Source organism: Mytilus edulis, chromosome 2 (assembly GCF_963676685.1).
Source record: "Mytilus edulis chromosome 2, xbMytEdul2.2, whole genome shotgun sequence".
Taxonomy (NCBI): domain Eukaryota; kingdom Metazoa; phylum Mollusca; class Bivalvia; order Mytilida; family Mytilidae; genus Mytilus; species Mytilus edulis.
Genome location: NC_092345.1, coordinates 11993608 through 12137786, shown reverse-complemented (window position 1 = coordinate 12137786; position 144179 = coordinate 11993608). Strand labels below are relative to the sequence as shown.

The window sequence follows — 144179 nt, the reverse complement described above, 5'->3', positions numbered from 1 at the left end:
AATGACAAAACACATCAAAAACGAATGGATGTGTTATTTCATATACATGTATACAAAATTCTAGTGGCAATCGGATTTTTTTGGGTGTACCCTTATTAATATCTTACCTTATCTTATACATCTCAGTTATCTTATATACAATTGTTTTCATCTTTATTTGATTTGAAATGATAAAACGGTATATGTTCAAATGTAAAATCCAAAAAATTTGAAATAACTGACCCATTGACATTTTACCTTTATAAAAAAAGTGACTTATTATAGCGGCGCAGCCAGCGGCATGTCGGCCTTTATTCATATAGGAGGATATCACGACCGCACCCCCCCCCCCCCCCCCCCGGCCGTCATTGTACAAATTTAATACGCACATTTTATATCTATTATCTATTATTTAATGCATGTATATTATATCATTGATTGTTAGTAAATATTAATTATCGGTAAGAGTTCACAATGCTAGTGATTTTTTGAAAAATTCTTGGAACCCCAAAGAATAGTTCTAAAATAATAAAAAGTAAAATAACAAACATACCTATATCCAAGGAAATTAAAATTGAAAAATTCCTTATAAAATGACAAAAAAATAAAAGCTCAAACACATCAAAAGGATTGAAGACAACAGTCATATGCTTGTGAAGGTACAGATATTTTCTTGTTTATAAAATGGTAAATTAATGAATTGGATGAAAATCTTGGACGAAAAATACTCATAAATTTGTTCTCTATACTTGTTTTGCTTTCTTTTTCTTGATAATTAATTTACCATCAGAAATCTTCAAATTTATTTTTAAAGTGAATTCGAAAGTGTAGGCTTCAGTGCATTTGAAAGTATACTATGACTGTGAAGAATTGTATTTATAAGTCTTCGTATTATCATTTAACTGTGTCATAATTAGGCACATTAGGCAAAACGTGTTTTATAAATTCACATGAAAGGAAATAAGTTAAAAATTGGAACAATATCTTTCTTAAAGTAGGACACAATAAGTAATTGCCTACTCATGTATAATCAGCCGCTTCCTTTTCTTTTGACATTATTATAGACATCATTATTAGGATAATTCGTTTATGGGTTGAACATATAACTTTTAATTAAGTTTCACAAATAATGTTCAACTGATCTATTTCCGGTTGTCGCTTTATGAAGTGTAAACTGTCAATATTTGGTTATTCTCAATGCATTATGGACAACGTATCTTACTGGTAAGTGTTTATTATAATAGTAATCACAATAGTTATGAATGGTTTTATCTTTAAAGTATCACCGTCGCCAACTTTATGCATCTGAAGCACAGCTTGATATACATCAGTAACATGTTTACTCTGCCGGGGCACCAAGTTATTTGTAGTTTGTATTGCCCTGGTACTCTGCAACCTCCCCCTTCCTCCCCCCCTTTTTTTTTTATCATAGTTACTGTAATTTGTGAATTTGTAAATTAGGTGGTGGCCATGTTGTTATGTGTTTGGAAATACCATCATTTAGGTATTGACTCTTTGTTGCCAAAAATAAATTGAAGAAATAAAAGTCATCTGAATACAAGTTAACATTATCTAGAAGCTTGTAAAAGCTTTTTTTATAATATATTATTTTAGGAATTTTATCTATCCTATTGAAAACTGACTGTGTCCGCCACTATCTCCTTGTATTGTATTCTTGGTTGTTTATTTATCTTATTCTAAAAGCTTTATCTAGGTTTTTTTTGTGAATGTTTCTGTGTTTTTGTTGGTTTGTTTCCTATGTCTCAAAATTGTTGTGTTCTTTGGTTGTTTAATTTTGACTTGAGGAAGCTTTTCACTCACAGTGCTTTAATTTTTGTTATTGTTGAATTGCTGCCTCCTTACTATTTACCCTTATATGAGTTACCTAAATTCTAAAATATGAATTGCTGACTGTATGTGCGAAAGGCTTTTAAAATTTGCATTCATTATATTTTAAGTAATTAAATCTTCAGGTTGCACTTTGTAAATACAGCTGTTTCTCAAAACACGCCTCTTTCGGGAAGTAATTGAATATTCATAGAAAATTAATTTTGTTTACATACTGGTTCCCAGTTATGCTCTCTGTGTTCCATATCGCAGAGACAGAATTTGGGAATGTTACCAGTAAATAAACACGTGCATATTGTTTACATTGAAATCTGTGGTAACCTTTCATTCGAGGTAGGGGTAGTTAAGAAAATTAGTGTAAGTTTAAACTCTGAGAAGTTCAGGGCATATAAACGTTGAAAATATGCCGCACAGCCCTATATTTTGACCTTTGAAAAAAATTGTGGTGCATATGAACTTTCAATTCTAGGATAAGATTTTTTTCAAAACTTCATAGTAAAAGTGGTACAGTTTTAGCCGTAAAAGGAGTTCCTATGGGAAATTGCATTGTCAATATTTACAGAAATGCAACCTATATAGGGTGAAAAAGGGGAACATTCAGAATTTAACCAAATTTGCTTTATTTCACAGATTTTAAAGAAATTAACTCAAATAAGAAGTTTTATAAATATTTAATGAAGATTGATAGAATCCTGGGCCTTAAATATGATGACTCAGCATAAATTAACAGTTAACAGTATGCATAGTTTACTTAAAGTCCATTTATGGGGTATTTGTGTCCTTTCGATAACCCAAAAGTAAGCCGCAACACCTAAATCTGCTTTTTTGTCACCACGGCTTAATAAATACAAGCTAGAAAAACAAAAACATCTCAAGAAAACTTACAATAGTGTGTTCTATCCTGAATATGTACTTAATATTCAAAATTGCTAAAAACAGCAGAATGATTTAGGAAATTTGAGGCCCCAGGGGCAAAAAACATAAAAGAATTGCCTACCCCATGGGTCATAAAACAAATAATTTAACTTGTAAATGCTATGATTTTATGATTTTAAAGTTCTTGATATAGAAAACAATAACTATGCTTAGAAGTTATGCAAAAATCAGATGTTAGCAGTCATCTCTACAACATTTTAAATGAATTTATATCTCAGACTGGTATCTGCATACATACAACTATTGCAAATATGGCTTTGTTTGAACACTTCTAGTATATATAGTAGCTAAATTGTGTCAGATATATGGTAACAGATGATACTGTTGTGACAAGAATTCTAAATTGACCATTTGAGGCGGAAAATGTGTTCTTTAATTGACAAATAGGCTTACAGTAAGATGTGGACTGGAGATAGAGGCTGGATTGGATACTTTATATAATCTTGAATGTTGTAATGCTTGACTGCTAAACATTACATTTATGGTATTCTGATATGCTTTCAATATGTTATCAAAACAGTTTTTAACAGGTTCTAGGCATTTTTTATCAGAAAATATGCAAATAGGGTAAGCTGGCAATAATTAAAGTCTTGTTTTCAAATTCTTTAAAAAATTGAAACAGGGGAGGGGGTATAAAATGTATAGTAAAGAAAAAATTAGAGCATACACAGTGATTTCTTTAAGACTTTAATTCTGATAAATGAGTATTAATGTGAGAAAAACTGATTTTAGAGAGTTTTCTATTTGAATAAATGTCTGTATAGGTTGCACTTTGTAAATACAGCTGTTTCTCAAAACACGCCTCTTTCGGGATGTAATTGAATATTCATAGAAAATTAATTTTGTTTACATACTGGTTCCCAGTTATGCTCTCTGTGTTCCATATCGCAGAGACAGAACTTGGGAATGTTACCAGTAAATAAACACGTGCATATTGTTTACATTGAAATCTGTGGTAACCTTTCATTCGAGGTAGGGGTAGTTAAGAACATTAGTGTAAGTTTAAACTCTGAGAAGTTCAGGGCATATAAACGTTGAAAATATGCCACACAGCCCTATATTTTGACCTTCGAAAAAAATTGTGGTGCATATGAACTTTCAATACTAGGATAAGATTTTTTTCAAAACTTCATAGTAAAAGTGGTACAGTTTTAGCCGTAAAAGGAGGTTCCTATTGGAAATTGCATTGTCAATATTTACAGAAATGCAACCTTCAAATCGATTTGTTACATATGTACTAACCAATTATGAAAGTACTTGCATTATTTTCCTTAATGAAAAAAAGGCAACAGTAGTATACCGCTGTTATTATTTTGTTGTTGCTAATTTTGCGTCCTCAATGCTTTTCAACTTCGTATTTTATCATAACTTGTTTAGTTTTTTGTTTCGATCGTCACTGATGAATATCTTGTAAATATAACTCACGTCTATTATTCAAGATTTTAATCCTGGTATCTGTAATGCGTTGTTTTACTTTACGGTGATATTTCCTACAAATAAGTTTTGTTTTGATTATAGGTTCGTCATTAAGTTGTGTGTTCTAATTACCGTAGTCCATGTAGCAGTAGGCTTCCCAAGATTTCAAGATGTGATTCCTAATGGAGATAAATTACCACATCCATGTAAACCTAATTATATATGGCATGGCGTTGGACATAGAGCAGACAGAGGTGAAGGGCCACTGAACGATTTCGGAAAAGATTTCCTTCGACTCGGAAAGGTTGGTGTAGATTTTATCAATAATTAATGAACCTTGTTTCCGGTGTTATAATTATACTGACTATTCACTGTGAACTTATTTACAATATAGGACATTTTATAAAAAAAAAAAGAAATGAAAGATATACACAAAGGGATATTCAACCTCATAAGACACTGACAATGCCATGGTTAAAAAAGAAAAACGACGAAAATACAGTACACAAAATACAACTTAGCAAACTATAAACTAAGCAACAGAACCCAGCCATAATTTGATGTATGGTGGCAGTGGAATCTCGGAATGCTTCAGAAGCTTAACTTACCTATCCTCTTCGCTTCTGGTGGAGCATAAGGTCGCCACAAGATTTTGCCAATCAGTTCTGTCTCTAGCCTTTGTTTCTCCCCAGGTCATGTCAAGGTCCTTCAGTTCGGCTTTAATCGTTTGACACCAGCTGATTGTTTGTTGTTGTTGTTGTTATATTGGATACAGGCATCCTGAGAACATGGCCCAGCCATCTGAAGCTCCTCTGTTGTATCCCGTTGACCCTTTGACCCTGTGTGGTTATAGTTCACTTGCATTCGCTTATGCCTTATATTCCTAGTTGGTACCTTTCCTTCCCATTATGACTTGCACTGTTTTTGAGACCTGGAATATAGTTTTCACATTCCACGCACCAATCGTTATGGTCTTTTTTAATCCATGAGATGTTCCTTCCAAGGCCTCCCAAGTTGGACTTTCTCCTTGCACAATCATATTTCTACCTGTGTAGCCCGTCGTCCAATGAATGACTGCTGTTTGTTTATTTCTGTGATAAGCTTTTGTTTTATAAGATGATGTTATTAGCCTAATGCTTAACCCCCAACTCAGAGAGGGCTATTTTGTTTTATTGAGGTTCCCGTCCCCATGTTGTGCTGATGAGCGGTGATATTTCCAGTTTGTTTAGAGTTCAGACTCCTATACATTTTGCCTTACTGGTCTTACAACCCCTATCCGGCTGACTAATTATCCATAGCTTTAAAGAATGGCTTTTTTTACTGAACCTACTTTAAGTGTTACCCAAGCTTTAAACACGTTTGTATGATTCGAATTAAGAAATATTTTCTTACATTTAGAAACAAGATTCCTATTCCTAAATCTTTTCTTTTGGTATACATATTTTACACACTTTCAAGCAGTTTTTTTGGTAAAACCTATATTTGGGAAATATAAGTTAGAATACACATTGATTTTCAGATAGCATATGCATGTATGTATGACAATTTAATTCGAAATGTTATTACTCACATTGATCTCAAAATCATTACAGTCAGCATAGATAAATTTGGTCAAAAAAGTGTTTTATTTTCCATACATGTATCCTTCAAAACAAGCTTTTTATTGCTTACCATACTGTGTGGGAATTTTGTTAATGCTGTATAGTGACCTTTAGTTGTTAACACCCACGCCCTTTGTTCTCTAATGGAAAGTTGTCTGATTGAAAATCATACTTCTTCTTTTTATATATGTATATATATAAATCAGATTTATAACATTTGTAGAAGTGGAATAAATCTTTATGCCAGCTTGATTCTGACAAAGATGGGATAAGTAACGGAGAAGAACTTGGTGACCCTGATTGTATTTGGACACGACAGACTATTCCGCAGAGACAAAATAAGATAACACATCCAGGTTAGTTCTCTCTGGATTATCTGTAGTATTTATAAACGTGCTTTACATACAGAATTACATGAGTTATTTGGAAAATTTGTCAATTTGATGTCTTAACCCTCCTCACACGTCTATCAAAAATTAAAATAACAAAAATACCGAACCGAAATTTCTTAACGGATAGTCCCCAAGTTTATGGCAAAATCAAAAGCTCAAATACATCAAACGAATGGATAACAACTGTCATATTCCTGATCTGGGGCAGCCATAGATTTTTGTTATATATATATATATATATATACAACTCATCTAAACATCAACCCAACAATGTTAGATCTGTAAATTTGCTTTAGCATTTTTTTTTTGTTCTTCCCTGGCCGGGATTCGAACCCATGCTACTGAGATATCGTGTCACTAAATCGCCTGCACTGTAGCCGTCCCGCTAGACCACACGACCACCTGGGCTTTACAATAATAAAGCTTTCGGTGGCCGTGTGTTACCTTTCCTCGTCAGTTTTAATCTAGCGTCGTACTACAGTACATGATATATAAGGCATGGAGATGTTATTGTTACAGATCAGCTCAATTATCTATAGTAAAGGATCTGAAAAATCTAGATCCTATATATATATATAACATTGAAAACCTTAGATTTACAACGGTGAATTCGATTTTTAAATATAAATTGATTGAAAAAAAATGTGGTATTTTACCGATAATTATATTATTTTTAATTTTATATTTTTGATTAAAGGACGAAGCGTTTTTAATAATGAAACTAAAAATATCAACAAAAGCCAAATATATTGTATTTAAAACAGGTGTTTGTGATCCTTGGGAAAGTGAGAAGTGCAAGAAACAAAATACATGGGTTGACTGTAATATAGACGAACTCAAATGTGCTGCCATTCATGATAAAAGTTAGTATTATTTTAGCATAGATGTCTTCATCCTACTAAAACCTACTCCTTACGCAGCTTTTTTTTTTTAATCCTTCGTCCATTGAATTCACTAGTCGATGGAAACAATATTTCATAAAAACAGAACTCCATTACCTTGTTATAAAAATAGAAAAAAAATCAAGGATCATACAAAACTGATAATCCGGAAAGGACAAACAGCATAAATGAAAAAAAATATATGAAACAAAACAATGAACAATAATGATAGTGCACGAAATACTTCTCAAAATACTAGAGGACAAATTACGATTGAGCAACGCAGACCAACCAAGATGCTGTGAAAGGATTGACATTTCTTGGCTTCTTTTAATACCATTTGTTTATCATGAACGAATATGTCGGGTAATTTTCCTAAATACAAAAGGCTCAATACTCTTTATATACGTGTTGAAAAAATTCCCAAGGCATCAATATTCTAAAACGGTAGCTACTAACCATTTACAATATAACAGTCGTTTGTAGCATAACAACCCAGTAAAAACCCATTCATCAAAAATATAAGTACAGAGGTTCTCTCAAGCAATATGTAAATGAATGTTGTCTTTCGGTGAAAAAGTCGAACGATAGGCTATGTAAAATGTATTTAAAACTTCTCAATACTTTAAGACACTTGTCTTTAATTGTTGTCTTACATCGTATATTGACCTTTAGCTGACTTTTATTAAGTGTAATCCTTATACATACATGTACATATATAGTCAGAACTATATAGGTTACCGAATTCATCATATATAATTTTATAAATCCTCATTTATAATACATTAAAATAAAATATCAAGCAATTGCTAAAAGCTCAAAATTGATTTGTTTTTAAATTCAATTATAGCAAGGACAGACTTTTGTGAGTCTCTATACGTATTCCTGAGTACATGTTTTTTCAACCTCTAAAGATTGAATAGTCCAATACTTTAAGCATATTTAGAATTATCATAAAAAATTATAAACAAATGAAAGGAGTTGTGGAATTTACGACTACGAGACAGCAACCCTATGGCATGATTGATTTTTTTTAAATACACAGAAAACTTTAATGCTAGTCTGACTTCTACAAAATTCTCTAGATTTAATCGTTTCATTTTTCAGGTGTAATGAATATTACAATTCGAATGCCCGAGACGAAGGTACCGAACACAGAGACAAACTACATGTGTACTATGTTTGATTTACCAAGCGATGGAGACTTCCACATGATTGCCAGTGTCCCTTACATTGTAAACAATTATGTCATGCATCATATGTTGTTGTTTGGGTGTGCAGATACAGGTAAATTAACTCGTTTGATGTTGTTTGGGTGTGTAAATACAGGTAAAATACCTCATATGGTGTTGTTTGTGTGTGAACATTCAGGTAAAATATCCCATATATTGACAAAAGGTAAAAACAACTTATCTGTTGTTGTTTTGGTGTAACAGTACAGGTGAAATACTCATATGCTGTAGAGTGAAAATACAGGTAAAACCAACCAAACTATGATGTTTTGGTGTGAACATAAAGATAAAATAACTAAAAATTTTATCATATAAAAACAAGCAGATTTGGTATGATTAAAATGGGACAATTATTCAGAAGAGTCCAAAAGACGCATGTGTTTCTCAGAACTACGATTGTTGTTGAATCATAGCAGAAAAGCGTTCTACAGTGGGATTCCAAAAATCATTCCGTGCTTCTCATTCAGCCGGAAAGGTGTTGACTATATCCCTTACAACAGAATTTTTCAATGCTTCCCAAATTATCTGCTATCATTAATATCCCCCCAAAAACGTAAAATAATTAATTTTCAATGAACATGAGTTACTTTTGCGTTTTTGTGCATCACATGGTCCTTACGGCTGACCTCTTCACACGGACCCTTCTACAGACAGATAGCGAAGATATGCTTGTTTCTATACCGCATCCTCGTTTGTGTTTTAAAAACATTTTGCGTTTTTAGCAACTTGCGTTTTCACATCTATTTCAAATTGAAGACAGTTTAAATGGATTTTTCCATGCATAAAATCAAAATAACTTTTAATCAGTTTTATGCTTACGATTTTTGTCATCTTATCATTAAGAAGACGATAATGTTTTAATTGCCAATTAAAAAGGTGCAATCAGTTACCTTTTTATATGGTTCGGCAATTCTATGCAAAAACTTTGTTTTTTATTTATATAGATTACGTCAGAAAGATTGAACCAAATAATCCTAAGTTATGCCAGATGGGAGCAAAAGGCTGCAGTGACATCATAAATACATGGACAGTGGGAAATGCTGGCCAATGTGCTCCAAAAGAGTTTGGATATAGAATTGGTATGAAGGGATATAAACGTGTGTTACTTCAGGTGAGTATATGCCTTGATGGATCTGCTGCATGGTGTGCACTTTTGAATAACATTAAAATAATTTGAAAGGATATAAACGTGTACAATCGTTGGTAAGGGGTACATATCTTGGTATACATGGAAATATTTCCATATATATATGAATGAAAGGAGGCTGTTTATTTCTTAGCCTGTTATTAGACAATTATTGTATAGATTATAGAAATACAAATATAGTTTTGCTTGATTTGTACAGTTTTTTAATATGCACACAATTATTTAGATATTTCCAAGCTCGTTTGTATTTTCATCAGATGAGTAATGTTCTTATTTCACCACCGATATTTCATACATACTTAAGTAATGACCTGTCCACTCGAAATAACATAAGTAGGTTATTCAAAAGTGTGCACCACATTTTTTATGATATTTCGAACAGAGAGAAAATTCTTAAAGTCACTCCTTATAATGAAATTCCAAATTGCATGTTTAATGAGTAAATCAAGTAAAAAAGGTTGATGGCGCCATGGCTATATGAAGAAGTAATGTCTACGAGCTGATAGACAAACAAAATTGCCAATCAGAAGATATATTACATCCAAAATTAAATTATCTAAGAATGTATGAAATTTTGAAAAGAAAATAATATCGGAGACGGTTTGTTATATCAGCACTTTGTTTTAGGCTCATTGGAATAACCCAGAGTTGAAAGAGCATTATGTCGACAGCTCCGGTCTTACTCTTTTTTATACAAGTAAACTAAGACCAAACGATGCCGGAGTTTTGATGATTGGCAGTAGCAGTTTTACATTGCCACCAGGAAGATCAGATGTTGAAGTTGTTGGAACATGCTCTAAACAATGTAGCAAAGAAAAGTTCAAAGGTCCCATTTATGTTTCTGCCGCATTAAATCATATGCATTATTTGGGTGAGTTTTGTTGTTGAAGATTATTAATCTTTTTATATATCATTTATATTTATATGTGCATTAACGATTTAGCATTGATCATGTAAATACAATGTATAATGGTTAAATCAGAAATATAATTATCATTGATATTTTTGCAAAAGTTGATTAAAAGAAAATTTTGCTCTCTTGCTTATTTAACCTATCACGATATTTTCCCATAGAGACATTTCTCTTAATTCAGAAATTCACAAGAATTGATTTAAATCAAAACTATTATTTCTTCGGAAAGTTATAGTAGATGTGTTGTTGTATACCTTTACACTGGGATATTTCGGGTTCCATTAAGGAAAAAATAGAGTTGAGGTATAAGACTTACCATGTCATAGCAAATAGTGAAAAAAAGTCTATAAAACACAACATAGATAACTAAAGAATGAACAATACGACTCCAACCGAAAACCATGGTTAATCTCAGGTGCACTGAAAGAATAAGCATGTTCCACTTTAACCATCCGCCATGTTGCTTCTGTAAGTACACATTTGGTGATAAGCATATAAACTCATCATAGATACCAGGACTGAAGTATGCGTGTGTTAGAGACGAGTATAAAAGACTATTCGGAATTTGCCTCTATATTGAAGTATGGCAACAGAATGTTATTGTATTTACAGGTAAAAAACAGAAGATAGAGTTGATACGTGATGGCAGAAAAATTCAGGATATTACAAACGAAGACAATTTTAATTATGATAAACCAATCACGCACAGGTATATATTGTCGTCTCTTATTTTTCATCGTTTTGCTCATTAGCTTTCATTTTTTTTGGGTATAGAGTGTTTGCTTCCTTGTTTTCCGGAATATCTGTAAGTACACGTATTATCCCCCTTAAAAAACGAGACAAAATGTCACATCCCACGAGGGATTTGTAAGAAAAAAAGGCAAAAGGGTCAAGCATTCTAAGCTGCAATAAACATATTCCTAAACGTTTATTATTTAATTCTAAGAAAGTCATTTGAGTGCAGGTTAAGTAATTTTAAAACCTTCAATTATCACAACACGTGTCCCTTTTAAGAAAGGTTAATGGTCGTCATTTTATTGCTAAACGAGTCAATGAACAACGAAATTAAAGGACGACAAGTAGAAAAGTTTTTTAAAAGGTTGAAATGCAACAGACCGGTTGACAATTCAAAATTTTATTTGTGAAAATAACAGTAAAATAAGTCCTTTATATTGTAGTTTCAGCAGCCCAATCGAAATACAACCTGGAGATGAAATAAAAACAACGTGTGTGTTTAAAACAACATCTAAACTAAATTATACCTACTTTGGACAAGGTACAAATGACGAAATGTGCTTTGGGTTTTTAACATTTTATCCTGCAAAGAATGTGAAACGGAAATTTTGTACATCATGGAAAAGCATTCCAGTATGTGAACTTATAGCTCCGATAGTCAGAGGTTGCGAGAAAGCAAAATTTACAAATTTATCAAATCCTGAATTTACTGAAATGAGAAAAGCTGTGAAAGATCATTGTTCTACAAACGATACCTGTTTAGAGAAATGTAAAGATCATCTAACAATCATAAACATGCATCCATGCATGGAAGGAGACGTAGGAAAATACATTAAGTACAAATTAAAAATGTATCGGGACTCCAGTGTAACATATTTCTATAATGGAATTGAATCGTGTTCACTAAAACATGCACCTCTTTTATTACAACCAAACACAGCGAAATCGATCAGTATTTTTCAATTTCACTTTGTAGTCATTTTTGGTTGCATTGTCATGTTCATCACATAAATCGATGTAAACCCTGTTATCATGATAATCACATGAATCAATGTTAACACAGGTATCATATTAATCACATAAATAAATGTAAACACAGTTATCATGTTAATCACAATAATCAATGTAAATACTGTTATCATGTTTATCAAATACGTTAATGTAAATAAAGTTATCATGTTTATCACATACATGTATATAAATGATTGTACATATACAGTTATTGGTGTTTCGCAGCGAGATCAATACAATTATTTGATAGAATTTAATTCTTGTAAATAGTATTATGAAACATTATAAATAAAGGAAATAGTAGTATACCGCTATTCAAAAGTCATAAATCGATTGAGAGAAAACAATTACAGGTTTCAAACTAAAACCAAGGGAAACACTTCAACTATAAGAGGAAAACAAAGAAACAACAGGAATACTGAACACTAAACCGGTTGCACAAAATAAATTTTATGATTATTGGACTGATATATCTTTGGTTGGTATAGAAGCTTCACAATCTCTTCACGTTCAACAACATAAACTATCACAAGATTGATTAACTTACCTGTATTTGGTAAAACCTTGGGTTTTTTTTAACTCTATAACTCTATTTTCGTAAAAAGGGTAAATATTCAAAGGAGCAATACAAACAGTTAAATAAAAACAGACAACCACAATTGACTTGTTTCACATTTTTCATGTCGGGGCCATTTAAAGCCGACTATACTGTATGGTGTATTTCTCATTGTTGGATGTCGTACGATTGCATATACTTGCTTACGTCCATTTCATTTGAAATATAGTGTATAGTTGTCTATTTGCATTCGTACCACATCTCCTTATTGTCATATAAAACAATATGGCCAAAATCAATACCTACAAAAGGCAAACAAGAATCAACAAAACTCTACCTGATCAAATAGGGAAAAGATAAGCTAAATTATTTCCATAAAAATCAGTGGGGGAGGAGACCTGGAAGTGTTAGCAGTTCTTGTTCCAGGTGAAGCGCATTTTCTAGACACAGATAAAGCAAAACGTTACAGAACTTTAAAAATAATATAAGTATATAAGCGAAACATAGTTTATTTATCTATATTTTCATGGAGATATTATAACCACGTGACTAATGAATAGGCATACTCGTGCGTTAACCCCTTCCAAATAAAACAGTAGTCCTCTTAGTTACTTTGTGAAATTTCTTTTTCTGACTGTTTTGTTTTCCTTTGATCTTCTTCTTTCATTTTATCTATCGTTCCCGAAATCGTTCCCGATTTTTCGTTAGTTCTTTCGTTGCCTTTTTCTATATATAAAGAATTAAATACACTTATATCCGTGTTAACATAAAATGAGTGCAGAATATTAAACATTGTTAAAAGGTTCAGAATAATTCCATAGCTTGAAAAGATATAATTTAAGAAATTGAAATTGTTTCAATGTTATTTACCTTGTCTAGTTTCAACGTCAAACCGCATCAGTGAATGCAATTTGCTATACGGTTTATTAACTTTATGCGACAAAAAACCTTGTTTTACTATTTTCCATCTGATTATATTAATGTGCTTGTCAAGTTTTTAACCACAACTATTTCTTTTTAATATGACTTTGAAACTGAGTGACGTGAGATTCCCAAACAGCAGGAGATGGTTTAGCATGTTGATGCACCTAGAGTTAACTCCGTTCATAGGCCATATCCGATTTTTTTATGTTAATTTAAAAAATTGTATGCAGCAGTATGGAGGAAATATGTGCAGATTTTATTTTTTATTTCAAAATTATATTTATTAGCAATACAGATACGAAATTCTCGACAAGTTTTACATTACATGCAATACAACTAGTATTTCTAGTTCTAAACAAAGACAGTTTGCTATGTTTTAGCATTTTACAAGTTCATGCTTTTGGACTATTTATGGTTTCTCTCCCTAAATCCGTTGTGTGTATACTGATTGATACTTCAGTCAGGGATAACATTGTTCATTTATTCAGTTTTATCTGTTTTGAGCTATCTTTCAGTAAACTGCTCGTGATCTGTGCTTTGGTGTTTCGAGTCAACCTGTTATTATGTTGTGCTGCTATTCTACAGTCCATGTTAGAAGCTTGGAGATTCGCTGACATTTTTACCCACAAGATTCTATAAGTGATGTTTTCAAGTCAAGAACCTGTATTTCAGTGGTTGTCCGTTGTTGTCTCTCATGTTAGGTTTTCCTTAATTGTTTAGTTTGTTTTGTTTGTTTGGATCATTTCACATTTACAGCTGACTAAACGGTATGAGTATTTATTATTATGGAAGGGTCAAATGTAGTTGTCTTGTTAGATATTTGTTCCATTATCAAGCATTACACATCTCCTTATTTTTTATACAAATATGAACAGAATAATGATTTTTTTGTTTATTAATATTAAATTGTGGTTGTATTTGCTAATCTTTACTTATATTATGCAATATTGGAACGTACCTTGATTCTTTATTATCATTTCCATTTCATGCACAAATACTGCATCTACACAGGGATAAAAAAAAAAAGACCATGAAAAAGGAGTTCCTTTACATTTTTTAATGGTTAATTTCTTAAGAGTTTGAAACTAGATATTGCTTTGCGTCATCCGTTACGGTTACAATAATTCTTTGTGTGTTTATAAAATGTATGTTATCGTGGAATATCCATTACATTGAAAATCATTTCTTTGTGTTATTTCATCTCGAAGAAACAAACGATTATTTTTCTACGGTTTAACATGTATAAAAACGATTTTACCTGTATGAAAAACGATTTTACCTGTATGAAAAACGATTAAACATGTATGAAAAACGATTAAACATGAATGAAAAACGATTTTACCTGTATGAAAAACAATTTTACCTGTATGAAAAACGATTTTACCTTTATAAAAAACAATTTTACCTGTATGAAAAGCAGTCAGGTGATCGTATGTCAAATCTTTTGGGTCATAAACATCCTCTTCTAAATTTTTATTCTATAAAAAAGCAAAATCACAAAAATACTGAACTCCAAGGAAAATTCAAAACAGAAAAATCCTCATTAAATGGCAAAATAAAAAGCTCAAACACATCGAACGAATGAATAACAACTGTCGTATTCCTGACTTGGTACAGTTGGTACAGGAAGTTGATATAGAAAGTAAACTATTTAAAATTAGTATTGAAAAACAATGTATATTAAAATACTGTATACTGTATTATTTAGTTAAATTGTTATGACATGAAGTTATGAGATTTCTTTATATATTCATATAAGGAGTTTTGATAAACCAGAAAAATTATACTCGTAATTTTTATAGTCTTGGATCCCATTCTTACATTTACCAACGCAAGACAGTTTGAACTAAGATCCAAGGTTGTACACCATTTTAACTACAATTACCTTTTTGGGGTCCCACTTCTTTGATTTCAATCCCTCTGAAAAGATAAGAGGTTTACCAATTAAATGATCTATGTACTTTTCTAATTAATTATCTGATCAAACAAAAGACATTCAGTCTCGAGACTGACATTTAACTCTATAACAAAGACCAAAATCTGACCATCTTTTGATTTCAATTTTTGTTGCGTTATGTTGTTCATAGTATCAGGGTGCAAGTTACTCAGAATTTCGTTTTCTGTGTAGTGTTTATGAACTTTTGGTCTATTCATCTTACTTTTTTTTATCATTTCGTTTTCTTTTTTAAGTACATATGGTCATTGTGGTGTCTGTCTTTTTATTTGGGAAATTCCGTTGTTTTGTATTTTTCCTTTTCGCCATAGCATGTAGTAGTCTATGAGACAAAATCCTTACACAGACTTTTGCCGTTACACCATTTGTTTTTGTTTTTCGTTTGACTTCCATAGTAATGTTCATGATCGGTTTATTTTGTAAATTTTGTTAGTTCATTTATTGGTTGTCATTGAAGGCCAAAGTGAACTATAACGTATTTAATTTTGTCACTTCCTATTTTATTGATCTCCGCTTTATTGTCATTTTTTTTAAATTCTGTCGCCATGACACCTGATTTCTAAAATTTGGAAGAGTTAAAGTATGGTCCGTACCCGTCTATTTTCTACTCTCTGGTCTCTTGTGAAGAGTTGTCTAATTATTGGCAATCATACCACATCTTTTTTATAAAATTTAAAAATAAGAAATAAGCAGAGAAACGTAGAATATCAGGACATCAAGCACTCTTAATTCTTATGTTTGATACATCCGATAATATTAAATACGCGGAAACGCTTACCTTGAAATTTAGGGAAATCTGTATGAGAATACGCAATAATTAATCCAAGAAAGGAAAATGTACACATTAAAAAATACTGAATTTTCATCATTCTGTTCAACTGGTGAAACGGTTGAATTTACAACCGCTAGATTCTACAATTAAAACTTAATAGCAAATAAGTAGCAAATCATAGCAACAGTTATAATACATTGGTTTATCTGTATTTGATAGTAACCGCAACACATGTTATTTTACTACTACAATTATTATTTCATTTAATTTCAGGTACTCTGGTAAAATGCTTTCCGATGCTACTTTTATTTCTCGATTACTGTCTGAGTGATTATATTTGGTTTTTCCTTTGGGTATAGCGATCAATATAAAATATTATAAGTTTACTCAAAATTAATTGCTATATTTAGAAATATTTTAAGGCATTACATTTGAGGTATTTTTAAATGCAGTACTAAAAGTATAACTATACAAAAGAAGACGTGGTATGATTGTAACATTGTGTAGTGACAATAAGTGTTCACATGTGAGAGGTGACAAAATAGGCATTCTTCCTTCGGAGAAAATGATTTTAAGATTTAAGACTTCATAGACCCTCATAGTTATTATATATGCTATATAGTGTATTGGGAAAAAAAAAGCGTAGAAATGTATCCAAAATAGTTGCAAACCTAGAATCACAGCCAAAATAGGTAATACAGCCAACACGGTTTAGACCAGCAAAAATACAGCATTTAAACAAACTTATTAGGTGTATTTGGTAAATGTGACTGTTGATAAATATGTTGAATAATGCTATCCAAACTAGTTGTAAAAATATTATTAACAACCTTTTTTTCGGTAAAGATCAATTATTTGTATTATTATCTTGTATAAATAGCACATATGTATTTTTCGGCGCATATGCAATGGTTTGTGAGGCAAATACATTGTTTGGCACAAAAGTATAGCACCAATTTTACAAAGAAATGTCTTCATATTAACCTGTGTTACCTTCAAATTAAACGCCCTCAAGTTTAATAAAAGCTGTGCGCAAACTTAAAAGAAAGAATCCCTAAATGCGCGAAAATGTTACGCGACCGCAGTAATAATGACATTGAAATGGAAATAGAATTAAAAGTAGATCAGAAGGCTGTCAATTTAATAATATCTGATGCAAAATCAAATCAAAAACTAAGATGGTTCTGCATGAGATAAATTTAGTAACCATTATTATAACTTTAACAAAAATTTCGTACAAAGTGTCCTAATAAGAAACCTTAGAAAAGCATAATGTTTCTTAGTTCAACGGACTTCTCCATTCATTCATATACATTTCTGTGTCAGCATCATACGATCCTTTAAATTCGATATTTTAGTAACTACAATCGATATCTACATAAGACAATGCTTGTACCAAGTCAGGAATATGACAGTTGTTATCCATTCGTTTAATGTGCTTGAGCTTTTGATTAGGGACTTTCTTTTTTTGAATTTTCCACGGAGTTCAGTATTTTAGTGATTTTACTTTTTACCATCTTCATGCCTCATATATAATGTACTTTGTTACAAGTCTAGATTCTCCTGACGAGAAAAGGTAACACTAGGCAATCGTAAAATCAATTGTAAGTACAGTCTAGGTGGCCGATCGGTCTAGAACGCTGGACACAGTTCAGGCAGTGTTGTCATGATATCCTAATAGCATGAGTTAAAAATCCCGGCGAGTGAAGAAAGAACAAAAATTGCTTCCACAAATTTGCAAAAAAATACGAATATAATCTGTTGTTACCTTTTTATCTTAACGTTCCATGAATAATTGGCCAAGCTGTTTTAATGACGGATTGATTTCGTACAAACTTGTTTGACTCCACTGCGTTCCTTGTGCTCCTAGTCCAGTGGACGAACCTGTTATCTGTGGGGTAAATGTATGATGCTGTCTTTTATGTTTGTCTTTCGTTCAATGTTACTGCAATATTCAAACCGTTGGTTTTATATTTTGAATATTTTCCTTTTTTTATATACAGATACAGTTAAGTCTGCTACACATCTTTTCTTACACATTGAAATAGACGATTATAAACAAACATACAATGGTCTGTTACTGGGACAATTTTAATGAACGTGAGACATTCGACATCTAATGATAATCAACAAGATATCACTAACTCTACATTTAAATAAGAGCGAAAATATGTTTATTATTGTTAAAACGTGATCGACAATACTTGAACTGATACGATCGAAATAAATAGATTTAAAAACCAATTTCAAACAGTTATTCAATAACGCAGTAGTCTCTTTTTATGACGCTTCTCAATTCTCAACCAGTACAGGATTTAATTGTCCGCAAAGGTCATGTTTAACAGATGGATTATGAAAATGTCGAGATGTTAAGGTTTGACTGTCTATAAATAAAAAAAACCCCATCAAATTACGTTCTTTTTCGAGTGAATTTATTTGTTTTTTAAGATGTTGATTTTCGCTCTATATATTTGTATATTAGTCGCTTTTCTAATAGGTTTGTGATTTAAATTACATCAACACGTTTCAACATATTTTTTACGCATTCAAAATGTTTCATTGAAAAACATCTAAATTAAAATAACTTATTCATAAAAATGTTGTCCTATATCTAGATTGAGTTAGTTCATTCCTGAGGTAAAGACGTTCGTAAGTATTTTTTTGTATTCCTAACATAACATTTTAAGTAATAAGAGTACAATACGAGTTATGTTTTATATGATGGGCTATGTGTATTTATTTTTTCCAACATCTTTCATGTATGTAATAAATGAATTTAATGAAGAAGAAAAAAAACGACACTTCAATTCACGTTTAATTTTTATTTTTTTATTTAGATTAGGACATGTTTTCATAAATATGAATATGTTAAACGTGCATTGGACATACAAATAAAGTGTACGTAACAATTTTACTATTATTAAAAATAATGTTTGATCAAAAACGGCGATCTCTGAGAGCGAGCTTCATTGTCTGGAGTAAGGACAGGGAAAATGCAGGATACACAATATCAATAAAAGGCAAGATCTATGCATGTGTGACAGGAGTTTCGTAATCTAACCCTAGGATAAATGTATTTGCTGATTCACTAGCATGTCAACGCTCCGGCCTCCTCCATCAATAAAAACCAAAATATCCAATAGTACTGAAATAAGCATTAAACAACAAAAAGCAATAGATCAATCAATTAACATTGTAAAGCCATGAATAGAAGTATAAGACAATGTCAGTTGAAAAAGTATTTATTTCTTGCTTTTGTCTCATCGTTAGTAAAGTAAAAAAAAAAAACGCGTTCGTTAAAGTCACAATGTGCGTTCACAGCTTCACATTTTTCATTCGGTGATAATGAATACTCTAATAATATTTCTAATTTTCACATTTTAGGACTCCATCGTGTTTTAACGACAGAGACCCAATATGTTACTGCGAATAATATTATGCCTTTTACTATGTACACTGGTCAGTGGTGCCAATTTCATTCAGAGCATAGTAAGTAGTTTAGTCTTAGTTTTAAAGTCATATAAAGTTTCAAACTAATGACAATATTTACAATTAATAGTTGGTAAAATGTATCTTATAAAAGGAAATGTCATGACGTCAACGTTTTCGGTCAAGTAGTCTAAATGTCATGATTGTGATGTAAAGCAACTTTTGATTTTTTTAAATCTCAGAAATGTGATTGACATGAATCCAATATCTTTACTTATATTTATGTATTGGTTCTGCACAACCTACACAGCACAAAAATCAAAACAATTGGAGCGGCGAAGTCAAAATCTTTGATTTTAACTCGGAGCATGTTTTATCGTGACCCAAAACATATTTCTGATTCCATTTGTATTTGTTTTTATTTTGCGTTTCTTATACTTATTATTCAAAAGTCATTCACAGTTTTTGTCTTTTTTTACATGAATATGCACTATAGACTAAATCGTCAAGGTTGTGTGTAAAACCCTTCATCTATTATGTCTATATACAATAAAGCAAAATGAGAAAATGTACTTTAATACATTCCTTTGTTGACAATTATGTCTATTTTGATTATATCATGGTTTAAAGTATACATATAAAATGTGACTTAGATAGTTGTCGTACGTCAACAAAATCTAATCAAAGTACTGCAGTACTGAACATCGGATGACCGAAAGTTCTTGTGGATGGTCAAAAGCATATGTCACAGAAAAAGATCACATCTCTTTTCCTGAAACTGAGGTTAATGTACAGAGATATATTTTTTTCTTAGACAAGTTAGTGCGTGGATGATGAATAAATGACAGGAAATTCAATCGCACCGTAATAACTATTATATTGTAGTGATACAAATCAGGATAACTGGGACTATTATACTAATATGATAATAGCCCCAGAGTATACACTGGTTTGTTGTTATATATTATATTAATATAACAGTTACATGTATATATAATTTTCATCCATTTGTATATCATTCTATTCTTCTAATAATAGTGCAGTACAAGTGCATGGTTGATACTCTTCTGTAAAAAAAACGATTTTTCTTAAAGATTAGATATGAGAAGCCGTTCATATTTTCCCGCAAAAAGAATTACAGGGTTGCCGATCCTTGCCGGGAGTGTCGCAAAACGTTCTTGAGATATTCTTCCGCAAGCTTTAACACAATTTTTCGGTACGAATGCATAGATATTATCAATGATTTTTTTTTACTTTTATATATATATCTAACGACAAATCATTTTCATATTATTAATTTGTGTTTTAAAAACAATATTTATAGGAGTATCCATTGAATTTTTTTTTTAGAACAAGCGATAAGGAATGTTATTTTGCACTAGATAATATCCGCGGATCTATAATTTTTCAAGGTCACCTCGATTTAAAAATTATATAACATAATTGTAAATGTAAAGCAAAATAGATTGAATATAATACTAATCCTTCGCGAACAAAAATCTGCCATTTTTTTATCTAACTATTTTGGCAATTCCCGTACGTGAGATGTGTTTCCATTTGAATGCTTAAGCATCATCTCATTTGAAATTTCTTCCATAAATGATATTTTTTTTTCATTTTTTTTCTTTCATATTCCTAAAATATCAATGTTTTCACTTTCATTACTAGATTGGGAAAAAAAACACATTTGATCCTGATTGTACTGTATAGAAAAATAGTACTCGTTCGTTAAATGGAACGGTTCACACAATTTATTTGATGTTGTATTGAATAAAATAAATTGTGGAATAAATATTATCATTAAAATATCACATCTGGTAGAGATCCGACATTCCATCTTTTTCCATTTTAACTTTAATTCCCAATCTATAATCGCGCTTGAACTAATTTGTCCTTTCAACTTGTTCCATGAGTTAATTAATTTGTAATTGCTCTGAACATGCTACTGAACGTAATGTAATGCAATGACGAATCAATCAATGTCTTGTATTACACATTATGAGTTATAAATTCTACACTTTTAGTTTGATAAACTTGAAGAAGCAAATGCAACTGGAGGTGTATGTAGCGTTGATATCAACCGTCAACTTATACGTTCTGAGGTTCAACCTGAAGATGGATATATTCCTTCATATACAATGGCTTCTTTCTACAATGATGATGAAAGCATTGAAAATCTATTTTGTGATTTTGGATTTTGGCAGATAGAAGAGTTAGACGATCATAGAAAAGGTGAAAAATAAGGATGTATATACATTTATCTTATAGGGTGTCATAAAAATGCATGGTTAGTTACCATATGGGGTTAGTAAGGAATCACTTCCATTTCAAAACATAAAAGATGGCCCGTCCTTTTATAAAAAAAAAAACATGGCGTTTAGGAAAAGTAAAAAAAGGGTCAATAGACGAAGAAATTGTTGATGAACGATTGAAATAAATTCATAAAACGCATTAAAAACTAACATGTTCGTGTTATTGGCATTAAGGAGTTACTTCCCTTTCAAAACAAAAAAGATATCTGAAAGCTTTAGGTTTCATGTTTTAAACAATTGAAATAAATTCATGAAACAAATTGAAAGCTACCAAGTTGTTATTGATTGCTTTTGGTTTCTGCATAGACAAATGGAAGTTGGTTTTTAATACTAAGTATTAAAGACCTAATCACTTAGGCGACCGCTAGTGTAAATACCACAATAATAAAGATAAATTAGTTACACGGTGTGCTTCGCTCTTATACCATATTGGATTTACTTACCCCATATATATCGTATTAGGTCCCTAAGACACAATGTAACTGAAAGTATCCGTATTGCTGCAAAGAATGGTTGTCATACGGTATATTTATGAATCATGCCCAATAAATAATACATTAATGCTAACTATCCACTACTTAAATATTCTGAAAGGTACAATATTCAAAAGTATCTATTATGGAAAGCAACTCACCTGCTTTATATATATATACTGCTATATATATAGTGTCTAAAAATAGCAACAATCAACATTCAATCTATCTATATATATATATAGAAGGCGGATGTATTTTCATATTCTTCTTGCAAAAACATTTTTTGAGGTAAAACAAAAATAAGGTTTTGGAAAAATAAGATAACAATTCTGAACCATCCTTCTTCTAAAAACTAGTCAATAGTTATCAAAAGTACCAGGATTATAATTTTATACGCCAGACGCGCGTTTCGTCTACATAAGACTCATCAGTGACGCTCAAATCAAAACATTTACTAAATTTTATCATCGGTATAAGGACATCATTCGTAAATATAGCTCAATATGCAGACTTCTTATACGTTCAGGTATTTCACATCCAATTTGTTATGAAAATATTCTTTATAAAGCACAAAGGTGTCAGTATTCACCTCAAAACTAACAAAACCTTTGAATAGACTTATTAAGAAGGGATATAGTGACGATACTGTTGTCAGGTCATTAAAGATTGCATATTTTGGCGTTAATATTGATTCACTTATAGGGTCTTTGCATCGGAACTAAACACATTTATTCAAAACCCAGTTGTTGGCATGACACGGGTATTTTCTTCTCATATATGTTATGATGGTATGATACTAAACCCCTAACGGGAAGGATTGTGCGTGATGTTCATATGATGTAATCATAATCTTTCAGTCAGTTTAATTGAAGTCTGGAGATGGCATGTCAGTTAACTGCTAGTAGTCTGTTGTTATTTATGTATTATTGTCATTTTTTCTTTTTTTTCTTTAGTTACATCTTCTGACATCAGACTCGGACTTCTCTTGAACTGAATTTTAATGTGCGTAGTGTTATGCGTTTACTTTTCTACATTGGCTAGAGGTATATGGGGAGGGTTGAGATTTCATAAACATGTTTAACCCCGCCGCATTTTTGCGCCTATCCCAAGTCAGGAGCCTCTGGCCTTTGTTAGTCTTGTATTATTTTGATTTTAGTTTCTTGTGTACAATTTGGAAATTAGTATGGCGTTCATTATCACTGAACTAGTATATATTTGTTTAGGGGCCAGCTGAAGGACGCCTCCGGGTGCGGGAATTTCTCGCTACAATGAAGACCTGTTGGTGACCTTCTGCTGTTGTTTTTTTCTATGGTCGGGTTGTTGTCTCCTTGGCACATTTCCCATTTCCATTCTCAATTTTATTATCATATTCGGTGCTCAAGTTATTTAATTTAACACCAATATATACGATGGATTGTACAATTGATAGATCTTTTCACTCAATATTGTGGCAGGAATTTACTGTATTTAACATACCTAACAATATGGTAATCAAACCACATCATTGGATTCTCTTCGTAAACTATACCGGCTGGCTAAAATTCAATGTAACACATGCATATCAAATCTTTAAATTTGTAATCTTAAATTAAGAAGGATTTTTTCGTCTGAAGTAGAAAAATACTTTTTGCAATATACTTTTACACTTTTCAGGAACTTCATCACTATCTCATTTGATAAAGAAGAGATTGGTCTGGGATAAGTGGTGGTTTTTTCCTTTAGCTTTTATTCTACCCTTTCCTTTTGCAATAGCTTGTATTATTAGCTGTTTTAAAAACCCAGACAATCAGCCGTCCAGTACTCCACCAGGTAAGATAACATATATCTATGGAACGTGGGAACCACATTAATACATAATCACAATTTATCTTGAAAAATGATAATTTATCGGTCGCTCATTATAGAATGTCGGCGAAAGTATTTTTTACGGTTGATCATCATAGATGATATAATTAATGTGACTTGCGCGCAGATAAAAATAGTTACTTCTGTGATAATGCATAAGGGATCGAAAGGGGATTTTTTTTTTCGAAAATTGTAGTTAACTTTGACCAAGTTAATTAAAAACGAGTCGTAAATTCGACAACGTGTACATTTATTTGAATGCTATTTTCGGTATGAGACTCAACTAGAATCATCAACCTTTACTGCCATGCATTAACATATTCCTCTATCTAGTCTATAAAGAAGATTTGGAATGCTAGAAGACGAACTATATAACAAAAAAGATTATTTATGATTATAGTTTCTAACAAAATAACGAAATACTATTAAGCTCTATTTATTTAATACATTAATATTTGTTATTTAACTCCGTGGCATATGCATATGTTTGCATTATCAGTGGCGGGTCCAGCCCACTGACCGCCTAAGAGGAGGCCAAGCTTCAGTGGTTCCCTATATAATGTACCCAATTTTCCACAGAAAAGGCCCCCTCCTAGATCCGCCTCTAATCATGAGTTCCTTTTTGATTAATAAACGGAATATTGCATTCAGACATTTCTAAAAATATGTTTTCACATTATCAAAAAGCTTGTGATTTTGGTAGTTTTCTACCAACCCCTTAAACTATTTTGTTGGATAAGACAGTTTGGCATTGACATATTACGACAGTTATTTGAAAATGGGTTGCTGTTTATCAACAGCTTTTTTCAGCTTAGGAATATTGATTAAGACACCTGTATTGTATTGGAAAAGACTGCGTTTTTCTATATATGGTGTTTTTTCCCTTCTTTTTTGCCCTTGCTTTGGTTAACATTCGGATTCCCTTTTGTTGCTGTTTCATATAAGTCTTGATCATTTGATGCTGTTCTGTTTGAGCTATTTTTATTTTTTACGCTTCATATATATATATATATATATATATGTTTACAGTATTAATTGTTAATGGCATGCTTAATCCAGAAACATTTGTTGTGCAAATTTAAATCGTAAAATACGGGTATTTAGGGTATTTTTCTATGCTGTGAGACTTTTAGTGTCAGCTAAAACTGAACAAAAGGTTTACAACACTCGAAAAAATACTAAAAAAGTATAAGCACTTCATATGAATAAGACGATGTGGTAATAGTGCCAGTGAGACTATGCCTTTTGAATTATCTATGTTAACATTTTTTTCTTTAATCTATTTTTTTTATTTTTCAGAGCCAAACAAACCACCATCAATTACTTGTCCAACCGTCTCTGACGGATTTGCTCCTATGTTAGAACATACAGCTGTTGTCCGATGGACCGATCCGTCAACGAGTGACCCAGAAGGCGGATCAGTAAGGTAAGTCTAACTAGGATAGTTAACGTTTCGAAAATAAAGACACACATATTTATTTTCTGAGGATGTAAACAAGAAATAATGAATTGAAATATAACACATTAACGTCTCATTACATTTCAAGAGTGAATTGAACATTACAACACTCCAAATTTTTGATCATAAAACTCCAATGTAGGCTGAGGATGTATATATAGCCCAGAGAACGGCATTTATTTGTTACGTGTACTTGATTATAACAGAATTACAATGCGTCGATCATCTTTGTTGCAACTGCTTAGTAATAGTTAGATAAAGTCCTATCGAATTATTTCATTTTTTCTGCATTGATATTATATTCATTTATTAAAGTCTCCGTTCTGTATGCACTCTTTAATGCGTATTTAAATTATGAAGAACTTGTAGCATGATGCCTATCATTTTAATCATTTGAGCCTAATACATCAGTTTTTTCTACTGCAACTGCTGTGTTTTTTTGTAAAAAATTGTGAAAGTATTCTTTGAATTTCTCACTTGCATATTAGCCAACTGGTTGTTTCATGTCGCCCATAAAAGTTGTTAATGGTATCTATTGCTAGCATTGTTTGATGTTTACAGATTGAACAGAGTTCATGGTAAACCACCAGGATCAGCCTTTGGACATGGAAGTCATATAATAAAGTATGAAGCAGAAGATAATGCCGGAAACAAAGCTTCCTGTTCAATAGTCTTCAAAGTTACAGGTTAAAACATTCATAAACTTTCTCGGATTTTATGCTTCCAAATGTGTTGTCATTTTGGCTTTTCAATTTTTTTTGTTTCGAGCATAACCGAAGAAGGCTAATAAACAAACAAGCTAAATATATCCCAAATAAATTTGTTAAAGGAATAATGCATATCACCGCTTTGGAGAGAGAAACAATCAATGATTTATATCAAAGACGTATTGAAAAGTTATGAAAGAGTTTTATACATTTTAAAATCCACATTTGAAACAATAAATGCTCTAATAATGTTATATTTGAAGTATGTAATTTCAGTGCGGTACTGCTTGCAAGATCTGTATGTAGAAAATGGTAGACCTGTGTGCAACACATCTGACAATATCCATGGCACAAATTGCTCACTTGAATGTAGTGTGGGTTATGAACTTCCTTTAAACAGCACCAATATTGTTTCATGTACAACACAGCGAAGCACCGACGTATACTGGTCACCAATAAGTACAGCTGTATGTAAAAGTAAGTCTTAGTAGAAAAACTTACGATAAACGATGAACTATCTATACAAACTTACCTTGGAATGTTTACCTGATATTGCTGTTATTACACCTGTTAATTACTATTCAGATGGTCAAGTAGAATTACACAGTTAAAATCTAAGTAACCATATATACTGAATATTGTTCCTACACCTGCAATTTTAAAACAACATCAATATTTTGTTTAAATTATTTCTCTACTATTTTTGTCTCCAAGTTTTAATGTTTAATACATATATGTCGTCTAATTATTCATTTACTAGTATACATGGTCATACTTTTTTTTTTATTATAATACGCTTTATTTGCTGCTTTTTGAAGAAATGAAATGCCCACCACCGACAGGACTATGTAATGGTTACCTTGTCTGTTCTAATGACAACAGTTATGAGTTTGAATCTACATGTCACCCAGTGTGTAATGATGGATATGATACAGACCAGGCTAAGTCATTGTCTTGCAATGGTACACATTGGATCGGAGTAATCCAACCTTGTGTCGGTAAGCTAAAACACGTTCTGGGAATTTTAACTTCCATGGCATATATGTCAAATAATGTCATTCAGTGCGGGAGAGGGATAAGGTTAAGTCTTTGTTTAGTTTTGTTTGCCGTTTCTTACAATTTTGTATCGATGGACTCGATAATTGTTGGTTGTGTTATTTTTTAAATTTTGTATTGATTAATACGTTTACCATGTTTACTGGCATTCCTAGGCGTCAGTTATAAAATAATCTGTATCTGTAATATTACGTTGTGAGTTTGTTAAAAATACTTCTACGCATCCCGATGCGATGCTACTAGTTTCACACGATACGCGCCAATTTGAAATTATTTCTGAACAAAAGCTCGTCATGACAACTGCATTACACACGATCCGTTTTAATTGCATCATTTTCTAGGTATGATATTTAATATCACCAGTCATTCAGAACATAATATCGGACTGACATATACATAACTCTGCTACTGACATATACATAACTCTGCTACTGACATGAATAAGTTTACCAAGTTTTGATAAATATCTATATTTTTGTTTAAGTAATTTGTTTAACTATCATATAATATAATTTGAAAAGTATGGGTCTAGAACGTGCACAAAAAATGTTTACAAAAGAACATACCAGCTGGAGCCCGCGTTCTGCTGCGGGTTTTTCAGTCTGTGTTGACGACCAATTGGTGGCCTTCAGCTGTTATCTGTCCTTTTTTGGTCGAGTTATTGTCTCTTTGGCACTTCCCCATTTCTTTTCAAAATTTTTTGTCACTTCAGCAATATATGTGTAACTCTTTAAACACAGTTTATTTAAAGCATCAATCTGTGTGTAACCATCGATGTGTACTCTGTGTGACAATGTAGTCGATGGTATCAAAGGACTTCTGACTGAATCAAGTTAGTTCATTATAGAATATATATAACAAAGGAATAGGTCCGGTAAGGGCCGATTTTGTCCTCAAATTTCAGGTTCATCTAACGAAAGTTTTTGGACACTTTTTAAACACTCAAGTGTTTATTTCAATTGATTCGATTAGTTTATGTTTAAGATTTTAACTGATTTAGTCATTAAAAACGCTCTGATTCAAGCTTAAATATGAAAAATCTATCAAATATGCCATAAAACGTCACATTTCAGATGGTTTTTGTCAAAAATGAAAGTGGCCGCATCCGTGTTCATCCTCAACCTTTATATATGTTTTGTATTATCATCAAATACAACTTACATTTCAATATTATGAATGAACACGAATGCGGCCACTTTCATTTTAGACGGACACCGTCTAAAATTTAACCAAAATGTTAACATTTTGAAGATTTCAGTAATTTAGCATGACTAAATGATGCTAGAACGCGATATTTGTGCATTGTATTGTCAAAAACAGCTCATATGTATGTAGCAGAAGCATTTTACTTTCCAAAATATAGCTTAAAGATAACATTTTCACAATTTTCTAAAACTGCTATATTTTGGGTCCAAAAAGGGGTCTTACTGAACCTACTCCTTTTCAGTATTCACATGGTTCAATCCAGTCAAGGAGATTCAAATAATGAATTTCGGTGAAATGAACACGTTTTTAGCTTTAAAAATGTATATTTTCCTTTCACAGTCTATAATTTATAATTTTCTGAACAGATGACATTCATTTATGTTTTAAGTAAAAACAAAATAAAAGTTTTTGGCTTGTATAATTTTTCTCTCTCTAAAACTTCGTATTAATTGTGCTTATGTTTATCAAATTCGTAGTATGATGAGTCTCAGATTGGTTTTATACAGGTTTGTGTGGATTCAAATAAAGCAAACAGATCGCGTATTCCCGGACATTATAAATTGTATGTTTTGCTGTTTGTCTGTTTTGCTGTAGGTATGTTTCGGGATGTTTTGTCAAATGTAGTATTCTCGGTACGAATGGTCAAACTTAAAGAAATGGGGAAAATGGCTTACATCATGATTTTACAGCATTTATTTATCCAGTAATTTTTGCAGAAAAATTCGGATTCATTTGTTCAACAAAAACATTTTTACTTGCAGATATTGAACCTCCATCATTTTTACAATGTCCGACTTCAATGACAAAGTTTGCAGACAGAGCCAAAACAACAACCCCTGTTACATGGACAGTGCCGTCTGCGACTGATAACTCTATTGCAGGCGAAGATTGCAGTGGTCCTTCGTCTGTTACTATTGCACACGTGTCCGGATCGCAACCGGGTTCACAATTAGAAATCGGAATCCATGAAATTAGTTATACTGCTAAAGATTTGTCAGATAATATCGGTTACTGTAATTTTAGTGTAGTAGTTGAAGGTAATGCCATTTTATTGAACAATTTAAAGGGAAGGTTATTAAAGAAAATTGAATTTCGACGTTCAGCCTGTTTATTGATAAATAAAGGCAACAGTAGTATACCGGTGTTCGCTGTTTATTGGTGTGTTTACTTTGTATAATTTCATCAAAACTTAAAAAAAACATTTTGAAAGTCCATCAAAGCTTGAATAACTATTTAAGAAAAAGACAGCGGTTAGGTGAAGAATTCTTTTTGAATAATTGCTTATATTCTTTTTGTCATTTGTAAGTTAATATTTTCAGAATTATCCTGCGACCCTCTAGTGTTAAATGATTCCTACGTTCTACAAAGATGTCCAAATGGATATTCCTATGGTTCTGTGTGCTCCTTTGAGTGTACACTTGGGTACCAGTTAGAAGGAGATCAAAACATAACATGTGAAAAAGTCCCATCAAATAACAAACGAGGAATCTGGCCATGGACTAATGACACACAAACATTCTGTGAGAAGTTACGTAAGTAATGTATCTATTTTGCTGTGCATGTTTATTATCTATTGTGTCAATATGGCTTTCTTATGAAAATTTACATCTCCTTTTTTATTTTTTTTTCCTTTGTGTTTTTATAAACATGTACAGTTTATATGAAATTACGTAATGAGATACAGTTTACGTTATTGAAACAAAAATATATTTAAAAAGATTTTAATAAAAATGTCTTTTATATAAAATAGATATGAAACTTTTGTGGTGTTATCAATACAATCTACAATTTTTCCGCACTAATGTTATTAGATTCAAAATTTTTTACAAATAATAGTTGCATTATTATTACTATCAGTCTATTTTATGTACCAAATGGATAATCATTGTACAAAATCAACCATTTTCAATTGAAATTTTCAGGATGTCCAGATTTGCCTGCTCCGACCGGAGGTGCTCTTACATGTTCAGAAGCTCTCGGGAATCAGATATGTGTAATGTCATGTTCAGATAGATATCAAGCGGCAAAAGGAACACCACTTCAGTATGTGTGTGGTGAAGGGCAAGAGTGGATACAAGGCATACCACCAAACTGTACAGGTAAACTACACCTGAAGTACATACGTCAATAAATGATCAATACAGTTCATATTTCTTCAAAGAGTTAGTTTGCTTACGATTATTTACTGAAGGGGTGTTGTTCCTGAAGGAAGATTCGTTTCGGGATCATAATATTTTTCAACTGGCAATGTTGATACCTCAATACAAGTATTACAAAAAGACAGCTTTTTAATTGTGAACTTTCTATTTCTATGTAGCATTCCAACAGCACCTGCATATCGAGTAATATATCTCATTTGTACGAAGTTCTAAGGCTTGAATTTTCTGTCATTATTTTCTTGAAAGAGGGTTGCTGCTTAGAATAAAGCTAATAAATGAATTAGGAGTTTCAAGTGGCTTAAATGAAATCATCAATTCGATATCTTTTTTGCACGTCATCACAAGTTGGTTGGCCCTTATGGAATATCTGTTTCGAAGATGTCGATGGGTATGTTCCAATTTTCGCAATCATAATTCCATCAAATTTTCCTCAAAAACAACCTGCCGAATATGACTTATCACAAGATTTATACTTTCATGAGATACACGAGCAGTGCTTAACATGGAGCAGGACCTGAGATCACCCCGGTTTTTGTACTGTTCGTGTTGTTCATTTTTTTTTAACATACCTTTTATATTTTAGCCTCTCATTTAGTAGTAATTCGAAGTATCATGAAAAGTTATTTGACTAGCATACCATGCTGATGTGTCTTTGATAAGTTTTAGCAAAAAGTTTATCGTGGGATCGTTTGAAAATCTTAATGCAAATTTACACATATCTTATAAAAAGGGTAATATACCTATCAAACTGACAATTAAATATCTTACATATAAAAAAAAAAGCATCACGACAAAAAAACAGAAAAACAGACAATCAAGTACATGAATAACTTTGTAGAAAACTAAACAAAGCCCAACAATTGCACTCTCTTTTTTTTCTAGATCGGGTAAACCCTAGGAATGTAATTTTACCAGGGGAACTCTTTTACTATTACTCTGGTGATTGCTCCAATACAAGCGTTCAACAGGGAATTAAAAACAACTTCGTAAATGTTATGGAGAACATGGATACAGATGGATGGGAAAATATTTGTCCATCTTACTGTACCGTTAAGGGTGTCACAGTAACATGCGGACCGCAAAATGGAAGAAGAAAAAGGAACATACAAAAACGCGACATGGCTATCGGAAATCAAATTGTTTTAAACTTCAATATATATATGGAATGGCTTCCAAATAAAACATTTAGAGAAAATGAAAATCTTGCAAATGCTGTTGGTGATACAATTGAGAGTAAGACAAACGGAGGAGCATTCGATGTTGCTGGAATTACTCCTAATTTAGCCTTTGGATGGAGTGATATTGCCTGCGATCAAGAAGGTTTGGTACCCGACTATAATGAAGGCACATGTGGTAAGATAAAAACGAAAATTGTGCTGTAATTTAAAGAAATGACAACAATACTGAACTCTTAGGTAAATTTGAAAAGGGAAAAGTCCTGACAGAAGTTAATTGTAATATTATAGCAACAAATGGAACAGATGGTAAACAGCTGTCATACTCCTGACTTATACAGGCATTGTCAGATGAAAATGATAAGTTAAACCTAGTTTTTTCTTACATTTTACATAGCATAAATCAATATTTCCTCCGTAATACACTGTAAATTATAGTATGATAACAATCATTAAATTGTTCAAACTTAGATAGCAGAAATGGGAAAGGTGTATACAATTCTAAAACAGCTATTTTAATTACGTTTTGTTAATTCCGACAACGAACATCTGAAACTGAACAATGTAAGATATTTTGAAATTTCCTTTTGGTTCGTGTAGAGACAGTGCCACGCTCTCTGCACTGTAAAATCCTTTGCAACACCTGTTTAATATACATAAGGGTTTTCCTGTTTAAATGGTTTTACACTAGTCATTTGGAGCCCTTTATAGCTTGCTGTTGGTTGTGAGTCAAGGCTGCGTGTCGCAAGCCTATGATGGTTTACTTTTAAAATTCTTCTTATATCTTTTTTTGTCGGATATAACGTTACATAGAAAAGCTATCTAACGCGTTTTAATACATGTATAATTCCCGTGGTTCTATGATTATATTCTCTTATCCTCAAAAGTATGTATAAACATCCTAATGTTAGAGCTTCAAGTAAAAACAAATTATCTTCACCTGTACAGAGAGCTTCAATCCAAATATATTCGGTGTAATTAAATGGATATATCATGTTATGGAGGGGTATTTACGAAAAATACCAGTATTGGAACCGAATTTCCCTCGCCTACTGGCTCGGGAAATTTTACAGTCTCTGACTGGTATTTTTCGCAAATACCCCTCCATAACATGATATCTGTTTTAAGTCAAGATTATTGATGAAAATGTGCAAATATTGATTGAGATTTTGGTTGAATATTTATAAGAAAATATTCCAATGAGATGGTTTTTAAAAAAAAAAAGTTAATATTAATTAAAGATAAAAGTTCATATAGTTGTTTATTGCCATTTTTATAGTCGGGTGTGCACCAGGTAAATACTTGAAAGACGATGAATGTCTGGAATGCCAGAAAGGTTATTATCAAGATGAGGAATATCAAGTTACATGTAAGATATGTCCTGTAGGTTACTCCACAGCAAACAGTGGGTCTACCAGTTCAGCGGAGTGTAAAGGTACATGTATAACAAATTCTTAAAAATCATTTCGTCTTTATGGACGATCTTTGGTATTATTATTGCAAAATTTATAAAGAGAAATAAGAAGATATCAAGATTTATCATATATTTAGTAGTAAATACAGCAGTTTTCAATATTTGATAAATAGCCTGCTGTTTAATCCGTATCGCACAACTTTGATGTGCACCCTTTATTATACCCTTTATCACACCCTTTATCGCACCCTTTATCACACTCCTACTTTTTTTTTCTTTCTTTCTTTTTACATAAACTCCATTTTAATTTATGGAAGCTTTAGATTTCCCCCCCTCAAAATGGGTCTTAAATGTACGGCCATTCGGGCGTGACGCAATTTATTGAATAACGTCATTGATTGGAATGTGACGTCACAAACGTCGAGTTTTAATATTTCTGACACACGAAATGCAACTATAAAAAAGAACTCAATGGAAATACCATACAAAACACACAAAAGAATACAATAAACAAAATATTTTTTAAAACAACAGCACGTAAATTGTAAGGTATAAACCGAGGTGCTTCGGATGAGTAATTGAGCAGTACTTTTAAATGTTTTAAAACATTAAGACAAAGTTAGAACTGAAGGTAACCCAGGTGCTAGGGATCAGAAAGCAGTTCATGTATACTCTCCTGTTGAAATATATGATAAAGCGTATAAAACATGGCAAAATCCGTATCATATGCCGTATCACCCTCGACCAATATCATCCCTCGGGCCTAAATGTCTTCTGGCTGATATTGGTATCTCGGGATGATACGGCATATGATACGGATTTTGCCATGTATTATTCCCTATTTATCATATCAAATATACATTATGTATGTAAAAATAAAAACACTTATACTCATTATTATATTTGTTATTTCATTTTGTGTTTTTATTTACATTGTGGGTTTGTTTCATTTATTTACATCTCGTTTTTCTATTCTGCAGTACTTCTATCAAATATATTTTAAATATTGAATCTCAAATTGTTTTTTTTTATTTTCATGTAGAAAAGTGTCGGCCGGGATCGTTTTCCAATACCGGAGTGCAGCCATGTTCTGTTTGCCCATTGGGTTATTACCAACCTATGCCTGGATCTACTGAGTGTATGATATGTCCATCAAACAAATACACAGAATCTACTGGATCGACAAAATGTTTTTGTATGTAGCAAAAAATCTGCACATACACTTTATATGTAAATTGCATGACAAAATGGTTATTTTCTATAATTTATTTGAGAATAAATTATTTATTAAGATTTATAATTGGTTGAAATTCAAAATTTAGACTTTACATTAATCCAATAATGATAATTGAAATTAATAATCTCCTTTCAATTGTACAAGAGAGTCTGGTATAACGCATGTCAAATACGCATTTGATGAAGAGCGAATATGCATGTGTTTATTTGAAAAATAGTGATCAGAAAACAAACACACGTGTTTCAAATTTAAATTGCCACTTTTCCATACATATATTTATGTTGTAAATGTGGAGGAAACATTTACAGCCAAAAGGCAATCAAGGACAGCGAGCTCAACTGAATTGTTTTCCTGACTCGACAACTCATTACAACGTAATATTTTTCAGATATGGATGCTGTTTTTGTTGAAAGTGGTGCCAATGTTACACTTCCTCGTCTTACATATTCCTTATCAAGTTTCACTCTTGGTTTTTTTGTTAAAATGTTTAACAATAGTAAATCCCTGGAAGTGACAATTGCACATATAACGATTATTGTCGGAAAAGAAATATACGTGAAACTCAATGGGTAAGTCTTATCTTTCTTGTAATTTACTATTCACTAATGATACTTTTGATTCAATGACAGCTTTCAAACAGCATATTGCGTATATTCTCTTTAAGAAAGTAATGAAATTAATGAGATTAGATTTCATAATAATAAAGATTTCGTCATTGCACTGAAAAGCTTCCCATCAACACTTGTATCACTGTTATGAATATTTGTCATAGATGATCATATAACTATATTTTTATCTGATTATAACACATTATGCCCAGATGAGATTATTCGACTTGGAATTGTTGTGAGTAATGTTGTTTCTTTTCACCTGAGGTAAAGTAGTTGGTGGAAACTATCAAAATATGGTATCGGTAACATTCTGTGTGGTCCATCCGGATATATGTCACATTTTTTTTCATAAAGCCTAAAAGTCAAATAATAACAACTGACATATTCCTAACTTGGTACAGATATTTGCTTATGTACAAAATGGTGGATTTAAATATCGATTTTGCTTTCATATAGTTTTTTCTAGAAGTTTATTTTATGATTCTTTTTCATTATTATTTTGTAGACACAATGTTGGGATGGTTACACAATTTGATACGCAGAAATGGACACAAATAACCATCACATGGGACAATAGTTATAGAGAAATAAAATGTTATTGTAATGGAGAGGAAATTCTATCTGGTGACTTTAGAATGACCGACCTCCCTTTCAGAAGTAACCTTATGATTGTCTCCGGGGACCCAGGTAATGTTTTGAAGTACAATTTTAATGGTTTAGAATATTCATCCGAGTAAAGAAGGGTCGAGGGTACAAACAATTTAGTAAAAATTGAAACATTTTTTTTTCATTACAAATTTTATTTATTATACTATTAGTTGTTACTTTATGATCTGGTACAAAAATCAACCAAAAAATCAATTCGTGTTTGCCCTAGTTAATTTTTTAAATGTTTATATCATTGAAAAAGCTCAAATTATCCCGCTTTGGTGAAAAAATGCCATTTTTATGCATTAAAATTGAAATTAAAATACCGTTTTAAACTCATTGATGACCTATGTTTTTTACCCTTTTTTCAAATAAACTGAATAACTAAACTATTGTAGAATTTTAGCGATTTCTGTAATTTAGTACTTTTTTTATTTCGATATTACCTTTTTTCTCTTATTAGTTCAACAGAAAAAAAGTACCTGAACAAAAATGCATGCTTCTTTCAAAGGAAGATTGTGAGCTTAACACAACGGTGACCCAACATTTTTATTTTATTTATTTCTATTAAGTATAGGATAAAGTTTATTTATAGAAAAAAATAGCGAAATCCTATATTTAAAAAAAAATGATTTATACCCGTGAGCCCCCTTAATATCTTTGTTTTCTTTTATGATTAAAAAAAAAGAATTACAAAAATAACAAGCTTCCAGGCAAAAAAAAACAGTTCTTAAAACAACGATTTCAATCAACGTAACAAGTGAAAACAACTACCATATTCCTGACTTGGCACATGCATTTTCCTAGAGAAAACAGTGGGTTGAGCTATACTTTAAAGCTAATATAACTTTCCATTTATATGACAGTTGTTTGTAGTTTGGTAATATTGAAAAAATTGGGTAAGCAATTCGCACAGACATAATAGGTAAATATGACATCAATTGGGATCTAGCAGCCATAAATAAAGGCAAACATTTTAACCAGAACTGTTTGAACATACATCGGAGACATCTATCGCAACTAACTAATAAATTGAAAGTAACATCAAAATATATCTGACCAAGACGCAAAAAAAAAGGTATTGCAGATAAAATGACGCGAACAAAAAAGATATTGAAGATAAAATGACACCAACAAAAAAGATATTGAAGATAAAATGACGCCAACAAAAAAGATATTACAGATAAAATGACACAATCATTTTTTTGTTGATAATAGTATAAAATTGGCAAGGACGTCGATAAATTAAGTTTTTTTTCTTTGATAGTACAAACCGATTAAGTTATCAATATCCCGATGGCGGGATGCATAAAAACCGAGCCACATTAAAAGTCATACGACTAACAAAAACATAATTGCACAAAGATAAATAACGATGAAACAAAAGTAAAAGTTAAAAAAAAATACTTATCTTCAGGACCTAGTAATAAAATTGACGGTACTAATTTTCTTGCACCAGATGCGCATTTCGACAATACATGTCTCTTCAGTGATGCTCATGGCCAAAATATTTGAAATCCAAAGCTTATATAAAAGATGAAGAGCTATAATCCAAAAGGTCCAAAAAGTATAGCCAAATCCGTGAAAGGAATCAGAGCTTTGCATGAGGGAGATTCATTCCTTAATTTATAATAATTTCTAATATTTTGTAACAGGAAATTTTAATAACACAAAAAATCCGTATTTTCATAATGTCATTTTACATTCTAGTAAAGTAGACGTCCAGTGTTATTGTCATTTTAGGAGAGTGCTGGTGACGATAAAGGTTTTTTTCTATAAAAGGAGAAAAAAATAACATTTTAACCATTTATAAAACAGTAAAGCAAATATACACTAAAAAAGAAGTATTTCGGTGGAGAGTTTTTGTCTCATTGGCACTCCTACCACATCTTATTATATATATTTTTTAAAGGGACACTAACTACTAGATATACAAAAAAAATAAAAATTGATTTGTTTTTTCAATCATTTATAACAGAAAAATAGTGAAAAAAATAATCAGCTTTTAGCAGCCAGTTTGGTTCAAATTTTTTAAAATAAGCTAAAATAAGGTAATAAAGTGAATAATTCGAACTCATTCATGTATTATGTAATAAATAAATTTTGTGTATTTACTGTCTTCTGATTGGTTAAAAGAATTAGCTTTATTATCAATGTTATCAATTTTTATGGCGACACGCCCACTCTAACGTTGTGTATTCATACGCCAACATCTATGTACGTTGTTATAAGTTTAATATACATCTTTGAGCCTTATTTTTGATAGAAATTTATTTATAATGAATGGCAATAATTTATTTTGAATTTATTGAACCATAAAATTAATTTTTGACTCTTCACATTTAACATAATCCGCTTCGCGGATTATTGAATGTGAAGAGTCAAAAATTAATTTTATGGTTCAATAAATTCAAAATAAATAACAGCCATTCATTAAATAAATCAAATACAAGAACTTGAGTCAAATCGATGAACATGAATTTGTCAGCTAATGTACCTTTGTTTTATGTACATCTGGTTTCCAAAATTATTAGATTTGTATATTTGACGGGCTTTTATCACAAAGAATTTTTTATTATTTTTGTAGGAAGTAAATTATCGTCACTTTTCCTAACGTCAGTACATTTGCCAGAAAATAATATTACAAAGATCGCCATAGCCTGTCATTCGCCGCCAGAGAACACTCAAAATTACGCTGTGATATACAATATGAGTGTATTGTTTTCATCAGAAGGTAGTGGAATTCAATTGTCCAAATCAACATGTGATGGTTCGTAAATACAGAATATAAAAAAATGAGAAATGAAACGCTCCCCAAAATCCTCTTATCAAAATCAATTTATACAATTTGGTATGCCGCTTTAGTTTAGGCTACTACAGGTACAGAAACTAAGATTGCAAATGTTTTAGGAGCATTCAAACTTGATAGATTATTCGATATCAAGTAAAATTGAGAATGGAAATGGGGAATGTGTCAAAGAGACAACAACCCGACCATAGAAAAAAAACAACAGCAGAAGGTCACCAACAGGTCTTCAATGTAGCGAGAAATTCCCGAACCCGGAGGCGTCCTTCAGCTGGCCCCTAAACAAATATATACTAGTTCAGTGACAATGAACGCCATACTAATTGCCAAATTGTACACAAGAAACTAAAATTAAAATAATACAAGACTAACAAAGGCCAGAGGCTCCTGACTTGGGACAGGCGCAAAAATGCGGCGGGGTTAAACATGTTTGTGAGATCTAAAGTGTTCATAATTCGTAAAAAAAAAAGCAAAAATATTGGATACAGATACCAAATTTTTCAAGAATAAAAACCAGTTGTTAACTCATATTCAATCGCGTCATCTCTCAATGCATGCTTACAGAAATTGTAAAAAAAATAATTACTAAGGCATACAAATATTACTGTATGTAGAAAAATAAAAGTCCGAATTATTATTGAAAGCCGTATACACAATTTCCTCAACTGCATGGATTTTTTTTTATCACATTGTAGTATGGTGTTGTTATTTTTATCAACAGGTTTAAATCTCTGTTTTTATCCAAAAGGTATATCTATTTTTAGCCGTCGATGATTGCCTTGGTAACCCTTGTGGGAGAAACAATATATGCACAAATAACATTGGAAGTTTCACATGTACATGTTTAGGTGGATATAGTGGCAGCCATTGTGAAGTTCCACCTGACTTCTGTGTTGGACATCAGTGTAGTAATGGGTCTACGTGTCTTACTCATTTTACAAACTATACATGTCTTTGTGCTCCGGGGTTCAAGGGAAGATTTTGCGATACCCAGATCAGTAAGTACAACACTGGTTATATTAAGCGTTTTTGATATTTCAAGTCGACAAAAATGAGTTATAGGACCAAGAAGAATCATATTTGACGGGATGTTTTTCTTGAGTTAATCCGATCGTTCATCCACTTAATATCAACAGTATAACACAAAGAAATAAATATTATTCAGTTGCTTACAAAGACTTTTTCTTGTTGCTAATAATTAAGAATGTAATGCATTAACAACAGAGAACCGACTTCCATACTTTATCTATATTCTTGCATATACGTTAGTGCGTTTCTTGTCGAGATATGTATTTTTGTCTTTAAATAAAGACGAGGGAAAAATAAAGGCAACAGTAGTATACCGCTTTTCAAAACTCGTAAGGGAAACGCATTAAATATAAGAGATTAACGACATAACATTAAGATGTAACATACACAGAAATATTTTTACTATTTATGTACAAGTCAATACTTAAAACACTCAAATGTGCTACTTATCTAGAAGTACATCATTCTCTCCTTCAGTAAATGGTAACTGGGGATCGTGGTTAGATTGGTCAGAATGCTCCAAATCGTGTGATGGAGGTATTCAATATCGTGTACGACAATGCACAAATCCACCACCAGATCCGGACGGTTTTCACTGTGTTGGAAGTAATACATCGGAACACAATTGTAATCCACAAGAATGTCCAGGTGGGTAACGTAGTTATCAAAAGTACCAGGATTATAAATTTTATACGCCAGACGCGCGTTTCGTCTACATAAGACTCATCAGTGACGCTCAAATTCATTCTGTCAACGACCTTATTTCTGAGTAAAATCTTTGGCTCTATTAGGTTCCTCTTCTGTTTGGAAACTTCATTTATATACATGCAAGCAAAAATGGAAAATTCTGCATAACTTAAGCTATTATTTTGTTTTTGTTTTTAATTTGATTGATAGGTGGGAGATACCCTTAATAATGTATAACAAAAATACCGAACTCAACAGTAGATTAAAAAGGGGGGGTAACTCCCTAAAAACTGACAAAATCAAACATTAGACATCTCAACCATCGAACGAACGAAAAAACGAGAGGGAAATTAAAAATCAAAAGTTGATAACAAACAAACAAGACCATGACAAAAATAAGACAAACAAATATCTACAAAACAAAAATATAAACCTAAAAACTAAGCATAGCGAAACCTCACAAAACATGCTCGTACATATAATAAGATAACCGTAGTCGTATTTGGCACAACCTTTTGGAATTTTGGGTCATCAATACTCTTCATCTTTGTTTGGCTTTCTTTACTTTTTTTACCTGATCGTCACTGGTGAGTCTTATGTAGACGAAACACGCATCTGACGGATTAAATTATAAGCCTGGTATCTTTAATAACTATTATCAAGTCGTAATGGTCTATTTTATTGTTTATTTGTGTATTTTTCTGTCCTAATTGTTCTTCCATTTATTTTGTTTTAGTCCTGTCATGTAATGTCATTTTTGTGTTATATTAAACATTGCCATAAAAGCGGGAGGTATGGTTAGCCACAAAACAGGTTCAATCCACCATTTTTTCTTTAAAAGTCTTGTACCAAGTCAGGAAAATGGCAATTGTTATCTTATAGTTCGTTTCTGTGTGTGTTGCATTGTCGGTTTTTTTTTTGTTGCACTTTAGTGTTGCTGTTGTTTCGTTGTTTCCTCTTATATTTGATGTGTTTCCCTCAGTTTTAAATTGTAGGACGGATTTGATTTCTCTCAATCGGTTTATGACTTTCGAACAGCGGTATACTACTGTTGCCTTTATTTATAGCTGATTATGCAGTATGGGTTGTACTTATTGTCGAAGGCCCTACGATGACCTATAGCTGTTAATTGCTGTGTTATTTGGTCTCTTGTGGAGGGTTGCCTCATTGGCAATCATACCAAATCTTCTAATATTTTATATAACAAAGAGTGCAAAAGAAAATGTGAAGTCCTAGTTGTACAAAGAGAAATTAAAGTGATATTAGGTTTGTGTAATTTTGATAAAAGAGGACCTGGATTTTTCGTCCTTCATTTTGTTATTCTTGAACTTTTTAGACCTTTTTCTCTATATTCTTTGTTTATTTATTTTTTACTATTATTCTCTATCCTTACTATTTTTACACCCCTTTATTTCTTTGGCCTTTTTTCCACTTCATTCTGCACATTTTGCGAATTATTCTCTATTCTGTAAAACCCATCCAGACCCCAAAAAAGCTGGCACGCTTGACGATGATTTAGTTATTAATTTTTCTCTATATATTCTTTTTTATTTATTTTGATTAGAGACTTTGTGTTTTGAATTTTCCTCTGAGTTCTGTATTTTTGGTATTTTACTTTAAACATACATATTACAAATTTAAAGTTTTATGTAGAATAATTATTAAAAAGACAATTTGTTGTCAGAAAATATTTATTTGAAATTCATTTTAATTATTTAATATATATATATCAATTAAATGAGACACCTCCTTCATGACGATATTATAGTAATCGTTACCATAAGAAAGATTTCGTTGATGCCAGGGTTTGTCTAGAATAAACATTCCTTATAAATCAAATTAGAATTCTTAATCGACTTTATACCTCATTTAATGTTTTACTGTTTTGGCAACAATAAAGTTTTTGACAGCTCTTTCGAATTATTTTTTCTTCAGTGTGTCCGCATTACATGACGAAGATATACTCCTATAAAAACAAATTTAACTGTACCACCAATGGAGACTCAATATCATGCATCGTTACATGCCAGGATGGTTATACCTTCGTTGATACAAACTTTCCATTAGACAAATATGAGTGTGGACCACATACAGATTACTCTTGGAACAGTAAAAAAGCACCGCCGTGTTGTCGTAAGTATATTTTTACTCACGGAAATTATGATGCGGTAAATAATAGATAGTGTGCATTCGTTAGTTTGTCCTTTCAGTGATCATATCTGAATAAATTACTGAAAAAATCTCAACAAAGTGTATATCTCTTGTTTGCGTAGTTGTTCTCTTTAATTTCTACAAATAGCATCAGAAATTTAAATTAATAAAAAATAATTGTTAGGAGAGTGTCTTGTACAGCGTGTATCAAATATCTGCCGCATGCTCGACAATAAAAACATTGAAATAAAAAAAATATACCCCCATGTAGACGTAGAGTGTACACCTTTCTATTCAGTCCAGAGTTACAGTAGGAATCACATGCAACTTCAAGAAATGTGATTTACATAACATTCTTGGTAATTTTAAACTCCTCATCCAACGAGGAATGCATTTACAATTTATTGTAGTTTAAAGACAGATGTTTCTTATCAGGAAACGGCAGAAAATATAAACTATGAAGAAAAAGTCGAGTACAGACACTGTATCCATTTGTACTGCCCAGTACTTATTTACTATTATCAGTGGGGTAAGGAAAGTGTTTGTACCCACTGATTAGTAGGAGTTGCATGACCCTATGCAAACAAAACCGTAATGAACAATATATTGCATAATAAATATTTCATGGAATTGTTATATATTCAAACTGAATAAATAGCTTTCTAAGCTATCCCATAATTATATTGGTAAAGGTTTACTTTTGAAATGTCTCATAGATCTAAAGTTCCGTTTGAATCCGCATTTATTTTAAAGGAAATACAAGTCCACGGAATATGAGAGTGACAACACTTGTATCTTATGATAATGTGGACGATGGCGAAGGCGAAATTATCGGGAATTCAGTTCGTGACAATGCTCAAGGGTTGAGGTGTATTGAAAATTCCACTTGCAGTATCTCGACTCAACTAGTACAGAGTGGAAATAGAAAAAGACGCTCCTCGTCTGCTACATTAGCCTTAGTTCTGTCAACAAACATCTCTGATGAAAACCTTAATCTGGACGATTTTTATGCTTATAATATCTGTAAGTATGTCAGTAAAACATTTGTCAAATAATTCCCAAGTAATAAGAATAAATAAACAGATTAAAATATTCAGAAATCACTGCAGTTAAATAGAGAGCGTTAAAACGAAAGAATATATACCAAGGGAAATAAAAATCATCTGAATACAATGACATTGCCAATGGTTATGAGGACTGGTCACAAAACGAAACTACATGTACTGAAATTAAAGACTGAGCAACACTGTTTTAGTTTACCTATTACACCAAAAAAAAACCTGGTGATCTCAGGAGATTTCTTTTCATTTACTGGACTCGAAACTTCGCATGTTCCCATAAATGTTTTGATAGATAGATATAATGCTGGGCTTATTCTGCATCAAAGAATGTAATGTAACTCATGACGAAATTTATTGTCTGATTCAGTTCCTCTAAAATAGTAACCAGTTCATGTTTCACAATGACACCCGCTGTAAGGCACATTTCAAGTAAACAAAAAAAAAAAGATTTTGGTGATATATTACATGATGAAAAGCGGACTTGATAAAATCTAATTTAAGATAATGGTTACGATTTTGAAATTATTGTAGGTCCGTTTTGTCACATGCTTAGCTAGTTCTTCATTGACAAGGTTAAATATTTATCCATCCTACTTTCAAATAACTGGCTTTTCGCTTTCCTGAGGAAGATATATCCAGAAGAGCTCTTTCGGAGGCATAAAATTGATAGAGTTATATTCCTTTTGTAACAATTATATGTAATTTTAAATCTAGTGATGTAATTGCTCATATTTAATTTAACTTAAAACGTAATGCACATTTTGATTTTAACAAACAACTTTCAATTTTTCAGTGTCTCCTGGGCTCTTAGATTTTGTTAATAGAATTTTAGATGTTACTATGTCAGTGGACCAACTAAACAATTCAGATATATTGACTGCCAACGTTAGTGGTAAAGTGTACTCTCCAGATATGTCAAGTTTGACCAGTGTAGGAAACTTTACATGTCCTGAAGGAAATATCATCAGCAATTCTTTATTATGCGGTAAGGTTTGATAAGCTTATTTTAAAAAAACAAAGTTATATGACAATATATTTGTAATAAAAATTTAAAAATTTAATTGTGATGCGAGTAGTTTTTTTTTTTTTGTAAGCTGTAAATCGACATACAAGAAATTATTCATCCGTCCAAATCTAATCAGTTATATTAGTAATGTGTTAATCAGTTAATAAAATTTTTAATCTATGAATGTATGAATGAAATAAGTATCTATGTAACGTTCAAAAATGGAGATGTGGTATGATTCCTGTTGACACAACTTTCAACTTGTGTTTCATTTACTTGGAAATGAACAATTATAAGTCACCATACGGTCTTCAGCAAAAAGTAAAACCCCATATCAAATATTCAGCTGTAATAGACCCCGACATAAACATGTTTAACAATGCAAATTACAAAAAACAAATACGTTATATATATGAACATACGACAACCAATGAATTACATGCTCCGGACAGGCACGTGATGAATGTGATGGAGTTTGACATGTTTTTGAGCATTAAACCTTCCCTACAGGTTTTTTTTTAATTAGCGGGAAACGTTATAGTATGTGTTTAAACTTATCTAGTCTCCAATAATGTGTTTATATCATTTGACAGCCGAGTGTTCAGTTGGAACATACTGGGAAGACGGTAGATGTGTGTTGTGTCCTGTAGGTACCTATCAAGATTTTACTGGACAAATGTCATGTAAAGAGTGTCGAGCAGGACTTACAACTTTCTACGTTGCTGCGAATAGTAGCTCCGATTGCACAGAATGTATGTTCAGTATTTATAAGAAAAAAATCTAAATATTCAAATGTAATCTCTTGAAATAAAACAAACCCACCTTAAAAGTTATAATACCGCAAGACTTTCTTCGGTTATTAAAAAAAAAAAAACACTTCTACAGCTTTTGTTTTTTGTTGTGTTTACTTTTAACAATTTGAATCTTTTTAACCAAAGTTGAAGATAAAATGTGTTCACAAAATATTTAGCAGAAAACAGTAAAATCACAAAAATACTGAACATCGGGAAAAATTCTAAAAGGAAAGTCCCTAATCATATGGCAAAATCGAAAGCTCAAACACATCAAACGAATGGATAACAACTGACATATTCCTGACTTGGTACAGGCATTTTCTGATGTAGAAAATGGTGGATTGAACGCACATTTGGCAAAAGATATTGTGTGTTTCAATTTGTAAAGTACCATAAAAGCATAATGTAAAATCAGGAATTAATATAGTGCTTTAATTATTTTTCATATGTAAATGTATATATCTCGCAACAATATAAATTCAATGGTAGTTATATTTCTTCTTCAACACCTACATTATAATCTTGGTACCTTTGATAACTATTTACAATAACATCGTTTTAATATCTTCTCGCATTATCGTCCATTTTCAAAGATTAATGATTAAAATCAATTTATTCAATAAGCTGTTACTAAAAATAAATGCATATCCAACCATTCACATTTCAATCACAGTCACGTCTCCGTCCTTAAATCTGTTTGGATGTACTTATGGTTGTCCAAAACTATATAATATGATGCTGAACGATACACTACTCATTGTCTGCTGCAAACTAGCTGAACAACAATAGGCCCTCGTCAGCAAACACTCAAAACCCCATTGTGGATGGGGTTGTGTTTTGTCTTCTAGACATCTGAAGGGTCCTGTATCAGATGTGCGTATCAGATATGCGTAACGGAATCGCTTGTTCAATACAGAATATACTGCCTAATAAGCTTATAGTGACCGATTTCTGTAACAGCGGTCCTGAACGGGTTTCGTGTAGACATATACTATTGTCTCCATGATTAACTAGTTAAACATCGGCTTATGTAAAAAAAATAGCTGCCTTCTTCCTGACCGAATTTTTGTGACAAAAATGTCGGTTATTGATTTGGGGATGTACGGCGGGCGGCCGGGCGAGCGGCAATCAAATGTTGTCCGTGCATTAACTCATGAACCAAAGCTTTTAAAATTTTAATATGTTGTTACTGACAACTAAATGAAGGTCAAGTTCAATAATGGCGATTTTGACTTTTACCGTTCAGGAGTTATGGTTCTTGAAAGATTGAAAAATGGTTTTTCCAGTCGTGTCCGTGCATTTTCTCATGAACCATTCAACCAAAGCTTTTGAAATTTTAATATGTTGTTACTGATGACATAATAGAGGTCAAGGGTAATAATGACGATTTTGACTTTTACCGTTCAGGAGTTATGGTTCTTGAAAGATCGTAAAATGGCGTTTCCATTCACTTTATTGCATTTACTCATGAACCATTCAATCTAAGCTTTTCAAATTTTAATATGTTGATACTGATGACAAAATGGAGGTCAAATTTGATATTGACGATTTTCACTTTCACCATTCATCAGTAATGGTTCTTGTGATATTGCCAGGACACAAATAAATGTTAATAAATCCGGTTTGCTGTCGTTATGGCAGCCTCTTGTTTAAAAGGCTCATTTAACGCATCAAGGCACCGATTTGACCGTGCTACTGCTTAATGGCCTGTCAATGTCATAAAACACACCCATCAGAAAATATCTATCAAAAATTTACTTTGGTAAAATAATTTCCCAAGATGAACACGAAAAAATAGCTGGATTAAGCAATCACACGTATTGCCAATAGTCAATACCTTAATGGAACTCATAACCATTTTTATCAAAACTTAATCATGTCGGCATATCTGATGATTTCATTTTCCTGTTTAATTTTAGCTAAATGCCCTGGTGGTACATTCTGGGAAAACGAAGAATGCATTTGGTGTCCAGTAGGAACATACCGAGACGAAAGTGAATCAATTTTCTGTAAATTATGTCCAGCGGGATTTACAACTGTAAATACGTCATCTGAAAGACAATCTGATTGCTCAAAGGGTATTTGTTATTTAAATTTATAGCAAAAGCAGAACATTTTACTCTATTATTTATTTGGCTTCAGTTATGGTTTGTATCGAATCTGTTGTATAATTCTATATAATACCAAACTTAACGGGAAACAGGGTCATGATTCATTCAACCTTTGCTTTAAGCATTCTGGAGTTTCTGCTTAAAGCACGCAATAGAAAATAACTATAATTGTAAAAATATTAAACATTTATACAGTTATAGAGCTCCTGGTGAAGATAATTAAAAAAAAGAGCTTCGGTCAGAACAAAGGAAAAGCTTTGTCAGTTTTTGCAGCTTGAAATCACCATTTTGGGGCTGTTGTTTTTTTTTATTAATCTACAAAATAACTGTTTGTCTTTAGATACTTATATCAGAATAATATTTAAATTTTGTCTAAAATATATGTATAATGGCTCTTAACTATTTGCATGTGAAAATGACAAAATAAATAACATAATTTTGAGGTCATTACATTATTATTGAAACATTAACCAAGGCTTTAATGATGGTTGGCTGCACCACAAAACTTATTACAAACAGGATAGCATGTCATATTTTACGATGAACTGTTCATCAATTCATAAAAGTTGGATATGAGTTATTTTCATTGAAGTGAAGTTCATAATCAATATATATATGTAATATCTAAACTGATGCAATACTGGGAAAGGTTTTTTTTTAATTCATTAAGAATTTTTGTGATCTTCTTTCAGAATGTCCTATTGGAACACAGTGGGAAAATGGTAGATGTAAAATATGTCCAATAGGAACATTCCAGGATTTGACTGCGGCTTTCTCATGTAAGCCATGCCCACAGGGGATGATAACATTTCACAGCGGTAGTAACAGTAGCACAGATTGTAAAAGACGTAGGTTATATACTTTAAACTTTTAGGAATTATGATTTAAATTTTTAGGAACTATGATTCGGCATTACTTTTCAACTTTGTATTTCATTTGTCCTTCTTGGGTTCGAACGTCACTGCTGAGTCTCTTGTACAAGTAACACACGTCGGCGAAGAATTATAAGCCAAGGATCAGTGATGATTTTTTTTTCATTTATGTTTTAATATAGTAAACAGAATGTTTTATAGTTCCTACACTGCAATATTATTATCTTAGATAGCTATCACGTGATTTTATATGATCTCATGATTGTATCATATGACAGCATAGTTTTAAGTTTGACAGAAATTAGGTATCTTACAAAATGTTTAGAATGACGAACCTAGAATAAATTAGTCAATTTAAGATAAATGATAAATTGTGATCCATAATACATCCTGTGTTGCATATAAGCCACAAGCAATATCAGTTACTGTATTAATGGCCGCAATAAAATAAGGATATAAAGTTTCGTTTGTTATTTTTTTTTTAAACAATATGAGTAATATTATATTGAACGTATCTTAATGATCTCACCTTATTTAACATAATAATGGTATTTTCTATTGAACGTTGTAACAGCCGCATGTCAAGCAGGCACATACTGGGGAACTGGTCGGTGTGATGTTTGTCCAGTTGGTACTTATCAAGATTCAGTGGCACAATTAGCATGTAAACAGTGTCCACCGGGACTTACAACGTTGAACACATCATCTGACAGTATAACAGACTGTATAGAAGGTACTTGTACTAACAATTTCACATGTATATTAAGTATGTCATGATTCCACAATCATGTGTTGACTGCTTTGTAATTTAAATACTTTTTATTCTACCTTCTGAAACATATGCGACTTTATATATAAAATGTTTTTCATTCACCGACCGACTGAAGGTCCAGTTCAGATTTTCTAGCTTCAAATAAACTGTAAACATATGAAAACGGTAGGTGTGACAGTCAAACCTATTTAACAGAGGCATCATTCCCACATATTACTTTTGTTTGGGTTTTGATAATGTATTGAAGTTGATGTTGTTGTTCTTGCTTTATTTTTGTATTTTTTCTTACTGTATAGCGAATGTATATAGAAGATAGAAATTGTCATTGTATTTCCCTATATTAAGCACAAGATATCATATAACGTAGTACAAACAAACAAATATAACAAGAGTCGCATGGAACATCTGTTTTATTGTCAGTTAAATTCTTTATTTTATTTTAGATGTTACAAACCAGGTGAAAAATAAGAAAACAGAACTGGAATCCCACATCGGTAATATATAAAGTCTTAATACTAGTATTTAATGTTTCAATCCTGGTGTGACTGGTTAATATTTGTTATCATGCTTCATATCAGGATGAAAGTCAGGTTCGATAATAATAACTCTGTTAGAGGCATTAAATGCTGTTCAGCACTTTTAAACTTCGTTTAAGATTTGATCGACCATCTGTTTCAATTCGAGAGCCACTGTTGGGTCTTGTTAACACAGAACGCGCTTATGACATTGGCAATTATAAGCCTGTTATATTTGATGAGATTTACATTCACCATGTCGAGCAACTGGTGGTTTACGTTTTGTCCAAAGATTATCACCAGTCCAGAAGAAACATTTTTTTGTTGACATGACATATAATCCATTCGTTCATTTACTGTAAAAGTTTTGTTTACACATTTGTTTATTATGCTCAAAACACGAGAATTATCTACTTACAGCCATTGGTCGAATAAGCTGTTTTTAGCAAAACTGTTTTGATTTTTTTTTAATCCAACATGAATTGTCTTCCACCTGTTTTGGTCTGAGCTCTGCTGATACAATCTAATTAATATTAAATCCATTAATTGCATCCGTTCTTGTAATATGCGCGATTCAAGTATTTTGATAAGTCATGTGTGAACGAATCTTGCGAATTGCGTTACAAATTATAAGTCTGGTATTTGTGATAAGTTTTTTTGAGGATATGTAAAGGCTGATCAAGGAGTGAGTGCAAACAAGTTGTCTAATTTCTGAAGATCTCTTAATGGTTGTTTATTTAGAAAAGGCATCTTAAAGAAATATAAAAGATAAAGGCGTGCAAATTGATGTGATTGTGTTTAGATCAATTAAATAGTATGTTGAGAAATAAGTTTAGGTATTAGTTTCCCATGCCTCAATAGATACACTTCCTTTATTTTACAGATACAATCATTATTGCAGTGGTGGTTGGTGTTGTAGTTATCATTGTTATAATTTGCTTAATTTTTATGTGGAAGTACAGAGAACATTTAAGGTAAGCTGTTCATTATTAGAATTCCATCTTTTTTTTCAAAGGATGACAATTTATTTCATTTTTCTGATCAATTCCCTCTATTTATTGTTATACAAAAACTAAGCGGAATGTGAGATATTGTCATCAAAATAAATGTCCTTTGTTATTTCAATATAATGTCTATGTCTTACAGAGATGCTGTGAAATGCAGGAGTCTACTGATTTGTTTCTTTATATTTTAAAATGTTTGTGTTGTTTCTAAAGGATTAGTTTTGTCTTCTTGTGTTGTTACTTTTAATATTCTCTCGGTCAAGTTATGGGTTATAATGTTCTTGTGTGATGGTTCATGACGGATGATGGACGGCTGTTTTACATACATTGTTAACTTAACTAAATGTCTGAAAAGATGACATGTCACCCTACCGGACAAATTATTCTGCTTCCGAGTCTTTGTTCTTACTCCAAAATGCCGCATCTTTATTATAGAAGCAGCAAATATTATTTTTTAAGTCTTTGGCTTGATTCGACGGAATTTCAACCTAATACTTTCTTCATTCTAGATGAGCACTCTACGACAAAACCAACGAGGCATTGTGTCTTAATATGAGCCGTATTGTATGATGCACTTGCTATGACTCAAATCGTTTTTAAAGTGTGTCGTCACTATATTATAACAATCTTTTAACCCTCTCGCAGTTTTCAGATTACTAATATGTGTTGGCACTGCTAGTGTTGATCAGTCCCTTGTTTTCTGTATAGTGTTTTATGAACTGTTATTCACCTTTTCGTCATTTTCCTTCTTTGTCGTAATATTAACTTTACCATTAATAATCTTTCTACTTTACCTATTTTCATTGTAGACAAATTGCAAGAAAAAGAGCTTTTGGGAGTATAACAAGTCTTGACATGGTTCATCCAGAGTTAACTATTTATGTTCCTAAAACTACTCCTGCTGTCAAAAGGATATTTAGACCGTCGCCGGAGCAAACTTTTGCAACAGATCCTCATCATTCAAGCACAAAAGATTGTTCACAAGACGGAAATTCTACAACTCACTGTCAGCCGCCACACGACAGAAATGGTTCCTCAGAACACAATCCATCACACAATGGGCATTATACAAGAGATCGTCGCCCCTCACATGAACGAAATCTTAAAACCGATCGACGATCTTCAAACGAGCACAACTTGATAATAGATCATGGTCTTTTGCACAAATATCACGAACATTGTTTCGATTAAATTTTTATCATATCGGAATCGTTATTTCTAGAAATATTTTGCACCCATGACCTTATCCTTTTATTATTCTATCTAAAGGATACATCTATATCAGATTGCCTTAATTGTTGATGAATCTTTATAAAGTTTCTGAAATTGAGGTTATATATTTCACATCTATATGTTTGTAATACATCTACTCCATTGATATAAGAGTAACAAAGTTGATTTTCTATATATACATAATTAAGTATGTGTTTCTGTAAAATGTTTGTATACATGAATATGTTGAAATATATTATATATATTTTTTGTTGTTGTATGTTGAATTTTAAAATTTTGATGGATTCAGTTGAGGATTATGCCAGGCAATGGGCTAAGCGCGAGAAGGAAGACGTAGACACTCTTTCCGAATGGATTAAGGCAGTGAGGTCGTTGATACAAATCAGAATTAAGAAACTGAATGGGTCTATCAATGCCCATGCTACGTCAATCTTTAAAGACCCAAATGTTGCAAAACACCTATCCTACCTGCATGACAAATATGTTATTGTCCCCGCAGATAAAGCCCCAAACAACATCGTTTTTGTATGTAAAACTCATTACATTAACTGCTTGATAAACGAATTAGGTATTGACAATTCACTTGGAAACTCAACATATATCCTCACGACACTTACCAAAGAGGAAATCCTGGATAATCATAGGTCTGTTCTGTGTTCCTTTGGAATTTCAACCAAAGATGAAGAACTGGATCTGCCATCACTGCATTGGATACCTAAACTTCATAAGTGTCCTTACAAACAACGGTATATTGCTGGGTCTTCCAAGTGCTCCACGAAACCTCTTTCTAAATTATTAACATCTATTTTATCAGCAATCAAAGACGGGCTTCAAAGTTATTGTGAAACTGCCTATTCTAGAGGGGCGTGAATCAGATGTGGATACTTAAAAATTCCAAAGATCTTTTAGAGTACATACAATCTAACTCTCTTTCATCTTGTAACAGTATTAAAACATTTGACTTTTCTACTCTGTACACTAGTATTCTACATTCCAAACTAAAAGACAAATTGAAAGAAATGCTATTGCTTTGCTTCGTAAAAAAGAATGGCCAACGTAGATACAAGTATATTGTCTTAGGGAGGGATAAATCCTACTTTGTAAAGGACCACTCTGATTCGAACAAAAAATTCTCTGAAACTGATATTATCAAGATGCTTGATTTCTTGATTGACAATATATTTGTTACGTTCAACAGACTGTCGGCATTATTCCAATGGGAACAAACTGTGCCCCTCTACTTGCCGACCTGTTTCTTTATTATTATGAGGCTGACTTCATGCAGGAACGTCTTAGGAAGAAAGATAAGAAGTTAGCAATATCCTTTAACTCTACTTTTCGCTATATAGATGATGTTCTTTCACTAAATTATTCAAAATTTGGTGACTATGTGGAACGCATCTATCCAATCGAGCTAGAGATAAAGGATACTAAAGATACAGTTAAGTCGGCCTCATATCTTGACTTACATCTAGAAATTGACAATGAGGGTCGGTTGAAAACAAAACTTTACGACAAAAAAAATGATTTCAGCTTTCCAATTGTCAACTTTCCATTTCTAAGTAGCAACATTCCAGCAGCACCTGCATACGGGGTATATATCTCCCAATTGATATGATATTCCCGTGCTTGCATTTCCTATCATGATTTTCTTAATAGAGGGTTGCTGCTCACAAGGAAGCTATTGAACCAAGAGTTCCAAATGGTGAAGTTGAAATCATCCCTTCTTAAATTTTACGGACGCCATCACGAGTTGGTTGACCGTTATGGAATAACCGTTTCACAAATGATATCGGATATGTTCCTTACGTCGTAACTACAATCCCCTCCCCTTTCGTGAATGTGACCTACCGAATTAGACTATTTACCGGATTTGTTATCACATAAGCAACACGACGGGTGCTGCATGTGGAGCAGGATCTGCTTACCCTTCCGGAGCATCTGAGATCACCCCTAGTTTTTTGGTGGGGTTCGTGTTGTTTATTCTTTAGTTTTCTATGTTGTGTCGTGTGTGCTGTTGTTTGTTTGTCATTTTGATTTTTAGCCTTGGCGTTGTCAGTTTGTTTTAGATTTATGAGTTTGACTGTCCCTTTGGTATCTTTCGTCCCTCTTTTTGAATGCTATATATTGTGATCGGCAGTTGTCTTTGATTTGTTTGCCTTAACCGTATGCATTTTATCTTCAAATTTTAACTGAGTGTCAGCAACTTGACATGTAGCACTAATGGAGCAGAAATCGTGTATCTTCAGGTAAGGCCGTTGCAAAAAGAAAAGTATCGAAATGAGAACAAAAGTTAAACAAACCATTTGACAGAAACAACTGATTGAGAAGCACAACAATAACCTTATCATAAGACCTGCGATATACGACATAAAGCTCAATTACAAATCTTTATATACAAGACAACATGCAAACATAAGCTGTTGAAACCTTTTTAAACTTTATCAAGGAAATACTGACATAAAAAACTTTTTGAATTCAACACAAACTAAGATAATTAGCAAACACTTATGTTTGTGATGTGTAACATCCCGTCAAAATTCCACTTTTCCTGCATTTGATTTACAAAACTGTAAAAGCACATCTTTTCTATCCCTAAACGACAAATATCTTCTTGATGGTATCACCAGCCCTGTAGTCTAGCACTTCTGTGTTGATCCGGATTATCACTGATATGGTCATAACTATGAATTAACTGTTTATACACTTTGAATTATCCGAAATACTAACGATTTTCTACGCCAGAAATAGATTACTTATTCTGTGTTTGGCAATTTAAAGGCAACAGTAGTATTCCGGTGTTCAAAAGTCATAAATTAATTGAGAGGAAACAAATCCAGGTTACACAAACACAGGGAAACACATCAGTCAACTATATATAAGAGAAGAACAAAGGAACACTGAAGTGCAACAAAAACAAACGCCAAGATGTATGGAAACGAACTAAAATAGATAGCAAACAACAGTTTGTGTAACTCTCATGCGCGTAATACATCCTTGTAGATTACGAAAAGAGCAGACTAATGCCGCTACAAGGCAGCACTCGCACCATCAAATGAGAAAAGGATTATTATAAGTTGTTCAAACTTGTTTCCCAATCCACTATAAATAAATATGTTTAAACTAACGAACTATTTGTTAACACCTGTCATATTCCTGACTTGTCTAGGAAACAAATGGCGGGTTGAACCTTCGGAAATGTTAGATCATCAATGCTCTTCCACTTCGTACTTTATTTGGATTATTAACCTTTCTGATTCGAGCGTCAATGATGATTTTGTTGTAGACAATACGCGCTTCTGGTATAAATTTGTTTGGTATATACAATGAGTGTATCGATCATTTCTGTGACATTTTGATTATTTGGTTTTTACACCATTCACTCTTTCTATTTGGAGAACCTTCTTTATTTATGTTTTCCATTGGTTTAGTGACTTATGGCTTGATTCAAAGGAAACTGCATCTCATTTGATAAACGATTTGCAAATTCGATATAAATTTCGCTTCAATTACCTCTCCATCAAACATAACACATATGAAATTGGGATTGTGGTTTAGGGAGTTTAGAAATTAGAAATGCACTCGTGTTTGGGAAAGTTGTGTAAGTATAATTTTTCTATTTGAAAAATAATAATTTGAAATAGTTTTGTATTCGTCTTCTGTTTCTAACAAAACAAGCAAATAATGTTATCAGCACTAAACAATATGACATCACAAGTTGTTTCACAGGCTGTAAAACAGAATGGCCTGTTGATTCTGTTTATTGCGGTGCTGTTTAAATGTTACTTTATAAATGCAAAATGCGAAAAATATTGTTATCTCTTTTGTCGCAAAGCTAAGTTGCAACTGGGCATCAGTGTAGGTGGTCTTTGTTTTCTTTAATAAATTTACTGTTTTAAAAAGTATTATTTTTTTTCGAAATACTTTAGGATTTTCTTATCACAGGCATCGATTAATTTAGCCGTATTTGGTATAACTATTTGGAATTTTAGGTCCTCAATGCTCTTCAACTTTCTACTTGTTTGGCATTATAACTATTTTGATCTGAGCGTCACTGACGAGTCTTTGTACACGAAACGCGTGTCTGGCGTATTAAATTATCAGCCTGATACCTTTGATAACTGTCTAGGATAAGTCATCGTATTAAACCGATTCCTAGCATTGAATTATTCGGTGACAGGATAAAGTTTGTACAGAGGAACCCGAATTTACAAAATAATGCTACATTTCTATCCTGATTATAACTGTAAAAACGTTTTATTCTGTCGAATAATCAAACCCTTAAGACGGCCATAAGACGACCGCAGATGCTTTTTCATTATTATCTATTGATTGATTGGTGTTTGGTTTACGCCGTCTAAGCAAATACGGAATATATCGTGGCGATCAATAGTAATAATCGTAACCCAATCACCACAAATTCAGTGTTCCTGTTTCTAGACTCTGGGTAATAAGATAACTTACCTTTTGGTTTTATGTCGTTTAAACCATACAATGACATGCATTTATTGTCCTGAATAGCAAGGTTCTTTCTCATTTTTGGTCTGGATGCCATTGGGAGTTACATGCGGAGCAAAATATGCCTAACTTTTTGGGACAAATTTTGTTACTTGTTTTGGTGTGTGTACTATTTTTTATTCCGGCTGTATTCGTATACGACGGTTTCTGTTGCACTTATTTTATTTTCTCGTCCGTCTGTTGTCCCAAATCTCTCGAAATTTGATTGATAGTAGTATGGTATGTCCTGGCTGTTTCTGCTATATAGATTCTGAATGATAATTTACTGGAAAAAAAAAAACAGAATAGCTTACAACAGTTGAGGTCGATATCATATCATATAAATGAGTCAAAAACTTATTTTCAGATATTTGGCTCATAAGAGTTTTACCCTTAGTTTCTGTCATATTTCTCATCAATAGTAGTTACTATATGAGGTTCTTTTATTTTATGTCAAAAGTCGTACTATAACTATGTCTTAGATATAAATTATTCACTTATTCAATGTGTTCTTTTTCTTACTCATACGATCTTAAAAAAATGTACCGCTTACGGAAATTAAGAATAGAGGGACAGCACATATAAACTACAGTTATTACAAGATCGAATTGATAAGAGTAAAAACACATAGAATAATTAAATATATTTGAAAATTTTAGAGAATCCTGGGTATCGTCTTCGATTGCATCCATGGGGGGGGGGGGGGGGGTATCATTTGGGCAAACATCTGTTTTTCTTTGCCATTTATTGATCTTTAAAACTGAGGCGTGTGTCCAAGTTTCATAACGTCCAAAGAATGAAAAGCGTAACGGTTACCTTAAAACTTCATTCCTATCCTGAGCGCAAATAAAAATTGTTTACACAACAACTTTAGACCAGAACATACAGTCGGAATGTGGCGGGCTTTAACTATTTAGAAAGCGCTTAACAATGCAAATTTAGGAATATCTGTACTAAAGCTATAATGACAATGTGTATAACAAATTAAGTTTCCATTGGAACTTCCATTATTTTGTGTAAAATATATAGTTAACTTCGTTTACATGGTGATGTATTAGTCCGCATGCTGTATATATGTTAATGTTATAATAACTTTGTACATGTATAACTGATTTTTTGAGTGCCCCGTGTGCAAGGGTTAGGGCGCAATTAATAAGGGTGCAAATAAGAAGTACGCTATAGAAGCGAAGCTCCTGCTAGAGGAGGAAGATAAAGACTAGGTAACAGGTAACAGGTAAGGTATGCGGAACAAATCAATATTGGGTGCGTTCAATTTTTTAAGTAAGATATTTATTAACATTTATACAGAATAGGTGGCGTTCACATCTCACATTGACATTCGGAAATGTTTAACAAAAACAGTTCGTTATTATTCATCTTTTGTCAACTTTCGTTTGAATCTTGGCTTGATCGAGAAACCGGAAGTTCCAAATCCAATATGTCTGCGCCCATGTATCGAAAAAAAGCGCAGTTTTAGCGTATTTTTCCAGTAATTTTCTGTTATAAATTCAAACCGTAAGTTAAAAAAAATCACCAAACATCAAATAATTTAAACAATGGTATTGCTTGTTACTCTAATGGGTGTCCTAGCGATCTTTTGTCATGTATCTCGCTCATTAATGATTAAATAAAAGTCTATAGTAAAGAGATGATTTTTAGATTTCAATGTTAAAGTCAAGACAGTTTGGAAATGACCCTCTTTCATTAAATGACATTTAGTTTTTTCCCTAAGAACTTGTGGGTTAGGTAATTTTACCTGACATCCCATTTGCCGATGATTTGCCATTGGATATATGGTTCCATGGGGTATATATTATGTCGGTTAAAAGCTCATTAGAGCTTATGTTTGTCTATGTTTTATATACCATGCCGACTCTAAATAAAGCTTATTTATTTATTATTTATTATAGTATCAGGTCCGTTCGCGCCCAATATACTTTCTCACCCTACACGTTCGCACCTCACTTGTTCGCCCCCGAAGTCTGTTCGCACCATACACGTTCGCGCCCAATTTATAAAGGTAACTGTAACGTGTAACCGGGCGGGGACGTTTAGATATTTTTATCCTCGGGTTCGTACCAGTTTCCTGGATTTGAAAAGCATTTCAAAAGTTCTAAAGTCAATTAAATGTTTACACTATCTCTATCAAATATGAAACAAATACTATAATACATAAAACGAATTTCAACACCTATCAACCTAATCCGAACTTGTTGAATCAAAACTGTTTAAAACCCTTTCTGTCCGATACTGTTTAAAACCAACTGTTTGAAACTATAGTCTGGAACCTAAATGTATAGAACTGGTTTGAAACCTAAATGTATAAAACTGGTCTGGAACCTAAATGTTTGGAACCTGTCTGGAACCTAAATGATTGAAACTGGTCAGACGGTTTGGAACTATTGTCTGAAACCTAAATGTTTGGAACCTGTCTGGAACCTAAATGTTTGAAACGGTTCAGACGGTTTGGAACTATTGTCTGAAACCTAAATGTTTGGAACCTGTCTGGAACCTAAATATTTGGAACCTGTCTGGAACCTAAATGTTTAAAAACGGGACTAAACCTTAATGTATCAAACCGGCTGAACCGAAATGTATCAAACGGGCTGAAACCTGAATAAAACGAATGTATGGAAACTATTCAAACTGTTGTAAACTTTGTACGTATGAAACTTTATTGAAATATATTTATAAAACTGTTGGAACAGGGTAGCACTAAGGTATGGTTTAACAGCAAACACTCACTGCAATAGTGAGAGATGTGGAACGCAAAACCTTAGCACTAACCCTGTTTATACAACTTCTACGGAACCGAAACTATTTATATCTTCTCAACAGGTTTCAAACACTCCACTTTGTTTGAATACTCCTGCTACTCGTCTTTAAATATTAACGGTCCTACCTTTTTAATCTTCTTCTTCCGACGTCTCCGATAAGAATGACAATTTACACTGGATAAGCTAACCACTATTTATACTTCTAACGCGGACCTCGAAGAGAGCACCCTAGTAACAACTGTACAGGTAAGCGTCTGATAGCAACCAAGGATAAAGGGATGATTTTAGATACAGTTTTCAACGATGAACGGATGATATGGGAAACTAATAGAAATATCGGAAAATATATAACTGTAGAACTATTATAACCTTCTTAAACTGCAAATTCGTAACACTACCCACGCCTCCGATTTCATGCGTCCTCGCATGAGTTTTACAATTTTATACTGACTTAATCAAAACACAATCAAAACTGTTCTCGTTAAAACTAGCTGACACCATACCAAGGTTCTACTTTAAACCTCAATGTATCCACTCATTCCGCAGAATATCTCTCCCAGCAACTGTTTGTACACCGAGGGTTATACCATGATAACCAACTAATGGCTTTCCTACAACAATCTGTTGACAAACGTCAGACCTAGGGGTACCTTAGCCTACTCACAGTTCCGGGGTTCCTGTCAGCCTCTTTCGACTTGCATGTTCTTTCTGTTTTGTTTGTTAACTTTCTATTTTCAAAATATCCTACTTTAATTCATATTTGTACAAGCAACTGAATACTGAACTTAAATTAAATTTTGACCAGATATAACCGTTTCAAATATAATATTTTGAGTACCACTTGAAAAGTTGTGTTGCCAAAAACCAGTTTAAAACAATTTTGCCTCACAACAGGCCACTTACGGACCCCTCAATTAGAGTTGTTGTAAAGGGTTCTTTAACGTGCACAGGATGTGGTACTTCCTGAACACGGGACCTCGGATTTAAGGTCCCCATCCGACGGACGGACAGTCATAGACAATCACAAAATACTAAACAGAAATGCTCGACAAATCCCACCGCTGAGCCACCATTTGTAACGTGTAACCGGGCGGGGACGTTTAGATATTTTTATCCTCGGGTTCGTACCAGTTTCCTGGATTTGAAAAGCATTTCAAAAGTTCTAAAGTCAATTAAATGTTTACACTATCTCTATCAAATATGAAACAAATACTATAATACATAAAACGAATTTCAACACCTATCAACCTAATCCGAACTTGTTGAATCAAAACTGTTTAAAACCCTTTCTGTCCGATACTGTTTAAAACCAACTGTTTGAAACTATAGTCTGGAACCTAAATGTATAGAACTGGTTTGAAACCTAAATGTATAAAACTGGTCTGGAACCTAAATGTTTGGAACCTGTCTGGAACCTAAATGATTGAAACTGGTCAGACGGTTTGGAACTATTGTCTGAAACCTAAATGTTTGGAACCTGTCTGGAACCTAAATGTTTGAAACGGTTCAGACGGTTTGGAACTATTGTCTGAAACCTAAATGTTTGGAACCTGTCTGGAACCTAAATATTTGGAACCTGTCTGGAACCTAAATGTTTAAAAACGGGACTAAACCTTAATGTATCAAACCGGCTGAACCGAAATGTATCAAACGGGCTGAAACCTGAATAAAACGAATGTATGGAAACTATTCAAACTGTTGTAAACTTTGTACGTATGAAACTTTATTGAAATATATTTATAAAACTGTTGGAACAGGGTAGCACTAAGGTATGGTTTAACAGCAAACACTCACTGCAATAGTGAGAGATGTGGAACGCAAAACCTTAGCACTAACCCTGTTTATACAACTTCTACGGAACCGAAACTATTTATATCTTCTCAACAGGTTTCAAACACTCCACTTTGTTTGAATACTCCTGCTACTCGTCTTTAAATATTAACGGTCCTACCTTTTTAATCTTCTTCTTCCGACGTCTCCGATAAGAATGACAATTTACACTGGATAAGCTAACCACTATTTATACTTCTAACGCGGACCTCGAAGAGAGCACCCTAGTAACAACTGTACAGGTAAGCGTCTGATAGCAACCAAGGATAAAGGGATGATTTTAGATACAGTTTTCAACGATGAACGGATGATATGGGAAACTAATAGAAATATCGGAAAATATATAACTGTAGAACTATTATAACCTTCTTAAACTGCAAATTCGTAACAGTAACGATGATTACGAACTATTTTCAACACATAATAAAACTCTGTAAGTATCCCAATTCCTTTTGAAACAATGACAAAGAAATTTTTATAGCAATACACTAACCAAAACATGATTAAGATTTTATAAACACATAAAAAATGTTTTCATAATCTCCCTTTATTTAGAAACAAAGAAGAAAAAATATATAGAGAGTTCATTTTTGTAATACACTAAACCTTACTAATACCTAAACATGATATAAAACTCGGTAGAATTGGGCGCGAACGTGTAGGGTGCAAACGGACTTTGGGTGCGAACGTGTAGGGGGCGAATGCGATTGGTCGCAAACGGACCTGGATTCGTTCCATGGCTATGGGTATGTCCAATGGACCTGGTTTCTGATCACCCCCATGGCCCCATCTCATCTGCTAATAGGCCAAGCACTCTGAGTGAAAGGTTCCATTTTGTTAGCAATTATATCCATTAGACTATTTTATATCGTACATGTTTTTATTATAACAAATGAATTGTTTGATACATATACAATTCATTCCACATATACCGTATGGCTCTGATGTTGGTAGGAATGATATTTGTGCAAGTTGTGCAGCATTTTTCTGTCCAAACAGCAAGCTATTAAGGGCTCCAAAAAATAGACTTAGGACAGGTACAAACAAATGCAACAGGTTTAAACGTTTTAATAGGTAACAACATTCACCCTTACCTAAATCAATAGTGTAACATCACAACATAGAAAGACACACTATAAAATATCAATTGAAATGGCTTAACACAATCATAAGACATAATATGAGGCAGGCATTACCTGTGAATGGGGACGAAGTTTGTTTAAATTATTTTTTTTGTATTTTAAATATTTGTTAGAAAAAAGATACGGAAATACCGTAACGTTTCCGATTTTGGTTCTGTTGTTAGGGATTTTACCATACCTGTCAACTGACCCGGATTCTGCGGGTGTGACTCGAGATTTTCACAATTCTGAGGGATCACCCGGATCACCCGCCGGGTCATTGAAATAACCCGGAAATTCCGAAAATTGACCCGATTTCACCCGTATTTCTTAGCCTTGAGATTGATTTTCATAAGTAATATTCCTTTGAAATACCGGCAAATTCGTAATTCTTCCATAAACATGCAGTTCATCTAGCTATGTAAACTGTCAAATTAAGTGACCCATTAAGTGCATGGCTTCACTTGACAGCTTTGGTGTCAAACACACTGTTGATTAACACCAATTACCTTCGCTTCAGGTCGTAAATAAATTGCCCTGTTGTTTTACAAAGATATTTCAACTAAGAGTTACTTCCCCTTATTTGTCACCATTCAAAATTATTCCTTAGATTTACGTTTTATGGGTGAAAAAGATTAAATCATAATAATATAAAATTCAAATACATATTAAAAAAATAACTTTTCATTATTTTTATACTTTTATACAATTTTTAAAAAAAAAGTTGAAAATTATTTTTTACATTTATACTTCCTTTAACTGTATTACTATATTTTATCATAGTCTAATTTCCTTATCAATTGAGAGATGAATGTTCATACATGTAATACCTCTACATGGTATGTTTAAAGGCTACATAGCCAGTAGTCTCATTTTAAAATTACATTTGAAAAATAAATTTTAGATGATGACAAATAGTAAAGGACATAAGACTGTGATACACAAGTTAATAAAAATCTTTAAAAGTGTAATGAAATAATAATAAATAAGATTTAAAATGACTTAACCAAGTGAACATGCATTGATGTTTTGGTGTCTTTGATATACATTAAAAGAAAATGTACCATAAATACTGAAATTCAGCTCGAAAAAGTCATGACCTGCATTTTCATCGTCACAGGTTGACAGGTATGTTTTACTTGTGACGTTATTTAAGTTATGATGTCATGTTCAATGTAAACAAAGAAGCGCAATGCATCAGGTAGGCCTAACGTTTATTCATACCAAAGACAAAGAATGATTAAAAATGAAATATTGGTATTGTGTTCCTTGAGTTCCTATATTTTACTAGACTAATCAAAGTCTCACGACAACAAGACCGGAAGAAGGAAGTAGAGTTATGTGTTCTGCGCAGATCCGGAAATTAAAAAACACGACAAAAAAACATTGAATGATTTTTAGTTCATTAGTACAATGAAAAATTCAGGAAATTTTCCCGATTTTTTAAATTTTTTTATTGAATTTTCTACTGTAATAGGGGACTTCATCCCCATATGAAAACAAACAAGTGAATATACGCTGAACGAATAAATTTGATCTATGACACAATGTAAATACAAAATCAATAAAATAAGGGATTAGAATAGATAATTAACAATTTCATAAAGTCAACCTTATCCTTGAACAAAATGCCGCCATAGACATTGTTCATGATATACAATGTAAACGAACAAAATGCCACCAAATAATATACACAGGTAAATGAAAATAATGTAGGCACACCTCTTTAGTTTGCAAATAAAAATATAAAATAATTGCACCTCTGCTATAGTCTATGGTTTATACTTTACACTAGTCATTTCTAGGCCTTTTATAGCTTGCTGTTTGAAGTCCGTACTTTGACCTATTATGGTTTATTTCTACAAATTCTGATTTGGATAGAGATGTCTCATTGCCACTCATACCACATCTTCTTATAAATCTATGAATTCCTCCAGAAATATATTGTCAGAAAAAAAAACAACCAGTGAACAATTGCATGAGTCCAGTCTATGGTTTTAAGAGTGAATTGGTAATATTAAGATAGCAGTTCAAATCTGTTTCAATTCTCAAACAATTTGAGGTGGAATTCTAAAACATAATTTTAAACCCTGCCTGCCTGGTCAGTTCCAAAATTGAGGTCAGGGGATGTGAAACAAACAAATTTTCTTTATATAGATTTATAGAAATTGATTAGAAAAATTGGTAACAATTATTTTTTTCTGTTAGATTTTGTGAAAATCAGGATTTTAACTTATTTTATGAAACCGATATCAGGATTTGGGTTGAGGCATGAAATTCATGATGATACCACCAAATCAGGATAGTTTGCAGGTCTGTATTACTGACTTTCCATATTATTTCTCGCCAGGTATTCTTATCTAAGGTAGGACTTCCTGTTTGTTATACACCCAAACTGGGTTTATATAGTATACAAATTTGCTAGTACTCTCATTTTTTTTTTATTAAATACATTAGGAAAGCACAAACATAAAAGACGGATAACAATAGGAATATTCCCTCTAATGTGAATTCCATATAATATGAGATAAAAGAATCAGAGATGAACATTTTTGTAAACATAGATTGTTTAATAACATGAATAATGTGAAAGAAATTTGTTAAATTATGTGAAATTTTCTTCAGAAAATGGACTCTGATGAGGAAGAATTCACCTTTGAGAAAAAGAGACCAATTCTTTATGGAAGCTTGGAAGAGAGAGAAAGACAAAGATTAACCGGTCAAAGAACAACTGGATCCTTGTCAAGTGATGCTATAGAGGCAGGGAAGGCTGCAGGGAATATAAATATTACACAGGGTAAGAAGTTAACATTGCTCTTTATGATTTCAAAATGTTACTGAACACGATTAGAGTTCTATAAAGGTACAAGTATATATTTCAAATGTATAAAAATAAGTACAGTAACCAAACATTACAAAGACAAGTATAAATCTGATGTGATAGTACATAGTACATTTCTGATACTTCACATGCTTACACACACTCCATAAATACTCACATCATCCTATTATGTTTGAAGATGTTAAAATCTCACATAAGTGTTTAAATCACACATGAATGATATAAAATGTCCCTTGTCTACACTATACACAATTTTAAAAGTGGTCAAATGATGAAGGTATTGGTCTTGTCTTTGTTGACCTCGAAATGTGTTTTATGATTTCATTGTGTATTTGGATTGTTCTCATAATAGATACTTCAGACAGGTCCAACCATTTAGGTCAAAGTGTTATAAAAGCTAGAAACCAAACAACATTTAGGCTGACCCTTTGTCTGACATGAAAAATGCAACAACAAAAAAAGTTTTACTGTTAGATCTGTTCCTGGTAAATTGACCCTTTTGTCAGAGATTCAGTTTTTTCAGATTGTTAGTAATATTGCTTTTGCATGAATAATTGGATATAAATTTCTGTTCTTTGTCTCTACATGTAGCTGTAAACCCATGAAAGCACTTCAATTTTGTTACAGATTTTTAACATAGAGTTGATTTTTTAAAAATATTGATGTAAAATACAATATACAAGATATAGAAGGATTGATAGAAAAATGATAATGTAATGAAAATGTATGTTGTTTTATTAATAGGTGGAACATTTGACCTGCCTGATAACAAAGAAAGTCAAGCTGAATTGTTAGCAGAATTAGAAAAGAAAAAAAGGGTAGTGTATCACAAAGAAACTTTCAAATGTCCGTAAAGTTCTTATAAGGTGTGGGGTAAAGATCATGTGTGTGACTTTATGGTCAGACAGAAAGAAATGTCCTTCTTGGTCATAAACAAGTAGCCCCTTCAACTATTTAGGTTATTATACATTCTTGACATTCCAATATTTAGCTTTTAACGTTCCTGATGAAGTTAAATCCATAGAGGTGTAATACCACCAAATCATGGTACATGTACGTCATCCGGTTGTATACAAAAGTAGGTCGAAAAAAATATTTCCTTGAGTTTGACAGTTGTAGGTAATTAATCCTACATTTTATTGCAGTAAAACCATTTCTGTGTCATAAACATATGTCTTGGATATTTCAAAACACCATTATTTTTTATTTGGGATTTCTATAGAAAATTTTGTAATCTTGAGGTTACATGGTGACTAAACCTTGCACACAGATAAAATAAGGGGAGAAATTTGATTGGTTAACTTCCAATGATGGTTATTTTCTTATATGCAATGAAATGTTATGTGAATTTTTTTCTATAGAACTGGACAGGATAAAACTTTACTCATGCCAAGTATTTCTTTATTTGAAACAAAGATAAATTCTGTACATTTTTTTGAAAAGTGCAAATTTAACAAAGACTAATAGGGGAAAATCAATGGTGGTATAACACCTAGAGGTGCTTGGAAGGCATGAAATTTAAAATGTGTTGTTTTTCATATTTTAAACTGCATAAACATGATTAAAAAAATTAATTTATAAATTTGCAGCTCTTTTCTGGATTTGCCTTTATCAGGAATGCTCATACCTGAAATTTGAAAGCCAAGGATGTATAAAAACAGGAGGAGCTTTATGATCAGTAGTTACATTAAATAAAATTGAGAATGGAAATGGGGAATGTGCCAAAGAGACAACAACCCGACCATAGAAAAAAACAACAGCAGAAGGTCACCAACAGGTCTTCAATGTAGCGAGAAATTTCCACACCCGGAGGCGTCCTTCAGCTGGCCCCTAAACAAATATATACTAGTTCAGTGATAATGAACGCCATACTAATTTACAAATTGTACACAAGAAACTGAAATTAAAATAATATAAGACTAACAAAGGCCAGAGGCTCCTGACTTGGGACAGGCGCAAAAATGCGGCTGGGTTAAACATGTTTGTGAGATCTCAACCCTCCCCCTATACCTCTAGCCAATGTAGAAAAGTAAACACATAACAATACACACATTAAAATTCAGTTCAAGAGAAGTCCAAGTCTGATGTCAGAAGATGTAACCATAGAAAATAAACAAAATGACAATAATACATAAATAACAACAGACTACTAGCAGTTAACTGACATGCCAGCTCCAGACGTCAATTAAATTGACTGAAAGATTATGATTTCATCATATAAACATCAGGCACAATCCTTCCCGTTAGGGGTTTAGTATCATACCATCATAACATACAATGTATATGAGAAAAACATAACCGGTATCATGCCAGCAACTGGTTTTTGAATAAATGTGTTTAGTTCCGATGCAAAGACCCTATAAGTGAATCAATATTAACGCCAAAATATGCAATCTTTGATGACATGACAACAGTATACACTAATATGTCATAGGACAACTTGACATGAGTCAGTTGGAACCTTAGCTGTTTAATAAATTTATAATACGGCTTCTGGCAATTTGTTCTCTTGCTCATTCTATATGTTTATTAAAACTATAATTTATATAACTTGTAAATTGTTAATTATCTCCCTTGAATTATTACAGGCAAGGCAGATACAGGTGTCTACTGATGATGTAGAAATCAAAGCTAATCTACGGCAGCTGGGGGAGCCTATCTGTAAGATTATTTATCTTTTGAACATCAAATATACATTATAAGTTGGACAGTAATGCCCTTAATCACTTACAGTAGATTACAATTAGGAACAAACTTTGTTGATTTCATTTGAACAAACTTATACGACTCTACATATAAGGCTTTTTCTTGTCAAAACTGTTAATTGATACTTTCTTAACGATAGCTACAAAGTACTTTTAGCAGAACAAAAGTTCTAAGAGTTAGAATAACAATGTATTAAGTATAGAAATCGTGATCTCAGTGCTGAATCTCTAATGGTTAGAATAAAATGCAGTGTTCATTTAAGAATTGAATGCTTCTTTTTGTAACTTCATTGGGGTGTAAAAGCGTTGACTGAAGTACTAACATACTAGCATACTAAAAATGTGCGCACGGTCAACGCTTTTACAACCGTATGAAGTTACAAAAAGAAGCATTCAAGACTTATAATTACATTTTTTTAGCAATGATCATGAAAACACGAATTTTATTATTGTTTTATTTAATTCACCTGTGCACTTTATTGTGGGTCCACGTGTTATCATGAATGAAAAGTTTTATTGAGCAATGCAATTGCTTACGGAATAACATGTGATGTGCAGTTAGCCAATCAGAATAAAGTATCATAATGAAACATACATCTAATGTAATTATATAGGAATGCAATGTATTTTTGCAAATCTAATTTGAATATGGTCATTAGTGTTACTATCATATAGAAATATTTTTTTTTCAAATTTAAGAAGAACCGATGATTTTAATTTTATAAAAAATATGAAGGTGTTATATTTATGTGACACTAATTAGTATTTGTTTAATCAGGGGAGATAATTTAGATATTTTTAGATTTTACATTTACATCTAGAAAAAGAATATGGTTATTCTGTTTGTTCTGAAAGAATATATGCTCTTACATATTGCTTATATATGAAATAGAACATTTGCAGACCGGGTTTTGTTTCATAGTGAAATTCCCTTTTCTTTTTTCATTAAAATTTATGCTATTTTTTTAGAAATTTTAAATTTTGGAATTCTTGTATTTGGAAGAAAGAAGGTACTGCATTTTAGATTTTAAGAATGGAGGTTGTGGTTTTATATGAAATCAGTTTTTTGAAAAACAGAACAAAAGAGAACAAAAGGCTGTATCTTTTGTTAATAAAATATTCCAAATATTGTTATTGTATATTTTTCAGGTTTGTTTGGGGAAGGTCCAGCAGACAGGAGAGAAAGGTTGAGAAATATTTTAGCCACGATTGGTGAAGATACATTAAAGAAGAAAAAACAGACAGAAATAGATGAAAAGAAAAAGAAAGATGATGTAATTTAACAATTAGATACAGTAGACACTCAATTTTAGTTTCAATAGATACCTTCTCTTGCAGTAGTCCTCTGTTCTATTTTTTTAAATTTTAGTTGTGTTTTTCAGTGTAAAAGAAGCATTATAAAAATAAGGAAATGTGGTATGAATGCCAATGAGACAACTTTCTCTGATTTCTCTACTATTTTCACCTGTCTTGATTGGTGTGAGAAATATATTTGTTCTCAGTAAATGATTGATTGATTGAAATTCAATTATGACATCAAATTTTTAAGTTTTTTCTTAATTTTCATAATGTGACGTTATGTAAAAGCACAACCAATCTGATGACATTACATATAAAGAACACAACTTTCTGCAAGTCTTTGAAAAGGATTGATAAAAATCATTAAAGAAACATATTCCACCACTATAATTGGTATGTTACGATATTCCTCCACTCTCAACAGTTATTAAATTTATTTGTTTAAAAGGCACGGTAAGACTCACACTTTATATATTTAAAGGAGTAGGTCAATTAAGGGCCGATTTTGGCCGAAAACTTCAGGTTCATCTGATAAAATATTTGGACACTTTTTAAACACTTAAGTGTCTACTTCAGTTAATTCAATTAGTTTATGTGAAAGATTTGGATTGAATTAGTCATTAAAAACGCTCAAATTCAAGCTGAAGTATAAAAAAATCTATCAAAAATGCCATAAAAAATTACAATAAAAAAGGTAAAAATCAACAAGGTTTCAACCATTCATAATGCTTTATAAATGAAAATAGCATATTTGCAAACCAGATTGTTTCTTAAATACAGCTATATTCCATGTTTTAGAATAAAGATTTACATTATGGTTTTAAATTTAACTTCCAATATATCTTTTCTGCTTTTTTTTTACTAGTTAATAATATCAGATATGTATGTGTCAAAATATTGTCTGCAGTGTAAAAAGTTGATAATGATTTTTAATATTTGTTCAATGTTATCATCCACTGCACAATAAATAATTAACTTTTTTCCTATTTTGAAATATTACAGGAAAATATCACATGGTACCATGAAGGACCGGCTAGTTTGAAAGAAGCCAGGATATGGATAGCTGAATACTCTATACCAAGGTAAAACATACATACCAAGATTCATCAGAATTGCATACTTAGATCTATAGATCAATCAAACAAGAGGGTGCTTCTCAGTTACAATACCATCAAGTTTGTTGCTATTTTGCCAATGACGTCATTGATTTTAACATTGATAATGGCACATGCACCCTTAGTATTTAGCGATAATTTATTATCCCAAGCTAGTGGCATGATATGAGAAAATATTGGTAAAAAAAGATCAAAGAAAAAGAGACACAAAATAGTGATAATTTCTTATACAGGGTTTCTTGACTGTTAATCATTATGTATCAGACTATTATAAAAGAGATATATTTAAACATAGCTCTGTTGGTATTTGTAAAAGGATGATAAATATAAGTACATAATTACATAGTCACATTGTGATCCTGTATCTATTCAATATGATTTAATCAGATATAAACACAAAAGTCTATGACTATAGAAGACTGTCAAATTCATTCATTTTCCAACTAAAAAGTTTGAAAGGTTGTATCTTTTGTAATTGATAAACAGAGCTAAAGAAAGAATAAGGAATCAGAAAGAACATGTACAGTTATCATCAGCTCAAAGAAATGCCAAAGTTCAGGATCTTCACAAACGGGTTCGGGTAAGTAAACAATTTTAGGAAATGCTGGATTAGGAACCTGTTTGGGTTATTAGGGTTCTTTTTAAAATAATGTGATAGTTCAAGTTCTTAAGCAGGTATAAGTAGATTATAAGCTGTTCAAAGAAATGCAGGAGTTCAGACTTTAATAGGCAGGTGTGGTTTGTCAGCATGTCACAGTAGTGTGATAGTTCTAGATCTTTAGCAGGTATGAGTAGATTATCAGCTGTTCAAAGATATGCAGGAGTTCAGACCTTAATGGGCAGGTGTGGTTTGTCATCATGTCACAGTAGTGTGATAGTTCTAGATTTTTATTAGCATTCATTATGCAAGATAGTCAGCTTTACAACTACGTTCAGGAGATTCGGTATGATTACACATATCAAATCAAGATGAAACTTTTTTTGAGCTATACTATTAGAATGATGATGATGGATGGCTGTTTGACTGTTTAATTTTCAGTGGCCAATTTTAAAAATGCATATTAATTATTGATCATAACCTGCTGTTTCAATCTTAATGGTAACTAGTCATGCCCCATAAATGAGTTTGTTTATGACAAACTCATATAAAATATTTTTTTAAATGATTATTTTGCTGCAATTAAAATTAAACTTGTGCAAACATTTTGTATTTTTATGATTGTAGGCAATATCAAATGAATGCAGTCAGATAGGAGATGTTAGACCTTTATCATTTTGTCAATTTAGCCCTGATAGTAAAATGTTAGCAGTATCATCATGGTAAGCATAGATAACTATGTTAATTCATTTTTCTTTGAGATATTATATATACTGTAAACCAACTTATTTTCGCAATTTTCACAAGTAGGAAAATAAAGCAAATATAAATCGTCACGAATATGTAAAGCTTGGATCTTTCATTATTGAACTACATCAGGTAAATTACAAAATCGAGAAATTAAATTGGCCCTAAGTGGACTAGAAAGGGTAAAACGTGAAATAAAGTATCTACGAAAATAAGTTGGTTTACAGTAATGTGATACATGTCATATCTTTCTTCTTTATTGAACCACTTAAGAGGTTTTATTTAACAACCATGTTTTGTCTCGTGGAAGGATCTGCCCCTCTTCCATGTGAGGTCATGGGTTTGATCTGGGCCAGGTCAAATAAAAGACTAGAAAAATAGTAATTGCAGCTTCTCTGCCAAATGTACTGCAGTTATGCATACACTAATTTATAGTTTAGATTCAGAATAAGGTGTCACTTTTGATATTGTGGTTTTAACACTTTGCACTTTGATGACTGGGCTGTCCTCTACACCAGTTGATTAATACAAATAGCACTTTGAAATAATAATTTTGAATGACCTTACATAGGCAAAGAGAAACAACAACTTATAAGTCATAGCAAAAGTATCAATAATAATTATGGAAGAATATATAGCTAGAATGCCTGAATGTTTTGTTTAATTTCAGGTCTGGTTTATGTAAACTATGGTCTATTCCTGAATACTTTGTTTAATTTCAGGTCTGGTTTATGTAAACTATGGTCTATTCCTGATTGTCAACTTATAAGACAACTTAGAGGTTTGTTAAACTCTTTGTACTCCATAAATGTATTAACAATTTAAAAATAAAAAGATGAAGACAAATTAAGAATAATTGTAAAAAATCCAATATAAAAAAATAGTCACATGTTTGTTCAATTTTGTTTTTACTATTCATTTTGAAAATATAGTGTACTAGATATCTTGTATAATTCTGAGATTTTCCCCCCTTAGGACATAATGGTAATGTTGGTGCTATTGTCTTCCATCCACAAGCCACATTACAGTTAGATGACAAAAGTTGTTGTATGGCCTCATGTGGTCAAGACGGCTCAGTCAAACTCTGGAACTTGGTCAGGTAATTAATTTGTCTTTCAAATTGAGGAACTTGGGCAGGTTATTTATTTTGGTTGCCAAACTCTGAACATTGGTAGTTTTGAAGCACAATTTTGAATTCTATGCATCAAATTTTTTAATGATAATTTTTTTTTTCTGACAATATTTATTATTCTAATATGATGGCCTATTATTGTCAACCAGTATAATTACAATATATCTACTTTTAGCGCAAACACAGTAATACACAAAAACGGCTGTTCCAACTTATTTGTACTTCCAGATATTCTCAATTTTTCGACATCAGTTTACATAGGCTAAGATTTGTAAACCAAAAAACCAAATGTTACCAGGAGTTTTAAAGCTTCTTGTACGCCTCAGAACAAATAAAATTACATTCATAAAATATATAAGTGAAAAATGCCATTAAAAAAATTATTAAATTATATAATCTTACTAATATTATCAAAATTGGGTAAAATGGAACAGCCAAAACAGTATCATAAGTATAGGGTTAACAAAATTACCAAATTAGTCCTATTAGAATCGAAATAAATTATGGCAGCCGTAGATTTGTTTTCATTTAACCATGGGTTGGACACTTATATTCGTATTTTATCCCTTGCTAATGCTCAGGGTAAAATAATCGATTATAAATGCCCAACCTATCTACAGCAGTCATGAATTATTTCTTAAATGAACCTGTTTCTATTTAGTTTCTGTGAGACAGGTTTTTTAGCTCACCTGGCCCAAAGGGCCAATTGAGCTTTTCTCATCACTTGGCGTCCGGCGTCCGGCGTCGTCCGTCGTCGTCGTCGTCCTGCGTTAACTTTTACAAAAATCTTCTCCTCTGAAACTACTGGGCCAAATTTAACCAAACTTGGCCACAATCATCATTGGGGTATCTAGTTTAAAAAATGTGTCCGGTGACCCGGCCAACCAACCAAGATGGCCGCCATGGCTAAAAATAGAACATAGGGGTAAAATGCAGTTTTTGGCTTATAACTCAAAAACCAAAGCATTTAGAGCAAATCTGACATGGGGTAATATTGTTCAACAGGTCAAGATCTATCTGCCCTGAAATTTTCAGTTGAATCGGACATTTCGTTGTTGGGTTGCTGCCCCTGAAATGTTAATTTTAAGGAAATTTTGCTGTTTTTGGTTATTATCTTGAATATTATTATAGATAGAGATAAACTGTAAACAGCAATAATGTTCAGCAAAGTAAGATCTACAAATAAGTCAACATGATCAAAATGGTCAGTTGACCACTTTAGGAGTTATTGCCCTTTATAGTCAATTTTTAACCATTTTTCGTAAATCTTAGTAATCTTTTACAAAAATCTTTTCCTCTGAAACTACTGGGCCAAATTAATCCAGACTTGGCCACAATCATCATTGGGGTTTCTAGTTAAAAAAAATGTGTCCGGTGACCCGGCCAACTAACCAAGATGGCCGCCACGCCTAAAATTAGAACATAGGGGTAAAATGCAGTTTTTGGCTTATAACTCAAAAACCAAAGCATTTAGAGCAAATCTAAGGGGTAATAATGTTCATCACGTCAAGATCTATCTGCCCTGAAATTTTCAGATGAATCGGACATTTCGTTGTTGGGTTGCTGCCCCTGAAATGGTAATTTTAAGGAAATTTTGCTGTTTTTGGTTATTATCTTGAATATTATTATAGATAGAGATAAACTGTAAACAGCAATAATGTACAGCAAAGTAAGACCTAAAAAGAAGTCAACATGACCAAAATGGTCAATTGACCCCTAAGGAGTTATTGCCCTTTATATAGTCATTTTTTTTTAACAATTTTCACAAAATTTGTAAAATTTTACTAACATTTTCCACTGTAACTACTGGGTCAAGTTCATTATAGATAGAGATAATTGTAAGCAGCAAGAATGTTCAGTAAAGTAATATCTACAAACACATCACCATCACCAAACCACAATTTTGTCTTGAATCCATCTGTGTCCTTTGTTTAGTATTCACATAGACCAAGGTGAGCGACACAGGCTCTTTAGAGCCTCTAGTTAAGTTCTCCAACAAGATTAGCATTTCATTATATGAATAAGGAAATCTCACCAATCAGTAAACTATATGAACAGTTTGAGAGATGTGTCCATCAGTTTAATTGATCAACCAGGTGCTCCGCAGGGTGCAGCTTTATACGACCGCAGAGGTCGAACCCTGAACAGTTGGGGCAAGTATGGACAAAACATTCAAGCGTGATACAGCTCTGAATTTGGATTGTGATCCAATTTTTGACATTACATGGTTTTTTTTACACAAAACAAATGTCAAGATTTTACAAATCAATTAAAGATTTCTTCTTCAAACTTTTTAAATCTAAAATTAAATAGTTGATCATGACACAGCATTGGTTTCTGACACAGAACGAATGTGGTCTAATGAACTTAAAAGTTTTTTTTTGCCTTTGAGCAATTCACTATGCTGTTGAATATTAATCCTCTCAAAAAAATGTTTGAAGAAATTTTCTTTTTATTTATGAAATCTGAAATGAGAAAAATTAAAAACCCCCCCCCCCCTTCCCCCCCCTTTTTTTTCACATCCCCGTTTCTCTTTTTCCAAAACTGATATCAATTCAAATTTCTAATGGAGTTTGCAACAATAACTACTCTTTTAACCTTTTCAAGACGAACAATGCGTTGAGGCATCCCCGTAGCCAGGCCGAACAATGTGTTGAGGCATTCCCGTAGCCAGGCCGAACAATGCTTTTAGGCATTGACAATCACGTGATAATTATATTTTTTGTCTTTTAACTCATTTTCCCCCCCGTAAAGCTACGTTTAACCAATAAATATATAGGTTTTCAGGAAGCTTGTATATCACAGTTAAAGAATACCTATTCTGACTGAATTTGATACCTTATATATACTTCAATACAATGAAAGATTGGTAGCGTCAACAAACAAAATAAGCCGCCGCCATTTTGTACAAAACATGTGACCTTTTTGGTCGAGAAAAGGTTATTTGGAAGGAAAGTTAAATTTAATTTCATGGATATTTTGATTAATATTATGATAAAATTACGAAAAACGATTTTAACAATCGAACGGAGAATAATATCAAGTAATAATCCGACTTCCGTCGGCGCGGTAATTGGATTTTTCCCACGAGTGCAAAAGGTCGCACTCCTTTTATGGAAGTTCTAAATAAAACAATCCAATCACTTTCCTCTCTCACTTGCCGATGTCAAGGACGCAAAATTATAGTAAATATTTATAGTAAAATGCCGTTTCATGGTCTGTATCGTGTCTGTAACATTCTGAGACACAAAAATGTCCGATATTTCAGAGGACGAGTTTGAGGAATTTTCGGTGGGAGAAGTAGAACTTCTTGGTCAACGGTATGAAATGCATTGACCTCAAAAATGATTTCATGATCACTCCTGAAGTGATGTTGAAAGAGAAGGGGTCAGCGAACTTTCAGACGAAAATAATGACAGCTGGCAGATATAAATAATGCCCCTGATGCCCCCAACAATGACTGATGGCACCAAGAATTTTATATTTTGAAATTTGAAAGAGGTCTTCCCCATTTATCCCAACCAAGAAGTATTATACTGGTCCACAAAACTTATGAGGCCCAAAGAAGGATATTTTTTCTAAATGTTTCTATCTGATAACCAAATAATTAATAGTTATAATTAGATAAGATAAGACATTTTTATTCCAAAGATAGGATATTTTGATTCCAGAGATAAGATATTTTTATTCTAATTAAAGGGCCCATGAAGAGCAAAGTAATATTGCAATGATTTGATAATTGACATAACACCGGTTGTTTTTATAAATCATATATAAATGTGAATATAATCTCAATTCTAAGATGTTAAACCGCAGCCAGATCAGAGCCACACACATATATTAAAGTAAAACCAGGTGCTCCGCAGGGCGCAGCTTTATATGACCGCAGAGGTCGAACCCTGAACAGTTGGGGCAAGTATGGACAAAACATTCAAGCGTGATACAGCTCTGAATTTGGATTGTGATCAAATTTTTGACATTACATGGTTTTTTTTACACAAAACAAATGTCAAGATTTTACAAATCAATTAAAGATTTCTTCTTCAAACTTTTTAAATCTAAAATTAAATAGTTGACACAGCATAGGTTTCTGACACAGAATGAATGTGGTCTAATGAACTTAAAAGTTTTTTTTTGCCTTTGAGCAATTCACTATGCTGTTGAATATTAATCCTCTCAAAAAAATGTTTGAAGAAATTTTCTTTTTATTTATGAAATCTGAAATGAGAAAAATTTAAACCCCCCCCCCTTTTTTTCACATCCCCGTTTCCCTTTTTCCAAAACTGATATCAATTCAAATTTCTAATGGAGTTTGCAACAATAACTACTCTTTTAAATACATCATAAAATATTAAAATGTAAAATAAAGTGCTTGTTATCACTGAATGGTAAAGATTGGTTGGTAGTAAAAGTGAATATACATTGTTTATTGTATAAAACAATAAAAAAAACTTCATCAGCAACATTTTATATTGGCAAATTTCCAATGAAGTTATTTACATAAAGTTATTGGCAAATAAAAATAGAAAATGACATCATAGTCATGTCTGGCAAATGTCCAACATACATTATCTAAAAACATTTTAGATAAGATAAGGAAAAAAAGCTTCATCAGCAACATTTTATATTGGCAAATTTCCAATGAAGTTATTTACATAAAGTTATTGGCAAATAAAAATAGAAAATGACATCATAGTCATGTCTGGCAAATTTCCAACATATATTATCAACTACTATTCTATACAAAGAAAGATAACTCCAATTGAAAATTAATTGCTATTGCACAATATTGTGCAATTAGATATTTCTTGCTATTGTGCAATACTGTGCAATTGAAAATTTCTTGCTATTGCACAATACTTGATATTGAATCCTGATTTGGACCAACTTGAAAACTGGGCCCATAATCAAAAATCAAAGTACATATTTAGATAAAGCATATCAAATAAGCCCAAGAATTTAATTTTTGTTAAAATCAAACTTAGTTTAATTTTGGACCCTTTGGACCTTAATATAGACCAATTTGAAAACTGGACCAAAAATTAAGAATCTACATACACAGTTAGATTTGGCATATCAAAGAACCCATTTATTCAATTTTTGATGAAATCAAACAAAGTTTAATTTTGGACCCCCATTTGGACCAACTTGAAAACTAGGCCAATAATTAAAAATCTAAGTACATTTTTAAATTCAGCATATCAAAGAACCCCAAGGATTCAATTTTTGTTAAAATCAAACTAAGTTTAATTTTGGACCCTTTGGACCTTAATGTAGACCAATTTGAAAACGGGACCAAAAATTAAGAATCTACATACATAGTTAGATTCGGCATATCAAAGAACCCCAATTATTCAATTTTTGATGAAATCACACAAAGTTCAATTTTGGACCCTTTGGGCCCCTTATTCCTAAACTGTTAGGACCAAAACTCCCAAAATCAAACCCAACCTTCCTTTTATGGTCATAAACCTTGTGTTTAAATTTCATAGATTTCTATTTACTTATCAGTGGGATTTCCAGTGAAACTAGAACAATAGAAAAGTCACTCTTCTTATGAAAGAGATAGAAAAGGTCTAAAAACAGGAGAGACAATTTACACATAAAACCCGATATGCATAGGGATGAATATCTCTTAAAACACAAAACCATTATATAACTTTTATACAACCACTATAAATAAAGTATATGTTAAAGCTAAATGTGTTAATATATGATTAGTTAATTGCCAAACATGCTGTAAATTGAACAACCTATTGTTCAACATAGGGGTGTGTAAAAAACTGCCACATTTGACTGCATATTTTTCTTTTTTTTTGAAAAAAATATATATCAAACCTTAATAATGTAGCTTTCTGGGTATCCAATTTTTAACGTGTTCCGAAATGTAGTTTCGTCACATGAATTTTTCAAAGTTGTGTCATTTTGCCTATATGAATATCGGTAAATTCGTATGATCGAGCACACCGACAAGTATATCGTTGGGACAACTCGATATAATGTAATCAATATACGTGAAAGATTACCTAATGTGAAGTTTATCAAAATCATCATAACATAATTGATCAACACATTATGTTTGAACAACATGAGTCCTACAATATAAGATTTAAAGGTGCATATCATTTACATTCAACGTTTTTATTGGATTTTTTTTACTACAATGTAACCTCGAGGTTCAACGTTGATAGTTAAAAAAAAAATCCCAGAATTTTTTTGAATGATATTGTAAATGGTATGAACCTTCGAATTCTTATAACATCGGAATAGAAAATAGAATCATATTCAAAACAGTGTAGCTGTGGCCATTGATTGACGACCTCAAATTATCCCATTGACTGGGGCAGATTATGTGAACGTTTGTCTGTAACAACCGCTTCTCACTATGTACTTGTTAAAGGCACTTAAACTGTGGGGTCACAAAAGGTTCTCAACACCTTAATATAGAAATTAGAAAAACTAATCAGGAATAACACGATGTTTTGATTTATATCAATAATATAAATCAAAACATAAAGTTATTCCTGATTAATTTTTCGAATTATTTTAATATTAAAGGCGTTAAAAACCTTTGGTGACCCCACAGTTTAAAATCTATAATAAGTAAGTAGTGAGCAGTTGTCGTTACGGACACACGTTCACCTAATCTGCCCCAGTCAATGGGATAATTTAAAGTTGTCAATCAATGGCCACAGCTACACTGTTTTGAATACGATTCTATGTGATCCGAATTAACCATGCACGTGTGTTACAGAAGATTATGAACTTTTATGATTTAAGGGTTTTTCTTAAACAATATTATGATCCCAAATTTGATGAATTTTGTTGGCAATACTTTAATATACACACTACATATAACAAAGTATATATTAAATCTCAATGTATTATTATTAGGAAAAATGTTTGACTCTGTAAAAAAAAATCTCCCCCCTCCCCCGTATTACATGTAATGGTTTAAACCTAAAGGATTCGCACTAACTGCCCAAAAGGGGTCCGCTCCAGTCTTGAATCAGTGATTTTGTTTATCATAAACAAAATATTGTCTCACACTGAAAGGGGCAGTCGGCCAACATGCACAGCCCGGATTGTCAAAACAACTAAGATTTACAAAAATGATTACAAACAAAAACCATCAGTTGGACAATCTTACTGGAATCTGATTATCTCTACTGATAAATAATGCAACACTAATGACACATTTAAGTTTTGGAATGATTTTATTCACAAAGAATGTTTCTCATTGGTATACATTTCTATGCTCTTGTCTTTTCAGAGTTTATATTGGAAATTAAAAATTGCTGCATGAAAGACACTAGCTCCACATTCCTATGCATATGATTTTATATGTATGAGAATCATTCCATAAAATATCCGTTTGATATCCTTTCAATGCATGACACTGTCTAGTGGTTTTTCTGCCACAATTACAAGGAAAACCTGGCTAAACTTGTGCTAAATCAAACACTTTTAAAATCTTACATCGCTATTGATGTTAAGCAATTATTTAAAGGGCCATCCGGAACTGTTGGGTTTTATGACAGTCTTCCTTCCATACACACCATCGCTGCAAAATAATTTGAACATTCAATTAGATGATTATAATATTATTTGGCAATCCAAAGAGAACCTGAAAACATCAGACCACAATAAACAGAGACCCCAAAAAAAGCCAATTTTACTTTACAATGAAATTGAAAAAGTAGTTAGTTACATGTCAAATCATCTTTTGGCTGTCGACAAAAAATAAATAAAATCTAAATTTCGTAGCATTTTACCCCCCCCTTTTTTTTAACTGAATTTGTTCAAGGTATGGTGGTTTTACCCCTTTTCAGATTTCAGTATGTCATGTTGTATATCTTTTATAAATTAGATGAATTTCTAGCAAGTTTCTACGATATTCTTTATCATTTGACAAAATACTATGCATCTGAATTAAATTGTTTACTTTTTGAAAAAGCGCGCCTTCTTTTACTTTAATTTACTTCCCTTTATTTCACATAGCAACAAATATTAAAAACTGCCACATTTGACTGCATATCAATTTTTTTTCCCAAAAAAAATATATGTCAAGCAGCATAATTAACTTTACAAATTGGGAGAAAATCAAGATGTTCCGACTATAGGTTAGTATTAAAAAAAAATAATGAAAGGTTGGCATGATTCCAGGTTTGAACCCTGACGACACTTAAAATCGAAAATTCACTTATTTACCTATCATATGGAGATACGATGATGTGATAAACTTAACAATTAATAATTTACCTGGTGCATTATCATATTCACATTACGTTGACACGTCTCAGTTCGTCTGTGTTAGCTCATTTCAAGCTCGTAAACAATGTACACCATTTTCCGCTATTCTTTACCGATTACCTCTAGTCAGAAGAGCCCACTGTTTACAGGGGCGATAATATTTTGTCACCAGTTCACGCACTGTTATACTAAAGTTATGGTGCAAAAACCAAAAATAATGCTTATTTGGGCCCCTTTTTGGCCCTTAATTCATAAACTGTTGTGACCTCAACTCCAAAAATCAATCCCAACCTTCCTTTTGTGGTCATAAACCTTGTGTTAAAATTTCATTGATTTCTATTTACTTATACTAAAGTTATTGTGCGAAAACCAAGAATAATGCTTATTTGGGCCCTTTTTTGGCCCTTAATTCCTAAACTGTTGGAACCAAAACTCCCAAAATCAATCCCAACCTCTCTTTTGTGGTCATAAACCTTGTGTTAAAATTTCATAGATTTCTATTCACTTAAACTAAAGTTATAGTGCGAAAACCAAGAAAATGCTTATTTGGGCCCTTTTTGGCCCCTAATTCCTAAAATGTTGGGACCAAAACTCCCAAAATCAATCCCAACCTTCCTTTTGTGGTCATAAACCTTGTGTTAAAATTTCATTGATTTCTATTCACTTTTACTAAAGTTAGAGTGCGAAAACTAAAAGTATTCGGACGACGACGACGACGCCAACGTGATAGCAATATACGACGAAAAATTTTTCAAATTTTGCGGTCGTATAAAAAGCAATAATAACATATTTATTACATTATCTGACATTATTTATAGTGATCTTTAACTTTCAGTGATGAACCAGTAGCAGATATAGAAGGTCATGCCCCCTATAGGGTATCCCGATTGGCCTATCATCCCTCGGGCAGATTCCTCGGTACATGCTGGTAAGGTTTATACATATTCCATTAGATAAATTCAATTTTAAGATATTATTCTGAGAAAAAAATGCAACAGGATGGTGTTTTTTGTAAGTATACCCAATGGTTTTTTTTTCAGAAAAAATGATAGTTGATATAAATTTTAAGCTGATCTTCTGTTATTTTATTTTGATAAACTCTTGAACCAGTTCAAGGGGAAAATTTCTCGCAAGTATGATTAAATATAAAATAAATTAGCTAAAAAAATAATTAATTATAACTTTTGTCAAAGGAAGGGTATGTATAAGTCTTTCTAAGAAAACACATATTATTGTACATATTCAATATAGATGGATAAGGATTAACATGTATGTTAGTTTCAATTGATCGATATTTTAGCTAATTTTTATTTTCAGTTTTGATAACTCGTGGAGATTATGGGATTTAGAAGCACAAGAGGAAATTCTTCATCAAGAAGGTCACAGTAAACCAGTGTATGATATAGCATTCCAGAATGATGGGGCATTGGCAGCAACAGGGTAAATATTGACGTCTATAATAAGCTAACCAATGACAAAAACATATAGAGGGCAACACATAACATAGTCTTCAAAAACAAAAAAGTGTCTTTATAATGTGTCATGCTATGAGTTATCCATATAAAAAGTCCAGTATGAATCTGATATTGAAATAAACTTTATATTATTTTATACAAGAAATAAAGAATTGTTAAAATAGTTGAATGATGGAGTACATTTTATGTCAGGTGGACTATCCAAGTAAAAAAAATATAAACAAGATTCACCATCTTTAATGGGTCAAATCATCCAATATTAAAAAAGGTCACAAGGTGTAGAGTGGGGTGCGCATATTTGCCGGAGACACAATTTCTCCGATTTACTATTTTGAGGTGTAAATACTTCAAAAGATGACTGAAATGAAAGAAATATGCCGGTGACTTAGATTTTTATAACAAGTATGGTTATTTTTTAAACTATGACAAAATTGTGGGACTTACCACAACGACTTTTCGGCCAATTTCCTAAATGAAAAACCCCATTTCAAAGAAGTATTTACTAGTAAATTTTTTACTGATTGCCCTAAATTTCAGTTCTGTGCACCTTTAAGATGTCTGCTATTGCCATCTATAATGAAGTTGATTTGAAAAATATTGTTTAAAGCTGCAGTTATTTGGGTTTAAATAGATATATAAAAACGGCGAATATGTGTCCCCCATTGACAAAACATCAGGCAATTTCAAACACCCTTAAATCTAACTTTTTAGATGATTATTTTCAAACAAACACGTTTTCAAGCTTAAGAATATTTTGCATTTGAAGTTATCTTCATATAGAAATATCAGTATACTTCAAAAACATATTGACCTGAACATAAACTGTAGAAAACATGGAAAGATATGGCGAAAATGAGGACCCCACTCTACTAGACGAGATTTATTTAAAAGAAGTATAGAGGCAGAGTACACATGAAGAGGAATTCAATATAAATGAACTATGAGTAATTTTATGTTATACGTTTTCTAGAAAAGGTGGATGCTTTTTACAGTTTGGGATTTACAGCCTGCAGATATATTATGTTTCTTTTTATTTCTCTTTAGAGGAATGAATGCCTTTAGTTGTATTTGGGAATTATAGACTAGCAGAGATATAATATTTCTGTTTATATTTTTAGAGGAATGGATGCCTTTGGACGTATTTGGGATTTACGGACTGGGAGATGCATCATGTTTATGGAGGGACATCTAAAGTCCATACTTGGGATTGATTTCTCTCCTGATGGGTAAGTTTAATTGGGTTGATTTCTCTCCTGATGGGTAAGTTTACTTGGGATTGATTTCTCTCCTGTTGGGTAAGTTTACTTGGGATTGATTTCTCTCCTGATGGGTAAGTTTACTTGGGATTGATTTCTCTCCTGGTGGGTAAGTTGACTTAGGATTAATTTCTCTCCTGATGGGTAAGTTTACTTGGGATTGATTTCTCTCCTGATGGGTAAGTTTACTTGGGATTGATTTCTCTCCTGATGGGTAAGTTTACTTGGGATTGATTTCTCTCCTGGTGGGTAAGTTGACTTAGGATTGATTTCTCTCCTGATGGGTAAGTTTACTTGGGATTGATTTCTCTCCTGATGCGTAAGCTTACTTGGGATTGATTTATCTGCTGATGGGTAAGGTTACTTGGGATTGATTTCTCTCCTGATGGGTAAACTTACTTTGCAGACAGCGGTTATCTTCCTTTTCAGTCAAATATTAAAACTCACCTAGCCAGAAATCATAGTTTTAGTTAGACCTATCCCTTTCAATGTCTTGTAGTGAAAAGATTAGTTAGATTATAAAAATCAGGTATTTAGTTTTAGAAAAATAAGAAAATATGATTAATTTTTTCCATAGTTGCTTTGCCTTGCATTGCTACTCTTTTGTCATAGTAATGATTTTGCCCCATTTAGTTAAATTATGAAGAATCAAACTTTTCTGTTTACCAAGGTTTTTAAAAGACCAAAAAGATATCATATTGATTATTTTACACTTCTACTGTTTCAGTATCCTCAGAGAGCCAGAAAAAAGTTGTATATGATAATTTTATAGATTATAATGTTTTGAATAATATGATGTTCTATTTATAGATACCATGTCGCCACAGGAAGTGAAGATAATCAAGCCAGGATCTGGGATTTACGGCAACATAAATGTGTATATACAATAGCAGCTCATACAAATCTTGTTAGCAAAGTTAGATTTCAACGTAAGTAATCATCAAACTTGTAATGATTTTAGAATGTTGTTGATTGTTTGAAATATCAAAGAGACAAGATTACTCTTTATGAATGAAAAATTCCACACTTTGGACTGTTTCAAAAGGAAGAATGTTAATGATTATTTTTGGACATTACACAACTTTGGTCATTAAGGACATGGAATGGACACTTAATCTGGCATTTCCAATTTTCTCATTTGAAAAAAAGTTTTGTGCATAGTTACAAGTTGTTGTATGTTTTACCTGTATGAAATTTACAATTGATTCATTGGTAATTTTCTGTTTCAGCTGACCACTCAAACTACTTAGTTACATCATCGTATGATGGCACAGCCAAGGTAAGTTATTAAAGTTGATATATAATGAAGTACCTTATTAATTTCACTAGATCAAGACAACTTAATTATCTTTGTAAATAAAGGACGATGTTATTCAGGAAAAGTGATATAGAAAAAGTGTGTATTAATTGTTACTGGATGTTGTCTTCTACCTGAACTTTAAAAAAAGTCATGAACAGATTAAAGTTTCTTAAATAAAACATGTATCTGTTTTAATGTTATTAGTCATGCCAGAATTGAAAGAAATTAAATGTTGTCAATATTTATAAATCTTTTCACGTAACCTGTTATAATTAAACAATACTGCCTGTCAAGTCAGATGAATTATAAGGAACAATTGGAATCCTCATTTTAATGAACGATTGATGTTTGTGCTTTTAAGGTACATTGATGCCAGGATAGGTTCTGAAACCTCTTGTTTCTTTTTTGATATCAAGAATAAAATAATAAGATGTGTTATGATTGCCAATGAGACAACTCTCCAATTAGATCAAATGACACAGAAATTAACAACTATAGGTCACCCTATTGCCTTTGACAATGAGTAAATCCCATACCGCATAGCCAGCTATAAAAGGCCCAAATATGACAGATGTAAAACAATAGACCACTTTTATTTTCATTGCATTTGTAAACACCATTTGTGCGTTAAGGGGCCATGTTGAGCGAGTGGTTGGAAAAAAAAGTGTTGCTATATTGCACAAATTATTCTGCATATGTAATTCTTACAGTTGATAATCATCACTGCTGTCATTAGGGAATTGTGATTAAGTACCTTTGGTACAAACATTATTTCTAGTTTATCCTGCATAATGATGATCAAGATGCTTGATGAACTTCAAAAGTGCAGAGATACAGACGATCCCATCTATCTGGTAAATTACATCATAAAGACGTTTTTATTGACATAATTTTCTGGTGAAGGACATAACTCAAAAGTGGTCTATTCAAACCAGAAAACTAACACCTGAATTATCATATCACTATGTACAAATATGATATACAGCAAAACATGACCACTACCAAATAACGTGCTCCTGACTTAAAACCGGCACAAACAGAAGGTGGCAGGGTTAAACTGGTTATAAAATTGAGAAAGGAAATGGGAAATGTGTCAAAGCGACAACAACCCAACCATAGAGCAGACAACAGCTATGTTCTCTATTTATTATGATAAACTGTTGCATCTGAGTACAATGTATTATTGTTATATTTCAAGGCCTATTTTTTTTCAGGTATGGGCTCATCCTACATGGGGACCTTTAAAGAATCTTGCTGGACATGAAGGGAAAGTTATGGGAATAGATGTTTCTCCTGATCTTAAATACATTGCTACTGCATCATATGACAGAACATTTAAACTATGGGCATCTGAACTATCTGGAGGTTTATAGCATAGGTTCAAACTATTACCAAGTGGAACTTGTGCATAAGCTAAAGATATGTTATCTTTGAAGTAGGAGTAAAGAGTTGTTCAGATCATGTCTGGGAACTGATGTTAACGTGACTTTTGTTGAAAGTTGTTGAATGGATGGTGGAGCATAAAACAGTAAATTGTTTTAGTTAGCTACAGAAATAAGTGTGAAGATAACATGGGAATCATGATTTCTATGAGAAGACCCATGAAATACACAGATCTGTAGCTCGCATAATATCACATATGTCTTGCAATAAAGTCTTATCATAATAATTATGTGTTTGAGATATTTTTATCGTAGTAAGTATGAGGGTAGAGTTATTTGTTTTGGTTTCTTTTTGAGAAAGTGTGTCATAATGTATAAATCTATAAGAAGTTTTAAAACTAACCCTGATGTAAAGAATGGTTTATTTATTATACACCCCTTTAAAATAGTGGGGGTATACTGTTTTATCTCTGTCTGTCTGTCCAACCATCCATTCATCAGTCCTATTGTCGGTCCCATGAATATTTTACTTCACATCTGTCTCAGGAACTACATTACAAGTATTTCTGAAATTTGGTTTTAGGGTTTATTTGAGTCAGCTATACCCTATGATGTGTTTTCAGATTCATCACTCTACTTAAATCTCCATGAAGTGTTGTCAAGTTATTAGCTGCTATGTAAAGTGGCACAATCACAAAATGCTAATCAGGTAATGGAAGTAAACTGATACTTCAAAATCTACACTAATATGACCATGATGATTACTTGGCAAGAAAGCTGAAACTACTCAAATGGACCCAAATGTGGTCATGATGTATCAGTAGCAAAGAAGCTCTTCCTTACCATGGTCAAGATGTGTTATTAAAAAGCAAGCAGAAAATATCTCATCTACACTTGTGTGCTCATTATGTTTCTTAAAAAAAACAGCTGCAGGGTCAATCAAATCATAAAACCTTAGATAACTCTCTGTAAGGGTTAGCATTTCCACTAAACAAAAGTCATGCTTCTATTGTTTAAATCTTTAGAAGACTTATATCACTTGATAAAGCATCAATGCAATGCAATAGAGGATTGGTAAGTGTCTTTTGTATATTCCTAAGGCATCACCATAAACCATCTTAAAATCTAAGATATCACTGACCAAATAATAAGACATTAACAATCTCATTAAATATCTTCAAATCTAACACATCACCAAACTCAAAAAGACCCAAATCTAAAGACATCACCAAACTCAAAAAATCCTAAATCTAAAGACATCATCAGACTTATTAAATATCTTAAAATCTAAGACAACACCAAACTCATCAAAATCTAACACGTCACCAACCTCTTAAACTATCCAATTTGTTAATCAAAGTGCTTGTAAGCTCGGAATTCTAGACAAAGGAAGATAGCTCCAATTTTTAAATGGTGATGACTATAACAATGACATCATTTATAATTTTAGAGCAAATATTAGATTCCTGCATCTTGGGCCAGGGTTTTTTAATTTGTTGGTTTAGGGATTTTTTCCCATGAAAAAGTCGGGTCAGTCAGTCGGAAAAAAAAAGAAAAATAATTCTTTCAAGTCAGAAAATATGCAAACAATTATATTTAACCTTTCTAACAATATGTTTGGTATGCTATTTTGTAACCATTTCTTAAATTTTAGTTGATAAAATATTATTGCTCAGCTGTCGTAAACCTCGCATAACATCATCTAATAATTTCCAAAAAAGGGGGTCGTGTTCACAGACGATGACTAAATTAAATTGTCATTTCACCAACAAGAAAAATACAGATCCACGTTGCTCTTCATCAATTTCAGGAAAATTGGTGAATAATGATCTTCAAGCATGAAAAATTGATAAAGAAAACATTGCAAACACGTCGTACGAAAATAAGTTTCAACAATCTTGTCAAAAATGTAATAGACCCGTACTGGGAAAAACCAGCATATCGGGTTCATCAGTTGTCATGCATTCCTGTTATTATATCCAATTGGATGAATTTTTTTTATTATTATCTACGAAACAAAAAAAATTCTAATGATTTGTTTATATTTAGTACTTAAACTTGACGTCTTCCACGTTTGGACAAGTCCATTTTCCATTTTTCAATGAGATAATGCATCTTACTCTGCAAATAGGTAAAATAGGTTCAGCGGATCCGTAAACCAACAAATTAAACAAGAGTGCACACGCTGAAATGTCCCTCCTTCTTTACTAATCATTGATATTACTGTAAACCAACTAATTTTCGTGGATACTTTATTTCGCGTTTTACCCTTTTTAGACCACTTCGCGGCTATTTAATTTCGCGATTTTCTGATAAACTTGATGTAGTTTAATAAGAAAAGATTCAAGTTTTACATATTCACGACGATTTATATTTTTCTACTCGCGAAACTAAATCGCTCGCGAAAATAAGTTGGTGTACAGTATGTTGATAGTCCTAAATATAAATTTTTATTACAACTATCACATAAACTTAACATTAACCAAGAAAACAAAACATTGACCAATGAACCATGAAAATGAGGTCAAGGTCAGATGAACCATGCCAGGCAGGCATGTACAGCAAACAATTCTTCTTTACAACAAATATAGTTGATCTATTGCCTATAGTTTAAGAAAAACAAACCAAAACACAAAAACTTAACACTGAGCAATGAACCGTGGAAAAAAGGTCAAGGTCAAATAAAACCTGCAGGACTGACATATAGATCATAAAATATTTCCATACACCAAATATAGTTGACCTATTGCATATAGTATTAAAAAAAATCAAAACTCAAAAACTTTAACTTTGACCACTGAACAGTGAAAATGAGGTCAAGGTCAGATGACACCTGCCAGCTAGACAGGTACACCTTACAATCATTCCATACACCAAATATAGTAGACCTATTGCAAACAGTATAAGAAAAACAGACCAAAACACAAAAACTTAACTATAACCACTGAACCATGAAAATGGGGTCAAGGTCAGATGACAACTGCCAGTTGGACATGTACACCTCACAGTCCTTCCATACACAGAATATACTAGACCTTTTGCTTATAGTATCTGAGATATGGACTTGACCACCAAAACTTAACCTTGTTCACTGATCCATGAAATGAGGTTGAGGTCAAGTGAAAACTGTCCGCCGGATCACTATCCCTATGTCGAGCTTTCTGCGACAAAAGTCACATGCTCAACAAAAACCCTGGCCTTGCAAAAGTTATGTTATTTTCATGACAAGTGTAACATCATTTTGTGCCTTGAATATCTGAACATATATTACATCGATAAATTTCTGGAAATGTTCATGGATAGGATGTATAGAATGTTATGATCAATGCATTTTTTTTTTTGTGTATCAAAAAGGTACTGATAAGTCTTGGAAGATTTAGATATCAAGTCAGTCCCATAAGGTTTTGATTGCATTTCATGCAATCTTGACTTAAAAATTTGCAGGGAATTCTCTTACACTTAAACCTTGACCAAATGTGAAATTTTATGTATAACTACCAACTAATATCTTGATGCTCTACTGGAGAAGAAGATGAACATCAACTTTATGGGTTGATTTAAAACAAAACATTTAAACTATCAACATTTATTGTAAAACAAAATATGACTGGTAACAATGGCTGGTCAAAATGGCTAAAATAATAAATCTAAAAAATAATCTATTAAAGATAAAAAAAGTTCTTTCACTGGTAAAAAAACTAATGCTTAATTATAATAAAATACAATGAATTGTTTGTGTGGTGGTTGATATGCAGTGATTTGGTGCTCACAGTGGTAAAATAAATGGATAAGATTTCAACTTTAACACGTACAAGGAAATAAAAATTGCAGTGTACTTTTTCTTCAATCTTCTTGAAAGATTTAAACACACGTTCAAAATAAAATTTAAAAAAAATATATGTCATCAAACATTACCAAAAATATTTGATTTTCAATTTTTTAAATTATTTAATATAGATTATATTCTTTGATAACTAAATGAAAATATACTAGATGGCAGGGGTTACAATTGTTCACCTTGATACACATTTAAAACTTAAATGTCTATCTCAAACACATTTAAAACTTAAATGTCTATCTCAAAAGTAACTGATTCTAAACAAAGGCACATTTCATCTTTTAAATTCAGCAGTATTTTATGTAAGTATGCTTTGTTAACATTTTCAATTAAAAAATATATATATGATATCAAAGTACCGTAAGATAATAATTACAAAATTAAATAAAATGAATAACTACGACCAATGTCATCATGGTCAACAATGTCATAAAAATAGCATACATATTTCGGCTGGGAATCAAAATGGTGTATTGACTATTGTACAGATAAAATGTTTTGTATTTGTATAATATACACATAATAGTACCAAGTATCCTGCTATTTTAAGTGAATGGTAATGTTAAAATTACTGTTTAAAGTCAGTTAATTTTTATTTCTTTGAAGTCTGAATTTAGGCAATGTAAACCAGATGCTCCACAGGGCGCAGCTTTATACGACCGCAGAGGTCGAACCCTGAACAGTTGGGGCAAGTTTGTACACAACATTTAAGCTTGATACAGCTCTGAATTTGAATTGTGATTAAATAGTTGACACAACATAGGTTTCTGACACAGAATGAATGTGGTCTAAGAACTTAAACTTAAAAACTTAAAAATTTTAAATCGGACATTACCTATTATGGTCCAATATCCAAAATCTAAATACATGATTAGATTCAGCATATCATAGAACCCCAAGAACTCAATTTTTGATGAAATCAAATAATGTTCAATTTTAGACCCTTCACTACTCAATGTGGACCAAATATTAAAAATCTAAATACATGGTTAGATTCAGCATATTGAAGAACCCCACATTCAATTTTCGTTGATATCAAACAAAGTTTAATTTTGGACTTCGATTTGGACCAACTTGAAAACTGGGCCCATAATCAAAAATCTAAGTACATGTTTAGATTCAGCATATCAAAGAACCCCATAGTTCAATTTTTGTTAAAATCAAACTAAGTTTAATTATGGACCCTTTGGACCTAATGTAGACCAATTTGAAAACAGGACCAAAAATTAAAAATCTAAATACACGGTTATATTTGGCATATCAAAGAACCCCAATAATTCATTTTTTGGACCCTTTTGGACCCTAATTCCTAAACTGTCAGAACCAAAACTCCCAAAATCAATCCCAACCTTCCTTTTGTGGTCTTAAACCTTGTGTTAAAATTTCATAGATTTCTATTTACTTATACTAAAGTTATTGTTCAAAAAACCAAGAAAAATGCTTATTTGGGACCCTTTTTTGGACCATAATTCCTAAACAGTTGGGACCAAAACTCCCAAAATCAATCCCAAACTTTCTTTTGTGATCATAAACCTTATGTTAAAATTTCATAGATTTCTGTTCACTTATACTTAAGTTATTGTGCGAAAACCAAGAAAAATGCTTATTTGGACCTTTTTTGGCACCTAATTCCTAAACTGTTGAGACCAAAACTCCAAAAATCAATCCCAACCTTCCTTTTATGGTCATAAACCTTGTGTTAAAATTTCATAGATTTCTATTTACTTATACTAAAGTTATAGTGTGAAAACCAAATGTCTTCGGACGACGACAAAGACAACGACGCCAACGTCATACCAATGTATAAAGATTGAAATATTTGGAATTAAAATAATAAAAATTCAATGTTAAATTGCAGGATGAAAACACTATACATACATTGTTGAGAAATATCAAAGGAGAAGGTATTATGAGGTTTATTATTTTTTGCACCCCGAAAGAACCTTTTCATTTATCAATAAAATTGACATAATTTTAAAAAGGCTAGAGTAATTTTACCATTTTTGCATCTTCATAATCTAAATAATGGCTCTTATATCCTTTACTAATACTCTTTATAAATCAGGAGAAAAAAATTGGGAAGCCTTTCTTTCTTAACTCTTTCTAGTGTCTGTACTGATATTTCAAACAATGTAAGCATAATGTTTAATTGTTTATAGTTTTGTGCAGATGTGTTCATCAAATATCACTTCAAATGTCAAAATTAAAACTTCAGGCAATTTTTTTTTCATCATACATTCAGTTTATGTCATAATTTTAATAGGTTACATTCAACCCAATAAGTGTGAACTATTGTATTCATTAGACCTGTAGACTATTAGTTACATTAATAACAGCATAAATTCTCACATGACAAATATTAAATACATACATTAAATACATAAATCAGGTTATTTTTTACCCATTTTCAAAAGACTAGCCTACAAAAAACATAAATAAATATTACATTATTTTTTTTAGCAAAAGTGGAACAGCTACTACAGTGGGACAAAATAAGTACATTTACATCAGACAAGTTAGCTTTACATGACTTTACCCTGATAGCTACAAAACCAATTTACCCTTAATTGTTCATTTTGTCAATTATCCATGTGTTGAATGATTGAAGTTTGTATTAAATAAGAGATTGAAAAGTTAAATCTGATTTGGAATCAACTAAACTTGACTCCTCAAAATATCATCAACCTCTTCCTATCAGTTTGGCAATCTTTAAATGAAAAATCATGAATTGAATACTTCATTGACAATTAAAGAATTAATATTTAAGGTGGTACCTAACACTACAGGGAGATAACTCTATAAAATCAGCTAAACGTTTTAATCATGGTGTATTGTTAAAGAAATAAGCTTCTCAATGATCAAAATTAGTGTTTGTCAAACTGCTTTATAGCCAATGAAATTTTCCAGATAGAGTGATTAGCTCAAGTTTTTTGAAATTTTGAATATTTTTTTTCAAAGGGTCATAGTATATATTTTGTCAAAATTTTATGAAAATTAAACGAGCCAAATTAATTATAGCCATGATAGCCAAGGTGTTTGGTACCACGTACCTTAAAAATATTTTTGCTCATATTTTCAAAGAAACCATTTATAACTGCTAAAATCAAAACTGTCAATAAAACTCAAAAGATTATGTTATGTATGAACAATTATTATTTCAACATGTATCAAGTGTTAAAATACAATGCACATGTATCTCTTTCTATATTTATTTGTTTAGTAGGTTTGCAGTTGGAAATTTCACCTGAGTAAAAAGTTTGAATGATACATCCATATAATATGGAATAAAACAATAAGCAAACATGTTAAGTGTTCTTCATGTAGGTAAATGCTTTGTGAATTGAAAATTATACAAAATGGTTGTTGAGGCACAATTAATATACATGTGGAAATTAGTTGTGAAACTATATCAATATAAACATTTTGCACAAATAATGCACATTAGTTTGTTGAATATTAACATGTAAATTACCAGGAATGTAAAAATTTTATAGTACACATCAATATAAAATATAATATAACAAATATCGATTTAAAAATGGACGGTTCAAATATAATAATCAGCAGTCAAGTTTATCTTCAATATCAGACCTGCCAACTTTTGAAAATCTCCATGGGGGATTTAGCGCGCGACTAGATTTTTAAGGGTTACAATTTTAGCAACTTTTCTGTGTGCATTGTTTTTTACTCCTAAAATAGTCTAAGTTCTCTTCTTTTTTCTTTAGGTATATTACTGATGAGCTTGTAGGCTTTGATTTCTTTTATTTGCATGATTCTTGTGCTATTAATTTATAAAATTGACAAAATAACTGAAGAATAGAGAAAAATGGTATTAAAAATAAAGGATTCAAAGTAGAGACCCCCCTTTTCCCCCTCCAAAGACCTTTTTATTTATGAACCTTGACTCAAAAGACCTAAAACTACATGTCCTAAAGTTAGAAGGATGAAGACAGATTTTGATTTAGTCTTACTTATGGTCTTATCAGTGTCAATGAGAAAATGGATAAAATTTGAGTTATCTTTCTTTGTATTCAGAGGTGCTCTTACTGGCGGAGGCTTATACAGTAACACAGTAGAAGTGAATACAAAATGGCGTCCATTTTAAATCAACAGACACACGATGTCTGGTTTCAAAAATTAAACAGATTTCAAGATAGACGATGTTTTCTTGAGAGTTCATTACAGTTCTCATCTTTCAATTAATTATGATTTTGTTGTGGAACTACGGCAAATGTTGCAAATTGTGCTTGTATGATAAATTGATTAAAAATGAAAGGCTGTTTGACCAAATTTGTGTATACAAATTAATTTTGAGGACTGTTACGACCCATTAGGTAATCTGATTACATACAACCAATAATTATGACACCTGTTGTGACTGTTGATTAGCGTAGGGTCGTTAACTTGTCATAATATGTCCCCAGGTAAAATTATAGATTTTTAAAAATTGATCTGAAAAACTTCAAAATCGGTAAACAATAATTTTTTCGGGTATATTTGGTGAAAATCGGGATTTTGACTGGTTTTACGATCCCGATATCGGGATTCGGGTTGAGGGATAAAAATCGGGATGATACCGCGAAAATCGGGATAGTTGGCAGGTCTGCAATATTATGTTTAAAAATATGTATAAATCAAAAATTATACCGATCATCCGGACGGAATAATGCTATACTATTAATCAGCAGTAAATCATTTATCACAGAAATAATCAATGGGAATGACTGAGATATAGCATATACAACTATTGTTGTCTTCACTTTAAAACATATCAAAAGTGTGGGGGAATGAATCGAAAGTCCCTTAGCCAGTTCTTATTCACTTCATTATATATTGAAAAGTATAATTGCAAAAACATGTAAAATTTGTTAAACTCTAAGGTTATCATGTTCGTCAATAAGTGTTCGTTAGACGGTAAATAAATTTTGGAAATGCTCCAAACATCCAATCAAATAAGTTTCTGAATTAGTATTAATAAATTTGTTTAAGAGACTTCAATATCTAATTGAAAATTAATGTTTAATTTAAATTTTACATTTGAAAATTTAAAACCATGATAAATTATGTAAATTTTTCACCTGTCATTATACTAAATGCTTCCATATATCACTATCAAATATGGTATTACTTTTACTATAAATTTACACTTAGTTCTATTTAAATATTCATAAAAATAAGTAAATATTGGTTTAAAAATTATATAATTTTGTCTATTACCCTAATAAATGAACATAAAATATTCATAAAAATACAAAAATTGTTCATTAAATAAGTTATTTGATATAGCTAATATTTTTTTTTTTAAGAAAATGTGTAATTTTCTATTACATGTTTAGCACAAAATATCACTTATCTTGGTTTTTTTTATAAATTTAAATATACCAAATTTCAACTTCTAAAAATATATATACATAAATATATTAATGGAAAAACAAAAGCCTTAAAACTAATTGACTAGGGTTAACCTTTAAACGTGATTTCTTACAAACATAAATGCTGTGAATACAATTATATCTTCATATTAGTTTCATCATTATGTGAAAGAAAACATATTTTGCACAGTGAACTATAAGTATAAGACAATGTCAAGTTGTGTTTCATAAAAAAAAAAGGAAATACATGATGTAATCAAATTTCCATGCATGTCAAAAAGCCTGACAGAAAATTTAACTTCAAATAAGTTTTCATTCAAATATAATTAAATTAACAATAATAGATATAGTCAAAAGTATCCCTAAAAAATGTCATCTAAATAACTTATAATAAAAGTTTTACGTAAGATCAAATCTTCTAAAAAAATAACCTCTATCAATATCTAGAAAATAAAACTCTTTTTATGTTTTCCATTATTATCTATCTCATTCTTAGAAACCAAGTCCTTTCAAACTTTTCTTTGAAAAAGTAATAAAATAACCGAAATGGTTGGAATATATTTGTCATGGTCCTTAGATAAAATAATTTCTAAAAAAAAATCAACACAGAAAAACATCAACTGGAGAAATTAAATTGCTGTATAGCAAAAATCTTAACTTTGTGAATATTAAGAACAGCAAGTGATTTGATTTAGTTCAAGAATACATTAAGGATTACAATTGATTAAGTTCAGGATTACAGAAAACAAGACTCAGTGTTATACATTAATTCTGCCTTCCTTCACAGCAGTGGAGCTTATGATACTTGCCAAATTTGTTGTCTTTTTCAGAATTAATTTCTTCCTTTCTGCCATAATTTTCTGTTTCTGTTTTATCCTTTGTTCTTCTCTAGCAACCTTCAAGTCTTCTCTCTCTTTTTCCTGTAAAACAAAAACTTTCTTTATATAAATGCTTCAATTTACATTCTTTTTACTTCCAATTGGTGCTATTAGAAAGAGGAGGGTTGAATTTAAAGAGTAGTTTAACCCTAGTGCAAGTTTATGTACCTGTACTTGTCCTAAGTCAGGAGCCGGTAATTCAGTGTACCTGTACTTGTCCTAAGTCAGGAGCCGGTAATTCGGTGAATGTTGCTGTATATTGCATTTTTTAGCTTATTGTCTTTTTTTACAAATTAAGGTTGTCAATTTTCTTTTTGAATTGTTTTACATGCATCATGTTTATAGATTGTTATCTCAGACAACAGACAGACAGACTTCCTCATCACTATATGTACTGCCTGCTTTAGAAAGTGAGGGTATAAAAAAACTTAAACTATATGGTAAATGCCTCCCGAAACTTACTGATTGATGCCACCTTATAACAAGTGCTCTGTCGCCATCAGGTAAGGGCTGGGAATACTTTAACCTTTGTTTCTTTCTCTCTTCAGTAGTCACACTTTGTTCTATCACCAGAACTACTTTGGCCCACTGAAAATATCAAAAGTATACATAATTAATAATCATTGATTGATTCCATATTAATGCTAGGGAGTGTAACTTATTAAAATAAGTACAAAAGAGTATATGGCTTAAGTCATATTCAAATCAAGGTACAAAAAACTAGAGGCTCTAAAGAGCCTGTCGCTCACCTTGGTCAATGTGAATATTAAACAAAGGAAGCAGATGGATTCATGACAAAATTGTGTTTTGGTGATGGTGATGTGTTTGTAGATCTTACTTTACTGAACATTCTTGCTGCTTACAATTATCTCTATCTATAATGAACTTGGCCAAGTAGTTTCAGTGGAAAATGTTAGTAAAAATTTACAAATTTTATGAAAATTGTTAAAAATTGACTATAAAGGACAATAACTCCTTAGGGGGTCAATTGACCATTTCAGTCATGTTGACTTATTTGTAAATCTTACTTTGCTGTACATTATTGCTGTTTACAGTTTATCTCTATCTATAATAATATTCAAGATTATAACCCAAAACAGTAAAATTTCCTTAAAATTACCAATTTAGGGGCAGCAACCCAACAACGGGTTGTCCGATTCATCTTAAAATTTCCGGGCAGATAGATCTTGACCTGATAAACAATTTTACCCTTTGTCAGATTTGCTCTTAATGCTTTGGTTTTTGAGTTATAAACCAAAAACTGCATTTTACCCCTATGTTCTATTTTTAGCCATGGCGGCCATCTTGGTTGGATGGCCGGGTCACCAGACACGTTTTTTAAACTAGATACCCCAAAGATGATTGTGGCCAAGTTTGGATTAATTTGGCCCAGTAGTTTCAGAGGAGAAGATTTTTCTAAAAGATTACTAAGATTTACGAAAAATGGTTAAAAATTGACTATAAAGGGCAATAACTCGTAAAGGGGTCAACTGACCATTTCGGTCAGTTTGACTTATTTGTAAATCTTACTTTGCTGAACATCATTGCTGTTTACAGTTTATCTCTATCTATAATAATATTAAAGATAATAATAACAACTAGAGGCTCTAAAGAGCCTGTGTCTCTCACCTTGGTCTATGTGAATATTAAACAATGGACACAGATGGATTCATGACAAAATTGTGTTTTGGTGATGGTGATGTGTTTGTAGATCTTACTTTACTAAACATTCTTGCTGCTTACAATTATCTCTATCTATAACAGTACTTCATGTGGGAAATGTTAATGAAAATCTTCAAATTTTAAGAAAATTGTTAAAAATTGACTATGAAGGGCAATAACTCCTTAGGGGGTCAATTGACTATTTTGGTCATAGTGACTTATTTTTAGTTCTTACTTTGCTGTACATTATTGCTGTTAACAGTTTATCTCTATCTATAATAATATTCAAGATAACAAAAAAAACAGCAAAATTTCCTCAAAATTACCAATTCAGGGGCAGCAACCTAACAACCGATTATCCGATTCATCTGAAAATTCCAGGGCAGATAGATCGTGACCTGATCAACAATTTTACTTCCTGTGAGATTTGCTCTTAATGCTTTGGTTTTTGAGTTATAAGCCAAAAACTGCATTTTACTCCCATGTTCTATTTTTAGCCATGGAAGCCATCTTGGTTTGTTGGCCGAGTTACCGGACACATTTTTTTAACTAGATACCCCAATTATGGCTAAGTTTGGTTAAATTTGGCCCAGTAGTTTCAGAGGAGAAGATTTTTCTAAAAGATTACTAAGATTTACGAAAAATGGTTAAAAATTGACTATAAAGAGCAATAACTCCTAAAGTGGTCAACTGACCATTTTGGTCATGTTGACTTATTTGTAGATCTTACTTTGCTGAACATTATTGCTGTTATCAGTTTATCTCTATAATAATATTCAAGATAATAACCAAAAACAGCAAAATTTCCTTAAAATTATCAATTCAGGGGCAGCAACCCAACAACGGGTTGTTCGATTCATCTGAAAATTCCAGGGCAGATAGATCTTGACCTGATGAACAATTTTACCCCATGTCAGATTTGCTCTAAATGCTTTGGTTTTTGAGTTATAAGCCAAAAACTGCATTTAACCCCTATGTTCTATTTTTAGCCATGGAAGCCATCTTGGTTTGTTGGCCGAGTTACCGGACACATTTTTTTAACTAGATACCCCAATTATGGCTAAGTTTGGTTAAATTTGGCCCAGTAGTTTCAGAGGAGAAGATTTTTCTAAAAGATTACTAAGATTTACGAAAAATGGTTAAAAATTTACTATAAAGGGCAATAACTCCTAAAGTGGTCAACTGACCATTTTGGTCATGTTGACTTATTTGTAGATCTTACTTTGCTGAACATTATTGCTGTTAACAGTTTATCTCTATAATAATATTCAAGATAATAACCAAAAACAGCAAAATTTCCTTAAAATTATCAATTCAGGGGCAGCAACCCAACAACGGGTTGTTCGATTCATTTGAAAGTTTCAGGGCAGATAGATCTTGAACTGATAAACAATTTTACCCCATGTCAGATTTGCTCTAAATGCTTTGGTTTTTGAGTTATAAGCCAAAAACTGCATTTTACCCCTATGTTCTATTTTTTAGCCATGGCGGCCATCTTGGTTGGTTGGCCGGGTCACGCCACACATTTTTTAAACGAGATACCCCAATGATGATTGTGGCCAAGTTTGGATTAATTTGTCCCAGTAGTTTTAGAGGAGAAGATTTTTGTAAAAGATAACTAAGATATACGAAAAATGGTTAAAAATGGACTAAAAAGGGCAATAACTCCTAAAGTGGTCAACTGACCATTTTGGTCATGTTGACTTATTTGTAGATCTTACTTTGCTGAACATTATTGCTGTTAACAGTTTATCTCTATAATAATATTCAAGATAATAACCAAAAATAGCAAAATTTCCTTAAAATTATCAATTCAGGGGCAGCAACCCAACAATGGGTTGTCCGATTCATCTGAAAATTTCAGGGCAGATAGATCTTGACCTGATAAACAATTTTACCCATGTCAGATTTGCTCTAAATGCTTTGGTTTTTGAGTTACAAGCCAAAAACTGCATTTTACCCCTATGTTCTATTTTTAGCCATGGCAGCCATCTTGGTTGGTTGGCCGGGTCACGCCACACATTTTTTAAACTAGATACCCCAATGATGATTGTGGCCAAGTTTGGTTTAATTTGGCCCAGTAGTTTCAGAGGAGAAGATTTTTGTAAAAGTTAACGACGACGGACGCAAAGTGATGGGAAAAGCTCACTTGGCCCTTCGGGCCAGGTGAGCTAAAAACAGGTTTATAACTTGTATTTACCAACAAATAGTTGAACAAGTATACCATGTATTAATTTTTAAGATTTTTGAAACACACAATCTAGGTGAAGTAATTCTTAATTATTCTTTCTTTGGTGTATTATCTATCTGTTGAGTTATCTATCATTCATAAATACTAGTGCATCTACCCATGTGGACTATTTTTTTGTTTCATTGATAACCTTGTGTGTGGAATCTTTTATCTCACACCCAACAAGGGAGACAATTCTCCTAATCTGACCATATCTGTCTGCTGTAGATCCTTTGACTTGAATGATTTACTTATTATTTTTATTCTCAAAGAGAGATACATTTTCTTTTTTTGACTACATTGATAAGCTTGGTTGTGACCCATACTATCTCATTCCCACCAAGGGAAATGGTCACCCTATTCATTCTTTCTCTCATCTTTTGGGAGGTATGTGCCAATACCCACCAAGGGAGACAACTCTTACCTGTCTAAACCATTCTTTCTGTGTTTCATTGATCAGCTGGTAAGTGTTACCCATCATGGCAATTAACATGTTGACTAGAAGTAATGTCACCAGGATCATGTATATGGCAAACATTATCTAGAAAATCAGTGGTAGAAAATTTATCATCACTTCAATACCATTTAATTCATAAATATGCAACTATAACAATAATTTTAATTATCGAGACATTTGTTCTTTATGTTTATATTATGTAAAAACTTAAATCAAAGATAAAAACTATGATATATATTCCTATAACAAAATGTACATTTATGTATTTGTTATTATAAAATTGTTCAGAAAGAACTCAATGAATTATAAAATTTCAAAAAGCTATGTATAGTAAGTTTTAAACCTATAGCTAACTGCTAAAAATATATATATTAATTTCTTGTAATCTTAATATGAAATTTGTAATCTTAATATGCAATTCTAAGTTTAATCTAATACCAATAGTAACACATCTAAAATAAAATCAAGAATAAAATAATTAAAATACCAACAGAAGCAGACAAGTAAAGCCAAATAATTTGAAATAATTAAACAGAGACTTTCTTACAGTACAACACAAATTGACATGACAAAATGTAACATAAAAAGCATGTGCAGAATAGTTTTCTAACTAACAACAAACAACATCAATCTCTTTGAGTATCACTTACAACATGTCAACTACTGAACCTAAATTTCAAATTTAAATGCAGGTAGGTAGAGAAGAATCATATATAATAGGACCAATTTTTGTGGACCATGGAAATATACAGTACTTTGGATTCAAGTTTTTGTGGGTAATCAGTAACACAATACCATTACACCACCTTTGATAATATGTATTTTATAAATTAAATAGGATTTATGTAATGAAAATACAGTCCTGCTGTCACAAAACAATAAGCAGGAATCTTTGAAAACGCTTAATAACAATGGCTTCTGGAAGTTCAGAGAAAATGGACTTACTAGCATTCAGAATTTTCTTGTTCATGGAAGTCAGAACATTTCTGTGTTTGCCTTGACAGAAGTAAATGTCATTACCAAGTATCAGACTGTAAATGATTTCAAGGGCATTTAGTCACTGAAACCATTGTGACTAGTTTTTTAAAAGAGGTGATTTTTGTTTCTATTTTGAGACACTCCCTTGAAACCAATTAAATAATATCACCTTTAATTTTTATTCCAAATGGACGCCTATAACAGCACTTCTGTAAACCAACATATTTTTCGCGAGCGATTTATTTTTTGCGACTTTCCCCAAGTAGAAAAATAACTCAAATATAAATCATCATGAAAATGTAAAACATTGATCTTTCCATATTAAAATACATCATGTAAATACGAAAATCGTAGAATTAAATAGATGCGAAGTGGTCCAGAAAGATTAAAACCTGAAATAAAGTATCCATGAAAATAAGTTTGTTAACAGTATTGATACTTGTATTTTATTTTCCCAAGATGTCACTGAGATCTGGGGTTGAAGTCATAAAACTTTGCTCAGTGCTCGAAGCACAAAAATCATGCTCGAAACATGAAATAAAGCATTTTGATTGGTTGATTCTCGAGTCTGAGTACAAATATCTTGCTCGAAAGTTTTATGACTGCAAGGCCTGGTCTAGCAATTTATTGAACACAGCTTTTGCATATCTTACCTTTACAAGTGTAGGAAATGGAGAGGAATCAAATGTGGCAAAAAAGTCCTCAAAATCACCAACATTCATTGCAAATGATCCAAAGGCTGAATCTATTGGATTTTTAAATACACATGGGTCGGTTTGAGGATCACATGATGATTGAATAAAGGCAACATAAAATGCTGAAAAGAAGTTAAAGTCAACTGAAGGTTAGAAAAACATATTGCAGATCAACCTTGCTGTATCATATCAATGTTCTGTCACAAGTTCACTGCTTTACACAGAAATCCTATTTTCATTAGTAATTTTTGTGCCCAACTAAAATATTATTTTCTATAAAATTACCAAAAAAAATAAAATCCAATTTATCTTGGCACAGTATGAAAATACCAGAATTAATCAGGCTCAATTGAAAAAATCAAATATCACAAAAATTAGTAACAGTACCATTTGTAATAATGGTTTTTTACAGGCGATTTCAATGAGTGTGTAGGCAAAGGTTATATCTTTTGTTAGCTTGCTTGCTTGCTTGCTTGCTGAATCATGAAGTCATTGTTAGGTAAGTTATACTACCCACCTTTAAGAGTAGACTAGTCTGACAGATGACCAATCTATCTGTCTGTAGGACAAGGCTACTTTGAAAGGAGGGTAGTATACCTTACCTAACAATTACTTCACTGTCCAGCTAGCAAGCAAGCTAACAAAATGTATTACCAATACCTTTAGCTACACACTCATTGAAATCGTCTGTAAATAAAAATAGCCCTTATCATTGCTGACATAGCAAGGTTCATCTCCAACTAACTTATAATTTCAGGATTGAAAAGTGCAATGGTTTAATTGTGCATAAAAATGAAATAAAACAAACATAAATTCATTTCTTTGGAGGATGAACAAATTCAGTCATAAGCACAATTACTTAGATATCAAACTCATCAATTACTAAACTCCAATGCGTAATGGTGATATCATAAGGACAATTGATGATACATTCATTTTTAAGTCTCATTGATACCAGTTTTCGTGGGTTTCGTGGGAACAGGTGATCCATGAATTTAAATGTTCAACGAATTACAAATTTTCTTTAAGCTTTGTAAGCAGATTTTGGCAAAACCACTAAATTTAATACATTTGTGTTGTATCAACAAAAATAAAAGTTTTCCTCAATCCACGAAAATTGATACCCACGAAAATAAATGTATCCTTAGTATATATGTGTCTTCAAATTCTGAATCTCAGGTTACAGTGTCAGATGTTTAATATTTATAAAATTTGAACTAAGAAAGTTTGTTTTATTGATGCACCCTTAAAGTATGTTTTCTGAACAGCTGATCACTGTCAGATTATAACTGATTAGATGTCTTAGTAATTAACATTGTGCAACACATTAAAAGCATTCTTCCAACTATACACATATCATCTGAGTTATTGTGTATAACTGGAGACAAACATTAACAAATTTAATTAACTGTTAATGCAATAACAGTGTTAATATTAACAGTATTAGGCAAAATTGGTCAGGGGAGACAATTAAATGTGAAACAATAGGTCATGCTGCAAATATTATTTTTTGGTTCAATATGGGATTTCTGTAAAAAATTAAAGGTATGAATCAAAATTCCTTTTAAAGCATATTCCATATATAGTTTTGTCTTTTTCTATGGTTATTCAAGTTTCATTATTTCATTTTATCATAATTCGTCAACATAACTTTCAATATATCTCTCATCTCTTTATCATATTATGTTGTTAATTAAAACACCACTTATTTCAATGTATTAATTTTCTTAAATATTCAAATAAGTCATTTCTTCTACAGTAGTCATAATTAAATGTAATTAAATAATCACAATTTATGAAATTTGGGGCTAATTTTTTTCTTAAAATTAGTTTTTAATAGACAGTAAGCAAAGAATGACACTCAAAAGCAGAATTAGAGCAATTTAAAATAATTTGTTATTTATCATAGAAAAAACTGAAACAATGTTTTCATGGAAAAATTTTGAGACTGTTTACAGCTACGCTAGCTTTTTGTATATTAAATTACATCTAACAAAACAGAATTTAATGGAAATATACATAAAAGGAATTAAGTCGTTTTAGTGAAGTAGGTAAGTAGGTGGTTTTGAGAGTCAACCAATTACTTTTGCCAATTCAGGAAAATCTGTCTGTTTAAATGTAACAAAATAGTCGCCAAATTCTCCCAACGACATCATAAACATGGCCATTATTGACTCAATAGGGTCACTAAAGGGACTCCATTCCTGGTTCAGGTGTATTAGATATAAAGCTGAAATCAGGAAAAGTTTTACCATTATTATTTTGAACATTTTTTCTACAACAAAGTCTTGTAAATCAAATGAATAAATTGTCCCACTGTCAAGCAAATGATTATAAAGCTGTCATTAATAAAACACACAACATCAAGATGACAAAGAACGCTTAAAAAAACATAAACTGCTAAAAAAAATTAAACATATCATGCATACAACATAACACATGTGCAGTTTTCTACCAAAATAAAATGATCAATCTATGAACAGATATCAACTACAACGTCAATAACAACATCATTTACTTTGCTCAGTATTGGATGCTCGGTCTTTTCAAAGTTTTCATAATAGTCCCCAAATTCCCCTAAAGACATCATGAACATTCCCATTATTGACTCAGCAGGATCTTTAAATGGATTTTCTTTATTTTCCTCATAGTTCCGAAAAACTATGTACATAGCTGTAAAGACAAATAAGGTATTTCCAGAATAGACAGGACTTCTGCCCCAAATTATGTTCTGATTTTCATTATGTACATCAACCAATTTGGACCAAAAAATTCAAACATTGGAAACAGACAACTTCATATTTTTAGAGTAACATAAAAAAAAATATTCAAAGGAAAATTTTAAAATAAAAGTCAATGGCTGGAAATCATTTGACATTTTCATGTGAAAATATATTTTTGACAAACCAAGTTTTAATATAAAATTACAAGATGTTTAATGATCTATATAACTTTTCAAAAATTATAAGATGAATCATGAAGTTGATTAGAGATGCAAGACTATAAATATATTAATACTAAAATCATCAAAACATTGCCATGCATTTAGTCTTTGATATATAAATAAGGAGATGTATAAATATGATTGCCAATCAGATAACTATTCACCAGAGTTCTAATTTAGTGGATGTTGCCACCACACGACCTTCAATAATGAAGAATACCCATACTATATAGTCATATTCTATCAAAAATGTCTTTAACATTGTTTTTGTTTTTATCTTATACTCACACTGAGAGAATCCTATGATAAAGACAACATATATGATAAAAAATCTCAGCAGATCTCCCTTCACCATCTTATATATCATCACAACAAAAGGTCCTAAGATCTTGAAACCTCTGAAATTGACAAAACATGAGTTATATTTATAATTCAGATTCAATTTCATAACACAATAGGTGCCACCTCCTCACACAGGTGATTGATGTTGCTCAATCTAAAATATTTGTTTTTGTTAACTATTTAGTGGAGTATTGATTGTGTTTTCGTTTCTCTTGGCCATGTTCTTGTCATTTATCTGCTTCTTTTAGGTTATTGCCTTTTTATTTCTCTTGGCCATGTTCTTGTCATTTATCTGCTTCTTTTTGGTTATTGCCTTTTTATTTCTCTTGGCCATGTTCTTGTCATTTATCTGCTTCTTTTAGGTTATTGCCTTTTTATTTCTCTTGGCCATGTTCTTGTCATTATCTGCTTCTTTTAGGTTATTGCCTTTTTATTTCTCTTGGCCATGTTCTTGTCATTTATCTGCTTCTTTTTGGTTATTGTCTTTTTATTTCTTTTGGCCATGTTCTTGTCATTATCTGCTTCTTTCTGGTTATTGCCTTTTCATCAATTGTTGAGAGGTTAAAGGAAAGATGGTGACCTCTAGATGTCAACTTTGGTTTTCTTGTATTGTAAGGTTGTTTTTTTAGTGTTCATATGTATCACTTTTATTCACATCTTTAAATTAGTAATTCTGTTGTATAAATAAGGAGTACATTTTGTTGTATAAATAATGAGTACATTTTGTTGTATATATAATGAGTACATTTTGTTGTATATAAAATGAGTACATTTTGTTGTATAAATAATGAGTACATTTTGTTGTATATATAATGAGTACATTTTGTTGTATATATAATGAGTACATTTTGTTGTATAAATAATGAGTACAATTTTGTTGTATAAATAATGAGTACATTTTTTTGTATAAATAATGAGTACAATTTTGTTGTATAAATAATGAGTACATTTTGTTGTATAAATAATGAGTACATTTTGTTGTATAAATAATAAGTACATTTTGTTGTATAAATAATGAGTACATTTTGACATTTAGAATTCAAAAAAAGAAAAGAAAATGAAATGGAAAATCTACCTATAATATTTGGTTTCTTTATCAATGGTCCTGTTTAGTGAACAATGCAGCAATCAATCCAATTGGTTTTTGCCTAATGTTTAAACTAACTCATATAAGTATGAGAGAAAAAAACAAATACCTGCAGAAGAACAGAAAATAAGGTGCTGTTCCTAAAATAGCCAGAACAGCAACAACATCTTCATACTGTGTGGAACATGTAGCCCTTCCAGGGAGCATCATCACCACAAAAACACAAGACAACAAGAACAGCATCTTCATAGGGGCTCCACCCTGTAAAATTGGACAATTGTTTGTTTCTGTTTATAAACCAAACTTTATAAACATATTATTAGAAAAATCTTAAGTTGATACATGAGCACTTTTAATATAAGATAAAAGACTTGGACAACTATTAAGGGAGATAACTCTTTTCAATTAGTACATTTTTTAATAGATTTTGTTGTGTAAAACATATTATAGACTGAATTAAATTTAAAACAGACCCACTGCTGTATTAGCTGTTTTTTATTCAAATTTAGACATTAACCTAACTTAAATGAAAGCAGTCAGAAAAAGTGACCCAATCGTGAAGCAGAATTAAAAAAAAGAATATTCATTTCACCAACTATATGAAACCTTAAAGTTAAAGGTAATTCTGATATAGATCAAATGACTACTAAAAAGCAATGAAAAACTTCCATCAATGTTAACTATCAGTTCTAGTTATATTTCATATAATTCTGTTGTCATCAAACTCACCAAAGTTGTGAAAAATATAGTGAATCCCTGATGGTAAATTTCCTTCATAGCTAAACACAGATACATAATGGCTGCTAGCAGGACAATTATTTCTAAAGCCCATCGTATCTAAAAGTAAATAAAATAAGTTAAAGCCTACTGCTAATTGTGTTTTGATGTATTTAAAGTACACAAACTTTTACATTTCATAAAAAAATGCACATTTAAATTCCCTCAGTCAAATAACAAATGGTGGTGCCTTTAAGTTAGAAATAAAAATAAGAGTGTGTACCATAAGATGACTCACCTGCCTTTTAATCATGTTTGGATTTTATGTTGAATGTCTTTCAAAGCAATGGTTTACTATATGTATCATCTAACCTTTACATTATCAATTATATATAAAAATTATATACAAAAATAAGATCAAAGGTAATATAAACCGTGCCAGACGTACATGTAAACTTTACAATATATCCACACACACCAAATATAGTTGATTTTTTAGCTCATAGTATCTAAAAAACAAACTATGAAAATCTAATGTTGACCAGCAACCTTGAAAACTCAAGCTGACATAATCAATGAATAAGATTTTTTGCATTTCACTGAATAGAAAGATGCATATTCTACTTAATTTCTTTACCACGTACAAAACAGTTAATATGTTTTACTTTAAGAGAAATGTACTTCCTATTTTGTGGTTATATTCATTGAAAAATAATTTGGTTAATAAAACAATACCCTCTAAATTTTGTTTAGATAAAATACCAGTAAAAACAATTTATGTGATAATTATATGGCCTACCTTGTCATTAGTATCACAAGCTTTAAGGAGGAAGCATGGATCTGCCGGAGCACTGGTTGTATTAGTCATACCATTTCCTGTCTGGTTAAATGTTTGTACAGTACCAGGACATTTATCTTCTCCGGGTCTCAAAGCAAAAGCCACAAGAAAGATGATAAAGTAAGTGATGAAAGCCAGAAATCTCCGATAAAATCTGTAACAGAAAATGATTAAATCAAATGTGCTCAAACATTAAAAGTCACAAATTATCTAAAACGATTTTTACATACTCAAATGTTGCTGAATGACAAAAGAGGGGTTGAATAATGAAAATCTTTTGTTGAGCTTAAGATGACTTGAACAAAAGGCACAAGAGTGCACACACTGAAATGTCTCGCCTTCCTTACTAATCATTAATTTATGTTGATAGTCCTAAATATAAAGCTTTATTACAACTGTCACATAAACTCAACATCAACCAAGAAAACTAAACATTGATCAATGAACCATGAAAATGAGGTCAAGGTCAGATGGACCATGCCAGGCAGACATGTAGAGCTAACAATTCTTCCATACAACAAATATAGTTGACTTATTGCTTATAAATTAAGAAAAACAGACCAAAACAGAAATACTTAACATTTAGCAATGAACCGTGAAAATGAAGTAAATTCAAATAAAACCTGTGCGACTGACATAGATTATAAAATGTTTTCATACACCAAATATAGTTGTCCTATTTGCATATAGTATTAAAAAAAAAGATCAAAACTCAAAAACTTAACTTTGACCACTGAACAGTGAAAATGATGTCAAGGTCAGATGACACCTGTCAGCTAGACATGTACACCTTACAATCATTTTACACACCAAATATAGTAGACCTATTGCATATAGTATAAGAAAAAGAAACCAAAACACAAAAACTTAACTATAACTACTGAACCACAAAAATGAGGTCAAGGTCAGATGACACCTTCCAGTTGGACATGTACACCTTACAATCATTCCATACACCAAATATAGTAGACCTTTTGCATATAGTATAAGAAAAACAGACCAATTCACAAAAACTTAACTATAACCACTAAACCATGAAAATGAGGTCAAGGTCAGATGACATCTGCTAGTTGGACATGTACACCTTACAGTCCTTCCATACACCGAATATAATAGACCTATTGCTTATAGTATCTGAGATATGGACTTGACCACCAAAACTTAACCTTGTTCACTGATCCATAAAATGAGGTCGGGGTCAAGTGAAAACTGTCTGACGGGCATGAGGACCTTGCAAGGTACACACATACAAAATATAGTTATCTTATTTCTTATAAAAAGAGAGAATTTAACATTACATAAAATATGAACTTTTTTTCAAGTAGTCACTGAACCATGAAAATGAGGTCAAGGACATTGGACATTGACTGACACAGAGTTTGTAACATGAGGCATCTATATACAAAGTATGAAGCATCCAGGTCTTCCACCTTCTAAAATATAATGCTTTTAAGAAGTTAGCCAACGCGCCGCCGCTGCCGGATCACTATCCCTATGTCGAGCTTTCTGCAACAAATGTTGCAGGCTCGACAAAAACCAACCTTCATTTGTTTAGCAAAGGCAAGCCTGGATGGATGAATAAGAACAATAGAAGCATTTATTTTTAAATAAAATTCTTGAAATATGCTGAATGAGACTGATATGTGAATCCCATTTTTGGCAGACTTGAGCAAAATGGATTTGTGAATGGATTCTGACCCTTGAACCATCACATACCTGAACCTTGCAAACGTAACCCATTTTTCCTTCAGTAAGTTAACAACCAGACCATCCATCATACTCAGGTGGTTTTCTTGCTCCTGCAAAAGTTAAATTGACAACATCATTCATATATTGTTTCTTTGAAAATTGTGGCAAAACTTTCAAGTTTTACATGATATAGATCTGCTGAAGAGCTTCATATCAACTAGTTGGAAATATTCAACAACTAAATAAATATCATAGGGAAATAGTCAACAATAAAAAAAAACTACCCTTAGTAGACATGATTATCTGTACTTAACTGTGCAATAGACTGAAATCCAAAGTTTCTGAGATTACCTTTACATATGAATACGATATTCCCGTGCTTGCATTTCCTATCATGATTTTCTTGATAGAGGTTTGCTGCTCACAAGGAAGCTATTAAACCAAGAGGTTCAAATGGTGAAGTTGAAATCATCCCTTCGTAAATTTTACGGACATCATCACGAGTTGGTTGACCGTTATGGAATAACCGTTTCACAAATGATATCGGATATGTTCCTTAAGTCGTAACTACAATCCCCTACCCTTTCATGAATATGACCTACCAAATTAGACTATTTACCGGATTTGTAATCACATAAGCAACACGACGGGTGCCACATGTGGAGCAGGGTCTGCTTACCCTTCTGGAGCACCTGAGATCACCCCTAGTTTTTGGTGGGGTTCGTGTTGTTTATTCTTTAGTTTTCTATGTTGTGTCGTGTGTACTATTGTTTTTCTGTTTGTCTTTTTCATTTTTAGCCATGGCGTTGTCAGTTTGTTTTAGATTTATGAGTTTGACTGTCCCTTTGGTATCTTTCGTCCCTCTTTTTTTAAAACTTATTTTAGTGGACACATACCTCATATAACTCAACTTTAGAATATAATCTCTATTGATTTCTCCTGATGGTGTCTATCTTATTGAGTGGACACTTACCCCATAAACCACTAAACTTAAAACAGAATCTTTATTGATTTCCCCTGTTTCTGAGATGGTGTCAATGTATTTGAGTGGATAGCCAGCACAAGTTACATTGCCATAAATCCACATCACTGCTCTAACTTTCTCTAAGATATGCTCATACATCTACAAAACAAAACAAAATTCAAGCTAAATGCTTAAAGCTTTCTTGCTTAACCCTTATCATGCGGGGGCTGTAAATTACGGCTGTACCCAGAATACTGTTATTTGGCTCCAATGGCGCTCCATACTTTTGGAAGTCAACTTTATGACATTTATTTCATAGTGTATGCATGTTATCTCAATCTTACACCATTTATAGTCATGTTTCTCTGTTGGAATGTTAATTTTAAGCTCAAATACAGACTTCAAAAATTGAAATCAGATTAAACTGGGAAGATGGTTGGCTTCCCTTTCAATGTCTGACACACACATTTTAGAGGCCTAAAACTTCCACAAATAGTGTAAACCAGTGGACATATAACTACTGATCTTGTTTATAATTGAAATAGGCATAGAAAACAACTTCTTCCGACTGCAGGTCCAGTTGAGGTCAAAAATCAAGAAAAATCTGTACCAATATCAGTTTCACTCTGAACCAAAAACTGTTGTGGTAAATGTGTCCATAGAGTTAAACATTTGTCTATATTTAAACACTTACTTCTTTTCTTGGTAATTTTGCAGACAAAGTAAGGGGAGTTAAACCTTGTCTATTCTTTATATCAAGCTTTCCACCCATATTCAGTAACAAGTCAAACATTTCCTGGAAAAAAATAAAATTCAGAAATAAGCTTAAACTATGAATCTTTTACATTTTATATTTATAAAATTTGTTTTGTGAGTATTTCTAACTTAACATCTAATTATCTATTAGCACAAAATACATTTTATTCATTTTGCATAATTATTATATAATTTGTAATTTCTATATAGATATATCTATTATAGTAAAAATGCATTTTTCATGAGAATCAAAAAGTTACATTAACATTGATAGCACATGCATTTAGATTTTCACATGTTAGCAAATATATATATCTTAAAAAGAAACATTTGAATATACAAATTTCATGTGCCACTTAATTAAATTAAAATGCATACAAATAAAGTACTTTAAGATAAACAAAAAAAGGACAAAAGTGAAGCGGACTTGGAATGCTAAATCTTATATAAAAAATACCAATGAAGCTATGAAATTACACCAACCTTGAATGTTCTAAATTACATTTTGTATTTGCAATGTAACCATAAAGTGGGTTAAAAATTTGGCCCCATCAAGCCATTAGTTAAAGCAGTTTAAAGCATTTTTATACAACTTTTATTAAAATCTCTACTGAATTGTGATATATATTGGTGGCCAAGACTCACCCAATGAGCAACAGAACAGATGCCACTTGTGGAACAGGATCTGACTACCCTTTTGGACCATCTGAGATTACCTAAGTTTATGGTGTTGTCTTTAAGTCTTTTCTATTTTTTTCATGGCATTGTCAGTTAATGTTTTCGACTTATGAGTTTGTCACCTTTGGTATCTTTCACCACTCATTTGAGCAACCAAAAGCAATCAATTTATCAATCATGATAAAGTTCACATTTTTATAGAGAATTGCTGAGTGCATATATCCCTCAATTATGTAAATATCAGTAACATCCCTACATTTCCAAAATAGCCAACAACAGATGTAAAACATAAAAACATGCTATACACAAAAAAAATTGTAGCTTGATATTTTTTGGAAGAACCCAAAACATAAATATGAAATAATATTCTAGCAAGATAGTACACATATTTCTGTTAACCAAGCAAAGCAACAATACATAACAGTGATCTGACTCGTGGCCACATTAGTGATAACCATCACCTTGTACAATAGCTACTGTAGGTATGACACACACATGTCGTATATTTACCCACATATACTATGCACTTATCAATCACATGGTAAAAAAAGTAAGTGTACTCAAAAACATGCTTGTTCAACTTTTAGTCTTAGACCTACAGACAAATGAAAACTTAGTGCTTATAAGTATTCATTATACATTTGATTAGCCTTTCATAAGTCTACTAATTTTTCTGTTGTAATTTTTAACTATGTCACTCTTGAATGACAGAGTTTTTCAATTATTGTATAAAGTAATTTTTTTTCCATGCTTCACAAATTTTGATAAGTGCATTAGTGACATATAAATATAGTCTGCTAACCTTCTTCTGTGCGTGCTGTAATCCAAGCAAGTTGCAATTTTAAGATGAATGTCATTATTAGAAGTAAACAATGATAACAACAGCAAAATTACTAGTATCAACATCATGATCATATAATTTTCATACTTTTATTTTTCACATAAAAGAAAATCTGACAGATTATAATTTATAACAGTTTTGCATATAGAGGTATTGTTGAAAACTATTCTTAAGAAGAAGTAAAAACCAGAGTCCCAAATACATTCAGAGACAGAGGATCTGTTTATCAAACATTTGTTTGTTTCTTTGCTCATGACAGTCTTTCCAAACTGATCATCTGTCAAATAACCCCATTTAACAAACTAGTAATTTTTTGTTGTGGATATTTAAAATGAAAAATATATACAAGACTTGAAATGCTCCAACATTTTACAACCCTTTTGCAACAAATCTATTGAAATTATTTCAAGAAGGAGTATGTGTAAAATGTAAATATTGAATAATGAAATTAAACTTGCCAAAAAACACATGTTAAAATTATAAACTTTCATTATTTTTTACCAGTGATTTTTATTGAAACAACTTTCAATTTTTAAATAATTTCATAGTCATTTATTTTTTTTTTCCTTTTCAAATCGCCTCCTCAATCTCACAGTAATTTTAAAGTTACAGTCAAAGAGGCTAGTAGATGGTTGGATTATTTCAATTTCAATGTCACCATGAAAAAATATCTGTTTATAATACTTTTGCAAAGATATATATATATATATACACCTGAGAACATAATCTTGTAATCACAGGAAAAACCTACCGTTAAAGGTGCACCACTAGACTGAATATAGAATTCCATTTTAAACATAAGTATACATGAAAAATATATATAATTTTAAGAGCTTGCTCAATACATACAAGTACTCGAAGAAAAAAATGGCTCTTTCAAAATATAAATGGTATAACAAGTATTTACTGACAGTGCATAAAATTATTATAAAGACAAATCATTATTATTGTGGTGTATAAAATATGGTACAGTGAATTTATAAAATCCTTAAAATTTACAAGACAAATTACTACAGCAGTAACACTGAACAAGTTTGGATTAATTTGTCTGATTTAATTAATATAAGGTTAGCCTTCTTAAAAAGAAGTAAGTGAAAATTTAATACATGTATATGGAAACAGGAAAAATATCAGGAAATTGTGGAACACATATTTCAACAGACCCACACAAAAGATTGCTACCTTGCTTGAAATTAAGCCATTGTTTCGTGATTCAGTCTGTAATTGCTAAAAAGTATAAAAGAAATACCCTATTTTCAAAATAAAATAAAAAGGTGGTAAATTAAATTGATAACCTTTGTAAGAGGAGAAAACAAATGCCAGGAATAAGAAATTGATTGGTTCAGGCTGTCTTCCAGTGGCAATTATTTAAGGCATATCGGGACAAGACTATATGAATGTGATTTGAATATGAACCCTGTTTTATGCTAGACTGAAACGCTGAGAAGGAATATCAATGTTCTTGTTCAAATGGTAAAAGTCCAAAGGTAGACATGTTAGCCTACCAGAACCTGGGCCCGTTATTCAGACTCAAACCATAGTAACAAGTCAAATATTAGAGAGCATGTTATGCTGATCAACAAATGATAGTAAGTTAAAAAAGTAAATGTATTGGACTTGTATTTCAATTGCTAAATAATCAATCAGGCACATTTTTTATAGTTGTCTTATTTGCAACCTCAAAACATCACCATATTTTCTTATATTAAGCCTTATATGATGATGATGACCATTTAAGTTGTATGTAAGTTTATCTTATGATGTTTTTTTTGCAAAGTTACATAACATAGGAAATAAAATAATATATTCTAAATATGATAGCTTGGTGTTTAATTCCACTTTCAGCACCATCAATGGCTATTTCATGGTGGTCAGATTTTAATGGTGGAAGGGCTGGAGTGTCTGGAGAGAACCACTAACCAGTTACCTTCTGCAGGATACCTGACTACCCCTAAGTCAATTTAGAGTAAAGCAAACCTACCACATGCAGGATGAAAACAAACAATTTCAGTACTAGTGTTCGCAGGCTAGTGCAACTGTTGCAACAGTACATTTTAAAAAATCAGGAGAATTTTTAATTTGAACATGTTGAAATTTTTTTAATTTTATGGAGAGAAATTATTATTCAATGTTTTTTTGATACACAATAATTATTTACAGTGCATGTTTATTAGACAGAGGCATAGTTTCCAAACTAAACAAGAAAAGGAGACGTTAGCTATACTATACATCGATGACGCAAAAGAATACCAAAAGGAACATGAAATGTCCTGTCAAATTTTTGCTATGTGCAACCTATACATGAACAAGTAAAAAATATTCTGTGCATTCATGTGAATTTTTCATATCTATTTAAATGTGCGTATATAATATTTGTGATAAAAAATATTTTGCTCCAAATGATTTTTTAATCAGTGTTTACATTGACACAATAAGTTATAAAGCTGTTGAAAAAATTAATCAGAATTCAAACAACAACATCAAAATCTGACTTTTTAATTAAGTGCTAAAGGATCAAACCTCTTGTCCGTTCAACTGTGAATTCTATTATTGGTAAATCAATTATTTTGTATTAAATATCGATGACAATAAGTAAGATTTTTCAATACAAATAATTTAAATACTTTTCAATTATCAAATACATGTCCTCATACTTAAGTATTTATTTTGAAAATTTTATGAATAGCTATTCAGTGTTTCTTTTTTTTTATCTAACATACATGCTTTCTAGTTATCTAAGCTTTGAAACCCATTCAACATGAGACAAAATTTCAATAGCCTGAATACCATAAAAATACCAACATAAAACACCTTATGACAACAAAATAAGACAGCAAGCTTCATTTCTTTTCTTCACAGACAGATAATCAACATACATGAACAACACATCATAAGCCCAACATGTCTCTTATATTGCATGAAAAATAATTCTGTTTGAAATATATATTCACCAAAATTCAAGTTCATGTACACAAAAAAAATTTGGGGTTGAATAATTAAGTTAGTTAAAATCAAATGAATTTATGCACTCTCTTATTTCCTTAGATACAAATGACACTTAACTATCTTAAAATTTGTGATGAAGCAAATCAATGGTTTTAAATTTCAATCAATTTAATGCATATCCCTCAAAAATTTTGACACCTTCTCCAATTATCTAGTTGACAAAAGCCAGGTTTCCCTCACTTTTGAATCCAAACAAAGAAATAATATGTATAGTGAACAATCATAAATGGTATGAACTTATAGTTTCATATTTTTGTTCCTTTCCTAAGTTAACAAGGATAATGTAGAAAAAAAGCAGCAAAATGGAATCCCTCCAAATTTAAATATATATCTGAAAGATTTATTGTCAAGTCTTAGCCATTCCTATGTTAACTGAATTGTTGCTGAAGTTATTGCAAACTTCCCTAATTGTAACTGAGGTAAAGTCCATGGTTTGCATTCAGTCATTCTAAAAATAAGTTTTTAAGAAATAGCTAATAAATATTGAGGGAACTAATACACAATGTGTGAATAATTCTGACAAAAACAGTTTCATTCCTATGTTAATTGTAAGATTCTTTAAAATGACAATCTTGTGTATAAGACAGAAAGGCAGATAGACATGATTGACAAGGTATCATAGTAGGTCGTGTTTCCCTAATGTATTTTTAGAATTGCAGGTATGATACAAAATATAAAATCATAAATCCTCAACATTATTTATGTTGATTTTTCCGATAACAATACTTTTTTTCTTCAAGTCAAGAATGTGTATATACCAACCTTTTTATCATGAATAACCAACATGTGCATAACTGTGTTGCCATTGGTATCCTGGAGATTAGGGTTAGCTCCCTTTGCTAAAAGCAGACGAACGCATTCTTCCTGTCCAAGGGAGGCAGCAAAACTCAAAGGATATTCTCCATAATATACATGGCTAATTGGAAATAAAAATCATCTATTTTCACTGGGGTAAAGCTGATGACCGTAACTGCATTCACGGTCATCCCAAGATGTCGGATGAAAAATTAGGTCAGTTTCTGTATTGTCTGTTAAAGTGTTTCTATATCATTTTCTTTACATATCATACATTGAAACGATGTAAATTTATAAAAGAATCACTCGGAAATCACTAATTACTTCTGAGAAATGTGCATGAAACGGGAAATTCGATTTGAAAAAATCGCCAAGATGACCGTAAATCACAATCGAGATGACCGTAACAGAATCAGCGATTCATAACAAGGCTGACCGTAACTGCTTTTAAGATGACCGTAATTTGTAAATGATGATCGTAACTTTTGAAGGATGACCCTCAATTTGAAGAAATATCCGTATTTATATAACTATCTTTTTGTATCAAATGATTAATCGTGTTGGTATACACCTCAGAAACTTACAAAACCTTTGAATAGACTTATAAAGAAGGGATATAATTACGATACTGTTGTCAAGTCATTAAAGATTGCATATTTTGGCGTTAATATTGAGTCACTGATAAGGTCTTTGCATCGGAACTAAACACATTATTTTTTTAAAAACAGTTGTTGGCATGACACGGGTTATGTTCTTCTCATATATGTTATGATGGTATGATACTAAACCCCTAACGGGAAGGATTGTGCCTGATGTTCATATGATGAAATCATAATCTTTCAGTCAGTTTAATTGAAGTCTGGAGCTGGCATGTCAGTTAACTGCTAGTAGTCTGTTGTTATTTATGTATTATTGTCATTTTGTTTATTTTCTTTGGTTACATCTTCTGACATCAGACTCGGATTTCTCTTGAACTGAATTTTAATGTGCGTATTGTTATGCGTTTACTTTACTACATTGGTTAGAGGTATAGGGGGAGGGTTGAGATCTCACAAACATGTTTAACCCCGCCGCATTTTTGCGCCTGTCCCAAGTCAGGAGCCTCTGGCCTTTGTTAGTCTTGTATTATTTTAATTTTAGTTTCTTGTGTACAATTTGGAAATTAGTATGGCGTTCATTATCACTGGACTAGTATATATTTGTTTAGGGGCCAGCTGAAGGACGCCTCCGGGTGCGGGAATTTCTCGCTACATTGAGGACCTGTTGGTGACCCTCTGCTGTTGTTTTTTATTTGGTCGGGTTGTTGTCTCTTTGACACATTCCCCATTTCCATTCTCAATTTTACATATTAATATGAAAGTTTTATCCTATAGGTAGAAGAAAATAAGACGTGCTTCAAATGCAAAGATTACCATATGTATCTTTTTTACAGTAGAGGGTTCAATTTTTAAAATGAATTTGCCAAAAGACATGCGGTGCACAGCCTTCAATTGCTCGGCAAAAGATTTTTTTTTGGTTTCTGGGATTCCTTTTAATGACATATAATAAATACACATTTTTAAAAATGCCAAAAAATTGCATGTACACCCATTGATATTATATCGTCTTTCATTTTGTCGTGCAAATAAAATAACAGAAATATTTTGAAAATATCATTCGAATAAACTAGTGAAGGTGAGCTCCAGCAAAGTAGATCCTTAAAATAGTATTGTACGAAAAGCGTATCACAAGGCGGAACGTTGTCAATTTGTATATATACAGAAATGTTATTCATACAGTCAGGATTCTACTTCTTCAAAATTATCTCCCCATTACGCCAGTTCATGCTCACAGTCGTAGAAATGGAAGCCATTGTAGGGATGACGCTCTGCCAATTTTGCTCTTGAAAACTGATAAATTTATCCACATAGCACCATTACGATCGATCGTTATATGTCAGTTATATTTTAAAATACAAATGTATCTACTAGCTAATGAGCATTAGTTAATGATCTTGTCTGCATTGATTCAACTTAAAAATATTGTCTGTTTGGATGTCAGATGGAATTTTTGAAAATTCTTAAGCATTTAAAAAAATTCTAATTAAATATTTCGTGGAAGGGCAGACTAAACATTTTCAGTGGTTGAAGATTATAAACCCTAGTTATCACACACACATTTTCATCATCCAAATTAAAAGACTGTCGTCAAGTACTTTTAGAAAAAATAGCTATTCGAACACACCTACTCTGTTTTTTGTGAATCATTAGATAGGTATCTCAATTGACCCATATATTTCATCTTTTTGTACTGTCATTTTTTTACGTTATAAAGTCAACCTGTAGCTTTGATATATAATAATAATAGAATCTGAAGCGAGATGCTATATAAAATACTCTTGCGTTGTACGTTTTAAAGACAAAATATACACCCCAAACATGCCCTAACATATAAAGGTGCACTCGATTTTTCTCTTTTCGATACAATCGTTACCTGTTTTGGGGAATTTTTTCTTGATTCACATAATGGAAGGGCAGACACGAAAATTTCTGAACTAAAAGATTGATATGTTCTCCGTCCGTGATAAAAAAAAAATCGGAGGTAATGCATTTTCTACATCCAACTTATAGATACTATATATATAAAAAAAGATGTGGTATTATTGCCAATGAGACAGCTATCCAGAAAAGACCAAAATGACACAAACATTAACAACTATAGGTAACCGTAAGGCCTTCAACAATGAGCAAAGCCCATACCGCATAGTCAGCTATAAAAGGCCCCGATAAAAACCATGTCGTCGACTTGATATCTTATTGTTTTGCATTACTATGTAATAGATACATTGAAAACTAATGCAAATGGTGTTTTTAAAATAAGAAAATTGTCGTTTTATTTGTTTCTATTAACTTTTTAAAATTTTGTTAATATATCAAACATTACAGTTAACTTCTATCGCTTTCTCGATAAACACAGAGCTTCGATTCTTTTGTTCTATTTCAAAAGTGTTTCCGCCTGCATATATCAAGACAAATTAAGATTTTAATCTGCTTCCTCTGGACCCATACACATGGGCTCGATTACCAAATATTCGTATGTATTATTAATGTTTTTAATGCTCCATTTATTGGCATTATGTTTTTCTGGTCTGTGCGTACGTTCGTCCGTTCGTCTGTTTGTTTGTCCGTTTGTCCAGCTTCAAGTTAAATAAAATTGAAACTTAGTACACATTTTCTCTATGGAATGATCTTTTTAATTCTAATGCCAAATTACAGTTTTATCCCATTTTCATAGTCCACTAAACATAGAAAATGATAGTGTAGATGAGGCATCCGTGTACTAGGGACACATTCATGTTTCTTCAAATTTTCGTCGTATCGCTGTAAATTTGTGTTAAAATTTTTAACGTCGATATCAATAAATATTTCATTGTTTACGAGAAATATGCAATTTACTGTCATTGTTATAAATCCTAAATATGGCCAATTATATTATAGTTTAAAAAAAGAAATTTATGAAACATATTTATATCCGCTAACCGAGCCCCTATTGAGATCGGCAAACTCAACAAAAAAGCTTTGAATACAATACGGATATTTCTTAGAATTGATGGTCATCCTATAAAAGTTACGGTCGTCCTATATAAATTACAGTCAGTCATTACAAATTACGGTCATCCTTTACAAGTTACGGTCATCTTTTTACCAATCACGGTCATCCTTGTTTTATGTTATGGTCATCTTGAAAATATTTTGATTATGATTTACGGTCATCTTAACGATTTTTTCAAATCGAATTTCCCGTTTCATGCACATTTCTCGGAAGTAATTAGTGATTTTTGAGTGATTCTTTTTTAAATTTACATCGTTTCAATGTATGATTTGTAAAGAAAATGATATAGAAACACTTTAACAGACAATACAGAAACTGACCTAATTTTTCATCCGACATCTTGGGATGACCGTGAATGCAGTTACGGTCATCAGCTTTACCCCAGTGTATTTTTATAAGTTGAATGAAAGTAAAGTTCAAAACAAGAAGTATTGTGAGCTGCTGGTCCTTTACTTGTACTTATGACCATGCAAGTTAACTGATCTATCTATATAAAGTGTCTGAGATTTTACCTACATTCTTTAAAACAGAGGTTGATAAAGACTATATAATAGTTATTCTATCTATATCTTATACTAGTATATAAAATAAAGGCTGATTCAATATTTTTTTCTGCATTAACATTATTTTAAAAACCCAAGATGTTAGCAGGAGGTTATAATATAGAAAAATCATTAAGTTACATCCTCCTTTCACCATAATTTTTACATTTATGTAAACAAAAAAAAGTTTGAAAAGATAGATTAAGTGATTGAGGCATTGCATAAAAGACTAAGAACAATTCTTGATAGCGAGAGTACATGTTTTTTGCTGTCATTCATTGTTAATATTCTTCTAATAACAGGGCTTTTGACAAAATTTGAGATACTACCTATAGACACACTAATCTTACCCTACATAATCAGTTTTCTCACACAAGTCCACCCACTCATGTTCTAGCGAATCTGTTCTTGATTCCTTCTGATCGTCTGGGGTGAAGAAATTTCCTGTAGCTCTCTGATGATAATCAGCCCCATGATCCAACAAAAATTTAACCATTGCAGGATCTTCATTTACAATAGCAAAATGTAAAGCGCTCTCACCTACAAATACATACAAAGTAAAGTCACACTTGATATTTGGACAATGAAAAATTTACAAATTAACTGGAAGTATGATAGTATTGAGCGTTTTATTTCCTAAGTGACTATGGGCTGTCTTGAGCTTAATGAAAAAAGTTGGTTCTTTTTCCATTTACCATTAAAGACATTTAACTCCTGTCAACATGCAGAACATCAATAAATAAACATTTTCATTTTTTTTGCAGGTTATACATGTTATAAGATGAATGTTTTAAGTTTATAAAACAGTACAGTTCACAAAGGTTTCACTGTGAAACTAAGTTTGATATGCAAATGTAAATGATTTAAAATCTTAGAAATACAAAATGTAGGTCCTTGACACATGACTTTTCCAGTTTCATTTACACTGTTTGGTTTATTACATTCACTTCAAAAATACAGTGAGTTTTTATCTATTTCAACTCCAAATCTCAGTGTTGACAGGCTAGTGTTACAGTAGTTTCAACTATTTAAACCATTCAGCCACCAAGGCCCCTTTGCTTTCAATTAAAAGACAGTAACTTTTTATCTATTTCAGACATACCATAATACTCATCCTTAAGGTAAATATCATTCAGTAATTTAGGATAAGCCTTTATCAATCTTTTGGCAAGATCTGCATGAATAGCTGTAGACAGTAATACACACATATGAAGGATGTTTTCCCCAACGGTACCTCTCTGGTTAATATCCCAGCATTCCACACGGTATTTACGATCTGAAAAATATAATAACAATCTTATAAAAAACACACAATTCAATTTTGACCAAAAAGATCAAACTTGAAATAGACTTTTAGATTTATATAGAAATTATATTTACATGTGATATAACACAATAAAAAGATTTTACATCAGGAATATTTATTACAGACTAAATTTAAAGTTATATAGTATTTGATTAAAATTCATACAGAAACTTTGTACCAATAAAACTCTACTGTTTTTAAAAATTTCAAAACATATTGTTATTCCTTTAAATGGTAAGATATTATATAACATCTTCAGTAAAACCTGCAAATAAAATTCTGCTTAAAAAGATGAAAGTCCTAAAAATCTAAAGAAAACTGTACATAAACATCTTTTTGCAATTGTTTTACATATTGTATCAATATTGTGTCATACATCAAACTAGCTGTGGAACCGAATGTTTGGTCCTTATGGTACTTTTTTACTATTTGCGGAGCATAGTGTTTTTCTATGTTGTAATGTTATACCACTTTCTCATGCTAAAGTGAAGGTTGACGCCTGTTAAAATATTTAAACCAGCTGCATTTTTTTGCACCAGCTGTCCTAAGTCAGAAATCTGTTGTAAAAGGGTTCTCATTTGTTGATGTGGTTCATAAGTGTTTCTCTTTTGTCAATTTTGATATAGATAAGGCTGTTCGTCTGCGCCTGTTAATGTAACTCTGGAAGTTGGAGGACAAACCAGAGAGTCAATTGCATTGCACACAAAAAATTATGTCGAAAGTCTTAAGTACATTAAAATTATACATAAAAAGGTGAAGTGTGTATAAAGACATTATTCATAAAAGTTCACATACATGTACAAGGTGATTTGTTGCAACACATACAAACTTTACAATAAGGAAGGTAAACATTTAAATGAAACATTCAATGCCATGCCATCACTTGATACAATATAAAATGTATATTCAACATATTAATAGCATGGACTAAATTCACAACAGCTGCTTTTAAGCTAATATTACTGCTAGCCCTACTGATGCAATATCAGACATGTTCATGTTTCTAATAAATATATATCTAACTTACACAAGAATATTTATAATAGTTTGCTATTTTTATATCTTAGCCTATTTGTTTTATACTTATACATTTTATATTCATTGTTATACAACTGAAGAAATTTCTTGCCAACAATATTTATTTCTGTACAATGTGTTGATATATTTAAATATAAGTACAATGTATTAGATCATGGCAAAGTTAGCTTAGTACAATGTTGTACTTAAATTGGCTTGATGAGCTTACATGTATATCACACTATGTTAACGGTGTACCCTTTGAAATGTATACTATGACTTCCATTTGGGAGCAAATCAATTCTTTAAGACACAAAATTCAAATACATTTTATTTTTGTACATAGCCAAACCAATAAAAGGTTAAATGAGAATTACCCTTAATAAAGTCTCAAAGGCCATATACTAAGTATACCCAAAAAGATGTAATAATTTAACCCTTTCCTCCATAATGACGCCTATCGACGCCTGTGTAGTGCCTCAGTTGAAACGTATTGCCTACGAAAAAACTTTATCAGACTTAAAAAAATTGTATCTTATATAAAAAGAATATTCATGAGAATATCTGACTAGAAAATTCATTGATGAAATATTTGTTGTCGCAATGCAATAATACTTTAAACCTGATGATTTTTTTTTTATTGAAAAAATCCTATGCAAATCAAGCATGTAAAAAAAATTCCCATGGAGGAAAGGGTTAATTAAGGGATTTAAAATAAGTAAGCATTAACATGAAGGCACAATGCATTCACATAAATTTGTGTTAAACAACTGGATTGAACTGAAAGCAGAGTCACCAGTACCTTAAAATATATTGCTAGTAGTCACTCATGTAATACACAATTATTACAAATGTTATCAAACGAATTATTTTTTTCATAAATTAATTCACAAATATTCAAGGTTCATCTAGGCCATACTCTAAAACTTTTCAAGATGCACAGGTGTGTCTGTTTCCTGAGTGAAATTTGTAGTGGCTACCGTTAGCGGTCGTCAAATTGATTAAAATTTAACGTGATTCATCAAAATATCCTTACCGTGATTCGTCAGAGGTCTCAAATAATTATTGTTCCTGTTATTTTTGGGGAAAATTTAAAGTGTTAGTCAAAATCATTCGATTATTTTATCGTCTAAAAGGAAGTGCACATTTTATCGTCATGAACCAAAAATTACCGTTAACACCATTTGGCAAGAAATTTTACCGTGATTCAACATGAAGGTACATGTACCCCCATTACCACCCTTAAACATGGCCATATTTGCGAAAAGGTTATAATGAACCTTAAAAGGGGAGTCATGTCTGGAAGAAATTTCTTTGATGCATTCATTCATAACTAATATAAATAGTAACAGAAGAAGATTCTAAAAAAACAACTATGTAACTGCAAAAAAACTACTTTTTCATTACATTAAGTTATATGAGTGCATTAACTTTGCTATTCTTGTATCTTAAATAACAGAATGGAAATTTTGGCCTCCAGAAAAGAATGAACTTCCCTGTCCTTGATGATTCAGTTAGAGTTGATAGTGCAGTCACCACATTTGTAAAGAAATTAAAAGTCAAATATTGGAAATTTAATGTGCATCATACCATCATGAAACATATTAGAAATCATCATAAGGGGAGACAACTTGCGCTATGCAACAGAAATCTTACCTGGCAAATTGGTGTCAGCTACAAATCAAGTGAAGAAATTACAGAAAATCCACTACAGTACAAACAACATATACATATAACACAGACAACTCATGATGTCTGAATTGTAACTTATTTAGAATAGTCAGAATTATGGACAATAAATACATGTACATAACTAAAAGAAATGGCCCAAAGATTTGGTCCTAGTAATGGCAAAATCAAAACTGCCCAAATATAAAAAATGTTATTTATATTCCAGTTATAGTCGATTCACAAGAAAATTAACACAATTATATTTAGATACATAGTATTGAACATGTTGAACTGGCTATGTAATTTTTTTCTTTTATTTTTTTTCAAAATATAATTTCAGCTTAAATAACTTTATCTTTTTATTCTTTATAATTATGCAAATGTAAGTTGTATTGTACACTAAATGACATATAAGTGTGTTAATCCTGAAAATTCTTTCCTTTCATATATTTTGTGATAAATTTAACTTGTATCTGTCATGTCTGTTATGAAAATAAATTGATACATGTACATTTGTACATTTACAAGTAACATATTACATGGTCTAAAATAAAGGGAAATAATCACCTGATATATAAAAATATTATTTTATTTGACTCACAATGTATCATAGGTCAAATCAGTCTATATAGCTTGCTGTCACTATTGTATATTTATGTTTTATGTTGAATGGAATTTTTCATGAGATAACTAACTTGCTTATTTAATCTTCCGATTTTTCTAGGTTTTTTTGTCCACTATAATTTATCATAAACTACAATGTAGCATGACTAGTGATAACAATTACCAAATTAGTGGAGACTGTCCCTTACTTATAACCTTTATTTGAAAGTTACAAATTGTTTCCTGATTATTTATATCAGGGGTTAAAATACTTGTAAAACATGTAACAATTGCAGAATTGAAATTGATAATTTTCATAAAAAAATTGTATTTATATATATAATCATAATTACATGTACTTCAAAGGCTTTTTTTAATTAACATGATAAAATGTCCAAAACATTTTATTCTTTTTCTACTGTTTTTTTCTTTAAAACAAAATGAGACACAACATGTACATTTTCTACACAATCTACAGTGTTTCTAAATATGAAGTGCACAATTACATGTAGCATACATGTACAATGAAAGTGGTAAAAATGCAGAATATCATAAAATGATTTTGCTAGCCTGAAGTCTCTTAAATTAAACCAGTGATTTTGCTAGCGCTTGTTATTTTCGTAATTTACCAGAGAGTTTTGAACAAAGGAGTAGGTTTATAAAGGGTCCATATTGGCCCTCACAGTATGTGAAATTTGGTAGCCGGTCGTTCCGGCCCCAAACCGATCCGGCCCCAAGTCAATCCAGCCCAAAGTCGATCCGGCCCAAGTCGATCCGGCCCACGATGATCCGGCCCCATAATAAAATATGAAATAACTATATTGATTTTGGAGGAATTTGTAACACATTTTAACAGTTTAAATGGAATTTTCAAAAAGTGTCCGATGATAGATGACAAAAGGTAAGTGAAGTATTGGAGTACCAGTTAAAGAACTATTTTAAATCGTTACGAAAATGAGTGTTATTGTTGAATTGCAGGTTATTTATTTTTTGTTAGTTCATACACAGAATATCTAAATAAATATTTACAGTCCACTGAAACCTATAAAATTTAACTCATCATAATGACTTGATTGATCAAATCATTAGTCTATAATTGGTTTGTTTATTCAACAATAGTCTGGCGATTGTGAACTATAAGGTAATGCCACTTGTAATCACTTAATTAAATATATCTTTATTTTCATTCCTTATAAAAATATTTTTTATTGGGGCCGGATCGACGTGGGACGGATCGACTTGGGCCGGATCGACGTGGGGCCGGATCGACCCGAAAGCGTGAAATTTAACTTCAGTAACTAAAATTAAAAATATCTGACAGATCTACACCAAAAAAAAAAGCTCTGATGCTTCAATCATGTTAATACAATTGTAGTGTCAATGATGCACCATTATGGAGAAAATCATAATTTTTAACATTTTTTGCCTGAACTCTAAAGTTTTGTTTCAAAAATTGGGTGTGGTCAATGTTTTTTTTCAGAAGGAAATAGACCTTACAAATTGAAATGCGAGTAATCAGACAAATTTGACTACAAACTTTTAAGCTTATAAATATCAAACTTTCTTAATCTGTCATCATTCTTAAAATAAGTATACGTAGCAGTCAACAAAAGTGTAAAATTTATTTGAATTCTTATATTTATTTGAAGATTTCATCATGTGGCTTTACATAATTTATGGGCTTTCATACTCCTTTGCATTCCCTAGGTACCTGTGGTGCACATAATTAGCCTGCAGCATATACCTGAGTTCCAATCAATGTATTGATTTTTTTACCTGGTTTATTTCTAAAATAATTAGCCTCTGCATCTGGAAAGTTCATATCAATTAGAGCCAGGTCCCTCTCTTTTAAACGTTTATCTTTCCCTATTTTCGGTTTGCGACTATCTCTCTCTTGGCTTCTCATCATGACTAAATCAACTATTGGTATTTTCTTTCCACGACCCTCATCATAAAGAAAGTTTTTTACTTCAGCAATTTTGTCATCAATCTCCTTAAAATTTTTGGTCCACCTGGCTCTTTTCATTAACTCAACAAGTTCCCCACCTCCCTTTAAGTCAACAAGATTGTAGAGTTCTTTTGCCCCAGCATCAGCTTGCTGTTTGACACCAGAAGCAACAACTGTCGTGTTCCCCATTGTAAACTTTTTCTAAATCCTCTGGGACAAATCCGTATCAAGTGTAAACAACCTCCATCTTTAATTTTCTTCCGCGCTTGCGTATCCTTATTTCCGGTAGATTAAAATGACATCGATGAAGCAGTGGTGCGTGTAGTTCATGTAAGGCAGCGATTTTTATTGGTTGATCAGCCGAGTGCAGAGCACCTTAGCAACTTAAAGCGCCCTAGACAACACACTAGTCGGTCTATATTCAAACAATTATTGTGGGCAATTCTCTGGATTATCAGTTAAAACAGGTGTTATAAACCAACAGAGTTTGACTCGGTAGGGGAGTTTTACATCAAGAGAAAATGACTACAGTAGCTTTTGGCGGTGGACCTAGTCTTGACCAAAGACGAAATTTCGCTGCTTTGAGAGATGGTACACATGTGCCAGGGTATGTCATATGATCTGTTGTTTTGATAGAGAATAACAAATTGAATACTAACATACATTTGATGGCAGTTCATTGCCATGCAGCCTCTTAATACAGGAGTCGACATCTATACTATAACCATGCAAATGTCAGCTCATTCATAAATATGTTTGACATGTACTTTGAGCTGTTGTGAATTAAGTATTATTTGATAATTTGCTAGTTAGTACAATGTAATATAAAGAAAATATTAAAAGATGTTGGTAAACATGATAAAGATGGATATGAACATCAAAATATGAGGGGAAAAAAGGTACAAAAAAAAATAGCTAAAACATTGCATGGAAAATAAAAATCTGGAAAAAACAATGCATGAAATATAAAATCAAAAATGTTTAGAAAAAAGAAAGCACATCTTGTACAAGAAGTTATTACTCAACCATTCTTGGAAATCATGCAATCATTATACACCTTATTGCTATTCCGGCCTGACCCGAGGATCTGTCCCGCTTGAACTATACACCTTATTGTCAGATATTTTGTATTATGATTTCACAATTTTACAGAAACCTGTGTGATGTCCAGTAATGACGGACAAATAGCGATAAGGTGTATTAAGACACCTTATGACTATTTGGAAATCTGTCCTGCTGCAGAACTTAAAAAAGTTTTAAAAGCAATTGTTATAAATGTACTTTTGTATATATGCTTTTGTGTATACATTTGTACTTAAAAACATGTTGCAGGAAGAACTAACTCTCAAAACAATAAAATCCAAATGCATTTCATAGATCATTGTATATGTTCCAGACCATATGAGTATTTGATCATACGTTTTGGGATCATATGGGTTAAATTTAAACAAACATTTATCAAAATCTTTATTTTTAGTTATACAAATTGTTATTATTACAAAATAGATGGCTGATGAGAAAGTGAATAAGCGAACAATTGAAATTAAATATTTGCTTAATTGTATATCCGTGAATTCTATTTTGTTACTCTGGCCGAAGGTGACACTTGCTTCTAATAAGAACGTCGTATTTTTTACATTTACATGTTTTTTTAATGCATGTTCCTTTGCGTATGCATTTCTTTTGTAAAGTTCATAAATATTCTAAAAAAATTGTCCTCCCACATTATGTTTACTTCCGATAACTTCAATTTCAATGAGCATCTGAGCTGCAACAGTGCAATTAATGAATAACCGGCCTGCAAAATACAGGAGATTAACAGATTAAATAAGCGTGATCTTTTTAAATAGTTAAAATATTAAGTTTTTATGTCAAATGCTGTTGAACTTTTTATATTAATTGGAGATATAAGTCATGTTGATCTGTTATATACATTTGTATCTAATAAGCTTGACCAACTTCTTAATATCAGTCAGACCGTACGCGTACGGTCCCACTGTATGCATATTTTGAAAAAGTATGCATACGGTCCAGACCGTACGCATACGGTCCAAATACTCATACGGTCTAGAACATATACACAGTATTTAGTTGATAATGGGCCAATTATGGTGCTCACCATACCTAACAGTCATGACAGTACACAAATTGCATTCAATTACCAAATTGGAGGTCTGTTTGAAGAACAAACAAAAACATATGAAAACATTTGTTTTTATTGTTTTTATGATTGATTTTTTTTAAGAGATGAAAGAAAATTCTAAAATGCTTGTTTATACAAAATTAGATAGGTAAATAATTGTATGTATCCTTTTTGTATAAGCATATATGTTGTTGAAGGCCGTACATTGACCTATAAAGGTTTACTTTAATAAATTGTTATTTGGATGGAAAGTTGTCTCATTGGCACTCACACCACTTGTATACATGTATATTTATATATATATATATATATAATGGTATATGAATGAATTTAAAGGCGAACCATTTCATTGAGTGTGTAATGAGTCAATACCAATTTTGGTCTTATCTATTCCAATCTATATTTTTATGTAATACAAATGTATGTGTACAAGCTAAGGATTTTTCAAGTATAATTTCATTGAATTATTATGGTTAAAAAAGTGTTATAAAATTAATTTTTTATATTTCTGGTACAGATATAGAGGATACTGTCCACAAATCAAATACAGAGTTGGCAAAACCTATGGAACAGACACTCACGAGCTGGCCGAGGTATGTATACACATTAAAAGAGAGTTGTATCACTGGCACTCATACCACATCTTCCTTTATCTATATACATTAAACATGTTAAACAGGGGTAAAAATATAATAGACCAGAGGTTATATTTCAACTTAATATGAATATAAGAACAAAATGTCTGTTCCCTACTTGTAAAAAACTTTTATTTAACAGATTTCTATTGCTCTAGGACCAACTTGAAGAAAGTAAACAGTAATTTTCAAAAAAAACACCAAGAAATGGAACTGTCAATGAGGATAAACTGACGACCAGATGTGCTTATTATCAAGTAATGATTGTCTAAATGTAAATCAGTATTCTTGGAATCTCCAAATAGCATTTTCATACCCTTCAGGCTTCTTGGCAAAGAGGAATTTTAAAAAGAACCATGTGGCTGAAGTCAATGAAACAAAATTTAATTTTGATAAAACCCTTAAAGACATTTCACATTTATAATGGAATTAGGATAATGAGTTGTAGCATTAAACATCCTTGATACTTGCATAAGAATTTCTTAGAGATCATTGGTGATATCATATAAATACTTTTTACTTCAAACTTATGTTGTCGTTCAAAGAATTTTCTGCTTTAGGTAATAAGGGTTGAAGAAGTAATATTACTACATACTTAAAAAGTTTCAAAATATTTAAAACTGGCTGTATAAGATTTAAAAAGATGTGAAGTAGATATTTAAATTGTAGTAAAATCTTTTTACAGTGTCATTTAACTATGATTGTCAAGGAAAATAAGTTTTCTTGTTCCAAGGAATTGATTAGTAATCAGATTTGAAGTACTTTCATTTTATCAAATTTTACCTTGTTGGTTGTAAATTGGTGTACAAAGGATTTTATGGCACAAACAAATTTGTTGAATAAATAAGTGTATATGATATTTTAAACAAAATTAATTGCCACATAAACTTTTAACAACATGGTTTTAGATGAATATTACATTCAGATTTGTTCTGACACAAAAGGGCATTACTTTGAATTACACTTCGTTTAATTTTATAAATTTGCATTATCACGATCATAATTATACAGTTTTCTGATTTAAAATTTATATCCAAAACTTTTGTGATAAAATCGGATCCTGAAATAATGAACATTGAAATACAAAAAAGGAGGGATGATAACAGCCATTACTTGTCCTATGAAATATTAAAATGATAAATTAAACCTTGAAAGATATGACATTTCATTGCAGAAATGTTAATTGTGCTATCACTCACACTGCATAATTTCTTATTGAAATTTAAAAATTTGTCTGTCATATGATATTTGATATAAAATGACCTTTTAACACAGTTATCATGGTTATTGGCATCTTCGCTAGCCAAGGAAGTGGATCCTAAACCCTTGGCTAGCGAAGATGGGTTATTGGCAAATTTGATTAAACAAAAAAAATATTTTAACAATATCAACATCTTTATATATAATTTATACTAGAACACATCCGCAAAATTGCGGGCATAAACAGCTTGTAAACTGTTGTAGGATGAATAAATAACTCTGGTCATGTGATTACTGAGCTTTCTGTATTCAATGAGAAATACAAAAGCATGCACACATGACCTGAGTTATTTAAATGAGTAAAGTCACATGGTACAATGAAACAGGTTAAGAGCACATGTCTAATGTTTTTGTTTTGAATGGAAGGCTGTTACACTACTCATACGTACTCCATTGAGTATTTTATATTAAAATAAATTGAAGTAACATAGAGACCTAATGAGTAACTTTCTTGATTATAGGTTTAAAATTATGATATTCATAGTCAGAGTTCGTATATATCATACATTAACATACATTGTACATGAAGAAAAAAAATATTTATCTTTAAAAATGAATTTTTAAGAATTATTTTTTGAAGATTTATAGAAGTCAAACGTACTATACATGTAGTTTGAATCCTGCACAGCCCAGGTACACGACTTCAATTTTAATCGACTAAGATTGTCAGTTTTCCTTCCTTCCAAAGGTCCATGGTTTTCTCCAGACACTACAGCTTAGTACCATAGTGTTAAAAGTGGCATTGAACACCAATCAATTAATCATATCTTAAAATGCATGAAAAAAACATTACAACAAGGCTATTTTGGCAGTTATAGAGGGAGAAATTTAAAGCAATCCATGTTGATAAGACAACATTCAAAATATACATGACTTAAAATGATATATTACAGCCTTACAGACTTATTGATTTGGTAGACACATACTATCTTTTGATATTAGAAGGCCAAAAAAGTAGACATCGAAAATGTATCTTGCTTTCTGCTTGTGAATATAAAAAATAACCAATGATTTAGTGAATTTTTTTGAAAAAAAGGAAAATAGAACAGTTTGAAAGTTTTCTTTTGCATATATAAAATATAAAAAATGTGTACACTGAGGAAAGTTTCAGCAAACATAAGTTTTTTTGTCTCCATACTTTATTAAAATATTTTTTGAAGACACATAGGGTTGTTATGGATTAATACATTTCTGTCATAATTAAAAAAGGAAAAACAAAATACAAACAATGTATGAGCCGTCAAACCTTAGACATTTAAACATTTACAGTAAAATTCAATATAAGTTTATTTGTTTTAGAGATGATTGGATTGTAATTTTAATTCGTCACTATACAAATGTCCCTTTAAATATATATTTGAACAACTATATATGCAAACAGATTCTTATTTTACTGAATTTAAATATTGACCTAGGCAGTGAATAGAAAAGTTTAATGTGAAAAATTGGTAGCAGTGAACATACAAACAAAGGTTGATGCTTATGTATTAAGCAATTTAAATGAAATTTAATTAAAGTTTGTAATGTAATTGCTGGTGTTATGGCTAATTGCAATTTAGAGAAATTTTGTGAAATTTTACATTTATGTGTTATTACAGGTTTTAGAAACTTTAAACTCCAGATGATTGATATTATGTATATGTGATCCAAGGAAATCTTTTAAAAAACAACAAAAGGCTTAGTTGACCATAGAAACATGCAATACACATCCTTAGTAAGGGGAGGTAATTCATACCTTCCAACTAGTTGCCTTGGATCCTGACCAAAACCTCCTCTTCAGATCATCAGCAAGGCCAGAAATAATAGTATACATTGTGACCATTTTTTTGCATTGAACATACACACTGAATAATGCACATGTACATGTTGATGTTATATAAAACAATCAATATATATGTCAATCAGATCATCAATTTACTGAGTTTTTTTTTTTTTAAGTTTTTTCTATGGATCATGTATAATGCTATATTTTACATAAAAATTGTATTTTGCATGAATTTTTTAAACAATTTTCAACTACTTCAAGGTTATATTACACTATTTTAACCCCACAACATTCTGTATGTGCCTGTCCTGAGTCGGGAGCTTGTAATTCAGTTTGTTGCTTATATCATATTTGATTTTCTTTCATTATTTGTACATAAATCATCCCGTTAGTTTTCTTCTTTGAATTGTTTTACATTTGTCATTTCGTTGACTTTGATAGCTGACTATGTTTTATTGTTTTTACTGATTGTTGAAGATGTACAGTGACCTGTACTTGTTAATTTCTATGTTATTTGGTCTTTTGTGGAGAGTCATCTCATTAGCAATCATACCACATCTTATTATTTTATTCTATAATTATTTCCCACTGGGATGTGTCAAGATATGATACATGTACCACATACATGTACATGTATTCCACAATGTACAAAATTATAGGGACAATGCATTGTTCAGAACTTCTAGCATCATATTATAAGGAAAACATGTTGTTTTATCCCTCCTTCCTAAGAAATATCATAAAGAACAATAAGCTAAAGTTGATATTGGTGAATACATGTAAATGATCCTAGTTAAACATTAAAAGGACCCCATCAGAAATAAGCAGAAACACATGTATTGGCAATTCTTGTAAAGATGTCAATTTATAGTCACGTTTTAAAGACTTGTTAGAAACATTTTAGCTAATATTTTTATGTTTTATCTTTTTAGACCACACTTGTAATCTTGTATAAATTTGACATCATTCAGTTCAAAGTTTACCTTTAACCTTAACCTAGCCTGAATTAGGACTGACCAAGTTTAAATATATAGTGTTGAGGATTCAGCAGTGCATTTTTATATTGCTTATAGATTATGCTAAGTAGGTCCTTATAAAACCACTTTGTATGTGTTAAGACCTTAATTACTTCACTATGCATAATCGATCTAATGCGACCATTTATAGAAATTACATCTCCACATTTTAGATTTTATTTCATTGATATGAATTAATTGCAATTGGTAATTTATTCTGATGGGATTAACATTTGGTTAATCAACACGGATTCTTAATATTTTAAAACTTTAATAACACTTTAAAAATGCTTGTATAATCTGATTATATTGTCTGCATTAGTTCTTTACATTCAAATTTTACAGTTGAAATGACATTTTATATTCCAACTATTAGTTGATCTCCAGGCTTTAATATACTTCAATCTTATTGTAAGAATGATTTTAGATTACCAAAAAAATTCAATTAATAAAAAAAGGGTTTATATTACTATAGACACTTCTAATCTTTAATAATGTCTCTTACCATATAATAAAAGGCTGGTTCATTTTAATAAATGTTTTATTGAAAAATTTTCAGTATTCAATTGTTATTTTAGGCTGGTGTCTTTATTTCATAACTAAATTGGATTGTAAAATGGCAGAACATGATACTAATAGGTCTAAATTTCAATCAAGTCAGCAAATTTTGATGCAGTTATGCAATTTACCAATGTGAATTTTCACATAAGGGATTTACCATGGCTTTAGACCTAGGCTAAGGGAAATAACTCTTAAAATCACCAGTACGTTTGTGTCAACCTTTTTCATAAATGTATCTTTAGCTTCTTTGTTACATCGATTATTTCCAATCTGTTTCAGATAAATGCTTAAAATACATTAGAAAAATTTGACTTTTACAAACATATAACTTATTTAAAGAGTTATCTCCCGTAACTAAAGTCTACCCAATATTTTCCCTGATAATCTGAAAGCATTGTTTAAGAGCTGCCTTGTGGTGGTTCATATCATGCCATATTTTGGCAAAGTAGTTTTCATGTATACTCCCATGCGGTATACCACCTTATTATTTTTAAGTTCTCAAATTATTATTCAAGTTTCAGTACTTTGTGATATAAATATAAAGTTTGAGCATTAAAAATTCACAAATCATGAATATGAAGTTAGGGCAAATTTTAATCGTTTAAATATACCCTGTTGATTTAAATGCCATTCCACTTCCAATTTTATGTCTCATTTCTCCCAAACCCTCCCATTGAAACAAGATAAAACAAGCCAAATTAAATTTTAAACATAACGAAGATTATGCAACAAGTTACCAAGATATATCAGAAAAATAAATAGACTATTTATGATATGTAGACTCTAAAGTCTACATGAATACATCTCCATTAAATCAATGTTAACCCGCCCAGACTTATGTTGAGATATAAAACTGATCAAATGTATGTACATGAACATTAGTTTTATCAAATTTAACTTAATAATTTATCATTGAAAGGAAAAACTTATATTTTAAACTGATCTCTTCGTAAAAATATGACATTAATGCAAGCAAAATTTAAATGCCACGTTATGAATAAAATGATTTAACTTAAAGTAAAGATATTTAATAACTAAAATGTTTCATCTATAAATTTTCCCTTTATATAAATGTGTGGGATAGTTAAGACGTTATATCATAGAAACTGTTCAGTGTTTTTTTGTTAACCAAATGACATTTTCAATAAGAGATTCCCCAGTTGTGCTTAACATGTTTAAATGGCTGGGATGTATATAGGTAATTTAACTCCTAAATCAAATCGTAATGTTAAGATCAAAAACAAATTACAGTTTGCATTAAATCATTCAAACTTTCAAGTACTATTATTCTAATCTGAAACTACAAGAACCTCAAATTTATTGTTGAATTATAGTGATAGAAAATTTTGTTGGGGTTGCCAAGATTATTTAATTTTCACAGACAATTTTGATTGTACTGCATGGGGATTTTCTTTAAATTGTGAAATACTGTGAATTCAGAAATTATGACGTGCACTTATTCAGATTATTGAAGACAGAACAAAAATGGAAGATTGATTATTTCAATTTGAGGAAAAGCCTTGTATCAACTGATATATGTGTATGTTAAATGTCAGAATGCAAGTTTTTATTAATGCAGTACTGAGTCTCATTCAGTTGCATTATTCTCATTCATTTCTGAATTTACAGATCTTAAAACCTAGTACTGTTTTTTGGGGAATAAAAACATATAAATGGTATAATGAATAGAAATTGATTATAACTAATTACTGGTTAAAGACTGAAGCAAAAGTAAAATTAAAATTAATGTAAATTTGTTTTGATTTAATTATTCCATTGCAATACATTTATTTTCTTTCTACTGGACTCATGGCAACATTTGTGAGTCAATAGCCTCTCCTTCAAAAAATGCTTAATGATGAAAGTCTTTTTCATATCTAAATGACCATGGAGTTTACTACATTTATTATTTCATGTTCTTTTCATTCCAACAGTTTGAAAATCTCTGATGTTCAAAACAACATAGTAAGATTTAAATGTTTTTAGTTTTACCCACCATTGAAGAACTGGTCACTCAAGAGATTGTTTACACTCTGACATATCAGTTTTGATAAAGTTATCTTGAATTGACCAAAAGTTTATTCAATAATTGGCAATTTATTTATTTGTCCAGCCAAGTTTTTCTTTAAAATTTTGATGTTCGATTAGTATAAATGATGTTTGCTATGGATAATTTACTAGCTGTTAAAGTATTTGTTAAATGACATCATTTTGTCAGATTTTCAATATTATAAATCACTTCAATATGTTCAAAGAGAGATTGTGTTAGGACTTGAGTGGGTAAATCCAGGTTGTCAATATGTAAGACATTTTTTGACGGGAAGGTGAGAAAATCCAGGTTGTCAATATGTAAGACATTTTTTGACGGGAAGGTGAGACAATATCTCCATAATTTTTAGCTATCATAGCAGGTGCATTTCTAAAAATGTATATCTAACATGTCTAATATTAAATGAAGAAATGTTTGAGTTCAACCCAATTGCATCAGGAACCTCATCGGTACCCATATACATGATATAAACGTGTCTCAGTTTATGTCAGATTTCCGTAAGTCATAAATCAATAAAAATTTGTTCAAGCTAATCAAAACTTTTTTAGACTCCTTCCATCTAAACATATAGTTTAGACATATTGTTGAAAAATATAAATGTCCCCTGCTAAATGTAAATGTTATGTATGTCAGATTGAACAAAACTCAGGTGATAGTAGATGTACTTTGTTGTCAGACTGTCCACATGGTTAGAAGTTTTCTGAAAGTTACAGAAGAAAATTATTTACATCTTTACGTTTTCTTTATTTTAAACTTAATAATTGTATATTTCTATTTTATTATTTCAGGGCACTATTCATGTTGCACCAACCAGTAATGTTGTTGCTCATCCACAATATATACCCAGGGTAACCACTCAGCTACCAGAATCTACTGGTGATAATAAATATACACAAGACATGGTGCCTGGCTACACAGGTAAGTTACTATTATACTATGAAGAAAGTTAGTATATATACATACATTGGTAATATGCATATTAAAATGACTTTGATTTCTTTAAAGGAGTAGGTACAGTAAGACACGTTTTTGGTCCCAAAATATATCAGTTTTACAAAATTATTATAATGTAAACTTTTAGTTATTCATTGGAGGTAAAAATACTTCTGCTACGTAAATATGAGCTGTTTTTGACAATACAATGCACATATATCGGGTTCTAGCATCATTAAGTCATGCTAAATTACTGAATTCTTCACATTTATAGCATTTTAGTTAAATTTTAGACAGACTCCGTCTTAAATGAAAATGGCCGCATTTGTGTTAATTCTTAATATTGAGATTTAATTTGTATTTGATGATAATACATAGCATATATAAAGGTTGAGTATGAACACGGATGCGTCCACTTTCATTTTTGATAAAAACCATCTGAAAAGTGACAATTTTTGGCATATATATATTTGATACATTTTTCATATTAAAGCTTGAATCAAAGCGTTTTTAATGACTAAATTAGTTAAAATCTTTCACATGAACTAATTGAAACAACTGAAGTAGACACTTAAGTGTTTAAAAAGTGTCCAAAATCTTTTGTCAAATGAACCTGAAATTTGAGGCCAAAATCTGCCCTTACCAGACCTACTCCTTTTCCACTCATGACAAAATGTTTAACCATTTTTGCAGGGGCATCTAATGTGTCTATTTTTTGATTGAGTTAAGTCTGCCAATTGATATTTTATCGTATGTTTTTCTTTGTTGTGATGTTATGCTATTGTTTCAGAAAAAGGGAGAAGGTTTGGATCCATTAAAACGTTTAATCCCGCTGCAAATGTTTGCACCTGTCCTAAGTCAGGAATCTGATGTACAGTAGTTGTCGTTTGTTTATGTAATATATACGTGTTTCTCGTTTCTCGTTTTGTTTATATAGATTAGACCGTTGGTTTTCTCGTTTGAATGGTTTTACACTAGTAATTTTGGGGCCCTTTATAGCTTGTTGTTCGGTGTGAGCCAAGGCTCCGTGTTGAAGGCCATACGTTAACCTATAATGGTTTACTTTTTAAATTGTTATTTGTATGGAGAGTTGTCTCATTGGCACTCACACCACATCTTCCTATATCTATCAGACAACCATTTCAATTTGAACTTTAACATCACTGCTTTCTTAATGCATGCTGCAGGGGCATCATCTTTGTAGAACTGAATATTCTTTCGTAGGCAATATATTTTTCTATGATAATAATAATGATTAAAATCTATTGTTTATTTTCAGGATATATACCTAGGATGCCATTCAAATTTGGAAATACTTATAAAGAAGACTGTGATGTGTGTATAGATCAGCATTTAACCAATTATAAATATCATGATGCAAAATTAAATGACTTACAAAAACAAGTCAGTGGTTATCCACGACTAAGGGCAATATCTTTTGACCCAGAAGTACGAGACAAATTAAATATGTACAGAGATACGCACCCACAAAGAGAAATATTGTTAGGTAGGTTTTTAAGTAAAGTCAGTGATTTATCTCCCTTTACAATGCTGGTATAGGAAATGGTCAATAGAAAAAAGATATAAGTATAAAAAATATATGATCAAAACATGTCATATTTAAAAATTTTCACAGATGAGAATTGATTGTCTATTTACATAACAAAATCAATCAGTTTTAAATTGCGGGGTTGTAAAAGTGTTGTTGTCAATGTCCGTATACTATTACACATGTAGAATACAATACACAAACAAATTTTTAAACATCTTTATAATGAAATCACACCTATGATCTTCAACACTGAGAACTACTCACTTCAAGAAACTATTTTAAAGATGGTTTCCAAAGTATGTAAAAATTCAAATTTATTGTCTTCTTATATATACATGTATGTAATTAAATCAATCAGTTTTAAATTGTGGGTTGGTGAGAGTACTGGAAAACTATGGAAAACATATTCACTCAAAAACAAGATGTTTTCAACATTTTCTCTGAAATCAAAACACCATATATAGAAATATTTGAATTATATTAAGGTTTGTTTTTTCTTTCTTCAGAAAACAAAAGACCTTTGACAGAACCTCCTATTCCTGGTTACCGTGGTTACATACCTAGAATCAAAACAACTGAGCAAGGTTTAGGATGTAGATACAACCAGACAACAAAGAAAGGTTTAGAAATGTTTGCACAAGAAACAGCAAGACATGCAAGATTTGCAGGATCAGAGATTCCACAAGCTTTAAAAAGGTTAGGAAAAACACTTATATATTCATATCTCCAGGATCAGAGATTCCACAAGCTTTAAAAAGGTTAGGAAAAACACTTATATATTCATATCTCCTTAACATGCTGCTGTCCTAAAAATGCATGTTATATTTACCACTGGATTTTCAAACCATAAACAAATGAATTATTTAAGGAATGACTGTAATATTTTTCTGTCTATGAAGAAATAACATTAAAAATTTGGTGCACACTGAATAACACTCGTAGCGGGTTATTTAACAGTGTGCACCTCATTTTTATGTTATTTCGAATAGACAGAAAAAATATTACAGTCATTTCTTATAATTTAATTCTAAATTCCATTTTAAACCGTAGAAAACCATGAAAAAATGCTGATGACATCACAGTCACAAGACTAAATTATGTCTATGGGCTCATAACAAAATAAAGTCAGCCAATCAGAAGACCTGTTACATCCAAAATTAAATTACTGCAAAATATAAAGCTCTTTTCTTAGAAAAATCCATTTGATAAGCCATGATATTGATTTTGGTAATGAATCAGCATCAAACAAAGGTTACAAATAAAAAAAACTATCAGTCAAATGAAGATAGATTTGAAAGGTCAATATACAGACACTAACTTTAAACAAATACTCACGTATTAAAGTGAATTATACTGGCACACAGTAAACCAATTTTTTTATAAAATCAGGAGATAATAAATGCTTTTAAATTATTCCAGTGACAAATTGTAAGACTTTGCAATGAAGTTGAAAGAAACCAAAACAAATTTTAAATGTAACAAAAAAATTATTTACATATTCAGACATGATTTGGGAAAGATTACTTTTATATATCTCTTGTTTCTTTTCAGCGTACCAGCAGAAACCTTAGGATTGACAGGTCCACACCCACCAATGGGTAGTGCTAGTGTAGACTTTGGTACATCTACATACAGAAGATTATATCAAAACGATGGCATGATTCCTAAATATACAGGATATATACCACGTAAGCCAATTTTTACAAATAATACCTTGTAATTTAGTAATTATGGGGAAAAGATTTAGAGTAAAAGTATAAATCGGCAGCATCTAATGAGAATTTGATGACTTATGTTATTATTATAACATAGCAGATGCATCATGCTTAAGTTGCTATCGGCAGAATCAGAATATTTCATACCTTGACATTTTTTCCCCAGTAGACCAATTGACTGATGCCATTGGCTTGAACTACATTGTATATAATAGAAATAAGTCATTATCTAATGTTTGGTCTTATACCACACAACTAGTTCTTTAGAAATCAAATGCTTTAAAGTCAATGATATTTGTACATTTGTGTATATATAGTATACTGCATTACATGTATTTTTATTTAATCTTTAAAATGCATCTAAATAAATTGAAGGTTATTCAAATGTACATGTTCACACTAACATAAATGCTGAAATAATTAAGTAATTTACCTCTGTTTACTTTTCCAGATAAAAGATATGTGTTTGGAAACACTTACGGAGACACAACAAGGAAACTTTCAGTGTGTGGACACAAAAGTGAAAACTATGGAACATATGTTCGCTCAAAAACAATGGCATAGATAGGGGATGGACTTAATTTCTGATAAGTTTATCAATACGGTGACTGAATAACTAATTAATTATCATTTATGTAGAGCTTTAACTAAAGTGCATTTATAAAATCATGTGTAGTATTTTATATTTAAATAACGTGAATTAAGCAATCTCAACAATATATGTGGGTATACAAAATCTGTGTAATATTATGTTGTCAGGTTGGTAAAAGAGTACAAAAAAGGAAAAAAGTATTAATAAAAAGAAACTTTAGAAGCCTATCAGTTATAATATGAATCAATGTTGATTTTAAGAGATGGATTCAAATAAGACTAATTGTTCAGTATATTGCATTTTACTAATCAAAAGTATCAGCCCCTGTGTGATTTTGTCAGTTATTTTAGTGACTATTGAAAAATATTTGATTATTCCTGATGATAAGTGCATAAAGATTTTTATCAATTTTTTTCATGTTAAACATATTTTTTTTTATCAATTTTTTTCATTTGAGGTACTGTTATTTATTTCCGTCCATGTTAAACATGCTTTCTCTGTTTTGCCTTTCATCAAATTATGTCTGTGATGATATTTTAGTACTATTTTTTTTTTTAACATTCCATTGTGTTTTGTTATTGTTTATTTGTTTTGTTATTGTATTAACCATTCTGTGATATATCTTGTATTACTTTCAGTGCATGTACCAACAATACTTTAATCAAACTCGTGTTTCTTCTTAATTAATGAGAAATGGATCTTATGCTCAAAATAATAAAAACATTGGGAGCAGTTTTTGATAGGAAACAAAATTATATTTATCCTATAGAAGGCAGGTCCTCTGTTTTCTGTAGCTGTGCTACATGTTATAAACAGAGCATCTACCTTGTATGATAATACCTCAGTCTGTTTGTTAATGATAACATTAAAGCTTTATTAAAAAGAACTGTTTTTTTCAGTTAATGTGGCAGCCCAAACTAAGTATGAAACTTTAAATGATGGAGGAAAGAACTTGATTTAAGTGCCAAAGTTTAATTCATGTACGACTTGACGATATCAGATCTGTTAATTTTATTTATAACATGGAAAGAATTGTTTTCCGCAATATAAAAATTGAAATAATAAATCAAGTACCATGTACTGTTATTTTACTTCTACATAATATTTTTGATATTTTTATTTTATTTGTGTTATTTTTACATGCACTTATTAACTCTCACATGCAGTTGTAAATAGTTACGATTAAACCTATTTCATGTCAGAGTGTATATATATTAGTAGTCTTGGATGCATGAGAATTTCCTAAAAGTTTTCCCATTTGCTTTAATTGCTCAATTCTTAGATCCTATAGAAAATAATAAAATAAAAAGTTGTGTTGTTATTAAAGTGAGAAAACTATAAGTTCATTGATGTCACCAAAATACAAATTAGGTTTTGAATGACAAGAAAACTGCAATACTGTTAAGAAAATATGTCATTTTTTGTGTTGTTGGTTTTTTTAAATAATCAGTTGATAGTGTTTTTTGAAAGTGACATTTTCATTTTTTACAGAAAATGTCACAATACCCAATTTGTTCAAATTAATTTCAAAACTTTCTTTTAACACTTGTCTTAACCTGAGCATTTATTCTTTCACTACATATAGTTTTCTCACTATAAATAAAGAAATATTTTCATGTTTTTTCTTTATGTGGAATAGAGGACGCATAATCATTTTGGAACATAATATATGTGGAATTGTTTTGTGCTATTAACCTTTTTTGGAGAGTATCATATATAGACATAAGCTCAGGATAATAAACTATTTTAACATTGAAATGTTTTATATATATATATTCAAACTAAGGTTTACAATGTATTTTCATGATCTAGCCTGCAATGAATTTGAGCTCACCATACACAGGTATTTTTTTTAAAACATCACAATCAAAACCTGAATTATATTTGATGTTTTGTATATTGTTGCATTGATATATGAAGCTGGTCCCCCTTATATTGGGAACACTTGACATAAAGGAATCATGGCAAGGTATTCACTTCCCTTAAACAGTGTTCAACTGACCTTGACCTCATTCCATTGTATGTTTCTCAGATAGTGACACATAGTATAAATGATTGATCAAAAATAAAATCAGTGATTGATCTGGGTCAAACAAGACAGTGCTGATAAG

At 31.6% G+C, this 144179-nt stretch overlaps 6 protein-coding genes across 19 annotated transcripts; 4 read left to right on the top strand and 2 right to left on the bottom strand.

The window, feature by feature from the left end:
• Window positions 1-823: 823 nt before the first annotated feature.
• Window positions 824-12420, top strand: LOC139511468 (tyramine beta-hydroxylase-like). Its single transcript, XM_071298240.1, has 9 exons — window positions 824-1203; window positions 4282-4483; window positions 6004-6136; window positions 6937-7035; window positions 8161-8340; window positions 9230-9396; window positions 10060-10303; window positions 10958-11054; window positions 11524-12420. The coding sequence occupies exons 1-9, from the start codon at window positions 1142-1144 to the stop codon at window positions 12089-12091; spliced, it is 1752 nt and encodes a 583-aa protein (XP_071154341.1). The 5' UTR covers window positions 824-1141; the 3' UTR covers window positions 12092-12420.
• Window positions 12135-16534, bottom strand: LOC139511469 (uncharacterized). Its single transcript, XM_071298241.1, has 5 exons — window positions 16304-16534; window positions 15457-15491; window positions 14977-15049; window positions 14530-14574; window positions 12135-13373 (listed from the first exon to the last, which is right to left on the bottom strand). Exons 1-5 carry the CDS (start codon window positions 16392-16394, stop codon window positions 13252-13254), a joined length of 366 nt encoding a protein of 121 aa, XP_071154342.1. The 5' UTR covers window positions 16395-16534; the 3' UTR covers window positions 12135-13251.
• Window positions 16535-18855: 2321 nt separating this feature from the next.
• Window positions 18856-52318, top strand: LOC139511466 (sushi, von Willebrand factor type A, EGF and pentraxin domain-containing protein 1-like). Its single transcript, XM_071298236.1, has 29 exons — window positions 18856-18946; window positions 19682-19786; window positions 21751-21958; window positions 24168-24323; window positions 25659-25785; window positions 26380-26504; window positions 26802-27002; window positions 27344-27523; window positions 29549-29824; window positions 30107-30319; window positions 30710-30886; window positions 31829-32299; window positions 33401-33556; window positions 34578-34730; window positions 35161-35341; window positions 35889-36070; window positions 38619-38801; window positions 39602-39835; window positions 40344-40514; window positions 42489-42686; window positions 43458-43727; window positions 44559-44750; window positions 45365-45523; window positions 47485-47643; window positions 48369-48524; window positions 49123-49281; window positions 49764-49814; window positions 50719-50809; window positions 51649-52318. The coding sequence occupies exons 2-29, from the start codon at window positions 19715-19717 to the stop codon at window positions 52028-52030; spliced, it is 5283 nt and encodes a 1760-aa protein (XP_071154337.1). The 5' UTR covers window positions 18856-18946; window positions 19682-19714; the 3' UTR covers window positions 52031-52318.
• Window positions 52319-57961: 5643 nt separating this feature from the next.
• Window positions 57962-86688, top strand: LOC139510144 (U4/U6 small nuclear ribonucleoprotein Prp4-like). Its single transcript, XM_071296463.1, has 16 exons — window positions 57962-58084; window positions 64923-65094; window positions 65884-65957; window positions 67728-67800; window positions 68994-69118; window positions 70146-70225; window positions 70745-70838; window positions 71484-71578; window positions 72326-72384; window positions 72579-72702; window positions 81824-81916; window positions 82306-82428; window positions 83582-83689; window positions 84530-84648; window positions 84949-84998; window positions 86234-86688. The coding sequence occupies exons 2-16, from the start codon at window positions 64926-64928 to the stop codon at window positions 86390-86392; spliced, it is 1545 nt and encodes a 514-aa protein (XP_071152564.1). The 5' UTR covers window positions 57962-58084; window positions 64923-64925; the 3' UTR covers window positions 86393-86688.
• Window positions 86689-89971: 3283 nt separating this feature from the next.
• On the bottom strand, window positions 89972-128117 carry LOC139511462 (transient receptor potential cation channel subfamily V member 5-like). Of its 14 annotated transcripts, none has more exons than XM_071298223.1 (18): window positions 127675-128117; window positions 125281-125298; window positions 122404-122577; window positions 121652-121841; window positions 117136-117289; window positions 115888-115911; window positions 113329-113343; window positions 111787-111888; window positions 111102-111251; window positions 110156-110238; window positions 108401-108593; window positions 107614-107721; window positions 106994-107145; window positions 105744-105853; window positions 105030-105184; window positions 100806-100922; window positions 96952-97077; window positions 89972-96531 (listed from the first exon to the last, which is right to left on the bottom strand). In XM_071298223.1, the coding sequence occupies exons 1-18, from the start codon at window positions 128033-128035 to the stop codon at window positions 96370-96372; spliced, it is 2394 nt and encodes a 797-aa protein (XP_071154324.1). In that variant the 5' UTR covers window positions 128036-128117; the 3' UTR covers window positions 89972-96369. The 14 variants fall into 14 exon arrangements, 12 of the variants coding, with proteins under 12 accessions (XP_071154324.1, XP_071154328.1, XP_071154323.1 ...); XM_071298227.1 differs by lacking the exon at window positions 105030-105184 and adding an exon at window positions 104596-104741; XM_071298222.1 differs by lacking the exon at window positions 105030-105184 and adding an exon at window positions 102470-102633.
• Window positions 128118-128129: 12 nt separating this feature from the next.
• On the top strand, window positions 128130-143826 carry LOC139511465 (ciliary microtubule inner protein 2B-like). Its single transcript, XM_071298235.1, has 7 exons — window positions 128130-128453; window positions 130507-130582; window positions 138065-138194; window positions 139489-139716; window positions 140268-140457; window positions 141313-141449; window positions 141928-143826. The coding sequence occupies exons 1-7, from the start codon at window positions 128368-128370 to the stop codon at window positions 142038-142040; spliced, it is 960 nt and encodes a 319-aa protein (XP_071154336.1). The 5' UTR covers window positions 128130-128367; the 3' UTR covers window positions 142041-143826.
• Window positions 143827-144179: the final 353 nt, after the last annotated feature.

Excerpts from the sequence above, each read along its gene's own strand:
- LOC139511468 (XM_071298240.1), top strand. The coding sequence starts at position 1,142 with ATGAAGTGTAAACTGTCAATATTTGGTTATTCTCAATGCATTATGGAC. Across the intron at positions 7,036-8,160 it reads TGCTGCCATTCATGATAAAA|GTGTAATGAATATTACAATT; the intron begins GTTAGTATTATT and ends TTCATTTTTCAG. Across the intron at positions 8,341-9,229 it reads GTTTGGGTGTGCAGATACAG|ATTACGTCAGAAAGATTGAA; the intron begins GTAAATTAACTC and ends TTATTTATATAG.
- LOC139511469 (XM_071298241.1), bottom strand. The coding sequence starts at position 16,394 with ATGATGAAAATTCAGTATTTTTTAATGTGTACATTTTCCTTTCTTGGA. Across the intron at positions 15,050-15,456 it reads AGAAGTGGGACCCCAAAAAG|AATAAAAATTTAGAAGAGGA; the intron begins GTAATTGTAGTT and ends GCTTTTTTATAG. Across the intron at positions 13,374-14,529 it reads AATGATAATAAAGAATCAAG|AAAAAGGCAACGAAAGAACT; the intron begins GTACGTTCCAAT and ends CTTTATATATAG.
- LOC139511466 (XM_071298236.1), top strand. The coding sequence starts at position 19,715 with ATGTTACTGCGAATAATATTATGCCTTTTACTATGTACACTGGTCAGT. Across the intron at positions 42,687-43,457 it reads AAAAGCACCGCCGTGTTGTC|GAAATACAAGTCCACGGAAT; the intron begins GTAAGTATATTT and ends TTTATTTTAAAG. Across the intron at positions 49,282-49,763 it reads TATAACAGACTGTATAGAAG|ATGTTACAAACCAGGTGAAA; the intron begins GTACTTGTACTA and ends ATTTTATTTTAG.
- LOC139510144 (XM_071296463.1), top strand. The coding sequence starts at position 64,926 with ATGGACTCTGATGAGGAAGAATTCACCTTTGAGAAAAAGAGACCAATT. Across the intron at positions 65,095-65,883 it reads GAATATAAATATTACACAGG|GTGGAACATTTGACCTGCCT; the intron begins GTAAGAAGTTAA and ends TTTTATTAATAG. Across the intron at positions 69,119-70,145 it reads AAAAGAAAAAGAAAGATGAT|GAAAATATCACATGGTACCA; the intron begins GTAATTTAACAA and ends GAAATATTACAG.
- LOC139511462 (XM_071298222.1), bottom strand. The coding sequence starts at position 128,035 with ATGGGGAACACGACAGTTGTTGCTTCTGGTGTCAAACAGCAAGCTGAT. Across the intron at positions 108,594-110,155 it reads GTTACGTTTGCAAGGTTCAG|ATTTTATCGGAGATTTCTGG; the intron begins GTATGTGATGGT and ends TTTCTGTTACAG. Across the intron at positions 97,078-100,805 it reads AGAAAGAATGGTTTAGACAG|TGGGCCAAAGTAGTTCTGGT; the intron begins GTAAGAGTTGTC and ends TGATATTTTCAG.
- LOC139511465 (XM_071298235.1), top strand. The coding sequence starts at position 128,368 with ATGACTACAGTAGCTTTTGGCGGTGGACCTAGTCTTGACCAAAGACGA. Across the intron at positions 128,454-130,506 it reads GATGGTACACATGTGCCAGG|ATATAGAGGATACTGTCCAC; the intron begins GTATGTCATATG and ends TTTCTGGTACAG. Across the intron at positions 141,450-141,927 it reads ATATACAGGATATATACCAC|ATAAAAGATATGTGTTTGGA; the intron begins GTAAGCCAATTT and ends TTACTTTTCCAG.